Source organism: Somniosus microcephalus, chromosome 1 (assembly GCF_052327205.1).
Source record: "Somniosus microcephalus isolate GS21.2 chromosome 1, FLI_Smic_1.0, whole genome shotgun sequence".
NCBI classification, from domain to species: Eukaryota; Metazoa; Chordata; class Chondrichthyes; order Squaliformes; family Somniosidae; genus Somniosus; species Somniosus microcephalus.
The window spans coordinates 251,190,266-251,334,444 of NC_140987.1; the positions used below are offsets into that span (position 1 = coordinate 251,190,266).

At 47.6% G+C, this 144,179-nt stretch overlaps 1 protein-coding gene and 1 long non-coding RNA gene across 5 annotated transcripts; one reads left to right on the forward strand and one right to left on the reverse strand.

The window, feature by feature from the left end:
• The first annotated feature begins 41,384 nt into the window (after positions 1–41,384).
• Positions 41,385–43,228, forward strand: LOC147124708 (uncharacterized). Its single transcript, XR_015080158.1, has 2 exons — positions 41,385–41,744; positions 41,903–43,228. It is a non-coding gene; the product is annotated as an uncharacterized LOC147124708 (long non-coding RNA).
• Positions 43,229–51,181: 7,953 nt separating this feature from the next.
• On the reverse strand, positions 51,182–95,702 carry LOC147124709 (izumo sperm-egg fusion protein 4-like). Of its 4 annotated transcripts, XM_086002469.1 has the most exons (7): positions 95,391–95,702; positions 94,947–95,027; positions 92,706–92,777; positions 89,369–89,395; positions 78,316–78,390; positions 61,510–61,651; positions 51,182–51,474 (listed from the first exon to the last, which is right to left on the reverse strand). In XM_086002469.1, the coding sequence occupies exons 1-7, from the start codon at positions 95,668–95,670 to the stop codon at positions 51,309–51,311; spliced, it is 843 nt and encodes a 280-aa protein (XP_085858595.1). In that variant the 5' UTR covers positions 95,671–95,702; the 3' UTR covers positions 51,182–51,308. The 4 variants fall into 4 exon arrangements, with proteins under 4 accessions (XP_085858595.1, XP_085858670.1, XP_085858754.1 ...); XM_086002544.1 differs by lacking the exon at positions 92,706–92,777; XM_086002628.1 differs by lacking the exon at positions 78,316–78,390.
• Between the last annotated feature and the right edge of the window lie 48,477 nt (positions 95,703–144,179).

Sequence of the window (144,179 nt, forward strand, 5' to 3'; positions counted from 1 at the left end):
ACCTCAGGACATCCCAAAGTGCTTTACAGCCAATGAAATACTTTTGAAGTGTGGTCACTGTAACCAACACGCACTCATACTCAAACATAAATCACTATTACAAATAGTGACATTTCATCCATAGTTGGGTCTCTGCTCCTATACTGTAAACGTTTTGTTGGCAAAATGTATATTAAAGATAGTACTGCTGCAGCTTTTTACAGTTACATCTTTCAAGTCAGTATTTTGAAACGAATAATTTTAGCATATTTTTGAAAAAAAATCTTTAAAGTTGAATCTGTTTTAAGCCTGATGTTAAAAGATGAAATCAGACGCAGGCACACAAGTTGCTTTCAGCCAGAGGCACTCTTAGTGATCTAGAGAGCGGTGCCTGGGTCTGACTCCCAGACAGCTTCTATTAATATTGTAATGTAATATATACAGGTTCTTTTTATCACATTCCAGTTCCTGAAAGTTTATATCCTTGTAATCCAGTCCCTTTTATGTCCAAACACACGCATGATTTTCCTATAATTTTGCTGTTCTTTCACGAGAAATACAACATCATAGTAGGTTCTTGTTGGTGTGGTTCATTGTTCTTCATTACATATATCTATCTCGCCTGTGCATTCAACTTGTCCTGACACAACACACGCTACCTTTATGACAGGAAGGCACAAAACAAAAAGGAACTTCCAAGTATCGGCCGTGGCTCAGTGGGAAAAACTCTCGCCTCTGCATCAGAAGATTGTGGGTTCATACCCCACACTAGAGACTTGAAGCACAAAATCCAGGGAGTGCTGCACTGTCGGAGGTGCCATCTTTCAGATGAGACGTCTGCCCCCTCAGGTGGATGTAAAAGATCCTAAAGCACTATTTTGAAGAAGGGCAGCGGAGTTCTCCCCAGTGACCTGGCCAATATTTATCCCTTGACCAAGACCACTGAAACAGATTATCTGGTCATTTATCACATTGCTGTTTGTGGGACCCTTCTATGTGCAAAAGTGGCTACATTACCATAGTGGCTACACTTCAAAAATATTTCATTGGCTATAAAGCACTTTGGGACATCCTGAGGTTGTGAAAGGCACTGTATAAATGTAAGTTCTTTCTTTTTATGTATTCTAAGAAACAACAGATGGTTTGGATAAATTGGATGGGGCACCTCATTGGCTGGGGGTCTGCAATACACATTCCTACTTGCTGGACCCAAACCAATGAAGGACAATGCTGGGAAATTGTTTACTACTGGAAAAAGAGAATTTCTGAATTTCATTCCACAACTTTGCAGTATTTTCATTTGCTAAAAACTATTACGTTGAACAAGTGAACTAAAAAGGCACCTTTTGTGTAGAATGGGGAGGTGGTCAGTGGGGTGGGGGGACTTGCAGTAAACAAAGAAAAATAGCTGATTCTACAAAACAAAAGGAAATGAAGGACTGGGAATTGAGGGGGAAAAAAACTTAAACCACATTACAGCAAGTTGGTGAGTTGATTTGCTTTTTAGTTCCCTAAATCAGGAAAATAACTAGCCCTGACTAGCTGGCAAATAGATGTTCTTGCACCTGAACTCCATACACACTTACAATTCATCCTGAACCAGCCGTATTCTAGGAGTGTAATAAGACAAAACTTTGTGGGGGCTAACTGTTAACCTGACGGTGTTCAAAATAAGCAAATGAAAGTATTTATAGCTGATTGATTCATATTCATCATTGATACATTTAAGAGGAAGCTAGATTCTGTTTCTGTGCTGTAGACTTTATGTAATTCTATGTAACTGTGTTTTGATGAAACATTGCCATGGATGTTAGTGTAAACTTTTTTTCTCCAGACTCCCAACATAACCAGCATGTGTTGAATCCAATGACTATAGGTGACTAGAATACTTATTGAACCACAGTCTCTCACACGCGTGTGTGTGTTTTAACCCAACAGATTACATTATAGTTGGAAAAGTTAATTTAATAGTGATGTCTTCTCCCTATAGAAAATACTAATGTAGAAGGAAAAAAATATTTTCTTAAAGTTAACTACCAGAGTTGTAATTGTCCTGGTCAATATTTATCCCTCAACCAGCATCACTAAAACAGATTACCTGGTCATTATCACATTGCTGTTTGTGGGAGCTTTTCTGTGTGCAAATTGGCTGCCGCGTTTCCCTATATTACAGTAGCGACTACACTTCAAAATGTACTTCATTGACTGTAAAGCGCTTTGGCATTTCCTGAGGTCGTGAATGGTGCTGTATAAATGCAAGTTCACTTTTTTTAAAGGTGCTGTAATTATGACTGTACAGACCACCCGAGAGTGATTGATTCTCTTCCACCCCTGCCATGTGTCCAGGTTTTAATCTGTTTTCATTTGTTGCCCATCTTTAATTTCCTCCTAAGCAATTCAGCAGTACAATATCAGCTGAAAAAGAATGCGAATGTCTTGTGGTACCACAGCCCGCAAACCTACAAAGATTAAACCCACACATATTCCATCTTTTTGTTCTTGTTCTTTGTAACATGTACTGAGGGAGTGCTGCACTGTCAGAGGTGTTGTTTTTTGGATGTGACATAAAACCTGCCCTCTCAGGTGGATGCAAGAGATCCCACAGCACTATTTCGAAGAAGAGCAGGGGAGTTATTCCCGGTGTCCTGGCCAATATTTATCCCTTAATCAACATAACAAACAGATGATTCGGTCATTAACACATTGTTGTTCGTGGGACCTTGCTGTGTGCAAATTGGCTGCCACGTTTCCTACATCACAACAGTGACTACACTTCAAAAGCCCTTCATTGATTTTAAAGCACTTTGGGACATCCTGAAGTCGTGAAAGACTCTACATTAATGTAAATCTTTTTTCTTTTAACTTCAACTTGCAGTTTGGGCGAAATCTGTTTTTTTTTCCTCAGGTTACCATTCCAAAACTTCCAATCAAAGTATATGACTGCAATTAAATTAGTTTAATACTTGGAGACTCCACTTCCTGCATGCTCGTTTTCCCTTGTCATCCCTAAGTTGGGGGGAAAAGCAGTCCCATATTTCTTCATATTTTTCAAAATATGACAATAGCATTAAATTTTAGCAGGAATTCTGCTCTAATGGGTATATCAATAATGTAGAAATGATGTAAAACAAATTTTCCATGATGCACCACTCCCTGTAACATGTACATCCATGAATTCCTAAATACTGTTCTCAGATGGTCCTACATGTGCATCAAACTATTGATCTTGTAGATTTTATACATGCCTTGCAAATTAGTTGGTTGATCTAGTTGAAGTGCCTCACAACCAAATATCATGTCTCATATTTCATGAAAGAATTCTGCAACTTAGAAACTCCATGGGACTAATTTAGGGCCATCGAGTCTCTGTGGGAACAATGGGAATTGCGCAACTTCTGCAGCAATGCAGTAGACAGTGGCAATCGCTAGGGAACAATTTCCAGTTGTATGGTGGTAGTACTGTGCAGCTCCATCATAACAACAATGCAAAATTCATTTTTGGAATTACGATCATATATGTGAAATTGTTCAAAAAAAGCTTTTCAATATTGATGGGATGTCAAAGCCATATCGAGATGTTTCCAAATCAGATTTGTGGATTTTTTTACCTCCTAAGATTACTTTAGCAGACAATGGACATCTTTCATAATTTTTTTTTTGTAGGGATTTTGAATATTTTTACACTACAGCCTCAAGGGTTGTGAAATATTGGACCCTCCATTCAGTTTTACTATGCGTCTTCATTATCTTGTTTGCCCTCTGGACAAGTTTGGGTATTTATACAATGGGTTTGATAAGGGATATTACATGTGATCGATTTGTAGGGTGCAATTCTATTAAATTTGTTACTTTGGTTTAAGATTGGAGTAATGGTGACTCCATCGTGCCTACCTATGATTTATTCATATTTTTGCAACTATGCATACTGCATCCTTAAACACATAAGATATCAGCCTTGGCTCAGTGGGTAGCACACTTGCCTCTGTGTCAGAAGGTTCAAACATAGAAACATAGAAACTTAGAAGATAGGAGCAGGAGTAGGCCATTCGGCCCCTCGAGCCTGCTCTGCCATTCAATGCGATCATGGTTGATCATCCAAATTCAGTACCCTGTCCCTGCTTTCTCCCCATACCCCTTGATCCCTTTAGCCTTAAGAAATATATCCAACTCCTTCTTGAATATATTTAATGAATTGGCCTCTACCTCCTTCTGTGGTAGAGAATTCCATAGGTTCACCACTCTCTGGGTGAAGAAATTCCTCCTCATCTCTGTCCTAAATGGCTTACCCCTTATCCTTAGACTGTGACCCCTGGTTCTGGACTCCCCGACCATCGGGAACATCTTTCCTGCATCTAGTCTGTCCAGTCCAGTCAGAATTTTATAAGTTTCAATGAGATCCCCTCTCACTCTTCTAAACTCCAGCGAGTATAAGCCCAATGGACCCAATCTCTCCTCATACGTCATTCCTGCCATCCCAGGTGTCAGCCTGATGAATCTTCGCTGAAATCCTTCCATGGCAAGAACATCCTTCCTCAGATAAGGTGACCAAAACTGCACACAATCCTCAAGATGTGGTCTCACCAAGGCCCTGTACAACTGCAGCAAGACATCCTTGTTCCTGTGCTCAAACCCTCTCGCTACGAAGGCCAACATACCATTTGCTTTCTTAACTGCCTGCTGCACCTGCATGCTTACCTTCAGCAACTGGTGCACAAGGACACCCAGGTCTCGTTGCACTTCCCCTTCTCCCAATCTATTGCCATTCCGATAATCTGCCTTCCTGTTTTTGCCACCAAAGTGGATAACCTCACATTTACCCATGTTATATTGCATCTGCCATGCTTCTGCCCAATCACCCAACCTGTCCAAATCATCCTGGCGTTTCTCTGCATCCTCCTCACAGCACACACCCACCCAGCTTTGTGTCATCTGCAAACTTGGAGATATTACATCTAGTTCCCTTGTCTAGATCATTAATATATATTGTGAATAGCTGGGACCCGAGGACCGATCCCTGCGGTACCCCACTAGTCACTGCCTGCCACTCGGAAAAAGACCTGTTTATTCCAACTCTTTGCTTTCTGTCTGCCAACCAGTTCTCTAGCCAAGTCAATACCTTGCCCCCAATCCCACGTGCCTTAACTTTGCACGCTAATCTCTTATGCGGGACCTTATCGAAAGCCTTCTGAAAGTCCAAATACACCACATCCACTGGTTCTCCCTTATCTATTTTACCAGTTACATCCTCAAAAAATTCCAGTAGATTAGTCAAGCATGATTTACCTTTTGTAAATCCATGTTGACTTTGTCCAATCAAGCCCCACTGCAGAGACTTGAGCACATAAACTAGGCTTACACTCGCAGTGCAGTACCGAGGGAGTGCTGCAGTGTTGGAGGTGCCGTCTTTCAGGTGAGTTATTGACTTCAATGGAATGGGGAGAGATGTAAAACAGGCTGCCGATTCGCAGTCATCTATTTTACACAATCGCACAAAGTCAAGATCTACCCCACTAACTGGTATTGCTGCAAATAACACCAGCTGACGGTTTAATACTGATTTATTGTTTGATTACTTCAGAAATATTATGGACCAAATGCTCCAGTTGATTTTTCAGTATTGTGCTGTAGGGGGCACTGCTCCATTCAGCGTTGGTGGTAATTGTATTTTCACTTTGTCAGGCATAGCCTTGAGAAACTAGCACTGTGACTATTGTCAAGTAACTCTGATTGAAAGAGCAGGTTCAGCTGTAGTGTGCTGGAGTTTCCCCTCCCGTAAAAATTCTTCTACCTAAAACTTACGTAGTTACTGTTAAGGTGTAAGTAATAGCTATTCAGCGATGTTGGAAAATGAAGTAAAAAAATTGTATGTTTCAAATTATTTAGTAGACTCTTGTCCTTGCTGCAAAAGAAGTTTAGGAGGCTTTCATGGTCTGTTTCTTTAATTTTTCCCATTCTTCCCATTGTGTCAGCCATGGCTCAATGGCTAGCACTCTCATCTCTGTAGGTCAGAAGGTTGTGGGTTCAAGTCCTGCTCCAGGAACTTGAGCATAAAATTTTGGCTGACACTCCCAGTGCAGTACTGAGGGAGAGCTGCACTGTTGGAAGTGCTGTCTTTTAGATGAGACGTTAAACCGAGACCCCCGTCTGCCCTCTCAGGTGGACGTAAAAGATCCTATGGAACTATTTCGAAGGCGAGCAGGGGAGTTCTCCCCGGTGCCCTGGCCAATATTTATCCCTCAATCAACATCACTAAAACAGATTATCTGGTCATTATCACATTGCTGTTTGTGGGATCTTGCTGTGCGCTTACATCAGTGAATACACTACAATAGTACTTCATTTGCTGTAAAGTGCTTTGGGGCGTCCTGAGATTGTGAAAGACAAGTCTTTCTTTTTAATGACTCGAGCATTTCCCAAATTGCTTTGCAAAGTCAAAGTTCAACTGTCCTTGCCTTTCGAGCAGAAGCCTTTTTTAATGTTTAAAGTAGGCGGTACAATAATTAAAAGGGAGGTTAATGCAGGTCTTCACTTTAGAATAAATGCAACACTGTTGCTGCTACATATGCATCACTAACCCTAACCAAATGGAAAATGTTTGCCCTGTGTGCTATTTTGCTATTGAATTGAGCTTTTTTCTGCTAAACTGTGCCATTAAGCTAACTTCTCCTCCAGATGTAATCTCCATTAAATGTTAATATGACTGTTTCAAAAGGAAAATGATTGAGCTTACCGTTATGTTTACTAATGTATACGTTTATATGTTCACTCTAAAAGAAGCTTGCTTGCTGTGTTATTTACTTTTTAATTTGAACTCTAGTGCATTAACATCTGATGGCCGTTACAAATGGGAACAATTAATGGCAATTGCATACTTAACTGAGGAAGGCTTAACTAGTCCTGATTTACCACTGGATTAATGCATGTATTTATATCTTCTGCATGCGTGCAAACTCCCCTCCCTTCATTAGGCAGTGTTACGAATTCGGATCTGCTGCAGCTATTTCCATGGGTTCAGTGGTGTAGGCTGTTCCATTAGGACTCTCGCTGTACCTTGTACTGGCCAGGGAGCAGATCCGTCCCTTCACAGCCTCCTCGCACTTGACTCTCTGGTGTCTTGTGTCCTGATCTTAGAAAAAGCTTTTCTTCAAAGACAGCAAAGGATGTGTAAATGTAAAACACTGGAGATACTCAGCAGGTCGGGGGTGGCCTCTGTCAAGAGAGAAACACAAGCAGATGTTTTGGATATGGGACCTATCTTCAGAACAGTTCTGAGGAAGAGTCCCCTAACTGAAACATCATCTGCTTGTGTTTCTCTCTCGACAGATGCTGCCTGACCCGCTGAGTGTCTCCAGCATTTTCTGTTTTACATTTCCAACATTTACATTGTTTTGTATTTGCAGAGATCAAAATGTAGATACCAGGTTAAATTGTGAAGACAGGTTGTATAGACTAGGCTTGTATTCCCTTGAGAATAGAAGATTAAAGGTTGATCTAATTGAGGTGTTTAAGATGATTAAAGCAGTTGATAGGGTGGATCGAGAGAAACTATTTCCTCTGGTGGAGGGAGTCCAGAACAAGGGTGCATAACCTTAAAATGAGAGCTATGCCGTTCAGGGGTGATGTCAGGAAGCACTTCTTCACACAAAGGGTAGTGGAAATCTGGAAAACACTCGCCCAAAAAAGCTATTGAGGCTGGGGCTCAATTGACAAATTTCAAAAGTGGGATTGATAGATTTGTGTTAGGCAAGGGTAATAAGGTTTATGGAACCAAGGAGGGTAGATGGAGTTAAGATACAGATTAGCCATGATCTAATTGAATGGAGGAACAGGCTTGAGGGGCTGAAAGGCCAGCTCCAGTGCCTATCTTTTGTAAAAGAGTTTAACAGCAAGGTGCTTCTTGTCCTGAATGGCAATGCATCAATAACAAATCATCTGTTGTTTGGGATCTGTGCAAAACAACTACCCATCCCACATTTTAAATGTCTCCTTTCTGCCTATTCATTCAGCATAGGGATTCTAAACTTCAATTTGTTAATGTCAATAAAGTTGACTCTCGGCGAACATGGAAGTTTAATTGGCTGTTGATTGGATATTCATCTGCAAAACTTCTTCAGCGCTGGGTAGAGAGCAATGAGAGGTACCTGCATGATTAAGGTCTGCTGGTTTCACTGTACACTCTGCAGGTGCTGATTTCAGACTGGTGCTCGTGCCCTTCATTATGCTTACAGCTGCCCACAGACTTTTAGTGGGCTTTTGCGTGGTAATTTACTGTAATTAGAGAGCCATTTCAGTGAGGTGCCCTCTGCATGGGATCTGGGACCTGTGTGATCAGGGCAAGCAACTGCGTATCTTCAACCAATCACCTTGAAGAATCCTTACTGAGCCATGCAGAGTCTGAACCAGGAAGTGCAAGTTAGAATATGTCAAATAAATATTCAATGTCAAATCGGGTACAGAAAGCAAACTTAAAGGAGGGAAAGAAAATGGGATTAAGAGTGAGAAGAGACGGGTAGAATTTTTAAGTTTTTATTTTTTAAATCTCCAGTAATTAAAATCTGAAGGAATGAGACTCTACATTTGTTAAAGTTAAATTTCAGGACCAGAGAAGTTGTTTGGCAGTAATTAAGACTTATCACGCCATTGAAAATTCACTTACACCTGAATGCACCAACCCTAACTTTTTTTCTGGCATGTTTATTGGGTATCTGATGGGTAAGCACTGCAATTTCACACACTTCATGTGTTTCAATGGTGAGTCTATCGGCGAGCTAGTGGTGGAGCGAAGCTTGTGGGGGAGCGGGGCATCTCACACAGCAACTTCCGGATTTCCGCGTTTAACTGCACAGTCAGCTGTGCAGTGGGTAGTACACTGGCCTCTGAGTCAGAAGGTTGTGGGTTCAAGTCCTACTCCAGGGATTTGAGCACATAAAGCTAGGCTGACATTCCAGTGCAGTACTGAGGGAGTGCTGCACTGTTGGAGGTGCTGTGTTTTGGAGGCCCTGTCTGCTCTCTCAAGTCGACGTAAAAGATCCCATGGCACTATTTCAAAGAAGAGTAGGGGAATTATCCCGGTGTCCTGGCCAATATTTATCCCTCAACCAACATAACAAAAACAAATTACCTGGTCATTATCACATTGCTGTTTCTGGGAGCTTGCTGTGCGCAAATTGGCTGCTGTATCCCACATTACAACAGTGACTACACCCCAAAAGTACCTCATTGGCTGTAAAGCGCTTTGAGACGTCCGTGTAATGGATTTATTATGAAGTTGATGTATTGTAATAAGTATTACCAGATTTAAATAAAAGATTTGAGACGTCCGTGGTGGTGAAAGTCTATATAAATGCAAGTTTTTCTGTGTGCGGACTCCTGGAATCTCTGTCCGATTTACAGTGACCGCTATTGGCCTCACGTTATTCCTACCCCAAAATCCGAACCATTGGCACTCTCACAGTCACAACAGTCAACATATGATGCCTGTAGGAAGATTATTTAATATTGCTTTCCTTTTATTTTCGTGTTTGAAATCTCGTACCAGATAACCCTTAGGGTGAAATTAACTAGCGTGCGTTGCAATCACACAGATGTGTCACTGGATTCAAATCCGCAGAGTCGATCGGCAGACTCCAGCTTTAAGAGCAGACCCTGAGAGAAGAATTAAAGTTCGTAATGACCTAGATTTGGTTAAAATGTTTGTGTGGGTTGTTTTGACTGTGTTGGAAGAAATAGCAGAATATGATATGATAACCCACATTTTACATTCACGAGTCTGTTACCTAACGGTTAAAAAAGACGCAAATAAAAGCACGACCTTTTCTTTTAATACATTCGCTCTGTATTTGCCAACTTTTATGAAATTGTTTACGACAAAGAAACGTTACTCCAGTGTTTGAATTTGGAGCGGGGTTGCTTCTCTGACCAGTTATACAGCGAAATCACAGGGACGTTGGATACTGCCCTTTGTTATTTGCAACTGTATCTCCTAAAGATTAGTAATATTCTGTGGCCCAAGGTGTCATTTTCACTCTTTGAAGTTCTCGGAATCCCAAACGTTGAACAACCCATCGATTACATCTCCAGAACAACGTTGTTTTATTAACATGCCTTTCATTCTGATCTAGTTTTAATGCAATTTAAAATTTGGTGAGGGGAAGGGATCCAGTGTTTATATCCAATCTTCACTGGGGTAGAAATGGGATTGCCAAACGAGCGCCAGGAGGACCAATTTCGAGGTATCTTATAGGGTGGCTGGGCGACCGGCACCAAAAGGTAAGTGGTTTTAAAAGTAAAAATACAAAGCTATCATTGCTGTGGATCCAGGAGAAGTAGGAGCGCATTCCCTTCCAACCCCACGGTATAGGGATCGCGCCCCGCTTCCCCCTGGCTGCGTGCCCCGCTCCTCCTGTGACTTGCCTCCGAGCCACTGCCAACTCGCCCAATTAATATTCAGGGAGACCAATTAATATTAATGAGATCCGATTAATATTGGAGGACCAATGTCGGGCCGGTCTTGGGCCTCCCGTTTCCAGCGCGCATCCTCTCCTCCCCTTCTCCCCCACCTTTCGCACCCCGAACCCGTGCGGCGATGACCTTGTACCCCGCTGTGTTACACTCAGCAACGGGGGGACTCGGTTTCCAAATTCTGAACCATTAACTCAAAAAAATGCAATTATTAAAACCATATAATTAGCGCGGGTGGGTGGGTGTTGTGCAAATTCACGTATCATTATGTCTAGTTTTCCTGTCATACTCAGACACGATTTTCAACATCCTTAGTAACTGTTTGTCAGATGCAAACATTTTCAGTCTGACGGCTGAGATACGGGAAATGAAAAAGATCGGGCTCCAGGCTGTCTTCTTCCAAAGAGGTGAGCTGTTTTTGTTTGGTCTACATATCTAAGTACATAGTGGGTTTGAATACTGTGAATTCACTCCTTTGAATTACAAGGTTATCATTTTTGTTGCAGGACTGCCTGAATTAAGAACTGCAGTGGCGCGTCCCATCAAAGGACACGGGTTTCCATTTAGAGAATAAACGATGTGGTGCGGCGCTCAGCGTTCCACCAAATTCAGCGTTGCAAAGACTCCAAATAATCAATGCGGAAAAATTATGACAAAATGTTTTAAACAGGAATTAGCTCGTTTACTTCTCCAAAATGTTTTCTGTAGTTCAAACACCAAAGGTAGCTGTTATACGCTTGAATTGAATGTTCGGTTTGGTATAATCTGCATAGGCTGGTGGAGACAGTAATGTTGTGTGCTTCACAGCAGTGATTACAATCTATGTGCGGCTTCAAATCTTTTCGAGCCTCATTTTTAAACGTTACTTTTTTTGATGTAAAGCAAGATAACAATTTGTGGATCGTTTATCTCCAACCTCAGCACTTTTTCACTGCCAGTTGAACTGTAGCAACTTTTGCCAAGCCTTTGTATATAATATATAAATAACTTAGACTGAAGACTGTTAGAGAACTTTCTTCCCCTTTCACCGTGATTCAGCAGATTTTGAATGACGATTAGAAAGTTAATACTTTGGAAAGAAATTACAGATGAGAAGCTTGCCAGGGTTTGTGTTATAAAATGCATATACATGCCAAAGAGGGATTCTCTCTGAACCCTGCTGTTATATCACAGTCCAGTGATCCGGACCACTCATAGACCAGTTCCAGTCCCAGACCACGCCCGGCCCAGTGACCCACCCCAGATCACGCCCAGCCCAGTGACCCCCCCCCCCCCAGACCACGCCCGGCCCAGTGACCCCCCCCCCCAGACCACGCCCGGCCCAGTGACCCCCCCCCCCAGACCACGCCCGGCCCAGTGACCCCCCCCCCCCCCCCCCCCCAGACCACGCCCGGCCCAGTGACCCCCCCCCCCCAGACCACGCCCGGCCCAGTGACCCCCCCCCCCAGACCACGCCCGGCCCAGTGACCCCCCCCCCCAGACCACGTGCTGCCCAGTGACCCCCCCCAGACCACGTGCTGCCCAGTGACCCTCCCAAGACCACGTGCTGCCCAGTGACCCCCCCCCCCAGACCACGTGCTGCCCAGTGACCCCCCCCAGACCACGTGCTGCCCAGTGACCCTCCCAAGACCACGTGCTGCCCAGTGACCCCCCCCCCAGACCACGTGCTGCCCAGTGACCCTCCCAAGACCACGTGCTGCCCAGTGACCCCCCCCCAGACCACGCCCGGCCCAGTGACCCCCCCCCCCCCAGCCCAGTGACGAGCCCACGCCCGGCCCTGTGACCCCGCCCCCCAGACCACGCCCGGCCCAGTGACGACCCCCCAGCCCACGCCCGGCCCTGTGACCCCGCCCCCCAGACCACGCCCGGCCCTGTGACCCCCCCCCCCCCCAGACCACACGCTGCCCAGTGACCCCCAGGCCCTGTATGGCCCCTGATCCCAGTGGGTTATTTTTCAATGTTATGGAGAGCCCATAAGGGAATGGCTGATTTCTCCTAACATTAAAAAAATTGAAGACAAAGTGCCACGAGGTCAATAGGCCACCTAGTCACTTTTAAACTGTTGGTGGCACAGGGCTGGAGTTCTGTGTTATGCGGGTGCAAATCAAATCTGGTGTGATTTGGAGGCGGGTCTCGCACGGATTGTCTGTAATGCATTTGGGAATTAGTTTAGGACCCAAATTATATTACCAATTTTGCTTGATTGCACACCTAACACCACTTGGGATCAACACAACTCAACTATAAATCACTGGTTAAGCCTCAGCTGGAGTATTGTGTTTAATTCTGGGCACCACACTTTAGGAAGGATGTCAAGGCCTTGGAGAGGGTGCAGAAGTGATTTACCAGAAATTCACCAGGGATGAGGGACTTCAGTTACGCGGAGAGACTGGAGAAGTTGGGAATATTCTCCTTAGAGCAGAGAAGCTTAAGAGGAGATTTAATAAAGGTGTTCAGAATTATATAGGGCTTTGATAGAGTAAATAAGGAGAAACTGTATCCACTGGCAGGAGGATCGGTAACCAGAGGACACAGATTTAAGGTGATTGGCAAACGAACCAGAGAAGATGTGAAGTTTGTTTTTACAGTGAGTTGTTGTGATCTGGAATGCACTGCCTGAAAGGTGGAAGCAGATTCAATAATAACTTTCAAAAGGGAATTGGATAAATACTTGAAATGGGAAATTTTGCAGGGCTATGGGGAAAGAGCAGAGGAGTGGGACTAATTGAATAGCTCTTGTAAAGAGCCGGCACAGGCACGATTGGCCGAATGTCCTCCTTCTGTGCTGTAAGATTCTATGATTCAACATGAAACACATTTACAACATTGTCTGGTACAAAGAAATGATCACAATCATTCCTTTACCAGTTTAAAGTTATAGAAGTTAAAGTCATCATTAAATACGTTAACTACATTGTCATTATTCTGTTATACTGTACAGTCTTTTACCATTTATTACCCCTCACTACTGCCCCTTTGACAGTGCAGTACTGCCCCTCTGCCAGTGCAGTGCTCCGTCAGTATTGCCCCTCTGCCAGTGCAGCACTCCCTCAGTACTGACCCTCCAACAGTGCAGTGCTCCCTCAGTACTGCCCCTCCGACAGTGCAGTGCTCCGTCAGTACTGCCCCTCCGACAGTGCAATGCTCCCTCAGTACTGCCCCTCCGACAGTGCAGTGCTCCCTCAGTACTGCCCCTCCGACAGTGCAGTGCTCCCTCAGTACTGCCCCTCCGACAGTGCAGTGCTCCCTCAGTACTGCCCCTCCGACAGTGCAGTGCTCCGTCAGTACTGCCCCTCCGACAGTGCAATGCTCCCTCGGTGCTGCCTCTCTGCCAGTGCAGCACTCCCTCGGTGTTGCCCCTCTGCCAGTGCAGCACTCCCTCGGTGCTGCCTCTCTGCCAGTGCAGCACTCCCTCAGTACTGACCCTCCAACAGTGCAGTGCTCCGTCAGTACTGCCCCTCCGACAGTGCAATGCTCCCTCAGTACTGCCCCTCCGACAGTGCAGCACTGCCCTTCCAACAGTGCAACGCTCCCTCAGTACCCTGCAAATTAATCCTCTTCAGGCACATGTCCAATTGTCTTCTGAAAGTTCCTATGGAATTTGATTCCACCACCCTTTCAGGTAGTGTGCTCCAGATCTTAACAACCCTCTGTGTGCAGAAATTTCTCCTCATTCCCCCTCTAGTTCTTTTGCCAATTATTTTAAATCTATAACCTCTGGTTACAGACCATCTTACAAGAGGAAACAGTTTCTCATTACTTGCTCTATCAAAATCCCTCATGATTTTGAATACCTCTATTTAAGTCTCCCCTTAACGTTCTCTGCCCTAAGGAGAACAATCCCAGCTTCTTCAGTTTCTCCACATAACTCAAGTCCCTCATCCTTCGTATCATCCTGGTAAATCTCTTCTGCACCCTCTCCAGGGCCTTGACATCCTGCCTAAAGTACCCAAGGCTGATACTTTAACAATGTGACCAAACAATGTGGACATCCATGGTACAGATAGAGAATATGAGATGGTTACAATTACACCAGTCTTGTCCAAGCTCACACCCTACATTTAAAAAACATTATAGATCAGGGAAAAAAAGCCAGTTTATGCCTATTGTAAATTAGAACCTAAGCTCTAGAATTCTCTCCCTAAACTTCTCCTCTACCTCTACCTCTCTTTCCTCCTTCAAGACGCTCCTTAAAACCTGCCTCTTTGACCAAGTTTCTGCCCTAATATCTCCTTATGTGGCTTGGTGTCAAATTTTGTTTGGTAACACTCCTGTGAAGCACCTACATTTTACTAAGTTTAAGGTGCTAAATACATGCAAGTTGTTGTTGTAGAAATGGTGTCACATGTGTTGGAAATAGGCAGTGTTTGTGCCTGGCCATGAGGGCAGTAAGTAGTGTTAGTAACTTTCAAAATGTTACCATCACTGTGTTCAAAGGAGGAGTCTGAAACTCTCATGTGAGACAATTCGATTTTAATTGCTGTCCAGGGGCCATTTGAATGGCCACGATGATAAATGCAGAGGAGCAGGAGGAGATGGATTGCTGGTTCTTTTGCTTTCCTCCAGGAATACAGAGAATATTTGGTTATAGTTATTCCCATCCTGAGAGGATTTTGGGTGATGTGCCCCACAGCTCTTGAAAGTAAACTGTTCCTTGGTTGTGGCAAATTAAGAAAGTAGTTGCATATATCACAGAATCACAGAATCACAGAAACCCCACAGTGCAGATAGAGGCCATTTCGGCCCATCGAGCCTGCACCGACACATAGCCCACCCGATCCCCGTAACCCCTACACCAACACATATCCCACCCCTATCCCCGTAACCTCACGTATTTAATCCCCCTAACACTAAGGGTCAATTTTATCATAGCCAATCAACCTAACCCACACATCTTTGGACTGTGGGAGGAAACCGGAGCACCCGGAGGAAACCCACGCAAACACGGGGAGAATGTGCAAACTCCACACAGACAGTCGCCCGAGGCCGAATTCGAACCCAGGTCCCTGGCGCTGTGAGGCAACAGTGCTAACCACTATGCCACCGTGACGTATGTGCCAACACTCACGATTTAAGCGTGAGACACACAATTTTTAATGAAGATTTAGCCCAGCTCGTGGTCTCGCGATTCAAATCTGAAAAGTCATGATTTTTTTTCTTCCTGTCATTTCCTGTTCTCACTATCACTCACTTCACTATTTTGGCGAGTCACTAATATCCCTGAAAATGCCAATTTCAGCAAACCAACTGCAAGGCTTCTCTGAAAGAGCAAAGAGTCAAAACAAAAGCGGGGCCATGTTGAATTTGATGGCAGGTTAGAAACCGGCGGCAGGTGCTGATGGTGTAATTGCCCCATGGCATTGGCCCCAGGATCAGGCCGTGGTGTGGATCTCCAACCGTTGCTGAAATGCCAGATATTTGCACACCTTATTTGTGACTGCTCCCGCCAAAGAGTACATATTATATTGTGTGTCTTTTTTTTAACTTGGAGTATCTACAAAGTGACATAAATTTTTTTAAGATGTCCCAGAATTCTTTTCTAGAAGAGGTCTACCAGCGGAATGGGGCGATGTGTAAGAGGAAGATGGGACCTCTTCTCCCTGAACTTATATCCTTTAACTGTTTTATTTGAAGTTCTGTAGTATTGATGTTATTATCAAAGCTGATAAATACAATGTTACTAGCAAACCTGTGAGCAAAGTTAGCAAGTGAGAATCCCTAATTAATTAGAATGAGGTAATGCATATTTAATGAAAATAAAAGATACATGACAGGTAGTGAATTATGGGATAAGGATTTAGCATAAGTTTTGGAAATCTCAACTAGGATCATCTCTGGGTTTTGGCAGAGGAAATTCAAAGGGTGCAGTTGCACAATAACTGCAGTTATAGTGTAAAAGCAGCCTAAGTCCTGAGTCAGAATCCAACCTGACACTACAGCAAAGTAAAAGTCAAAAGCAGAGTGAGGCCGGCCTGCGAGTGACGCGACACCGGGGCCACCAATCCACCTACTCCTGCTCCTATTTCTTATGTTCTTACGTCAGTAATCGGTTAGTGACAGCCGAATGCGCTTCCTGTCTGGGAACAAAGGTCGTGGAATCAGCTTCCTGTCCGGAGCAATGGTCAGCGAGGGGTCGGGTCGGGGAAAAAAATAGCAACTCAATATTTCTATACCAAATCTCATTTTTAAGAGTTTGGCCTAGAAATTGGGTTGGTAGCGCCGGCGCTGAGCGCCTAAAGAGACCTAGAATTGGGGCGAAGCCCTATGTTGGGGCGAGCGCTATGAAGATAGCGCCAACTCAGATATTGACTATACATTTAGCGCCTGCGCTAAGTGTTTGCGCGCGCCCGCGAGCGCAAGCAGCTCATGACGTCATTTCAGTGTGCAACGCCTTTTAGGAGCACCTGAGCGCATATTGGGTGGCGCCCAGAGCCTTAGCGCCCAGCGCTATTAGTGACAGTTCGAGGGAGGGCTAACAGGCCCTTCTCAGAGTAGGGCGGCGCTATTTAAAGGGGACAGCTCTAGTGCAGAATCTTCTGCCACTTGGCCTGCTCATTGCGATCGCTGTTAGAGAGAGTTGGCGAGCTAATGTGGAGCGGAGTTCTGGGAATTTAGCTTTACAGTACTTGGGACCTTCAACCCTGTCCGAAGCACTTGCAGCACTACACCTAAAAGCCTTTTGACTAACTGGCATCGGAATGGGAGCTTGTTTGGAGGGCGACGGCCTCATCGCCCAACACTGTGAAGGGGCAGAGAGACGGCGGGAGAGAGGGCCGGGATTGGCCAGAATGAGGAGGGGCAATGGAGGTCGGCCAATCCGATGGGATGCTGCGAGGGTCTTTAGGCAGCAGGTGACAAGCCTTGACATGTCGGAGGAGCAGTGTTTGCGAAGGCTCCGAATCTGGAGGGACATTGTCACTGATCTGTGCCACCTGCTTGGTCAGGATCTGCAGCCGCGTGAACGCTGCATAACCTCTCTGTCCGTGATGGCTAAACGGACTGATGGCCTCCATTTTTATGCCAACGGATCCTTTCAGTCAGCCATTGGGGACAATGCGACTGTCGCTCAGGCTGCAGTCCGCTGTTGCATCCGGCAAGTGACTGATGCCCTTTATAGGCGACCGCGTCAATTCATTACCTTCCCTCGGACCCTGCACAAGCAGGCGGAGGAGGAGGGGTATGAGGAGGAGCAGGAGGAGGAGGAGGAAGAGCAGGCGGAGGAGGAGGAGGAGGAGGAAGATGGAAGGGCTGCTGAAAGTGGAAGGTCCATACGTCAGAGGCTCCTCTGGACTCCTGTCGACACCCCTGTGGCGGAATGATGAGAGTCTTAACTCATGCGCACTTTGGATGTTTGAGGGCCTCTGAATGCCAGCATCACTGAAAGTAGTCACATGCACCATGCAACATTGAAACTTCTGTTTATTGACACAAAAGTCTTTCATTACAGCTAAACAACGTAATGTGAGCAGAAACCATAACTTTCAAAAAAACTCTGAACTGGTCGGCAAAACTCAACAAACCTTATGCAAATATAACAGCAGGTGAGGGTGTCCTTGAAATTGGACAAACAAACGTCTCAGCACCTCCCTCTACAACTGGCCCCTTGAGGGAGAACGACTTCTCTTTCGCGCCCGGCCCCTTCCCTCCCTGCTGCTCCTACGTAATTGGACCCCAGTGGCGGGCTCAAGGCTGGGGGATGCTTGCTGACTGTCTGGAAGCGCAGAAGCCCCTGAGGGACGGGCTGGCCGACCTCTGGGCTTGGAGGGTGCAGATGCAGGATGCTTGCTGTGACCATGGCTGGAAGCAGTGTGGCCTGCAGGTGGTGGCAGCTGCAATGCAGGCGTCCCAGCGCTGGCATGTGCAATGGTCTCCTGCCGAGAGAGGACGCCTGCACCATGGTTGGACGACACACTGGCTATCTGAGGGGAGCAGCTCGGCTAATCCGCCACAATCGCATGCTCCACTGATTCCTGGCCTTGTACGGGAGTGGAAGGGCCCGGGGTGATCCTATCTGATGCAGAGAGGGTGGCTGCAGTGAGAGATCGCGTTGCGTCAATCTGGGTGTGGAGGAGCCCAGCAAGTGACTGCGTGGCAACAGTGAGGACCTGTGTGCCAGGTGCCAGTGCTTCGGAGAAGGCCAGGACAGTTCTTCCCATGGCTTCGGACAAGGCAGGTGCCGACCGCTCCACTGCCTCGGACAAGCCCTGCACAGAATTTTCCAGGGATTGTCCGAAGCCCTGAACAGTCCTTTCCATTGCCGATTCAAAGCCGTGGACAGTCCTCTCCATTGTTGGGCCGAAGCCCTGGATAGTCCTGTCCATTGTGGCCCCGAAGCCCTGAATAGACCTGTCCATTGTTTCCCCGAACACCTGGAGAGTCCTCTCCATTGTTGCCCCAAAGCCTTGCAGAGTCCTCTCCATTGTTGCCCCGAAGTCCAACATACTCCTAGCCAATGAATCTATTGACTCAGGCATCTTCTCCACTGCAGCCATCAGCTCTGTGTGTCTGACCCGGGCCTGTTTGCTCATCTCAGCCAGGCGACGGACCTCATCTGCACTCTGTGCAGCAGTCATGACGACCTGCCTTGCCCTGCAGGGAGACGGTGGCCGAACTTGCCTATCCCCCGTGCGTTGCTGCATGCTGCTTGGTCCGGCAACTGGTTCATCCTCAGAGCCACCCCCCCTCCCCTCCAGGGGACTACTATCCCCAGTCTGCAGATGTGTCAGCTCCCCGGATTCTGCAACGGCTGGTCCGGATTCCTCCTGGTCCTCGCCTCCGGTGGCACTGGCACTGGCAGCTTCAGCGCGTTGAGCCCGAGTTGGTGCTGCTTCATCTGAAAGTGGGAGGTGGAAGAGTGGCTTTAGCAAAAGGACAGCTTTGCTGAAAGGCATGCCAGATTGCGGCAAGGCTCTGACATGGCTGCACACTGAGGATGCATGCTGGCGGGGGGACCAAGTGGAAGGCAACAGGTGAAAAAGGTGAGAGTCTTACCCTTGCTGTCGGTAATGGGGTCGGCAGATGCAGTGGTCACAGGACCAGACAGACGTCCTCCAAGTATCTGGTGCACTCTCTCCTCCAGATCCGTGAGAGTGACCACTTGTGCAGGTCCGCCACCGGTTCGACGCTGCTCCTTTCGAATCATCGCCAGCTTGGCCTGGAGGGGAAAGAAGGGGAGGTTCTGTCACACGATGCCTTGAGACCTCATCGCATGCCCCCCATGGTGCAAGAGCCCTTACATGAGGCCTTGAGACCGCATCGCATGCCCCCCATGGTGCAAGAGCCCTTACATGAGGCCTTGAGATCGCATCGCATGCCCCCCATGGTGCAAGAGCCCTTACATGAGGCCGTGAGACATCTGTCCATGTGTGTGCCCAGAAAGGGCCATGGGTGCATACTGACAGATGGCCATTGGCGCATCATTGCAGCAGGGTGCCCGAAGTCAGCTGCAGATGGAGGGAAGCACAAGTTTGGTAAACCATCACTCACCCTAACGATTCGTGTGAGGTCGTTGAATTTCTTCCTGCACTGAACAGCGGTCCTGGTCGCCATGCTGCTGGGGTTGACCCTCACAGCAACCTCCCTCCAAGATCGTCGATAAGCCTTCTGATTCGGCCTCTTGCCATTATCCGGATACAGGACCTCTTGACGGTGTTCAACTGCAGCCACCAAGTGGTCCAGAGCCTCAGTGCTGAAGCGCTCTGCTCTCTGCCTAACCTTCTCCATGATGAACAAGTTTGTACCGCCAGACAAAGGCGAGCGCCGAATCCTTGGGTGTTGAAGCTCAGGCTGACTGAACCACCCCTTTAAGAGCCGGCCGGCACCTGCAGATCTCGTGCTTTCCCGTAATTGAGTTCACCTGCGCTGCGCCCGTCCACGTCGATATTGAGTAGCGCCTGACCTTTTGCGCCTTAAGAGCACCGTGCAATGGCTGATTTAGCGCCTCAATCCCCTTTGGGGGCGATGCAACCCAATATCGCGCCAGGCGGCAATAAGTCTCATCTGGCTATAAACTTTGCACATCGCCAGCTCTAACGCCTCAAGCGGGGCTATACCCAATTTCTAGGCCTTTATCTCCTGATTTCTGAGGCGGTGGGGTTGGCAATACTGTGTGCTCAGGGGTTACTTTTTCTTCAAGTGTAATGCGTGCCAATGCAGCAATCAATTTGCACTCCAATTCTGGTCTCTTGCATATCCCGGATTTCCTTTGCTCCAACATTGGTGGCCATGCCTTCAGCTGCCTTGGCCCCCCAGCCATGGAATTCCCTCCCTAAACCTCTCTGCTTCTCCCTCCTCTAGGATGCTCTTTAAAGCCCATCTCTTTGACCAAGCTTTTGGTAACTTGTCCTAATATCTCCTTATGCGACTCAGTGCCAAATTTTGTTTGATAATTGCTCCTGTGAGTTGCTTTGGGACGTTTGATTATGTTAAAGGCGCTATATAAATGCAATAAAAGCAGAAAATGCTGGAAATACTCAGCAAATCAGGCAGCATCTGTGGAGAGAGAATCAGAGTTAATGGCCGCTAATTTAATCGCACTGAGGGAGCGGGTTTGGAGGCGGGACCGCTGTCAAAATTGCAAAGATTGACAGCGGGTAGGAAACCTGCTGTCAGCCCGCCTCCACGCGAGTCTCCCAGGTGTCGGGTCTGTCAGCGCAGAACAACTTCTTCTTAGGCAGTCCCTTGGAACTGAGGATGACTTGCTTCCACATTAAAAATGAGTTCTCAGGTGACTGATCAGTCCAATGCGGGACCTACAGTCTCTGTCACAGGTGGGGCAGACGGTGGGTGGGTGGGGTGCTTGGGTTGACGTGCGCTCCTTGCGCTGCCTGCGCTTGGCTTCCGCTTGCTCCCAGCGAAGAGACTCGAGGTGTTCGGCGCCTTCCTGGATGCTTCTCCTCCACTTTGGCTTGGGCCAGGGATTCCCAGGTGTCGGTGGGGATGTTGCACTTTTTCAAGGAGGCTTTGAGGGTGTCCTTGAAGCATTTCCTCTGCCCACCTGGAGCTCTCTTGCCATGTCGGAGCTCCGAGTAGAGCGCTTGTTTTGGGAGTCTCGTATCGGGCATCGGAGGTGATCAAGCGTGGTCAAAGCTTCGATGCTGGGGATGTTGGCCTGAGCGAGAGCACTGACATTGGTGCGCCTATCCTGCCAATGGATTTGCAGGATCTTGCGGAGGCAGCGTTGGTGCTATCTCTCCAGTGCTTTGAGGTGCCTGCTGTACATGGTCCATGTCTCTGAGGCATACAGCAGGGCAGGTATCACTGCTGCCTTGTAGACCATGAGCTTGGTGCCGGGTTTGAGGTCCTGGTCTTCAAACACCCTCTTCCTCAGGCGACTGAAGGCTGCACTGGCACATTCAAGGCAGTGTTGGACTTTGTCATCGATGTCTGCCCTTGTTGACAGTAGGCTCCCGAGGTATGGAAAGTGGTCCACGTTGTCCAAGGCCTTGTCGTGGATTTTGATAATCGGGGGGCAGTACTGTGTGGCAGGGGCAGGTTGGTAGAGGACCTTTGTCTTATGGATGTCAGCGCAGAACTGACCTGACACCAAGTGGCGGGGGAGACAATTCTGGTACTTAAATGGCTTGATAAGAGCCAATTTAAGAGCCTTGTGAGGCTTACTTGTAATTTTAGCTTCTCCCCCACTGGTTACCCACTGTTCAGGGAACATGCCAGCTCAACCTGGCGTGTTGTGAGTCTGTTCTGATGTTTGTGAAAAGATGACAGCTGCAGAAGTGGTGTCAAGGATGCCATGTTGCAGATGGTGAGTTTCAGAGCACAGAAAATGTTGGTTACTGCATTTTTAATACATATAGAGATTTCTTTAGCTTACAAGTTTTTAAATCCATCTGTATGTCCAGTGCCACCTCACTGGGAGAACCTCTCTCACCATTGACAGATCGCTTCTGTCATCTCACCTGCAGCTGCCAACTATTCCAGCAACATCGGAGCCAATGAAACAATCAGACCTTGTTACTCCGAATCCTTCCATGATCAGCCCCAACACCAACATCACCAACCTTCTCCACCATCACCTGATGCTGCATTAGCCCCTGACAAAATTGCTGGCCAGGAGGCCAGCGATGGTATCACCATGGCCAGATTTTCTTCACTTGATGCTGTTAACCCTGTCTGCCTCATGATGTGTCCGTTGAAACTTTCCCACACCAGCACCATGAAGCATCCCTTTAATGTCCAAGCCATTCCATGCACGCACATCACTATAGCAGAAGGGAGGTGGAGATATGACTGAACAATCACTGGAACTCAGTAAGACACTTCTCAATATGCGCTCAGGTCTGTCCAATAAGGGGCACTTTTGGAAAAAGATATTATACTATATGACAACACATTACCAGAAACTTCCCATGGACGTTGACTAAACCTCTCAAGTGCCTACCCTTGTGTGTTGTTAGTTGGTATGCTTGCAGTAGGTTGTGGGTGAGTGTGAGGGGTGGCTAGTGAGATGGAGAAGTGATAAAGTAGATAGAGGGTTGGGTGGAGGTGCAAGGTAAGTTGCTGTCCTGTGGAGGTCTCTTCTGCCCTTGGAAGGGAAGAGAACCTCCCTGTGTGCTGTGACTCCCTCCATAAGCATATGGAGGGAGTCATTGGAGAGCCTGGGTGCAAGTATTCACCTTTTTGCAGTGATTGTCAGTGTTTGCAGCACCTCAATGCTGTCAAACACTGACAGATCAATTGTCAAAATAAAATTGTGCATGGCCCCTTTAAGGAAACCAGCAGATGACGCATCATCAAATTACATCATCAGACCTGCTTCCTGTTAATTGGCCAGTAAGTCCAGAGGGCGGGCTTAACAAGGTCAATCGAGGGAAAATCACATCTGCAGAGCGGAGGCAGCTGGGGGCAGGACCGTACCCGGAAACGAGCTGACCCGCCCCCCATCCCGCCTCCAGAATTAGATTCGCGGCCAACGTTTCAGGTCAATGCCCTTTCGTATGAACTGGAAAAGGTTAGAGATGTAACAGGTTTTAAGCAAGGGACGATGTAGGGAAAGGGGGAGGGGAGGAAAGAACAAAAGGGAAGGTCTGTGATTGGGTGGAAGGCAGGAGAGATTAAATGACAAAAGGTATGATGCTGCGAGGCAAAAGGGAGTCGTAATGGGACATATAAAGAAGTAAAAGATGGGTCTAGAGGAGGTGTAATTGGGAATATCAGATTCATCAGCAACAACTGCCATCCAAAAAAATGGGAGCACCTGAAATTGTTGAACTCAGTGTTGAATTCAGAAGGCTGTAAAGTGCCTAATCAAAAGATGAGCTGCTTACATTCAGCTTTGTTGGAACAGTGTAAGAGGTCGAGGACAGATAGGTCAGAGTGGGAATGGGGCGGTGAATCAAAGTGACAGGCGACCGGAAGCTCGGGGTCATGCTTGCAGACTGAACGGAGGTGTTCCGCAAAGAGGTCCCCAATCTGCATTTGGTCTCCCCAATGTAGAGGAGACCGCATCGTGAGCAGCGAATACAGTATATTAAATTGAAAGAAATACAAGTAAATCGCAGTTTCACCTGGAAGGAGTGTTTGGGGTCCTGAACAGTGGGAAGGGGGAGGCTTGAGCATCCCTGATTATAATCGCTCAATCTTTGGTGGCCATGCCTTCTGTTGCCTAGGCACTAAGCTCTGGAATTCCCTGCCAAAATTGTCCGCCTCACTACCTCTCTTTCCTCCTTTAAGACGCTCCTTAAAACCTACCTTTTTGACCAAGCTTTTGGTCACCTGCCCTAATTTATCCTTATGTGGGTTGGTGTCAAATTTTTGTCTTAAAATACTCCTGTGCAGTGCCTTGGGACATATTACTACGTTAAAAGCACTATATAAATACAAGTTGTTGTTGTTGTAAAAGGGCAGGTGTTGCATCTCCTGCGCTTGCACGGGAAGGTGCCGTGGGAAGGGGAGGGGGTGTTGGAGGTGACTGAGGAGTGGACCAGGGTGTTGCGGAGGGAACGGTCACTTCATAATGCTGAAAGGGGAGGGGCGGGTAAGAATTGTTTGGTGGTGGGTTCACGCTGGAGGTGGTGGAAATGGTGGAGGATGATCCGTTGAATGTGGAGGCTGGTGGGGTGGAAGGTGAGGACAAGGGGAACCCTATCGTGGTTCTGGGAGGTAGGGGAAGGGGTGAGAGCAGAAGTGCAGGAAATGGAACAGACACGGCCGAGGATCATGTCAACTACGGTAGAGGGGAATCCTCGGTTGAGGAAAAAGGAAGTCCTATCAGAAGCAGTGGTGTGGTAGGTGGCATCGTCAGAACTGATGTAACGGAGACAGAGAAACTGGGAGAATGGAATAGAGGCCTTACAGGAAGCAGGGTTGTAGGAAGTGTAGTCAAGGTAGCTGTGGGAGTCAGTGGGCTTATAGTGAATATTGGTCAAAAGCCAATCCCTAGAAATGGAGACAGAGTCAAGGAAGGGAAGGGAAGAATCAGAGATGGACCATGTGAAGGTGAGGGAAGGGTGGAAATTGGAAGCAAAGTGAATGAAATCTTCCAGTTCAGGGCGAGGGCAGGAAACGGCACATAAAAGTGGCATATAAATGCACGTTGTTGTTGTTGTTGCACACAGGTAGGCCCCACACACAACAAATGAGATAACTTAATCTGTCTTTTTGGGAGGTGTTGAGAATGCACTACTCTGCTCTTCATCTAGTGCCATGGATCATTTACATGTACTTGAACAGGTAGCCATCACATCCGAAAGACGGCACCTCCGACAGTGCAGCACTCTTTCGTTATCCCACTGAATGTCAGCCTAGGTTGTATGCACAAATCCTGGATTGGGGCTTGAACCCACAACCTTCAGAGGTAAGGCACTATCACTGAGCCAAACTGATAGGAAAACTCTATAGGGATCTCTTTACAACTGGTGTTTATCAGCATAAGCTTTTAAATCCAACAACTTTGCAAATGTCAAAGCTGAGGGAACTGTATCATTCACAATGACCATGTTTTGTTTCATAGATTATAAATAGCTTATAAATCCTGGAAGGGTATAAATATTCACCTCGGTGCTCTCTGCACCACAGCATCCACTGCAATGCACGTTATTCATGACTCTAATCGTGCCTACCACCCGTCCTGGGTTGGAGGGCCGTTGGAAATTTGTAGGTTGTTGGAAATTCAGAAAATGTAAACCAGACTCACAAAAAGTCGTAATGTTTTAAAATAAAAGTCTGAATTTTTCCAGGCATCTTCTGGCATCAGTTGTCAGGGGAGTTCTCCCCGTTGTCCTGCAGATTCAATAGTAACTTTCAAAAGGTGAATTGGATAAATATTTGAAAAAGAGAAATCTGCAAGGACTATGGGGAAAGAGCAGAGGGGAGTGGAACTAATTGGATAGCTCTTTTAAAGATGTGCCAAATGGCCTCCTTCTGTGCTGTAAGATTCTATAAACCAATCAGTTTTTTTTAATTAATGACCTTTAGTGTGAAGTATATGTAATAATATGACTTGTTGAACATGCTGAATTGGTAAAGTAGCACAAAATGTGGCTTATCAGGTGATGACATGAGATACACCAGCGCCATCTAGGGGCTCGCAAGAGGCACAAGCGTTAATTGTCTTGCCTGGAAAAATATTGCATTTGAAGATTATGTGCAGTCTTCAACAAGCTGGAAAATAACAAATAATCAGCTCTTAATAAAATAATAAGCAAAAGTGCAGAATAAAATAGAATATTCTCTGGGTAATATCATTTTTACATAGAAATTCATGGAATGTACAGCACAGAAACAGGCCATTCGGCCCAACAGGTCTATGCCGGTGTTTATGCTCGACACGGGCCTCCTCCCACCCCTCTTCATCTAACCCCATCAACATATCCGTCTATTCCTTTCTCCCTCATGTGCTTATCTTACCTCCCCGTAAATACATCTGTGCTATTCGTCTCAACCACTCCATGTGGTAATGAGTTCCACATTCTCACCACTCTGAGTAAAGAATTTTCTCCTGAATTCCCTGTTGGATTTATTAGTGACTGTCTTATATTTATGGCTTCTAGTTTTAGTCTCCCCCACAAGTGGAAACATCTTCTCTATGTCTACCCTATCAAACCATTTCATTACTTTAATGACCTCTATCAGGTCACCCCTCAATCTTCTCTTTTCTAAAGAAAAGGGCCCCAGCCTGTTCAGTCTTTCTTGATGGCTATAACCTCTCATTTGTGGTATAATCCTTGTAAATCTTTTTTGCACCTTCTCCTGTGCATCTATATCCTTTTTATAAAGTACTCCAAGTGTGGTCTAACCATGGTTCTATACAAATTTAACATTACTTCTCTGTTTTTCAATTATATCCCTCTAGAAATAAACCCCAGAGCTTGGTTTGCTTTTTTATGGCCTTATTAACCTGCATCGCTACTTTTAGTGATTTGTGAATCTGTACCCCAAGATCCCTTTGCTCCTTTACCCCATTTAGAGTTCTATTTTCTAAGGAGGATGTGGCCTCCATATTCCTCCTACCAAAATGCACCACCTATTTTTGAAGGAACAATCAAAATATATTTTAAAAAACCACTTCTGTTGCATTCTTTCAACAAACGATGCCAATTACAGTATACTGTTTGTCAAATTGCTGCATGAATGTTCATGAGAGCCTGGACCTGGCTTGCGTTCCTTTTTACTACTTTGGATAAAATATCTTACTGGACAAGGAGAATGTTATACTGACTGCAGTTATTTTCTTAATAGTGTCAATGCGGAGTTTCGGCTAAAATTCAGGAGCCTCAGTAACCCATTCATAGAATCATAGAATCTTTCGGCACTGAAGAATGCCATTCGGGCCATCATGCCTGTGCTGGCTCTTTGAAAGAGCTATCCCATTAGTCTCACTCCCCTGCTCTTTCCCCATAGCCCTGCAATTTTTTCCTTTTGAAGTATTTATCCAATTGCCTTTTGAAAATTATTATTGAATCAGCTTTCACCACCCTTTCAGGCAGTGCATTAAAGATCATAGCAACTCGCTACATTAAAACAAAATTCTCCTCATCTCCGCTCTGGTTATTTTGCCAATTACCATAGATCTATGTCCTCTGGTTACCGACCCTCCTGCTAGTGGAAAGAGTTTCTCCTTATCAACACTATCAAAACCCTTCATGATTTTGAACACCTCTGTTAAATCTCCTCTTAATCTTCTCTGCTCTAAGGAGTACAATCTCAGGTTTATGATCCTATCCAGGATGTCAGCAATCACATTCCTGGGCCTGACCAGAACCTTGATAGCTGACGATTCTTTCTCTTTCACCATGGTTACCCCGCCTTCCAGGTACATATTTCACTATGTCCCGTGACTGCCTCACCATCAAGGCAGTGTGACCCTCCTTTCTCAGGTCCTATGGTGTCAATTGGACCACAATGCAACTTAATAAGAACATAAGAAATAGGAGCAAGAGTAGGCCATTTGGTCCCTCAAACCTGCTCTGCCATTCAATAAGATCATGGCTGATCTTCTACCTCATCTCCACTTTCCTGCACTATCCCCATATCCCTTGATTCCCTTAATATTCAAAAATCTATCAATCTCTCTCTTGAATATACTCAACGACTGAGCCTCCACAGCCCTCTGGGGTAGAGAATTCCAAAGATTCACCACCCTCTGAGTGAAGAAATTTCTTCTCATCTCAGTCCTAAATGGCCGACCCCTTATTCTAGACTTCCCAGCCAGGGGAAACATCCTCCCTGCATCTACCCTGTCAAGCCCTGTAAGAATTTTGTATATTTCAATGAGATCACCTCTCATTCTTCTAAACTCTAGAGAATATTGGTCTAGTCTACTCAATCTCTCCTCATAGGACAATCCCCCCATCGCAGGAACCAGTCTGGTCATCCTCCGATGCACTCCCTCTATGGCAAGTATATCCTTCCTTAGGTAAGGAGACCAAAACTGTACACAATACTCCAGGGCCCTATATAATTGCAGTAAGATGTCTTTACTCTTATGCTCAAATCCTCTTGTAATAAAGTCCAACATACCATTTACTTTCTTAATTGCTTGCTGTACCTACATGTTAACTTTCAGTGACTCATGCACAAGGACACCCAGGTCCCTCTGAACACCAACATTTCCCAATGTCTCACCATTTAAATAATACTCTGCTTTTCTATTTTTCCTACCAAAGTGGGTAACTTCGCATTACTCCACATTATATTCCATTTGTCAAGTTCTTGCCCACTCACTTAGCCTGTCTATATCCCCTTGAAGCCTCTTTGCATCCTCCTCACAACTTACATTCCCACCCAGCTTTGTATCATCAGCAAACTAGGATATATTACATTTGGTCCCCTCATCCAAATCATTGATACAGATTGTGAATAGCTGAGGCTCAAGCACTGATCCTTGCGGTACCCCACTAGTTACAGCCTGCTACTGAATTCCAGCCTTTATCTGAGTGGCTCCATCGATCCTTCTAAAGGACACTGGTTTGACCACGCACCCACACACAGTGTAACTGGGAGGGTCAAAGGCATAGGACCCCCATGGGGTTTGCATACAGGTTCCTGCCGGAAACAGGCAGGATCCGTGGCCGCCTATTTAGCTGCTCCAAGATCGGGGAAAGACGATGAGAAGTATCACATCACAATTTTGATGTCGCCACCCCTCCATTCCTGCTGATAGACTGGACACTGGAGAGAGAACAAGATGCGCCTCAGTCATTTTCGGGCTATAGTGTGTAAGGCATCCTGATGTCATGGGACAGGGTCGGTTAGTAGATGTAATTGGGACTTGGAATGATTAGCAGACAGTCAGAAACCATGCTATTTTCGGAAAGGAAACTAATAAAAGTGCCTCAGTTTGACTCTCTGTGGTATTAGCTCATAGTTCATTAATTTTTTAAAGAATGCATCTAAAAAAGCAATAAATATAGGAAAGATGTACAAGGGAGTGACCTGAGGAAAAATAATGAGGTGATAAACATACTAACATCAGGGCAAGAAAGCAGGCTCACTATTCCTTCTATCTCTCCCGAGGCGACGTGTCGTTCTTCATCCTCATTTCCAGGCAGGTTTATGCAAGATGTCACGTCAAATAACGAATAACAAGACAGCGTCATCTGCTTCCATTGAAACTAATGACCTCCCAATAAATCATACACTCTGACTACACACTTAATGCCACAATGTCATTTTGCTTTTATTGTCTGCACACACCCGCAAAACACACACACATACGCACAGACACGGACACACACGAACACACACGCACACATAGACACACACAGACACATGCACACACAGATACACACACACATGCACAGACATGAACACACACGCACACACAGACACACACACACACGCACAGACACAAACGCAGACACACACGCACAGACTCAGACAGACGGACACACGCGTAGTCACACGCACAGACACACACGCCGCACAGACACACACACGCACAGACACACGCACACACATACACATGTACAGACACACATGCACAGATACACATGCGCACACGCACTCACATGCACAGACACATGCATACACAGACACAGCACACACACTCACACGCACACAACCAAGTATGATGTTAAATCATAATTAAATACACTAATTACTCCAATGGGACAAATAATGGTCACTGATGATTTCAGACTTCACCGTCCCCAACCCAAACTCCACTGTAGGATGCCATCAAGTTTTAGTTAAAGTAAAGCTATGCCTTAAAGCTATATTAGAATTTTTAAGTGAAAATTGTGCTTTCAAATTAATATAACATAAATAAATTGGATTGCAAGCATATTCACTGTGATTATCAGCAAGTTATGTAAAAAGAGAAATACTGGCTTAATGTAACTAAATGTTTTAAAATCATAACATTCATTCCCTTGACGTCTAAGGCGTAGCTCCAACACAGGTACCAGTATGAAACCAGTACCCGCCGAGAACTAACCCTGGACTGGCAGTTATACTGCAGGCTGCCATGTTACTCTCTTGCCTGGCAAAAATAAACTTGGTCTAAATTTTAAAGATCGCACAGTGTGCAGTGCTAACCTTAAAAATGATGCAACAGATAAAAGAACATAAGAACATAAGAAATAGGAGCAGCAATAGGCCACTTGGCCCCTCGAGCCTGCTCTGACATTCAATAAGATCATGGCTGATCTTGGGCTCAAAGCCACTTCCCAGGCCGCTCCCCATAACCCTTCACTCCCTTATCTTGCAAAAAATTGTCTATCTCCACCTTAAATGTATTTAATGACCCAGCCTCCACCGCTCTCTGGGGCAGAGAATTCCACAGATTTACAACCCTCTGAGAGAAGAAGTTCCTCCTCATCTCAGTTCTAAAAGGGCGGCCCTTTATTCTGAGACTGTGCCCCCGAGTTCTAGATTTGCCCACAAGGGGAAACATCCTCTCTGCATCTACCCTATCGAGCCCCCTCAGTATCTTATGTTTTGATAAGATCACCTCTCATTCTTCTAAATTCCAATGAGTATAGGCCCAGCCTGCTCAACCTCATCTCTGGAATTAACCTAGTGAATCATCTCTGAACTGTCTCCAATGCAAGTATATCCTTCCTTAAATAAGGAGACCAAAGCTGTGCGCAGTACTCAAGGTGTGGTCTCACCAATACCTTGTACAGTTGTAGCAGGACTTCCCCACTTTTATACTCCAACCCCCTTGAAATAAAGGCCAACATTCCATTTGCCTTTTTGATTACTTGCTGTACCTGCATGTTAACTTTTTGTGTTTCATGCACAAGAATCCCAGGTCCCTCTGAACTGTAGCATTTTGTAATCTCTCTCCATTTAAATAATAGTTTGCTTTTTTATTTTTCCTGCCAAAGTGGATAACCTCGCACTTTCCCACATTATACTCCATCTGCCAAGTGTTTGCCCACTCACCTAGCCTGTCTATATCCCTTTGCAGATTCTTTGAGTCCTCTGCAGAACTTGCTTTCCCACCCATCTTTGTATCATCCGCAAACTTGGCTACATTACACTCGATCCCTTCATCCAAGTCATTAATGTAGATTGTAAATAGCTGGGGCCCCAGCACCAATCCTTGTGGTACCCCACTAGTTACTGTTTGCCAACCAGAAAATGACCCATTTATCCTGACTCTCTGCTTTCTGTTAATTAGGCAATTCTCTATCCATGCTAATGTATTGCCCCCAACTCCGTGAGCTCTTATCTTATGCAGTAACCTTTTATGTGGCACTTTATCGAATGCCTTCTGGAAATCCAAATACATCACATCCACTGGCTCACCCTTGTCCACCCTGCTTGTTACATCCTCAAAGAACTCCAGCAAATTTGTTAAACATGCTTTCCCTTTCCTAAAACCATGCTGACTCTGTTTGACTGCAACATGTTTTTCTAAATGCCCTGCTATTGCTTCCTTAATGAAGGACTCCAGCATTTTCCCAACGACAGATGTTAGGCTAACTGGTCTATAGTTTCCTGCTTTCTGTCTCCCTCCTTTCTTAAATAGGCGTGTTACATTAGTGGTTTTCCAATCCGCTGGGACCTCTCCAGAGTCCAGGGAGTTTTGGTATATTGCCACCAATGCATCCACTATCTCTGCAACCACTTCTTTTAAGACCCTGGGATGCAGGCCATCTGGTCCAGGGGACTTGTCGTCTTTTAGTCACATTGGGCCAGAAATTTCAGAGCTGGGCTTGCAGCGCGTGCAAGCCCCGTATTTGCACTTACCCCGCGCTCCTGCCAATCAGCTCCAGGGACGCCTGCACTTCCAGAAACTGAAACAAGAATCCCGGGCAGCGTATGACGTCACGCCGCCCAGGAGTGCAGCCAGCGCGGACCCAGGAGCGTGCAGTGTAAGTGAGACACGCCCCTTGAGGTCTCAGTTTCACTGGACACGCCCCCAATGTTTCTGTCAAGCTGCTTTGCTTTTTTACATGCAAAGCAGCAGTTTAAATAGGTTTTTGGAAGTTTTTTTCAAGATTTTGGTAACTTTTATAAAAAAATTTAAATGTTTACATTATTTTGAGTAATCTGAAGTAGTTTCAAAGAGAATTAAAGCAATTTAAAGACTTTTAAAAGCCCTAAAAGAATTTTTTTAATTCCATTTATTTATTTAGCAATGTCGTCGTCATACGTGTCTTCACACTGTTCCCTTTGGGGAACTGTATGAAGTGGTGGAAGGATTTATGGCCGTGATTAACGCTCATTCCGTGACCGTAACCATCTTTGAACCAGCCATTAGGGCGGTTAGTCCTATGGCGGGAGGGTTTTACGGGCTCCCACAAGCTATACAAGGAGGGGGGGCCACCCACACCCACGGACGCAAATATCCCACTGGATGTCAACCCAGAATTTAGAGCCGGAGCTCCGACTCCACTTGCCGGGACTGTCTGGAGCGGGGTTCGAAACCCTACCCTGATCTGGCCCAGCGGCGGGGATCCTACCGCTATGACAAACGCCCAATCCGATTAGCAACGTGAAATGGCAGCATAGGGCTCCAGTCACGGGGAGGGAAAAGGCGCAGGAAACGTATGGGTGTCACCTTTTGTGCGGAGTGGGCCTTTTGCGTAGCAGTAAGCATCCCCTCCGCTGGGCCAGAAGGAGTAGGGTTTTGAACCCCACTCCAGACAGTCCCGGCAAGTGGAGTCGGAGCTCCAACTTTAAATTCTGGGTGGACATCCAGCGGGATACTTGCGTCCATGGGTGTTGGTGGCCCCCCCCCCCTCAGATGGGTTGTGGGAGCCCGTAAAACCCTCCCGCCATAGGACTAACCACCCTAATGGCTGGTTCAAAGATGGTTACGGTCACGGAATGAGCGTTAATCACGGCCATAAATCCTTCCACCACTTCATACAGTTCCCCAAAGGGAACAGTGTGAGGATACGTCCGATGATGACCTCTTGCGCAATGCACCTCCTTGGACCCTCAGTCGCAGATGCGAGGGGGCAAGTCGTGCAAGTGTTAAATTTTTTATTTTATTGACATGTAAAATGTTGGCCCAATAATTCCCTTCCAAATGCGCTAGTACGGTCGGGGTACTTACGCATCTGGCCGGATGAAATGCCGGTTTTCAGCATGCACAGTGCATGTGGGGAAAACCGGCATTTCCTGTCCTCTGAACGAAGGGGTTCAGAGGCAGAACGCGTGCGACTGCGCATGCAGCGCGTGCGCAGTATAATTCGCCGCTTTCATTAATGCTTTCAGTGAGGTCCAGTCATTACAACTTACACATGAAAAAAGCATGGGTACAGTTGCTACAGAGGCTGCGGAGGAAGATATTTCTTATCGTGGAGCTTCTGAAAGTATGTATGTCTGTATATATTCCTTTGCGTGTTATGTATATATTCCTTTACTTATGTGTATGAATGTATTATTTAATTATGACTTTCAGAGAAAGTAACTTATTGGAAAATCATAATTAAAAACATACATTCATAGTAAAGGAATATAAAACATACATACATATACGTAAAGGAATATATGTGGACATACATACATAACTCATTCTCACATTCCATTCACACAGCCACAATTGCTCCTTCTACCTACCGTTCTGAAAACCCTTTAAAAAAAAAAAAAAAAAATTTAACTTTAAAACTTACTTAAAATTTCTTAAAATAACTTCCCTCCCTTTCCCAAACAAAAATATTGCATTTCAAAAGCTCCACGATAAAATATATCTTCCTCCGCAGCCAATGAACCACTTTACACTTGCTTTTTTTCAGTGTAAGTTCTGAGGACTTACCCTCACGGATTTCATGAATGAAATCCACGAAGTTCACTGCGCAAGCGCTGCCTGTGCAGTCGCACGCGCTCGAGGTCTGGAAATGCCGGCGTTCCCCACATGCGCTGTTCCTGCTGAACGCCGGCATTTCCAACGGCCAGAAGCGTGAGTACCCCGAGCGCACTCACACTTCTGGCCTGGAATTTCTGGCCCATTATTTTACTGAGTACTATTTCCTTAGTGATAGTGATTGTCTTTAGTTCCCCACTCCCTGTGGCCCCTTGATTATCCATTATCCATTATCCAGTGTTTTTTACAGTGAAGGCAGATGCAAAATATTTGTTCAGAGTCTCTGCCATTTCCCTGTTCCCCATTATTAATTCCCCAGTCTCATCCTCTAAGGGACCAATGTTTACTTTAGCTACCCTCTTCCTTTTTATATACCTGTAGAAGCTCTTACTATCTGTTTTAATGTTTCTTGCCAGCTTACTCTCATAATTCATCTTCTCTCTTTATTATATTTTTACTCATCCTTTGCTGGTTTTTAAAAATTTCCCAATCCTCTGGTCTCTCACCAATCTTGGCAACATTGTATGCCTTCATTTTCAATTTGATACCATCCTTTACTTCCTTAGTTAGCCACGGATGGTGCTCCCTTCTCTTAAAATCTTTCTTTCTCGCTGGAATATATTTTTGTTGAGAGTTATGAAAGGAATATAAGGATTGCAAACTTTCCCAGTGGACTGTCTGGGAACCATTTAAACTTCTATTGACACCAGGCTGCAGATGTAGCTCTCGAGACTGTCACACTCCCTTTGACTAAATGCAATTCAGCTGACTCTACACTTTGTGTCAATGAACTGCATCAGCGCAAACTGTGCCATAAGTAAAACTGACCTGCAGGTAACCTTTTTAGTTTCTGATAAATATGAGCTGATTTTCATACACTGGTATAAGTCAGTTTCAAAGAACAACTGCAACTTGCATTTATACAGCACCTTTAGCACAGTAAACCTTCACAGGAGCGATTATCAGACAAAATTTGACACCGAGCCAGATAAGGAGATATTAGGACATGTGGCCAAAAGCTTGGTCAAAGAGATAGGTTTTAAGGAGGAGAGAGAGGTAGAGAGGTTTACAGAGGGAATTCCAGAGCTGAGGGCCTAGGCAGCTGAAGGCACGGCCGCCAATGATGGGGTGATGAAAATCGGGGATGCACAAGAGGCCAGATTTGGAAGATATCGGAAGATTGTAGGGCTGGAGGAGGTTACAGAGATTGGGAGGGGGTGAGGCCATGGAGGGATTAGAACACAAGGATGAGAATTTTAAAATTGAGATATTGCTGGACCGGGGCCAATGTAGGTCAATGAGTAGAGGGGTGATGGATGAACGGGACTTGGTGCGAGTTAGGATACGGGCAGCAGAATCATAGAATCATAGAATGGTTACAGCACAGACATTCAGCCCATCGAGCCCATGCCGGCTCTCTGCAAGAGCACTTCAGCTAGTCCCACTCCCCCAGAGTTACACTCGCAAACCCAAAGCCAGAAAATTATCCTTCACAAGTATCCAAGTGGTTTTATCTCCTTCACCATCAAGGGTTATTGTAGGGGATTGTGTCCATTTATGTAAGTTAGCTGGAGAAAGACCTAGACTTGTACAAGAATGAGTCACGTGCACATTGCCATTTCCATTTAAAGTCTGTCACCTTCTCGTTCTCATGTCTAATTTAGCTTTTTTCGTTTAATGTTTTTTTAAAAATCTTATATGGAAAGCACATGTTAAGGAGATCTGTTTCTCTTCCCTCTGTTTTCTGCTCATTATTAATTTTAAAAGTTTGCTCTGAAAAGTTTGGCGAGCTCAGGGCACCATCATTCTTTCATATTAATCCTGTTGGCAGATACTGAAAATGATTTGTGAACCAAGGACTTTGCGTTTAGTGATAATCTCTTCAAAAGACCCAAGCGGTTTGTTGACAAATAGATCAAGAAACTTTCCTACCCTCATTTTCTTCCAAATCTGTCTTGTTTAGGGGTTTAATGACTGCTTTCATACTCATAATAGCAGTGTGACCATCTACAGTGCACATCTATTGGTATCAGGTTTCCCCTCACTCCGGCACACCGCATAATGCACAGCCAGGTATCGTTTCTTCCATTTTGTGCTAGTGTTGACTTTTGGTGACTAGAGAAAGATATTCTTCTCATTCTGACAAAGCTTGTGGAGTTCCACCAACAGCTCTATTTTATGGTTTTCTTCGTAATCCTTAACGATGTAACTTGCACACATACAGAGTTATCTTTGTTGCCTCATTTTATGCTTTAAACCTTCTGGTTAGAAACAGCCTGGTGGCAAACATTTTAACCTGGAAATTGCTGTTGATGTCAAGCTGTGTGCCAATGGCCATTTTATGGTACACGCCAGCAATCCCTGCCCTGATTCCAGCCCCCTGAAATTACTGTTTAAGCACTGAGGATGTTGTGTACTATTGCATCTAAACCATGTATCATCCTCATGCTCATAGTTTCCTGGACAATTGCTGAGTGGGCGGGTAGTCCATCGAACTGCAGTTGTCCCAATGTCAGCCATGGCTCAGTGGGTAGCCCCACTCCAGAGACTTGAGCACAAAATCCAGACTGACACTGCCAGTGTAGCACTGAGGGAGTGCTGCACTGTTAGAGGTGCCATCTTTCAGATGAGACGTTAAACTGAGGCCCCGTCTGCCCTCTCAGGTGGACGTAAAAGATCTTATGGCACTACTTTCAAAGAGGAGCAGGGGAGTTATTCCCCAGTGTCCTGGGCCAATATTTATCCCTCAATCAACATCACTAAAATAGATTATCTGGCCATTTATCACATTGCTGTTTGTGGGATCTTGCTGTGTGTAAATTGGCTGCCGTGTTTCCTACATTACAGCAGTGGCTACACTTCAAAAATTACTTCATTGGCTGTAAAGTGTTTTGGGACGTCCTGAGTTTGTGAATGGCAAGTTCTTTCTTTTTTTTCTTTTTTCACATATGCGTTCCTACCACCAAATGTAACACTCGATGCAGCTGAGGTAGATTCTCGCCCGTGAGGATTGATGGGGAACTGTTGTTTCACTGAGCCTCTGCCGCAAAAGAACTACATTCAGTGATCCTCTGGTATATGATTGAACACATGCTGATGGCCAGGAGCAGAGATGGGATTCCTGAGATGTCAGGTGCCATTCTGTCCTAAATATTTATTTTAGTGCATTACTCTCCAAAGGTCAATGTGAAGCTATAGGCAATGCAAACAGGATTCCCGAGTGTACTCAGAGGAAAATTCATTACAAAATAAAATATTCCACTTTGTCCTTGTACAGTCTAAGGATAAGGGGTAAGCCATTTAGGACAGAAATGAGGAGAAATTTCTTCACCCAGAGAGTGGTGAACCTGTGGAATTCTCTACCACAGAAGGCAGTAGAGGCCAATACATTAAATATATTTAAGAAGGAGTTGGATATATTTCTTAAGGCTAAAGGGATCAAGGGGTATGGGGAGAAAGCAGGGACCGGGTACTGAATTTGGATGATCAGCCATGATCGCATTGAATGGCGGAGCAGGCTCGAGGGGCTGAATGGCCTACTCCTGCTCCTATCTTCTATGTTTACAGACCTTGGTTAGACCTCAGATAGATTACTATGCCCAGTTTTGATCTCCTTACATGGTGGGGGATATTGAGGTTTTGGAAAGAGTGCAGAGAAGGGCCACTAGACTAATTCCCAGTTTTAAATATCTTTGTTACCCAAATAGGCTCAACGGGCTGTGTCTCTACACTTTAGGGAAGCGTAGGCTTAGGGGTGATTTGATTGAGGTTTATAAAATAATGAAGGGATTAGGTTGTATTTGTGTAGACCAATTATTGCAACTAAATAGGTTAGGGAGGACCGGGGTCACGCATATAAATTATGTAAGAGCAGAACTAGGTTGTCTGTTGGACGCTTCTTCTCTTCCCAGAGAATAATGGGCTTCTGGAACAGGCTATCGTCTCGTGCAGTGCACGCCGATTCATTGAATTCCTTCAAGCGAGAGCTGGACCTGTTCCTGGCTGGGAAGGAGATCCCCTGGTACAAGAGGTAGGTACTGCAGGAATTTCAGAGTCAGAGTGATCTCCTGGACTAGTTTTGATCGGCTAAGGGGGTAAGAGAGGAATTTGCCAGTTTTACTTTTCCTAATTGACCTGTGTTTTTAATTCAATTTTTTTGTCTCTCCCAGGAGATCGGATTTTGTGGTCAGCGGCAAAGGAGTGGTGCTCACCATTCACCTCACTGACAGCTGCCCAGAAACTTTTCGCGGGCTTTTGAGTGAAGGTTTCCTCTAATCCGGTGTCTGATGCAGTGCAGCGCCCTCTACAGGGGATCTGTGGTTTGTGTGAGCAGGTGAAGCAACATCGAGGCTCTTCAATCAATCAGATTGAAGAATCCTCACTGAGACAGAGTCTAAATCAGGAAGTATAAACCAGGAAGTATAAGTTAGAATTAAATCAAGTACAGAAAGTGAAATAGAGATTGGGAAAGACAAATTGAATTAACAGAGAGAGATAAAAGAGACAGAGAGAAAAGGTTTTAAAATCTCCAACACTAATTATCTTCTGAGGGAATGAGACTCCACACTTATAAAATTATTTTTTCAGGGCCAAAGAGCAGTAATTATCACTTATCACGCCGGTAAAAACTCACTTACTCCTGAATACACCAGACCTAACATTTTCTGCCATCTTTAGTGGACAATACCCCAAGTTCATGCCATTGCATGTCTTTCAAAGCCGAGGTCAACAGCGCACTCTGTGGAGGAGCAAGGTATTGTAGGATTCGCAAAATTGGACTTTGTATTAATAAGGGTCAAATGGCAGAAGAGGCCATGATTTTAAAGACTGTTTTAAAAGAAGCCCAGAAAAAGGGGCATACAAAATGGCCACCATACCATGTGACCGGCTTATTGGGACATTTTAAAATGGTTCCTGCGAATCCTCAGACAGCTTTGTGGATTCAACCCACAGTAAGTTCTGGAAGCCGTTTCTGAGAGAACGAAATCAGACCCACACATATACATATGGATTAGATGCAGATCCAGTCAAGATCGGCCTGGAGACAGAGGCCAGACAAAAGGGGACAATTTCATATTCATGAGAACAACACCAAGGACTAGATAACAAGATCAGCAGGACATTAAAAACAATGAAGGTCATTCCAGACCAGAGATGGGCCTTTACCGGCCATTGAAAACATTAAAAAATATAATAACTACCCCGCTGTGCTCCCAGCCCGCCAAAATTTAAACAAAGACTAACCTGATTTTGGGCGGGAAGTGGAGACTCCTGAAGAAAGGTATAACTGGAGGAGTTGGAGTTGTACAGAAAGACTCTCAAGGAGACACACACCGGAGTTGCAGTGGAACAAGAGTTGAGCACTCGAGTCACACTCTGAGACACACGACCGAGTGGCAGTGGGTGAAGAGGAGTCGCTTCGGGAGAAGATCAGCAAACTCCTCTCCACCATCGGAGGAGGAAGAAGAATTAAGCCAACATCAAGAAGGCCGCTCGAGCCGGCGTCTCACCCCGGGGACACACATCGGGAGATCATCGACCATCCCCGGGCCGTTGCTGAAATGAGAGGCCATCGACCCAACTCGGGAGAAGAGACAAAAACGAACTGAAGAAACGATGGGAGCCAGCCCAAGGCTCCTCTGACCGGGGTCGAGCCGACGATCCCCGACCCCGCCGATAGCCAGAACCAGCCGGTGTCCAGCCGCCCCCGACCCCCACCTCAGGAGAGAGGTGTGGCGCAGCTCGCTGGGGCTCCACGATCCACGTGGAGAGGGAATGCCTGAAAGGATCAAACGCAGACTGGTTCAAAACCTTGCATTTCCTAGTTGGATTGGTGAGCATGTTTCTGGCCCTTCACAATCAGATCTAGATAGGTTTAATAAGGGGGTGGATTTAAGGGTACAATTAACATGAGTTGTCCCTCGATGTTCCGTGTGTTTCCTTATTTCATGATGATCTTTGTAGAGAATAAAATGCCTGTATTTGCTTTAGTTAGTACTGTGTTGTTATGATTTATTTGTGTTTTTCCCTCCCATGTACTCTTTTATCTGCTTGCATTTGATTTGATATTTTTCCTTATGCAATAAAATTTCATTTCGTTTCATCAAACTTGGTCTACAAGAGTTTTCTCTACATTGTAGTTCCTGCCCCTAAGTCCAGAGTATAGAATCTAAGGGGCGAGTGGGTCGAACCACTCAAGGTTTTACTGTGCAAGAGAGAGAGGCCTCTAGAGAGAGAAACCTCAGGGACATCTCTCAAGGAAAACCCCTTACAGAAAATGACGACCACGGCAGGACTCTGGCAGCAGGATTGCAATTTAGTAGATCCAAGTTTGAATGGTCGAAATGCAATGGATGAGAGAATAGCGGATTATGGCCTAGAAATTCAGTTCGGACGCTATTGCGGCGCTAAAGTCGGGCGCTCGGCAAATTTAGCGGCCGCCGGAAAGTGCAGGCGAGCTCGCCGAAATTCAGTAGATTTGGCCAACTTTTTGGCCGAGCGCTGCAAAAGGCGTTGGAACCCTGTGTTCAGGCGCTAATCCGGCGATGCAGCCTGATAACGCCGATTCCGGGCGCAGCGCAGGTGCGATCATGTGGTGAGTGTCAGCAGACACCCTGACGCCGGCCAGCTCTTAAAGGGGGAAGGGTCAACTTTGACTGCAGCCACGCCCTGCATGCTGTAGCCCTGCAACTAGGCCTCAGGACTGGTTGTGTACCAAATCAACGCCTGGAGGTCATGGAGAGGGCCCGTGAAAGAGCCCAGCGGTTCTCTGAGCATGCGCTGGGTGTGCTCCTTCATGGGGTACGCAAGAGAAGACAGGTCGTGTGCCCGGCTAGTGGCAGGAAGGCTCCCAGGAGCCAGTTCAGGGAGGCGTGGACCAAAATTGCCCGGAGGGTCTCCTCCAACTCCGATGTTCCCAGGAGTGCGGACCAGTGCCGCAAGAAATACAATGACCTATGTCGTCTGGTCAAGGTGAGTACCCTTTCCAGTGTCCCCCTCATCCTTGCATGTGCACCTCCCATTAGGGCCAAAGGGACATCCAAGGTCTAATGCCCAGCCCTGCTGCCGCTGCAATGGCACTTGCATGTTAATCAATAGCTCTTTCTGCACTTATCACACTGTGCAAGCTATTCCAACATGGGAGGCCTCACACACAGCAACAGGGCACCACACTGTGCAAGCTATTCCACCATGGGAGGCCTCACACACAGCAACAGGGCACCACACTGTGCAAGCTATTCCACCATGGGAGGCCTCACACACAGCAACAGGGCACCACACTGTGCAAGCTATTCCACCATGGGAGGCCTCACACACAGCAACAGGGCACCACACTGTGCAAGCTATTCCACCATGGGAGGCCTCACACACAACAACGGGGCACCACACTGTACTTAGACGCCCTCCTTTCTCTTGCAGGCCAAGCTGGCGAGGAACGCCAGGAGCCTGTGTGTCACTGGTGGAGGCCCTCGCGATTACCAGGAGCTAACGGTTCTGGAAGAGAGGGTGGCCCGACTGCTGCGTCACCCGGTGATTGGGCCTGTGGCGCTCGGCGACGCCGACCCTATACTGGAACCCACTGGTAAGGACAGGACCGGGTGCACCTCTCTCCTTGCCCTCGCGCATCAGATCTACATCCTTCCCCACTGGCCAAAAAATGCGCATAATGCACCAGTGCGGCCTCCCTCGCTGTCGGCCTGTCCTCACTCTAAAGCTACACTTGTGCCTTCCTGCTTTCAGCTGGTGAGGAGGAGGTGCTCCCTGAAGCCCAGACAGCCAGGCCCTCGGAGGAGGAGGACGTCGAGGAGCAGCAGGAAGGCGCCACCTCGGGGGAACCCTCCTCCGCTCCAGGAGATGGCAATGAAGGGGAGACGTCTGGCGTGCCGGAGAGCCAGGGGGAGGCGGGGGAGGGGAGCCCCGAACCTGGTCCCAGTGGCGTGGCCGCACGCGGCAAGGCTCCGGCGGCACGCCAGCCTTCTGGCCGGAGGGTGGAGGCGCCCTCCAGTCCGGACTCGGACGTCGCCCAGGAGGTGCGCCTCCTGGACGAGATGTCGGCGGCGTCGGAGCGGCGGCACGTCGAAATCATGGAGGTGGTGGCACAGATGCCTCACGCCATCGAAAGCCTCGCACAAAGTGTGGTGGCTTTCGGCCAATCCCAGGCCAGGGGCCTAGAGCAATTCGCAGCAGCGCACGCCAGGGGGGTGGAGCTCCTTGTGGCAGCGCATGAGAGGGGGGTGCAACAACTCGAGGCAGCGCAGCACGCCAGTCGCCAGCTGAGAGGTGCTGTGCAGACAATGGCACTGCAGATGCGGGCACATGCCGGCGCAGTTGGGGCACTGACTTCTGCCACCCTCGCACTGGCGCGGAGGCGTCGCCAGGCCAGCCGCCGCCCTGCTGCCGCACACCGGTCTGGCGACCAACAGTTTGGCGCGCTTGCTCCCCGGCCAGGCCGCCCGAGTGCACGTGTGTCTGGCGACCAGCGCGCGCCTGGCATCACCCACCTTGTCCCCATTGGTGCAGGCGAGCCTGCCACTCCCCCAGCCAGGGTGCAAGGAGCTGCTGCAGCCAGTGAAGAGGGCCACCCACAGCTGCAGCAGCCACCAGCCGGCCCCTCCCGGGCCCGCCCTCGTGTAGGCCGACCCCCAAGGGCATCTGGCGAGACGCCTTGTCGCCCTGAAGATCCTTCCCCCAGCCTCGCCACAGCCTCACGGCCCAGCTTGAGGCACAGCAGCAGGACGGGCCGGGGCAAATGACGGCTGTCGACAGACTCGCCCTCTCGCCACACCGAATAGAGTGTGTTGAGCGAGGGTTTGGGTGATGCGGGGGCTTCTGTTCTGGGGGGCATTATGTGGTTTGGTTTTATGGGGGTGTTTGTGTTGTGGGGGGGGCTTGTTTTTGTTAGGCCAGTGACGAAGGCCATTTGGATGGTGATGTTTTGTTAGTCCTCCCCAGGTTTTGGGAGTGACAGAAGTTTGTGACTGTTTTTTGGGGGTCTTCTCTGTTTTGCTCTTCCATGTGGGAAGGGCCCTGAGTTTTTGAAATAAAGATGTTTATTTATTCACCATGTGCAGGTGTCATGTTTCAAGTGGTTGTTGGGTTAACCGGCTGAGGGCTTGCGGAGCGGCTGCGTTCAGTGGCCCAGGCCATTCCCTGACAGGGGGCCTAGAAGTGTCGAGCAATAAGCCCCCGGCGGACGGCCCTTGGACCTTGTCGCTCCCTCCTGGCCTGGTGCTCCTCCTCCTCAGGGTCCTCCTGCTCGTCCTCCTGAGGTGGTGGGGCAATGTCAGGTGGCAGTGCCTGAGTCCTGCGGATAGCCAGGTTGTGGAGCATGCAGCACACCACGACGAACTGGGAGACTCTATCCGGCGAATACTGAAGAGACCCGCCCGAACGATCCAGGCAACGGAACCGTTGCTTGAGGACGCCTATCGTTTGCTCTATTAGGTTCCTTGTGGCTTGATGGCTTTCGTTGTATGCCAGCTCCGCTGGGGTCCTGGGCGCACGGAGCGGGGTCATGAGCCATCTGCACAAAGGGTAGCCCTTGTCCCCGATAAGCCATCCCCTTGGTGGAGGCTGTGCCTGGAACATGTCAGCCACAGTAGTCTGGCGCAGGATAAAGGCATCGTGGCTGCTTCCTGGGAAGCGGGCATTGACAGCTAGGATGCGCTGCCTGTGGTCACACACCAGCTGCACATTTAGGGAATGGTAGCCCTTCCGGTTGCGGTATTGCTCGGCATTGTGGATAGGTGCCCGCATAGCCACATGCGTGCAGTCAATGGCGCCCTGCACCATGGGGAAGCCCGCGATCCTGGCAAATCCGACTGCACGCTGCTCCTGCTTGTGTTGGGTCATGGGGAAGGAGATGAATTGGTGCCTCCTCGCGAAAAGTGCTTCGGTGACCTGTCGGATGCAGCGATGCGCGGCGAACTGGGAGATGTTCGCAATGTCCCCAGCAGCGGCTTGGAAGGAGCCGCTTGCATAAAAGCTGAGAGCCACCGTGACCTTCACTTCCACCGAGAGAGACGCCCTGGACATGAGCTGTGGCTGCAAATCTGCATGAAGCAGCTGGCAGATCTCTCCAACCACCTCCCTTCTGAAGCGCAGCCTCTTAACACAATGCGCCGCAGTCATGGTGAGATATGAGACCTGCTCCCGGTATTGCCTGACTGGGTAAGGCCTACGTTGGCGACGCCTAATGGCCCCTCTGCGTCTAGGCATGCCTGGCCCTCTCTCAAAGCGTCTGCGAGCCCTTCGCACAAAATGTAGCAACTGAGGGTTGGCCCCCCATGCAGCCCCCATTACAAAGTTCCAAACAGCAAAATCACAAGGATGCAAATGTCAAAGCACTGGCTAGAAGCCAAAAATACCTCTCCTATGGTGTCCGAAATCAGTAATCTCTGTGCCTTGCTCTCTGTGCAGAAATCCAAACCAGTCAAGTCATTGCAGCGAAATGGCTGGCTTTTATGGGTGAGTGGATGTGCCCTTTAATTAGCGCTCCCCGAATCCCACAGGGCCTCTGTTGAGTTCCATTTCACAGTTCTTAGCAGCGCCACGCCCACATCGGCCGGGCGCCACTGAATTTCCGGTTTGGGGCGCACAAACGGCGTTGCACGACGGAATGACGTCATAAGATGCGCGCGCAGCTGAGCGGGCGCTAACACTTTGCGCCGGCGCTAAAGCCCAGCTGAATTTCGGCGTAGGCGCAGATCCGGCGGTGCCCGGGCGCTAAGTGGATAGCGCCGGAAATCTGGCGCTAACGGCTGGCGCAAACAGCTGAATTTCTAGGCCTATGTCTTTGGCACGGTAAATCTCACTAAACAGTGGATTTCCGATCTCTTACTGGATGGGCGTCCGGTGGACGCAGCCATCAGGTGGACAGAGAGCAAAGAGCATAAGAAGTCAGTGGAGAAGGCAGTGTGGCTGATGTGTTACAAGAAGCACGTCCAGATCTTGGACTGGGTCGTTGCAGCACAGGCAGCCAAGATCACAACCCAGGCAGCAGAGATAGAGGAAAAGGCCATGGGTGGGGAAAAACTCATCACAGCGCTTCACGCGCTGAATCAGGAATGCCAAGTGGTAGCTAGTCAGCATCAGGCTAGGATAGAGTACCTGGAGTGCCAGGTCACTGAGGCAAAGATCAATGAAACGAGGATACGGGAGAAAAACGCCCACCTCGCACAACAGCTAAGAACGCAGGAGGAGAGAATAGTGGAGGTTAAGGCAGCTTACAAGCTAGCCCTCGAGCACGGGTTTGAGAGTACAGACCACGGCCCCTGCCAAAAGACCATAGAGGACCTAAGAACGGCCCTGGTAAAGGCAAAAGGCATGGTGTGTCTCGTCAGCCCGAAAGCTAGTCACATGGACTTTTTAAAGGAATCAAAACAGCCGATTCCAGCTGAGGTAATTGTGGTACCAGCCACCGAGCCCTCAGCACCGCTGAGCTATAGTGAGACTTGGCCGGAAAAGGAGGGGGTAGTGAATGAGGAGGTAGCCGAGGTGGAGTGTGAGGAAGAACCACTGGTCGCAAAGCCGGGACCGGCACCAATGTGTCCCGCTCGGCACCAGAGGTTCAGTCCCAACGCTGCCGATGGCAGTATCGGACCCCACCAGAACCAGCTCGTGGTGCCCTACGCTGGCCCGCAATTAAGGTCCATGGTGAGCCACCTCGCACGACTCACAGTAAAGGGAGATCCCTCGCTTCATTTCAGGGAGATAGAGGAAACAGCAGCCATTAATGACTGTGATGATCAGGAACAGGTGAAACTGTTGCTTTTCTCCCTGGATTGCACAATCCTTCAGTGCCTGTCAGAGGATAGTAAGAGGGGACGGAAAGGGTATGCGGATCTCAGGGAGGAAGTTTTAGAAGTAATGGGAGTGGACAACGGTAGTCCGTTCGACCGTGTGGAAGGGACCGTGCAGCTATCTGGAGAACCCCCATGGGTTTTCGCAGAAAGGCTGTGGCCAGTGTATCAACGCAGCTGTCCGGGCATACCTGAACGGGTTGCAATGAACGACGAGCAGCGGGTTCATTGGCTCCGTTGCTTGGTTACCAACAGTTTGCCGCAGATACGAGCCCTAGCCAGATCTTGGTTTGATCCCCAAGGTCCCGGTGTCATGGAGGAGACGGTGCTCCGTCAGCTCAATGTGGCGTACAAGAATTGTAGAGGTCAGGAAACACCTCCCCAGAAAGGAAAGGTGCATGAGGCAAAACCTGCAGCCCCAAGCAAGAAGGAGTGGCGTCAGGAGGGGAATCGCCCTGTCCAAGCCAAGCTCAATTGCTACGGGTATGGGAAGGATGGACATTGGCGCAAGGACTGTAGAAATCCGTGGAAGGATAATAAAGGGAGATTTCCCGCAGCCCAAGCCCAAGCCCAGACCGCCGCCCCAGCACCAGTCAAAACCCAAGCCGTAACTCCTGTCCCAGCACAAGGAGCTGGTGCAGTTATGGATCCCGCTGCGATTGAATCAATTTTAGAGACAATGCGGTCTCTGATGATTTCGCAGGGGAAAATAGCCGTCACCACTGGTCTTGTCGCTCCCGAAACCCCGACCGCTGTGCCCAAATGACTAGAGCCGGCGCAGCCCGTTTACTTGTGTGCGCTGCGATATGATATATGGAGGCGACCCCTCGTGGCGATGGAAGTGCAGGAGGTAAAAGGGACCTATTTGTTGGATATGGGGGCATCGTGCACCGTGGTCCACACAGATAACCCCGCCACCTCGCCTCTGTCCACCGGGGTTCCATATATTCTGTCGGGCTTCACAGGCAAGGCACAGGCTGGCGCACATTCCATTCCCCTCTCCATTCATTTAGGACCACTCCGCACCAAGTGGAGGTGTATACTGATGAAGTGGGAGGTGGAGAATGGGAAAGGGATCCTCGGGTCCGATTTCTTGGTCGAACACGGGATCCTCGTGGACCTAAGAAACCATTGTCTTTGGGGAGCGGGTAAGGGTGAGCCGGGCAAGGTAGTCGTCATCCCAGGGGAAGGAGAAAGAGGGACTCTGTGTACCGTGTAGCCAAAAGAGGGCTACGACCTCGAGCTCATGGTCACGGGCGTCCCACAAGAATTGTAGGCATTCGTGTGCGACCACCTGACGACGTTTGCCACTCACAAGCACGATTACGGGAGGGTTACCGGGTTTGAGGTCAGAGTAGACGGAGACCCCATGGCCCGACCCCAAAAACAGTACAACTTCCCCCGGGAAGCGGAGCCCGACATGGAGACAGCAATATCTTCACTGGTGCAGCAGGGCGTGTTGAGACCGATAGTCACCCATGTGAACTCTCCATTATGGCCGGTGAGGAAGCCGGGTGATTCCTGGAGAGCCACGGTGGACTACAGGGTCCTCAATAGCAATATCCCAGCCTGCGCGCCAACGCTAGCAGCAGTTGCCGACATGATAGGAAGTATTCCAGCCTCCGCGACCACGTTCACGGTGCTGGATATTTCTAATGGGTTTTGGTCCATCCCTTTAAGGAGGGAGGATCAGTACAAGTTTGCCTTTACGTTTAAAGGGCAACAGTACACCTGGAACTGCTTGCCACAGGGTTTCCACAACAGCCCCAGCATTTTCCATCAATGCATGGCAGGGAGTTTAAAAGAGTTCAGCCAGCCCAATCAGCTAGTGCAGTATGTGGATGACCTGCTCCTGTTCACAGACTCAAGAGAGGAGCATGGCCCACTATTGGCCAAGTTATTGGAGCTGTTAGGAAGAAAGGGTTTCAAAGTAAACCCAAAGAAGGCACGGATCGGCCAGCAGGAAGTGAAATTCCTGGGTCTGAACATCCGCAGCGGTGAGAGAGCCATAGATAAGGCCAGGCGGGAATCGGTGCAAAATCTACCGATCCCCAACACCGTAACGGGTGTGAGGTCCTTTCTGGGACTGACCGGGTACTGCAGAGACTTTATTGAGGACTATGCAGCCACAGCAGCCCCGCTGCTCCAACTCCTACACAAGGGAGTGGAGTGGTCCTGGGATGAGGGTTGCCAGGCAGCATTTGAGAAACTCAAGAGAGACTTGCAGACCGCGCCAGCCCTGGGGGCCATAGATGGGGGAGAGGAGTTTTTCCTGGAGGTAGCGGCTAGCGGGGATAGCTTGAGCACTGTACTGCTTCAAGAGCAACACGGCAAGCTGAGGCCAGTGGTCTATTTCTCCAGGGTGCTCACTGATGTGTAAAGGAGCTTTTCCAATTGCGAGCGGCATCTCCTGGCCACGCATTGGGCTGTGAAAAGATCTCTGATCTTCACAGGCACCTCTCCCATCACTCTCCTCACCCATCACACAACTACCCGAATGCTTCTAGATGGAAGGATTAACGATGGGACAGTAAGCAGTGCACGCATTGTGCGCTGGACCCTCCTCCTTTCACAGATGGAGCTGAAGATGAAGGGTCTCTGCGAGCCCAAGCTCGCGTCCAACATGGTATATCCCGGAACAGCCCATCGGTGTTCCGTAGAAGGGGTATGGGAGGTGGACGTAGGGCCGGGATACATCCTATGTGCCGCGAGATCTACGTGGACGGTTCCAGCACGGTATCCGCTGGCGAGCGTCTCACTGGGTGTGGAGTTTATGACCCCACGGCAAACATTGCCCTGGTGATTAAGCTCCCCAGCACCATGAGCGCCCAACAGGCTGAACTGGCCGCAGTAGTGTACGTCGTTACACACCCCGAAATCTTCCCCACACCATACACGATTTGCTCGGACAGCATGTTCACATGCAACTCGTGTACGGAGTACCTAGCCATCTGGTCCCGCCACGAATATACCTCTGCGGACGGGCGACCCTTAACCGCGAAGCCCCTGTTAGAAAAGATCTTAGCTGCGGTGGGAGAGAAAGGGGAAGTCTTTATCCACAAGGTAAAGGCCCATTCCTCCACGGAACCCCGCGGCGAGGGTAATCAGCAAGCGGATACGCTAGCCAGGGAGGGTGCCCACACCGGTACCTTTTGGGATCCCTATGGGTCCAAACCCGTGGCAGTGATCCAAGGCAGGGATGGGACTCGGTACCACAGGGGTAACTCTGCCCCCAGACCTCAAGACTGTCCAAACCCTAGATCCCGCCCTAAAAACAGTCCTCAAGGCCATCACTGAGGGCAAGGAAGTAGAGGGTCCATACGGTACAGCAGCCCTCTCCATCAAGGAAGGCATGCTGTTCTAAGAGGAACAGTGGGTTGTGCCACAGCAGCACCAGAGGGAATTCCTTCAACTGGCCCACGAGAGTCCAGGAACAGGACACCCCGGGCCTGAGGTCACCTGGCAACGGGTGGAAGAGGCGGGGTGGTGGCCGGGACTTCGGGACGACGTCCGCGAGTTCTGTGCCAATTGCCTAGTGTGCGCTGCAAACAACCCAGACCCCCAGAAAAGGAAGGTGCCCATGGGGCACATCAGGAGAGTAGAGGGACCATGGCAGTCGATACAGGTCGACTACATCGGGCCGGGAGGTGTTCCCGCGGTGGGGACTACCACGATTTGTGGAGTCTGACCAAGGGGCTCATTTCACTGGCCAAGTGATGCAGGACACCCTCATGCTCTTTGGCATTGAAGGGAAGTGGCATGTGGCCCACAACCCGCAGTCATCTGGGATTGTGGAGCGCATTAACCGCACCTTAAAGGAAAAGCTGAGGAAGGAGACGAGGGACTCGCCCCAGAAATGGGTGGAGGCCTTGCCTCTAGTCCTCATGGGGATCCGGGCTAGCCAGTCTAAAAGTACGGGGTACTCCCCGCACAAATTAATGACTGGAAGAGTCATACGAACTCCCACCCATGTACTAGCCCCCGGTGCTCACTGAGGGGCAGCTCCAGGAGGTGAATCGGGACAAGTTTGCCCGGAACCTTTTTGAGCGCCTGAAACAGATCTATGGGCAAGCGGCTGGGAACATGGGAAGACAGCATCAGGGCAACCGATTGCTGCTTGAACCCCGAAAGACAATCGAGTGGGAAGTTGGAGATCAGGTCATGGTGAGAAACTATGCCCGAGTAGGGAGTTTAGAACCACTGTACATGGGGCCCTACAGCATTGTAGACAAAGCCAGCCCCATGGTATACGCAGTGAAGTTGCCCCGGCGCACTAAATGGTTTCACATCAATCAGTGCAAACTGTTTAAACCGGGTGCAAGAGCATCAGCAACCGAAGCCAGGTCTGAGGGTAAAGATCCTCAGCCTGAGGCGCGCGATGAGTCACAGACCACACAAGCTGGCGTTGTAGCCTGCTTGGAAGGAGAAGCTGTCCCGCCCACCTGGGGGGAGCTTTCCCCGATGGCCTGGGACTCGGACGAGGAGGGGCCCGAACAACAAGGTCCCGCCCCCCCCCGATCCAGGCCCGACCTCCCCACCAACCTAGGCCCCGACCTCCCCCCCCCCCATCCCACCACCCCCCCCCCGATCCTGGCCCCGACCTCCCCCCCGATCCAGGCACGACGTCCCCCCGATCCAGGCCCTGACCTCACCGCTGATCCAGACCCCGAGCCCCGACCTCCCTCCCGATCCTGGCCCTGAGCCCCGACCTCCCCCCCTGACCTCCCCCCTGATCCTTGGCACGACCTGCCGCCCCAAGCCCCGACCTCCCCCCTCCACTCACCCCCCCAGATCCTGGCCCCAACTTCCCCCCTCCACAATCTGCCCCCCCGACCCTAGCCACAACCTCCCATCTGATCCTGGCCCCAAGTCCCAACCTACCTCACAGCCCTTGCTAGGTGTTCAGCCATTCAACGCTGAGCTGAACGCCACAATAATGATAATGAGCAGGCAGCACCAAGTTATGGTGCTGCCTGCGATGTTCTTACAACCCTCGCCCGCAGTGGCACCACACGTTTACGGGCTATATCAGATTCCTAGGCCTTAAACCGTATATGGTACATATTATTATCAAGTGTAAATAAATTCAATATCTGGCTGTTATTACCCACTCTGAAGAAGAAATCAAAATTCTTCCTCTTGCATTGTACAAAATTGATCTTAAAATTCCAGCATGTTTAATGATGTAACGACAGAACATCCAAGCACATGCTTCCAGTTTAAGATATTTTAGTATATTTTAATAACGGGTTGAAACTCTCTACAAAGTTGGTAATCTAATTATTCTATATTCGGTTGAATCTATTTTCGAGGCTTTGTGTGTTTAGTGCAGTCATCGGGTTACTTCAGCCAGTTGAGTAATCCATCTCATGTTTTTTTCTCAATTTTCTTCTCTTCCATTTCTTCAGACGCCGGCATTTGGAATTCTCTTTCCAGGTCGAGTTTCTTTCCCCTGACAATGACCCTCTCTTCCCCTCAGTATCTTTATTCTTTTGATGTTTTCTGCAAAAGCTATAGAGAAGCACAGATAATTATATGTATATATATATATATATATATTAGAGAGAGAGAGAGAGAGAGAGAGATAAAGATTTACAGCTGCAGGTTTGAAAAAGCCTGAGCTAATCTTGGTTACCATCAAATGTGATATCCCATCTGCCTCTATTCATTGTCATAACATTATTCATTATATCAATTTGGAGAGCTGTCCCACAGACTAGTCAAGCAACAGCCTGACATAGTCATACTCACAGAATCATACCTTTCAGCCAATGTCCCAGACTCCTCCATCACCATCCCTGGGTAAGTCCTGTCCCACCGGCAGGAGAGACCTACCAGAGGTGGTGGCACAGTTAAGGGGGAGTGGCCCTGGGAGTCCCTGAAATGTTAACTCTATTTCTCTCTCCATGGATGCTGCCTGGCCTGCTGAGTGTTTCCAGAATTTTCTGTTGTTAGTTCAGACTTCCAGCATCCGCAGTATTTTGCTATTGCGAGTTCTTCAGGAGACAAATCTCATATTGTGGCCACATGATTGATGAGGAAGGGTTGCATAAGTCGCTGGACAAGATTAAGGCTGTAGTCAAGGCTCCAGCACCGGAAAATGTGTCGCAACTGAGGTCGTTCCTCGGGTTGGTGAACTACTACCATAAGTTCTTGCCGAATTTATCTACAATTCTGCACCCACTGAATGCCCTACTGCAAACTGGAGTAACATGGAAATGGAGTGATGAGTGTAAGCGTGCCTTTCAGAAATGTAAATGCCTAATCACTTCAAAAGAAGTATTGGCCCACTACAATCCAACACTACCGATTCGGTTAGCATGTGATGCGTCTCCTACGGCATCGGAGCGGTGCTGTCACACAAATTCCCGGATGGTTCAGAGAGGCCAATAGCCTTTGCGTCGCGCTCGTTAACCTCAGCCGAGCGTAACTATGCCCAGATTGACAGGGAGGCCCTCAGCCTGGTGTGGGGGGTGAAGAAGTTCAATCACTATCTGCATGGGCAGAAATTCACCCAACTGACTGATCATCAGCCCCTGGTCTCCATTTTTAACCCAAAGAAGGGCGTTCCGGTGATGATGTCGCAACGGCTGCAAAGATGGTCACTTTTTCTAGGGGCACATCAGTACGACATAGAGTACAAGGATACGAAACAGCATGGAAACGCTGATGGGCTGTCGCGCCTACCATTGCCTACGGTAGAGGAAGCACCTGCAGTGGACCCTGTTGAGATATTCCATGCGACCATAGTCGAATGTCTACCTGTTACAAACGCAAGTATAGAGAAGGAAACCCGAAATGACCCGACACACTCTCGGGTCTATGATTTGATGGTGAAGGGATGGCCAGCACATGGCGACTCACTGTTGCCAGCATTCTCGCCAAGGAGAGAACAGCTGTCAGTGTGCCGGGGGACCTTGATGTGTGGATCCCGAGTGGTAATTCCACCAAAGTTGAGAGATAGAGTGCTCAATGAGCTTCATGAGGGTCATCTGGGAGGGGTAGAAATGAAGAGCCTAGCCAGGGCGTTTGTGTGGTGGCCGGGAATCGATAAAGAAATTGAGGATATGACCAAGAGATGCACAGGATGCCAGAAGGTCCAAAACGCTCCACCACAGGCCCCGCTACATCCATGGGAGTGGCCCTCATCTCCATGGCAACGGGTACACATTGATTTTGCTGGTCCATTTATGGACTCAATGTTCCTAATCGCTGTGGACGCCCATTCGAAATGGCCAGAGGTCATCAAAATGTCCTCCACCACCACGGAGAAAACTATTGCAGTCCTACGGACCATCTTCATCAGGAATGGCTTGCCAGAACAGATTTGCTCTGACAATGGGCCACAGTTTGTGTCAGAGGATTTCCGGAGGTTTCTTAGGAATAATGGGGTGAAGCATTACACATCTGCCCCATATCATCCAGCCACAAATGGATTGGCTGAGAGGTTTGTTCAGACCTTTAAAAAGGCCATAAAGGCAATGCATAATGACGACATACCACTACAACACAAGGTGGATAATTTCTTGTTTGCTTACCGGAATGCGACACATGCAGTCACCAACCAAGCTCCAGCCATAATGTTCTTCAACCGAAGGCTAAGATATCACCTGGATTTGCTCAAACCAAACATAAGACGAGATGTTGAGGATAAGCAATTCCAGCACATAAATGAGAAGCCAGCCAGGAGCTTCAAGATGGGGCAACCAGTCTTGGCCCGCGACTACTGAACAGAAAAATGGCAGCCAGGAACGATATGCACACAGCAGGGACCACTAATGTACACAGTGGACGTTGGAGAGAGCATCGTGAGACGCCATGCTGACCAGATTCTAGAGTCACAGGAACAAGCCAAACCCATACCACGAGCAGGTGCACCTGGTAATCAACCCGAAGTACAGATTGCGTCTACCTCAGAAGCAGTGGTATTGGAAGCTGACGAACCAACCAATGACAATGAGCCAGAATCAACTCCGCCGCAAGAACAGGATACTCAAGAAAGGCGCTATCCAGTCCGGATCAGGAAGCCTCCTCAAAGACTCAACTTATAAATTATTATTTCAGTTGATGTATATAGTACAGAGAAAATTGTAATTGTAATTAGTTATTATTTAGTTGTTAAGTGAATGTTATGTACTGTTTACCTAAAAGGGGAGGAATTGTTGTGTATGTGCCTTTAAGAGAAGAACTGATTCTATACTGCAGTACCGGCAGTGACCACCCCTGTATATAAAGCCATAGCAGGCTTCTGTATTTCAGTCTTGAATTACTCTCTGTTCAGTAAATACCTGTTTTATTGTTCTCCTGTAGTCAGAGTATTATTGATCCTCGGACACTACAGTATTAGTCCTCAACATTGACTCTGGACCCCATGAAGTCTCATGCATTAGGTCAAACATGGGCAAGGAAACCTCCTGCTGGTTACCACCTACGCCCTCCCTCAGCTGATGAATCAGTACTCCTCCATGTTGAATATCACTTGGAAGAAGCACTCAGAGTAGCAAGGGCACAGAACATACACTGCGTGGGGGACTTCAATGTCCATTGCAGGTGGTGAGAGAACCAACACGAGGGAAAAACCGACTTGACCTCGTTCTCACCAGTCTACCTGTCGCAGATGCATCTGTCTATGACAGTATTGGTAAGAGTGACCACCACACAGTCCTTGTGGAGACAAAGTCCCGTCTTCACACTGAGGATACTCTCCATCATGTTGTGTGGCACTACCACCGTACTAAATGGAATAGATTCAGAACAGATGTCGCAGCTCAAAACTGGGCATCCGTGAGGCGCTGTGGGCCATCATCAGCAGCAGAATTTTATTCCACCATAATCTGTAATCTCATGGCCTGGCATATCCCTCACTCTACCATTACTATAAAGCCAGAGGACCAACATCAATTCAATAAGGAGTGTAGAAGATCATGCCAGGAGCAGCACCAGGCGTACCTAAAAATGAAGTGCCAAACTGGTGGAGCTACAACACAGGATTACATACATGCTAAACAGTGGAAACAACATGCAAGAGACAGAGCTAAGCGATCCCACAAACAACGGATCAGATCAAAGCTCTGCAGTCCTGCCACATCCAGTTGTGAATGGTGGTGGACAATTAAACAACTAACAGGAGGAGGAGGCTCCATGAACATCCCCATCCTAAATGATGGCAGAACCCAACACATGAGTGCAAAAGACAAGGCTGAAGCGTTCGCAACCATCTTCAGCCAGAAGTGCCGAGTGGATGATCCATATTGGCCTCCTCCTGAGGTCCCCACCATCACAGAAGCCAGTCTTCAGCCAATTCGATTCACTCCAAGTGATATCAAGAAATGGCTGAGCGCACTGGATACAGCAAAGGCTGTGGGCCCCAACAACATCCCGGTTGTCGTGCTGATGACTTGTGCTCCAGAACTAGCCATGCCTCTAGCCAAGCTATTCCATTACAGCTACAACACTGGCATCTACCCAACAATGTGAAAAATTGCCCAGTTATGTCCTGTCCACAAAAAGCAGGACAGATCCAATCCGGCCAATTACCGCCCCATCAGTCTACTCTCAATCATCAGCAAAGTGACGGAAGGTGTCATCGACAGTGCTATCTAGCACCACTTACTCACCAATAACCTGCTCACTGATGCCCAGTTTGGGTTCTGCCAGGACCATTCGGCTCCAAACCTCATTACAGCCTTGGTCCAAACATGGACAAAAGAGCTGAATTCCAGAGGTGAGATGTGAGTGGCTGCCCTTGACATCAAGGCAGCATTTGACTGAGTGTGGCATCAAGGAGCCCTAGTAAAATTGAAGTCAATGGGAATCAGGGGAAAAACTCGCCATTGGCTGGAGTCATACCTAGCACAAAGGAAGATGGTTGTGGTTGTGGAGGTCAATCATCTCAGCTGCATGACATCGTTGTAGGAGTTCCTCAGGGCAGTGTCCTAGGCCCAATCACCTTCAGCTGTTTCATCAATGACCTTCCCTCCATCATAGGGTCAGAATTGGGGATGTTCGCTGATGACTGCACAGTATTCAGTTCTATTTACAACTCCTCAGATAATGAAGCAGTCCGTGCTAGCATACAGCAAGACCTGGATGACATTCAGGCTTGGGCTGATAAGTGGCAAGTTACATTCGCACCACACGAGTGCCAGGCAATGACTGTCTCCAACAAGAAAGAGTCTAAACACCTCCTCTTGACATTCAACTGGATTACCATGTCCCAATCCCTCACCATCAACATCTTGGGTGTCGCCATTGGCCAGAAACTTAACTGGACCAGCCATATAAATACAAGAGTAGGTCAGAGGCTGGGTTTTCTGTGACAAGTGTCTCGCCTCCTGACTCCCCAAAGCCTTTCCACAATCTACAAAGCACAAGTCAAGAGTGTGATGGAATACTCTTCACTTGCCTGGATGAGTGCAGCTCCAACAATACTCAAGAAGCTCGACACTATCCAGGACAAAGCGGCCCGCTTGATTGGCACCCCATCCACCATCATCAACCTTTACTCCCCCCACCACCAGTGCACCGTGGCTGCAGTGTGTACCATCTACAAGATGCACTGTTGCAACTTGCCAAGGCTTCTTCGACAGCACCTCAAAAACCCACAACCTCTACCACCTAGAAGGACAGGGTCAGCAGGCGCATGGGAACACCATCACCTCCAAGTTCCCATCCAAGTCTCACACCATACTGACTTGGAAATATATCGTCATTCTTTCATAGTCCCAGGGTCAAAATCTTGGAACTCCCTCCCTAACAGCACTGTGGGAGCACCTTCACCACACAGACTGCAGTGGTTCAAGAAGGTGGCTCACCACCACCTCCTCAAGGGCAATAAATGCTGGTCTCGCCAGCGATGCCCACATCCTATAAACAAAAAAATAACATTATTCATTGTACCATAGCATTATTAATTGTCATAACATTATTTATTATGTTGTAACATTTTATTATGTCATACCATAGCAGGTGTGGAGAAGGAAAAGTAATTCCATTTATAATCTAGTCATACCATGTGATCACTTGGTAAGCTAGAATGGTATGCTTTCTCGGAGGCTTTTAATTTTTTGTTTATATATTTGTTCTTGGGTCATGGGATACACCTCATGTATTGCCCATCCTTAAGGTCTTTAGCATTCAATCACTACTGTGGGACTGGAACCAAGTGTGGCTGGACAGAAAGGTCCCCTTCCTTGAAGGACATTGGAAAACTAGTCTCAAGGCCCCAGCAAGGTCCAGCAATGCCTCGATTTTAAAATTCTCTTCCTTGTTTCAAATCCCTCCATGGTCATTCGGCCCACCGTGCCTGTGCCGGCTCTTTGAAAGAGCTATCCAATTAGTCCCGCTCCCCCACTCTTTCCCCGTAGCCCTGCAGTTTTTTCCATTTCCAGTATTTATGCAATTCCCGTTTGAAAGTTATTATTGAATCTGCTTCTGCCGCCCTTTCAGGCAGTGCATTCCAGATCACAACAACTCACTGCGTCAAGTTACAGCTAACTTTTAATATTCATGTCATCACGTTGAATTAGATAGATTTCTAGACACAAAAGGCATCAAGGGGTATGGGGAGAGAGCAGAAATATGGTATTGAGATAGAGGATCAGCCATGATCATATTGAATGGCGGAGCAGGCTCGAAGGGCCGAATGGCCTACTCCTGCTCCTATTTTTCTATGAATCAAGAACTTATTGACTCATGGAAGGTTTCATTGGAGGAGCGATGTGGAAGAGACAGGACAAGGGAAGTAAGCCAAATCAAAGATGTCTGGATTGAATAAACCCAATTTCTTTGAGTTCTTTAGCTATTACCCCAAAAAAACAGGAATTCACCTGTAAACTATGCTGCTTGTAGCCTTGGAAAAGCATTTCAATATGTGATAAAGCAATGCTAAGTGTGCACAATTCCATGATTGGCTTGATTATTGCAGCCAAGGATACAGAGGCTGGTTTTGGGCCAACAATGGTATGAAATTGCAATTATTGAAACCGTGTCAGTGATATAAACAGACATGAAATTGAATCTACTCAAAATGTCATCTATTTTTATAAATTGAGTCAAAATTTCTTATTCAACTCTCATTTGACACACACTAAAAATGGCAAATATGATAACAAACTTTCCCCTTCTTTGCAGTAAAGGGAACAACAACAACAACTTGTATTTATATAGCACCTTTAACAGAGTAAAAAGTCTCAAAGTGCCTCAGAGGAGTGATTATCAGACAAAATTTGACACCAAACCACATAAGGAAATATTAGGACAGGTGACCTGGTCAAAGATGGTTTTAAGGAGCGTCTTGAAGGTGGAAAGGTTTAGGGAGGGAATTCCAGGCCTTAGAGCCTAGGCAGCTGAAGGCATGGCCGCCAATGAGGGAGAAAGAGGCCAGAATTGGAGATATGCAGAGATCTCAGAGGGTTGTGGGGCTGGAGCCTCCCTATCAATTTCCCGAAACTCTGGTGTATCCTATGAGTGCATTGACTCCTGACCAGAGGTTCAGGAAACTCTTTGGTGGAGTTGCATTTACCTCAAACAAGGAGCTAGTTTGCATCAGTTGGGAAGTTGAATGGGAATTCCCCAGCGTCCTGGTGGGTCAGTGTGGTCCTGGTCTATGTACAAGCTACACTGTGCATTCCTACTGATGGAAAACATAGGTGGTGAATTTCCTCAGGGCTGTTTCTGCTCCACCGCTGGAAGGTCCATTTGGGTGGAAAAGTGGGGTTTCCAATCAGCACTATATAAATCACCCTTATAAACTGCCATAAATCTATGACTTATCCAAGAACCCAAAGGGAAGACTACCCAATAAACCCTTCCTGTCACCTATGTGCACATTTTATGGTAATGAAAATCTGCAGCATCTTTTTTTAATGCAAAATATCCAATTTGATACAAGGCTTCAAGGCTGTTAAACATTAATGGAAAAATGACTTTATTTGCAAAGTGCCAAACTCGTTGATCTCATTCAAATCCCTTGTGTTATAATGGTCCTCGAGGGCCTTGGTTATGGAAAGATGAGGTTGTGACTCCTCCCATCTGAGGGAACAATGAGCTGGATATATAAGACAACACCCGGAGGGTTCTAAGGGGAGAAAAAAGAGGGAGCAGGCCAAAGGGCAAAATGCTTCATTCTGTAGCAGTTGATACCTGTTACTCTTAAACACTGTGGGGTGGAATTGGTCTTTGGTGGGAGGGCAAAATGGGCGATAGCAAATTGGCAGCCTGTTTCACATCGCTAAAAAAATTAAAAACTAGCACTTGTCATTAATAAGAACATAAGAAATCGGAGCAGGAGTAGTCCATTCAGCCCTTCGATCCTGCTCCGCCATTCAATAAGATCATGGCTGATCTTCCACCTCAACTCCACCTTCTCGCACTATCCCCATATCCCTAGATTCCCTTAGTATCCAAAAATCTATCGATCTCTGTCTTGAATGCATTCAACAAATGAGCATCCACAGCTCTCTGGGGTAGAGAATTCCAAAGATGCACAACCCTTTGAGTGAAGAAATTTCTCCTCATCTCAGTCCTAAGTGGCCGACCCCTTATTCTGAGACTGTGATCCGTAGTTCTTGACTCCCCAGCCAGAGGAAACATCCTCCCAGCATCTACCCTGTCAAGCTCCTTAATTTTGTATGTTTCAATGAGATCACCTCTCATTCTTCTAAATTCTAGTGAATATAGGTCTAGTCTACTCAATCTCTCCTCATAGGACAATTCCCCCATCCCAGGAATCAGTCTGGTGAACCTTCGTGGCACTCCCTCTAAGGCAAGTATATCCTTCCTTAGGTAAGGAGACCAAAACTGTACACAGTACTCCAGGCATGGTCTTACCAAGGCCCTGTACAACTGTAATAAGACTTCCCTACTCTTCTACTCCAATTCCTTTGTAATAAAGACTAACATACCATTGGCTTTCCTAATTGCTTGCTGTATCTGCATGTTAACTTTCAGTGATTTGTGTACAAGGACACCCAGGTCCCTCTGAATACCAACATTTCCCAGTCACTCACTATTTAAAAAATATTCTGCTTTTTTATTTTTCCTACCAAAGTGGATAACTTCCCACCTCTCCACATTATATTCCATCTGCCATGTTCTTGCCCACTCACTAACCTGTCTATTTCCCTTTGCAGCCTCTTTGCATCCTCTTCATAACTTACTTTGCCACCTAACTTTGTATCATCAGCAAACTTGGATACTTTACATTCAGTCCCCTCATCTAAGTTATTAATATAGATTGTAAATAGCTAAGGCCCAAGCACTGATCCTTGCAGCACCCCACTTGTTACAGCCTGCCAACCCAAAAATGACCTGTTTGTTCCTACTCTCTTTTTTCTGCCTGTTAACCAATCCTCAATCCATGCTAATATATTACCCCCAATCCCATGAGCCCTAATTTTGTATAATAACCTCTTGTATGGCACCTTAATTAATGCTTTTTGAAAATCCAAATACACTACATCCACTGGTTCCCCCTTATCTACCCTGCTAGTTACAACCTTAAAAAACTCTAACAGATTTGTCAAACATGATCTCCTTTTCATAAATCCGTGCTGAATCTGTCCAATCCTATTATTATTTTCTAAGTGCCCTGTTACCACGTCCTTAATAATAGATTTTAGGATTTCCCCTATGACTGATATCTGGCTAACTGGCCTGTATAGTTCACTGTTTTCTCTCTCCCTCCTTTCTTGAATAAGAGGGCTATGTTTGCTACCTTCCAATCCATGGGGACCGTTTTAGAATCTAGGGAATTCTGGAAGATCAAAACCAATGCATCCACTATCTCTGTAGTCACCTCTTTTAAAACCCTAGGATGTAGGCCATCAGGTCCAGGGGATAGAAGCATAGAAACATAGAAGATAGGAGCAGGAGTAGGCCATTCGGACCCTCGAGCCTGCTCCGCCATTCAATGCGATCATGGCTGATCATCCAAATTCAGTACCCTGTCCCTGCTTTCTCCCCATACCCCTTGATCCCTTTAGCCTTAAGAAATATATCCAACTCCTTCTTGAATATATTTAATGAATTGGCCTCCACCGCCCTCTGTGGCAGAGAATTCCACAGGTTAACCACTCTCTGGGTGAAGAAATTTCTCCTCATTTTTGTCCTAAATGGCTTACCCCTTATCCTTAGATTTGTCGACTTTTAGTCCCATTAATTTCTCCAGTACTATTTCTTTACTCATGCTAATTTATTTAAGTTCCTTGGTTCCCCACTTTTGTTTTTTGTGTCTTCTACCATGAAGACAGATACAAAGTATTTCCTTATTCCCCATTATAATTTCACCTGTTACTGCCTTTGCTTTCACTAATCTTTTCCTTTTTACATACCTATAGAAACTGTTACAATCTGTTTTTATGTCTCTTGCTAGTTTACTCATATTCTCTTCTATATCAATTTATTAATATCATTTAATGATCTCAATGTCACTTTCATTAATTTGCCTCATTTTTGTTTTTTCTCAATTAAAAACAGTAACAGAGAATTTGAATCTTAGGAACTTAACTTGAAGGTACGAGTGAAGTGCTTTAATCCAATACTTACTATAAGCCCCCAAGAGCTGCTAGGAACAGAATGATGGCAGCAAGAATTGGGAGTATAATTATTGCTGTTTTTTCACTTGCAAAGTGGCTTTCTCCTGCACTAGTGGTGTTCATTGGGTGTAACAATGATCTTTGTCCAATTCCTGAAAGATAATTCATTATAATTAATTCCGCTGTTTTAATTCTAATTAATTCCACAGCATTCAAATATGTCTTGGTTTACTTAACAAAAAGACTTGCACTGTAGCATTCTCTAAGAGCTATCTTCAAAATAATTGTTTGACCAAAAGGTATTTTCCAGTATTTTTTTATACTTCTCTTGCACAAGTCTCGGCATAAAGAGGAAGATGAACGCGGAAACAACCAACAGGCGGGGGAGCCTCATGAGTATTTGGCAATTGGGGTCAAATGACTAGGTTATGACTCCTAGCCCCTTTTTTGTGTCTGGAAAAAGAGAAAGAACTTGCATTCATACAGCACCTTTCATGATCTCAGGTCGTCCCAAAGCGCTTTACAGCCAATGAAGTACTTTTGAAGAGTAGTCACTGTTGTAATGTAAGAAACGTGGCAGCCAATTTGCGCACAGCAAGCTCCCACAAACAGCAATGTGATAATGATCAGATAATCTGTTTTTATATGTTAGCTGAGGGACAAACGTTGGTCAGGACTCTGGGGAGAACTCCCCTGCTCTTCTTCCAATAGTGGCCATGGGATCTTTTACGTCCACCTGAGAGGCCAAACATCTCATCTGAAAGACGGCACCTCCAACAGTGTAGCGCTCCCTCAGTACTGCACTGGAAGTGTCAGTCTAGATTATGTGTTCAAGTCTCTGGAGTGGGACTTGAATACATGACCTTCTGACGTGGAGGTGAGCATGCTATCAACTGAGCCATGGCTGACTGCATGTGCATTAAAGGGGTCCTCAGCTATAGTCCATGAAAAGTGGATGTGGGTTCGGCACACTTCTTTTTTTGCAGTTGCTTGAGGGCTTTGAGCTTTTAAAGGCTTTTGGATGTTTCCGCTTGCAGCTTTAAACCGATGCTTCTGCCACTCACTGATACTGCCCCAGGCCCTTCAAGTTCAGCCGCCACATGGGGAAGATTCCCCTCTCTCCCAGATTGGCGAGCAGCTGATTGGGACACCATCTAACACTGGCAGATGGCTCAACTCATTTAATTTAATTAGGCCTGACCTTGAAAATAGAATGGACCCCACTCTGACTCCTTTTGGTGGGGAGGCAGCTCACACTGCCTGAAAGTGACATCATCAAAAATGGCCATTCCTGGACAGTGCCCTCATCAAAATGGACGCCACAGCCAGGAAGTGACATTGTCAAAAATGGTGGCTCCTGGGCAGTGCCCTCATCAAAATGGACACCACCAAGAAGTGACATGTTTGGGGCATGGGGTTGCCACCCCTCCAGGATTGCCCTAGAGTCTCCAGGAATTAAAGACCAATTGCCTGGACACTGCTGTGAGCAAATGCCCGAGAGAAAAATCATAGCATTTTAAAAAAGTGTGTTTTTTTTTGCCATTTCCTTTGAACACTTTTGTTTATTAGTTATAAAAATATGGGAGGAGGGAGAAAAAAAGGCTGTTTTGACCAGGTGGGGCAGTTGGAGGCGAGATGAAACATCTAGGAATATGTCGAACCAGAGTTGGCAACCCCAGCTCCATTCTAAAATCAGCCCTACCGATTGTGGATCTCTTACTTGCTGTTCTAGTGTTACCAGAGGGAAAACCCCACCCCCAATTCACATCTGAAACTCAAATATCACGGGCAGGCTGGTGCACATCTGGGTGAATCGACATTCTAAGTGGCCCCTTGCACAGGTACTGAAGAATGTAGCATAAATAAGTAGAACAACAACTTTCATTTATATAGCACCTTTAACATAGTAAAACGCCCCAAGGTGCTTCACTGGAGTGGTTATCAGACAAAATTTGACACCGAGCCACATATGGAGATATTAGGACAGGTGGTCATAGAGGTAGGTTTTAAGGAGCGTCTTAAAGGAGGAGAGAGAGGTAGAGAGGCGGAGAGGTTTAGGGAGGGAACTCCTGAGCTTAGGGCCTAGGCAGCTGAAGGCACGGCTGTCAATGGTGGAGTGATGGAAATCGGGGATGGACAAGAGGCCACAATTGGATAAAAACTAGGCTTATCTCCCTTTGGGCATTAATATAATTCTCCAAGATGTTATTTACATGTACAGGGGAATTTCTGTGCACTCAATGGCCCAGAAATTCGGGTCGCCACGGGTGAATACGCACGGGGTACTCACCCGTAAGCCCAATGGAAGTGTCAGTTTCCTGCATGCACTGCGCATGCGCAGGAAACCAGCACTTCCAATCCTCTGAACGAAGGGGTTCAGAGGTCGAACGCACGCGCAGGGGAGGCTGCGCGTGCGCTTTGAACTTAGGTTTTTTTTACAGGTTTTCCCGGGAGGGTAAGCCTGCAGGATTTACACATTTAAAAAGCAGGCGTAAGGCCTGCTTTTTGCAAGGTAAGTGGTCAATTAATTAAAATTAAAACATTTTTTCCACAGGTTTTTTATTTTTAAATACTTTAAAGCAAGGTAAGTTTATTTTTAGCCCCGTTAGAATATAAAATTATTTTTTTCAAAAATTTAAATTATTGTTTAAAATAGTTATTTAATGTAATTTATAGTTTATTTAAAAAGTGTGATTTATTTGAAGGTTTACTGCTATTTTGGGGCCCGTATTATTTATAAGTTTTGACAGGTCTTCCTGTCAATCTTATGAATGGGCTTTTCCCTCCTCCGATTGGCTGCCCATGGCTCACGTGATCCCAGGGGACGCATCGCACTAACTACGCCCCTGGGACACGCAAGCACAGCGCGCCGGCAGCTGGGCCAGGCCCCGGAGTGGAATTCCACGGGGCCCTACAGCTCAACTGCCGGCGCGCAAGGTAAGTGCAGGTTGGGGTCTTACACCCGTGGGAAGCCCCCGACCCGAATTTCTGGGCCATAGTTGGGGGGGCCGGGGTGGGGGGTGATGATGGAGAGAGTAATTTCTGGGCCACTTTTGTGCACTTTCTAGAAACCAGTTTCAAAACAGCATTGCGGAAACTTGGGTGTAGACTTGTCTCAGCCATAAATGGGGCACAGCACAAGGAGACCAGGAATGGGTGAGGCAGAAAAATATCTTAAACAGGAACAAGTATTACTTATATCCTGCATTAGAGGAGCACTTTCTGTTAGTATCAGCTGTGGCTCAGTGGGTAGCGCTCTTGCCTCTGACTCAGAAGGTTGTGGGTTCATAGTCCCACCCCAGAGACTTGAGCACAAAAACCTGGGCTGACACTGCCGTCTTTCAGATGAGGCATTGAATCAAGGCACCGTCTTCCCTCTCAGGTGGACGTAAAAAGTCCCATTTCAAAGAAGAGTAGGGAAGTTCTCCCCAGTGCCCTGGAGCCAATATTTATCCCTCAACCAACATCACTGAAACAGATTATCTGGTCATTATCACATTGCTGTTTGTGGGATCTAGCTCTGCGCAGTTTTGACTGCTGTGTTTCCTACATTACAACAGTGGCTACACTTTAAAAGTACTTCATTGGCTATAAAGCACTTTAGATTTTCCCAGGTTGTGAAAGGCACTATATAAATGTAAATTCTAAATCCCGTGTAATGGAATACACTGCACCAACAGTGGAATTAAATGTCATTTTCTGACCTTCTGCTCCCATTGGAAAACTGCTCCCACCAGGATTGAAAATCAGAGATTCAGGCGTGTGCTGTGCATGATTTTCCGACCATTAATTTAAATGGTTGGGAATTCATGCAAAGCATATGTGCAGATTTCTGACATGCATTCCTGGAACAGTGTTCCCTGCCAGAAATGCAAGGTCAGAGCATGAGCCCTTTAATATTAGTTTTAGCAGAGATGGGGGAAATCGCAGGACACATATTCTGCAGGGTAGAATTTTAGCAACTTCGTAACACAATGTCATAATTCAAGGCTATGATTAATGTAGAGATAAATGTCCCATATGAATGGATTAAACACAGCACTTGTGACAGTTATTAAAGGGAAGAAAGATTAAGTTAAACTGAAGCCATGCTAAATTATAACAGAGTCAGATTCAGAGAAGCTTTCCTCAGCACAAACTGGCAGAAACCATTACAAATTCACCGACTTAAAAAATAAATATACAGATTTTACAATATAAAATGAGCACCTATATCACACTACTGTATGAGGAGGATTAGCACCTAATGATCTTCTCCCACACTGTCACTCAATGCAATACAGCAGTAAACCCTCTTTCCCACACATTAGTAGATATCAACCTTTCTTGACTTCAACGGAAAGGAAAATTGGGTGGGTGTATAACGGCGGGGTGTATAACGGCGGGGTGTATAACGGCGGGGTGTATAATGGCGGGGTGTATAACGGCGGGGTGTATAACGGGCAGAGTGTATAACGGGCGGGTGTATAACAGACGGGATGTACAATAGACGGGTGTATAATGGGTGGGGTGTATAACGAGCGGGGTGTATAATGGCGGGTTGTATAATAGGCGAGTGTATAGCGGGCGGTGTGTATAACGGGCGGAGTGTATAACAGACAGGGTGAAAACGGATGGGGTGTATAACGGGCGGGTGCATAACAGACGGGATGTATAACAGGCAGGTGTATAATGGGTGGGGTGTATAACGGGCGGAGTGTGTAATGGGCGGGGTGTATAACGGGCGGAGTGTATAAAGGGCGGAGTGTGTAATGGGCGGGGTGCGTAACGGGCAGGGTGTTTAACGGGCGGAGTGTATAACGGGCGGGGTGTATAACGGGCAGGGTGTTTAACGGGTGGAGTGTATAACGGGCGGAGTGTATAACGGGCAGGGTGTTTAACGGGCGGAGTGTATAACGGGCGGGGTGTATAACGGGCAGGGTGTTTAACAGGCGGAGTGTATAACGGGCGGGGTGTATAACGGGCGGAGTGTATAACGGCGGGGTGTATAACGGGCGGGGTGTATAACGGGCGGGTGTATAACGGGCGGTGTGTATAACGGGCGGAGTGTATAACGGGCGGAGTGTATAACGGGCGGGGTGTATAACGGGCGGAGTGTATAACGGGCGGAGTGTATAACGGGCGGAGTGTATAACGGGCGGAGTGTATAACGGGCGGAGTGTATAACGGGCGGGGTGTATAACGGGCGGAGTGTATAACGGGCGGGGTGTATAACGGGCGGAGTGTATAACGGGCGGGGTGTATAACGGGCAGGGTGTATAACGGGCGGGGTGTATAACGGGCGGAGTGTATAACGGGCAGGGTGTATAACGGGCGGAGTGTATAACGGGCGGGGTGTATAACGGGCGGGGTGTATAACGGGCGGAGTGTATAACGGGCGGGGTGTATAACGGGCGGGGTGTATAACGGGCGGTGTGTATAACGGGCGGAGTGTATAACGGGCGGAGTGTATAATGGCGGGGTATATAACAGACGGGTGTATAATGGGTGGGGTGTATAATGGGTGAGTGTATAACGGCGGGGTGTATAACGGGCGGTGTGTATAATGGGCGGGTGTATAACGGGCGGGGTGTATAATGGGTGGGGTGTATAATGGGTGAGTGTATAACGGCGGGGTGTATAACGGGCGGTGTGTATAATGGGCGGGTGTATAACGGGCGGGGTGTATAATGGGCGGGGTGTATAATGGGTGAGTGTATAACGGCGGGGTGTATAACGGGCGGTGTGTATAATGGGCGGGTGTATAACGGGCGGGGTGTATAATGGGCGGGGTGTATAATGGGTGAGTGTATAACGGCGGGGTGTATAACGGGCGGTGTGTATAATGGGCGGGTGTATAACGGGCGGGGTGTATAATGGGTGAGTGTATAACAGCGGGGTGTATAACGGCGGGGTGTATAATGGGTGAGTGTATAACGGGCGGGGTGTATAATGGGTGAGTGTATAACGGGCGGGGTGTATAATGGACGGGTGTATAATGGGCGGGGTGTATAATGGGTGAGTGTATAACGGCGGGGTGTATAACGGCGGGGTGTATAATGGGTGAGTGTATAACGGGCGGGGTGTATAATGGGTGAGTGTATAACGGGCGGGGTGTATAATGGGCGGTGTGTATAATGGGTGAGTGTATAACGGGCGGGGTGTATAACAGATGAGTGTACAATGGGCGGGGTGTATAACGGCAAGGTGTATAACGGGCGGGGTGTATAACGGGCCGGGTGTGTAATGGCGGGGTGTATAACAGGCGGGTGTATAATGGGTGGGGTGTGTGAGGGAATAAGCCATATTTCAGAAAGATACACCATAGTATGAACAGATTTATGACATTATTAATACATGATATATTGGGTTTAAAAGTCTGGAAAGCCTTGGAGACACAGGCTGTAAACAGAAAACAGGCTTCTGAGATGGGATGGTTTGATAACAAAGTTGTAAAAACCAAACAAGCTTTGAAATGGGAATTAGTTAAATATACTAAAACAATGACCCTATTGAAATGGCAGTTTGGCGATTCCAGAGAGTCTGGAGTTTGGGAATAACACAATGGAAGACCCAGTTTAAGGTGTTATAAGCTAACACGTTGAACAGAAACACAAACATTAAAAGAGGCATGTGCCTTTGAAAAGAAACACCTGCTGGTCAAATAGTTTTTATGTTAAACTTGGAAGACAGGAAGCATGATTAAATATGCAACCAATTGAGATAGCTAGAAAACACAACCAAAGTGTCTTTAATTTATACATAGTAAATATGATACCAACAAGAACACTTTGAAGATATGACCAATAGATACACCAAGCAATTACATTGTGTTTATATTGAACTTGGAGCAGTTAGGAGACTCAACGTCTGCTAAAACCAGTAAAGCCAATATTAAGGATTGAACAAAAATTTTGTAAGAATGGCATCAAACAGAAACCATTGCTGTCATATTGTTTTTATGATAGTTTTTGAAACACCTAAAGGTAGAGACATAATTATGCATGCAATAGTTGAATTGATAGTAAGATAGAAAGCATTCAACAGAGGTCTCAATAAAGACAATTAGCTTACATCCGCAGAGAACTTCAAAGAATAAACCACTGCAAAAAGGGTATAAAAGAAAGACCTTTTCAAACAGAAAGTCAGAACTCGCTGAACAGGCCAAGCGTTTCTCAACTTTACAGGCACCATCTGTAAGTTTTTAACTTTGAGTCTCAGGTAATCAAAGTAATTGATTCTGGTGGATAATCTGGATTTAGAGATAAGTAAGAAATAAGAAATGTAAGGAAGTAAAGATTTGAGAATAAGGATCGCTGAGAAATAAGAAATGTAAGCTATTTGTATTTTGAATTGTTAATGTTGCGACTGAATCAACAGCTGTTAAATGAATGTCGGCTCTTAAATAAAGCTATATATTTTTAGAATTGTCTCAAAGAGTATTTCTGTATAAACTCGGAAACCCAATCTCTGTACACTCTTTGGTGAGGAGTTGCAGAATTCTGAGGGGTATTCCGGACCCTCATAATATCCGGAAGGTTACAGTCTAGTTAAACTTATTAAAAGTGCTATCTGGAGGACGGTAACATCTTCAGTCATTCCTTTCCTTTAGGGAGAGATAGCCTGAACCTTTAGACCCATATAAGCGTCTTATAGAATTCGGCTATCTCTAACTTAAGTTGAAGGTGAATGTCTGGGGAATACGCCTGATCTGGGGTAGCCCGAGACAGGGCTAGAACTTGTAATTATCCTTTCATATAACAGGTGGGTGTATAATGGGTGGGGTGTATAACGGGTGGGTGTATAACAGGTGGGTGTATAATGGCAGGGTGTATAACGGGCGGGGTGTATAACGGCAGGGTGTATAACAGGCGGAGTGTATAACAGGCAGGTGTATAACGGGCGGGTGTATAACAGGTGGGTGTATAATGGCAGGGTTTATAATAGGCAGGGTGTATAACGGCGGGGTGTATAATGGACAGGGTGTATAACGGACAGGTGTATAATGGGCGGGTGTATAACGGGCAAGTGTATAACGGGCGAGTGTATAACGGCGGGGTGTATAATGGCGGGGTGTATAACAGACAGGTGTATAGCAGGCGGGGCGTATAACGGGCAATTATACCAACTAACAACACACAAGGCGGGCACTTGGCATTGATATTTTGGCATTGGCACCACACTCCCTCATAGTCACCCTCTAAAGATGTGACCCACACATTCTTTACACTTATGCCATCACTCTCATTCAAACTTTTATTTCCTTCCCTGCAGGATAAAAGAACCCACAATAACAGGGAGAGGGAGTGAACCGGAGGAGGACCTCCATCCTTCACCACCTTGACAGCAGCAGAGGAGGTCGTCCTGGAGGTCTCAGGAGTTGCAGAGCAGCTGGCGGTGGGAGATGGAGAGAGGGGGACCTCTCAGCAACTTGGTGACAGAATAACATCTCATACAGCCACATGGCATACAGCAGTCACTCATATGTCAGCAGCCAGTGACTGTTCATCATGTGTATAATGGTATTGTGAGCCATTCTTAATATTACATTTCTAATTCATCTCCTTACTCTCCCACAGGTCCATCAAGAGCCCCCACTCCACTGTCCAGGCAGAAGAGGAAGATGACTCCTCAGAGGAGCCTCCAGCCTCTGAGGGTGCACCGTCACCAGACCTAAGCACACCCAGCCCCAGTGCAGATATGCACACCTCAGTGGGTCCCATGCGAGATAGACTAGTGTTGTCACCTGGTGTCTCACAAGTCACAAGTGAGCAAGAGGAGATGGTGGAGATAGGGACAGCAGTGGAAACTGCTCACCGGAGGGCGCAGGACACTCCCAGCTCTGCTCAGCTGCATGCAGAGGCTCAGCCTTGGGGGCCATCGAGAAAGAGGGTGATCCTGGAGGCGCAGGAAGAAGTGCAAGAGGCTCTGACAAGTTTTGCAACTGCAATGTCTGCAAATGTGCAGAGAATGGAGGAGTCGATCTCCAATATGAGCACCACCGTGTTGCAGGCGATGGCGACTGTATGTTCCTCCATGGAAAGGATGGCCACTTGCATGGAGGAACTAATGTGCCACTCACATGAACACATGGGGCTGGATTTTCATTGGGCCGTGGAGTCAGGATTGGAGGCTTGTGGGGGTTTAAAACCCCGAAATTGGGGGTCCCGACCCCATCCCGCCCCCAACCCGCCTCCATGCCAGTTTCAAAGGAGGCAGGTACCCGCCCCGCACTGGGACCTGCCTCCCAGAGGCGGGAAGGGGATTAGTGCCAATTAACTGCCTGTTAACAGGTAGTTAACAGGCAGTTTTTAGCCTAATCCCTATTTTCATTGTTGAAATGTGGGATTCCCGACGGCTCCAAACCACGCCAAGTTAGCGAGGTGGGCCGTCGGGCTGAAGGGCTTGGAGGGGTCAAGATGTCCGGTGTTCAGGTGAGTGATGGGTGCATGAGTGCAGAGGTAAGTGTGTTTGGTCTGTGTAAAGTGTTTAAAGAAGTTCTACTAACCTTTACTTACCTTTACAGCCGTCCTTCCTTCAGGTCTCGGGAGTCCCTCATCTCACCGGCACAGAAAGCAGAATGGCCGCCAGCTGTCAAAATCTGCAGCCTCTGCTTTCTGTTCCAGGGAGCTCTCTAAATCATCCTGAGAGGAAGGAATTAACCTGGAGTACAGATTGTCAATGTTTGACAGCTTCAAACAGCTGTGGAACGCTGATATTTCATCTGTCAAAAGGTCTTGACAGATGAAATTTCAATCTGTGACGTCACCTGTTGCCGGGTGGCCCTTAATTGGCGTGCTGAGCCCGCTGGGCAGGCTCAACAAGGTCAATCAAGTCAAAATCGCGTGGGTTGGCTAGAACTCGATGGAGGCAGGACTACAACCCCAAAAGTTGTAGTCCCGCCTCCTACCCGCCTCCTCAATGAAAATCCAGCCCATGGTCTCTATGGAGAACAGATGGCAGAGGCTCATAGACCTCCTCTCTAGGAGGAATGTCAAGGTAGACTTGGGTCCTCATGGCCCCACTGATGTGCAGCAAGGTGCTCTCCAGCTCCTTGCTAGCAGGGAATTGCGGGTGGCCCATGAGAGGGATGATGGTGAGAGGGGACTTGGAAGTGTGGGCTCCTCTCAAAGCGCTCACGCTTCTCCCCCATTGCCTCACCCTCAGCCAGAACCCCAAATGCCTCCTCGGATCACAATGGACGAGTCTGCCCCTGCACAGTCGCAGGAGGAGCAGACTTTGACGGGGCCACCACAGGCTCCAAAACTCAGAGGACATCTGCCAAAAGTGTCTATGCAGTCGCAGTAGGGATTTCAGCAGGCTGCCTCTACCTCTGCTGAAGCCATAGGGGTTGCACCTTGTAGAAGCACGCGTAAGAGAAAAATGATACAGAAGCAGATGCACAAGGGTAAGCACATGGATGTTTAAGGAAGTGTTTTTGTTAAGGTTCCGTTACTGTTATGTCACATATAAAGCTATTTATTTTCACCACTTTCCAGTCATGCCCATTTTTGTCTGCTACTTTGGAAGTGGCTCAGTGGGTTGGAGTGAATGGTGAGACATAACGTTACCTCCAGCAATGGGGGTCAGTGTGAAAGGAATGGCTTGGCCATTGTAGCGATGCTTTATGGCATTGTTGCGGGGTGGGGGGGGGGGTGCTCAGGGTGGCGAGGAACCTGGCACAGCATGTGGCAGCCATGCTGTGTATTGCGTAAAGTTAAGTAAATCTGGCCATGATGAGGACATCCCTGGCCTCCTGGGCAGCAATGTGCTCGGGTGCTGCTGGCATCTGGACCTCAGTTTCGTCCTGCTTCTCCTCCTCATCTTTCAGCTGATGCTCCTCCTCCTCCTCTGAAGAGGCTGTGTGCTCAGTGCCTTGCTCCTCATGCTGTGCTAATCCTGCTGCTGCGTTATGTTGTGCAGCACGCAGCAGACAACGATGATTCTGGAGACCCTGGCTGGTGTGTACTGAAGAGCTCTTTCAGATCTCTCAAGGCATCTGAAGCATATTTTCAGCATGCCTATTGTCTGCTCTATGACACATTTGGTAATCATGTGGTTTTCATTATAATGCTCCTTGGCCTCATTGCCTGGCCTCCTCAAGGGTGTCATGAGCCACTTCTTTAGTGGATAGCCCTTGTCTCAAAGCAGCCAGCCAGTAAGTCTGTTTGACGGTGCGAAGAGCTGAGGGAGGGTGGCCTGGCACTGTATGAAAGAGTCATGACAGCTGCCAGGGAATTGGTGCACACACATGCATGATGATCTTCCTATGGTTTCAGACCAGCTGCACATTGAGGGAGTGGAAGCCCTTGTGGTTGGCAAACACTCCTGGGTGATGATGGGGTGCCCTGGTGGCCACATGTGTGTAGTCGATGACAACTTGCATCTGTGGGAAGTTAGCCAGAGCCACAAAGCCGAGCACCCGCTCAGTAACACTGGCTTCATCAGTGGCAAAGTTGACATAATTGGCTGATTTGTCAAACATGGCATCGGTGACCTGTGTGATGCATCTGTGGGCGGCCAACTGTGAGATACCACAAATGTCTGATGCAGATCCCTGCAAGGAACCTGAGATGAAGAAGTTAAGGGCGCTGGTGACCTTGACAGCCACTGGTAAGCCGTATCCACCAGGTCCTCTGGGCTGCAGGTTTGGTTCCAGTAAACTGCAAATGTCTGCGCCGACCTGGCCCGATAGCCTGAGCCTCCTGACGCACTGCTGCTCAGTCATGTTGAGGAAGCTCATCCTCTGCCCGTACAGCCTGTGTTGGGAGTATCACCTCTGGCGCGGTGCAGCCCTGTGCTGATGCCCTCTGCCCTGTGCAGCATCAGGTCATTGAGAAGGTTGTTGGTGCTGTTGCTGCTGGTGTACCTGCTGCTGCTGTTGTTGGGGCTCATTCTAGTCTGATTCTGAGGACCAAGGTGAGACAGTAAAATGGCACCCATGCCGATGAAATAGGTGGAAGGTCAAGTAGAGATCAGAGAAGCAATCTGTCAATGGTGTGATAGGTAGTAGCAATGAGCTGAGAGTGGCTTCTGAATTTGCTGAAAAGACTTGCAAACTGTAGACACCTAAATCTGTGCTCAGAAATCCACTCAGCAAGAGCCTTTCCCTTAGGCAACTAAGCAGGTGTCAAGTGGCAGTATTTTATTGTGCTTTCCATGTTCTGCAGTAATGACCTCGATCAATGGCCACTGAACTTCCGCCTCAGTTTGACAGACGTGGTTCTCAAGCTGCATGATTCCCGTGGTCATGCAGTTAAATTGAAAAGGTCTGGTTAAAAACACTGTTACGGATCTGACTACAAGGTATTAATGAGCTCAATGATGTTGCCCGCCTCTGCTGGGCCTTAACTATTTACAATCTACATTAATGACTTGGATGAAGGGACCGAGTGTAATGTAGCCAAGTTTGCGGATGATACAAAGATGGGTGGGAAAGCAAGTTGTGCAGAGGACTCAAAGAATCTGCAAAGGGATATAGACAGGCTAAGTGAGTGGGCAAACATTTGGCAGATGGAGTATAATGTGGAAAAGTGCAAGGTTATCCACTTTGGCAGGAAAAATAAAAAAGCAAATGATTATTTAAATGGAGACAGATTACAAAATGCTACAGTTCAGAGGGACCTGGGGGTCTTTGTGCATGAAACACAAAAAGTTAGCATGCAGGTACAGCAAGTAATCAAAAAGGCAAATGGAATGTTGGCCTTTGTTGCAAGGGGGTTAGAGTATAAAAGCAGGGAAGTCCTGCTACAACTGTACAGAGTATTGGTGAGACCACACCTTGAGTACTGCGTACAGCTCTGGTCTCCAGAGACGATTCACACGGTTGATTCCTGAGATGAGGGGGTTGACTTATGAAGAAAGGTTGAACAAGTTGGGCCTATACTCATTGGAATTTAGGAGAATGAGAGGTGATCTTATTGAAACATAGAAGATACTAAGGGGCTCAACAAGGTAGATGCAGAGAGGATGTTTCCCCTCATGGGGAAATCTTGAACTCAGGGGCATAGTTTCATAATAAAGGGTCGCCCTTTTAGAACTGAGATGAGGAGGAATTTCTTCTCAGAGGGTCGTAAATCTGTGGAATTCTCTGCCCCAGAGAGCTGTGGAGGCTGGGTCATTAAATGCATTTAAGGTGGAGATAGACAGATTTTTGCAAGATAGAAACATAGAAACATAGAGATAGGAACAGGAGTAGGCCATTCGGCCCTTCAAGCCTGCTCCGCCATTCAATGAGATCATGGCTGATCTTCGTCTGAGATCATAGCTGATCTTACCAGTTCAGTACCCCGTCCCCGCCTTTTCTCCGTAACCCTTAATCCCCTTAGCCTTCAGAAATATATCCAATTCTCTCTTGAAAATATTTATTGAATTAGCCTTCGCAGCCCTCTGTGGCAGGGAATTCCACAGGCTCACCACTCTTTGAGTGAAGAAATTCTTCCTCATCTCTGTTTTAAATGATTTGCCCGCTATTTTTAGACTGTGGCCCCTGGTTCTGTGCTCCCCGGCCATTGGAAACATTCTCTCTGAATTCAGCCTGTCCAGGCCTGCCATAATTTTATATGTTTCGATGAGATCCCCTCTCAATCTTCTAAACTCCAGTGAGTACAAGCCCAAACTATTTAATCTCTCTTCGTAGGTCATTCCCACCATTCCAGGTATCAGCCTGGTGAATCGCCGTTGCACTCTTTCCATGGCAAGAACATCCTTCCGCAGATGGGGCGACCAAAACTGTACACAATATTCCAGATGCGGTCTCACCAGCACCTTGTACAGCTGTAGTAAGGTATCCCTATTCCTATACTCGAACCCCCTTGACATGAAGGCCAACATACCATTTGCCTTCTTAATCGCCTGTTGCACCTGCATGCTCTTCTTCAGTGACTGGTGCACAAGAACACCCAGGTCCCTCTGCACTTCCCCATCTCCCAATCTATTGCCATTTAGATAATAATCTACCCTCCTGTTTTTACCCCCAAAGTGGATAACCTCGCATTTATCCACATTATAGTGCATCTGCCACATATCCGCCCATTCCCCCAACCTGTCCAAATCGCACTGTAGCCTCCTGACATCCTCATCAGAGCCCACCCCTCCTCCTAGTTTAGTGTCGTCAGCGAATTTGGAAATATTGCATCCAATTCCCTGATCCAGATCATTTATATATATTGTGAACAGCTGGGGTCCCAGGACAGATCCTTGCGGCACCCCGCTGGTCACTGCCTGCCACTCCGAAAACGAGCCGTTTATTCCAACTCTCTGTTTTCTATCCACCAGCCAGTTCTCTATCCACGTTAATACTTTGCCCCCAATCCCATGAGCCTTAATTTTGCATGATAATCTTTTGTGTGGAACCTTATCGAAGGCTTTCTGGAAGTCAAGGTACACCACATCCACTGGCTCTCCCCCATCTATTTTACCAGTTACTTCCTCAAAAAATTCCAGCAGATTAGTCAAACACGATTTACCCTTTGTAAATCCATGTTGACTCTGTCCGATCCTTTCCCCATAAGGGAGTGAAGGGTTATGGGGAGCAGGCAGGGAAGTGGCTTTGAGCCCAAGATCAGCCATGATCTTATCGAATGGCGGAGCAGGCTCGAGGGGCCAAGTGGCCTGTTCCTGCTCCTATTTGTTATGTTCTTATGCCGTTAGGGTCCGTGCCGCGCTGGCAAACATGCCCGATTTAAAGGCGCGAGGAGGCGGGATGATGGCGGGGTCCCGACGGCTCCCTTTTCCCCAAATTTTATTCCCGTCCCGCCTCCAATTCCGGATGCACAGCAGCATGACAATTCCGGCCTATATCTTGAAATAAACTTGATTATGTAGTATTAGCCTGAATTATATAATCTGTCATTGTGGTGTTTTCCACCTATCGATATGCTTCCATGAGCATTCCATGCATCTTTCAATGCAAATAATCCAGTCAACGAGTAATTGTTAACCTTTAGAACACAAACCCTTTCAGTCCATGCATTGGGTTTATATGGTTCTCTGCATAGAAGCCAACCTGTGAAAACTGCTGTTAGAATAAATAAAGATTATTGGAAGAAAGCCTTGGATTGTAATGAGCTAGTTAACTTTATAATATTTAGAATTTAAATGTGTGAATTGAGAGATGTGGGATTTAATGGGAATGAGGTGATGAATAATAATCATATGGTATATAATTACTAATAATTGATTTAACAAAAACACCTTTTGGATTTACAAATTTATAATTAAACGTGATCCGACTCATCAAATTATTTATGCGATTTACTCTTTTATGCCTTTTAAAGGAAAATTAAATAAATATTTGAAACAGAGGAAGGTACTGTACAGGGTTATGGAGAGTGAGCAGAGCAGTGGGATTAGATTTGGACTGTTCTAGCAAAGACCCAGCACAGAACAAGATCTGGAACTCTCTCCTCCAAAAAGCTGTTGATGCTGGGGATCAATTGAATATTTCCAAACTGAGACTGATAGATCTTTTGTTAAGCAAAGATTATTAAGGGTCATGAAACCAAGACAGGTAAATGCAGTTACGATACAGATCGGCCATGATCCAATTGAATGGCAGAACAGGCTCGAGAGGTCGAATGGTCTCCAAAGATGAGCCAAATGACCTCCTTCTGTGCTGAAAACTTCCATTGTTCCATGATTGAGGCAATAGCCCAGTGGCTGAGCTCCCTACCTAATACTGGGCCAATATTCCTGGTTTAGCCAAGTCGCTACTGAGCAGGGCTGTAGATTCAGTTCTGATGCACGTCTTAGACATTAAATGGGACTTCCACTAATATTCCTCTCCAATGAACCAGTGTTAATTCTTCCAATCGATATAACCGAGGTAATAAACTAAAGGTAAATAAGTCAATTCTGCAGCTGGCCCAAGTTAGTTTCACTACCAACAAGATTTTGTTTCGACATACCAGGGCTTTCTATTGCCCAAATCTGCCTGCCTCAGGAACATCACTGTTGTCAAACGTTATCATATGGAACTGAGACGGTCTAGTTTAGGGGCGAGACAGTGCAGGAGTAGCTAAAATTGGTCAGCTTGCCCTCCAACTGACTTGGTGGGTGGCAGTGATCAAGGGTAGACCGTGCTACCCTCCTAACTGAAGTAGACATGTTGCCCAGTGTTTATTTTGTCACTATCTTCTGTAGAATAGGATATCAGTGATCAGATTGCATGTGTGCACAGCACTGTAATATGTCAAAGTTGACTGACTTCACAAACAAGTCAAAGATTAATGCATCTGTTGATTAACATCTTGAATCAATTAGAATCGATTAATCAGGGTAGATGTCGACAAAAGCTCCAACCTACTAGTTTAATCCAAAAATACACTTTTCAGTGAAGCTTTGGCTGGTCTTATACATTACATTGCAGTAGTGTACCACTATATGGTGTGAGATGTGGTCATTTCTTCACACAGAGGGTTGTTAAGATTGGGAAGGCACCACCTGAAAGGGTGGTGGAATCAGATTCAATAGGAACTTTCAAAAGACAAATTAGACGTGTACTTGAAGAGGGCTAATCAGCAGGGTTATGGGGTAAAAAGCTGGTGATGTGGGACTAAATTGAACAGCTCTTTCAAAGAGCCAGTAAAGGCATGACAGGCAGAATGGCCTCCTTCTGTGCTGTAGGATTCTATGATTCTATGTGCTTCCACTTTACAAATAGAACTCCTGAATGTATTTTGTGTTTTTTGGGCAGTATGTACACAAATATTCACCGTCGCATGGCTTAGGTTTTCAAGTGGTCGTGTTACTAACGTACCAAAATAACTGACTGTTTCATTTAACACACTGACAAGGTGGAATACACTAAACGTATTGAAGCACTATTGGGATTTACCTGGACATGTATTGCCACATTCCACAGGTTTGGTTTCACAGTTTGTGCAGTCTATATAATCAATTGTCTGCATTCCTGTGAAAGACGAAAGCTGTAATTATATAAACTACCCTAAACTCTTAATTCCCTAATAATTCAATTTTAAAAAGACTGCAAACTAATTCCCTTATTATTCCATTCTGTGGATTATGGGAGGATAATATTCTGCAGTTAGTACATCATGACACAAAAGTTAGTTTATTTAAATCAATGCAGTAAGTAATTCCTAACAAATTCCTAAGGCTTGTGAATGCGAAAAATCTCATTTCCCTCCCTGGGAAACCGGGAATTTGGGAAAAACTTAGTGATTCCACCCGATTTGCTGACACATTTTAAATTTGTCTCATCAATGTCTCAAACTGCTAACACCAAGCCCCACACTAATAACTCCTGTTAAAATCACATACACACTGCTAGTTCAATCACACTGCTCATGGCCTTGGAGGGAGTGCAGCATAAATTTGCCAGAATGCTACCTGGACTCCAAGGGTTACGTTACGAGGAGAAATTACACAAACTAATGTTGTATTTCCTGGAATTTAGAAGATTTGATCAAAGTTTTCAAGATATTAAAGGGAACTGATAGGGTAGATAGAGAGAAACTATTTTCGCAGGTTGCAGAATCTAGGACTAGGGAATATAGCCTAAAAATGAGAGCCAGGCCTTTCAGGAGTGAAGTTAGGAAACACGTCTACATGCAAAGGGTGGTAGATGTTTGGAACTGTCTTCCACAAACGGCAGTTGATGCTGGGTCAAATGTTAATTTTAAATTTGGGATTGATAGATTTTTGTTAACCGAAGGTGTAGTGTATGTGCTTTAAGTCAGAACTACTTTTTACAGCTCCTGTATACTGTAGTACCGGCAGTAACCACACCGGTATATAAGCTGTGCGCATGCCTCTGTATCCCAGTCTAGAGATTACCCTCCTCCAGTAAAGACCTGTTATTTGTTTATGTACAGCATCCGTGTAATTATTTATCCACTGAACCACGGATCTAACAGTGGCGACGAGTGTCGATGCGAATCTACCTGCAACAAAAAACAAAAAAAAAACGACAAAAAAAAATAGTCGAGTCCAGGAACACGGGCGTCGACCGCGAGCAACCGCCCAGCAGTCAGGCAGAGATCCAACTTCGCTGGGGAGGCTGTGGAGAGCCGGGTTTGGTTCCCCAGCCACAACGAGCAGTAAGAGACCGACGACAGGTCGAGAGCAGACCCTTCCCGAGCAGCGGCGGCTGGAGCCGACCGACGGCAGAGAGAGAGAGCCGAGCAGCGTCGACGGGGTAAGAAGAGGGTGAAGAGAGCAGGGCGCAGCCGGGGGTTGATCACCGAGCGGCGTCGAGGAAAAATACTGCAAACCGGAGAGAGAGAGGGTAAGAAACAGCCGGGTTCTAGACTGAGCGGCGTCGACAAATATCAAGGGAAGAACACGCAGAGCACAGCCAGGGATCACGGGCTGATCAGGGTCCGCGGAGCGAAGCAAGGGGAGACGCCATTGAGCCGCGGAGAAGCAGGGAGAGCGCGGGAGACGCCATTGAGCCGCGGAGAAGCAGGGAGAGCGCGGGAGGCGACATTGAGCCGCGGAGAAGAAGGAAGAGCGCGGGAGACGCCATTTTGCGAAGCCGCAGCGGAGAAGATGGGCGAGCGCGGGAAGGAAGGAAAGCGCGGGAGATGCCATTTTGTGCCAGCGGAGAAGAAGGGGAAGCGCGGGAGGCGCCATTGGTGATAGTTAACGCACAACCAAGGATGCCGAAGAGTGGCAGTATCTCTACGTTCGACAATGAAGTCGAAGATTGGGCGACATATGTGGAACATATTGAGGTGTACTGCAGGGCGAATGAAGTGCCAGATGCTAATAAAGCACTGGTTCTGTTAAATTCCATGGGTGCAAAAACTTATGGGTTACTGCGAAATCTAATAACCCCAGAGAAGCCGGTAAACAAGAATTTTGGAAGCATAGTAGAAATCCTACAGGACCACTTAAACCCCACACCACTGCTGATAGCAGAACGATTTAAGTTCCATAAAAGGAACCAACACAAAGACGAAAGCAATGCTGAGTACCTAACGGAACTGCGCAAGCTATCGAAATACTGCCAGTTTGGAGCGGGACTAGCAGACACGTTAAGGGACAAGTTTGTGTGTGGGCTACAAAGTGAAGGAACCCAGAAACGGCTTCTATCAGAAAAGGACCTTACGCTGGACAAAGCTTTCAGTATGGCAGTATCACACGAAGCAGCCACAAGGGGCGCTGCAGAGATACAACGGAGACCGCAAGAATATGGCACCAACGAAATGACCTATGGAACAGGGAAGTGCTATCGCTGCGGCAGAACAACACATGACCAGAAAGATTGTTGGTTCAAGGACCAAGTGTGCAGACAGTGTGGGAAAGCAGGACGCATAGCAAGAGTCTGCAGGTCTGGGAAGAAAACCAACAGTAAGAAATCTCCACAGGAGAAGTACAAAAAGGTACACCAGGTGATGGACAGTGGTTCAGACGAACAGAAAAGTGACACAGACTCCGGAAGCAAGGAGCTGGGTTGTCTGAAACTACATAATGTAACCGAAATGGAGGATCACCAGACGATCTGGGTTACACTCAAGATAGACGGAGTCCAAGTGGAAATGGAATTGGACACAGGGTCAGCTCTAACAGTCATAAATCAAAGAGACAACAAGCGGCTATTTTCACACATACCCTTGAAAGCTACAGAGATTGTCTTGAAGACGTATACGGGGCAAAAAGTCTACCCCAAAGGAAAAATAAGGGTGAAAGTGACATATTAAGGTCAGGAAATACCTAAAATGGATATACAGGTAGACTATCCTTTATCCGAAAACCTCGGGACCAGCCGTGTTTCGGTTTTAGGAAAATTTCGGATTTCGGAAGGTGCGCGAAAACACTTCAGTTTTCAGAGGTAATTCGGTTTTCGGGAGTGCGGATAAAGGATACACTATCCCTTATCCGAAAGGGTGGGATATATAACGACTATAAATACTGTAGTTGCAGGGATAAATACTGTAGTACAGTTTATTTGTAAGGAAAACATTCAGTAAAACTTCAAACATGTACAGGTACAAACTAAGCTAAATACCTGTACATAAACATGCAATAAAGGTACATTACATCTGGCTTGAGGATCTTGGAGAAGATGGTACATCAGTGTTGTCATCATTGTCATCAGGTTGGAGTTGGACATCTGAAGATGGGCCAGGAACAGGATTCTCAAGTGATGAAGCATGACTACGACAGACGGCCTTTTTAAAGACTTCTTCCAGTGTCATCTGTCTCATTAACATTGGTTTCTGTCTAAGCAGTCTCTCTTTAATTGAGTAAACTTGCATAATCTCTTGCTCACTGATAAATGCACGTTTTTCAAGGCCAGCAATTAACTGATCACACATTGTCACCATATCGTCTATGGGGATTTTTTCACCTGTGTTCACAATGTCATCATCATCATCACTACTGTCCTCATGCTTGTCTTTATTTAACACCATTTCAGCAATTTCCCCATCACTCAATGAATTCACAACAGGTGCATCATTGTCAATGTTCAGCACTTCTTCGATGTCAGCTTCCTCTAACATATTTACACTTTCGGATGATAAACCTTTGGCGTAAGTGAGGAGGTTTGATATCATCATCTTCTCCTGACTGACAGGAAATCCTTCAAACTCGTCATCTGCAGGTCCATCTTCATGAAACATCGTTGAAGGCCAAAGTCTGTGCCAAGCATTTGTTAATGTTGGTTTGTCAACATCGTTCCAAGCATTAGCAACTGCATAAATGGCATCCTTAACATTGAATTCTTTCAGGAAGCTTTGGATTCCTTCGCCTCTGTTGATTGCATCAAGCATAGAGTTCAAAAAAACGTCTTTATACTTGCTCTTCATGGAGCGTAAAATTCCTTGGTCACAAGGCTGTATTAAAGATGTCACATTAGGGGGAAAGTTAATGCCGAAAACATAACTTTTCACAAGAAGTTCAGGAGGGGGATGTGCGGAGCAGTTGTCCAGGAACAATAACATTTTGCAGTTTTCTTCCAGTCCAACTTGCCTGCAATGAGCTCGTGTCGCTGGTACGAAGTGGTTATTGAACCAGTGAGAAAATATTCCTCTGGTTACCCATGCTTTCCTGCTCGCATAATAATGCACAGGTAAATTGCATACACCTTTCAAACATCTCGGATGTTGGCTTTTTCCAATCACTACCAACTTTAACTTGTGTGTGCCTGCAGCATTGGCACACCCAAGAACAGTCAACCTGTCCTTAGCATCCTTAAAACCTGCTGGTGCACTCTCATCAGCCGTTGCTAATGTTTTTCTAGGAACGTAGCGCCAAAACAGAGCGTTTCATCAGCATTGTAAATTTGTTCAGGACCGAGGTTTTCATCCGATATTATTTTTGCAAACTCATCTATGTAATTTTCAGCTGCTTCATGATCAGCAGAAGCATTTTCACCACAGATTTTCAGATATTTTATACCATGACGCTTCTTAAATTTATGCAGCCAACCTTCTGAATATTCACACTCAACTTCAATGTTCAGTTCTTCATGGTATATTCTAGCTTGCTTCATGACCATCAAACCAGTCAGTGGCACACGTTCACCTCTGCGTTGTCGAATCCACTCAATCAGCACACGGTCAAGATCTTCATTTTTTGCCCTATGCAATGTTTTCCTAATTTTCATTAGTTTATGGTCATCACTGTCAGTGTAAAATTTCAACAACTTGTCTTTCTGTTTCTTTAAGTCATATACGGTGGTACTTCCCACACCATATTCTTCAGTAAGATGTCGCACAGACACACCACGATCAAGCTTCTGCAATAACTCCACTTTCTGCGATATCGATAATGAGTGATGCTTCCTTCTCTGCTTCTCACTGTTACCCATTGGGGTATCTGCAGCTCTTTTTAGCATTTTCACAAATTGTTAAAAGCCAGCAAATATCTAAGAGAGCAGCAAATATCTAAGAGAGCTGCAAATATCTAAGAGAGCAGCAAATATCTAAGAGAGCAGCAAATATCTAAGAGAGCAGCAAATAGCAGCAAATATCTAAGAGAGCAGCAAATAGCAGCAAATATCTAAGAGAGCAGCAAATAGCACACAGAGCAGCATAACACCTGCGTGGGTCAAGCATCGGCAGCGTCGGGTCATGCTTTGCGCCACTTTCGGCTTTCAGAGGTTTTCTGGTTTCGGATGTGCGGATAAAGGCTGGTACACTATCTCTTATCCGAAATGGGGTGGGGGTCGGCGGGGGTGGGGTACGGCGGGGGGGTCGGGGGTCGGTGGGGGTCGGGGGTCGGTAGGGGTCGGGTTCGGCCGGGGGGTCGGGGGTGGGGGTCGGCGGGGGTCGTGGTCGTGCGCATTTCGGTTTTCAGAAGTCATGCTTTGCTCCACTTTTGGCTTTCAGAGGTTTTCTGGTTTCGGATGTGCAGATAAAGGCTGGTACACTTACGCTGAGCGATTTCGGTTTTCAGAAGTGCGGAAAAATACTACACTATCCCTTATCCGGCTAGGCCTGTAAGTCGTGCGCCACTCTGGTCATGTCGTGTGCACGACTTACGCTGACCGAATAAACCTTCGGTTTTTAGAGGGTTTCGGTTTTCGGAAGTCCGGATAAAGGGTAGTCTACCTGTATATGTATTGCCAAATGGAGGACCACCACTGCTAGGACGTGAATGGATCCGGGAGATACATTTAGATTGGCATTCCATACAGGCACTGAAGGTGGAGGCCAAAAAGGATGACGACGTCACACCTGGACGGCTGTCAAAAATGCTAACTGACGCAAAAGAAGTGTTCCAGGAGGGACTAGGAACACTAAAATGAATAACAGCAACAATTAAAATAGAGGATAATGCAAGCCCAAAGTTTCTGAAGGCCAGACCACTGCCTTATGCGATCAGACCAGCGGTTGAAGCAGAGCCGGAAGGGTTGGAACGTTCAGGAGTACTGTCCAAAGTGGACTGGAGCGAGTGGGCTACACCCATCGTTCCTGTAATGAAGAGGTCGTTGAGTAATACGCCTGGGGAACCAAAGAAGGTCCGCATCTGTGGGGATTTTAAGGTGACAGTGAACCCAGTCCTTCACACGGTGCAATATCCGCTTCCACGAATTGAGGATATTTTCGCCTCGCTATCTGGTGGTAAACGCTTCACCAAAATTGATCTAGCCCAGGCGTACTTGCAAATGGAGGTAGAAGAAGCTTCGAAACATTACCTTACGATCAACACTCATAAAGGTCTCTATCAATACAACCGGCTGGTGTTTGGAGTAGCCTCGGCTCCGGCTATCTGGCAAAGGACGATGGATCAGGTTCTGCAAGGGATTCCAGGGACCCAGTGTTATTTGGACGATATCTTGGTCATGGGCGAAAATGACGGTGATCACCTCGCCAACTTGGAGAAGGTGCTCACCAGATTAAAGGAATATGGGCTACGAGCTAATCGCCACAAGTGCGAGTTTTTCCAGAAACAGATCTTGTATTGTGGCCACGTCATCGATGAAGAGGGGTTACATAAGTCCCCTGACAAGATTGCGGCAGTAGTCAAAGCTCCAGCACCGGAAAATGTGTCACAACTGAGGTCGTTCCTCGGGCTGGTAAACTACTACCATAAGTTCTTGCCGAATTTCTCTACGGTATTACACCCACTGAACACCCTACTGCAAACGGGTACCATGGAAGTGGGATGACGAACGGAGACGAGCTTTCCAGAAGTGTAAAGAATTGATCACATCAAAAGAGGTGTTGGCCCATTTCAACCCAGCACTACCAATTCGTTTAGCATGTGATGCATCACCCTATGGGATTGGAGCGGTGCTGTCGCACAAATTCCCAGATGGGTTGGAGAGGCCAGTAGCTTTTGCGTCTCGGTCACTAACCTCAGCCGACCGCAACTACGCCCAGATTGACAGGGAGGCCCTCAGCCTAGTATGGGGAGTAAAAAAATTCAACCACTATCTGCATGGACAGAAGTTCACCTTGCTGACTGACCACCAACCACTTGTCTCCATCTTTAATCCTAAGAAGGGCGTGCCAGTAATGACTGCACAGCGGTTACAAAGATGGTCCCTGTTTCTAGGGGCGAATCAATATGAAATAGAATATAAAGGCACGAGACAGCATGGGAACGCTGATGGGCTATCGTGCCTGCCACTGCCTACTGTGGAGGAAGCACCAGCAGTGGACCCTATCGAGATATTTTATTCGCCAATAATTGAACGATTGCCAGTAACAAACGTGGTTATAGAGAAGGAGACCCGCAATGATCCGACGCTGTCACGGGTATATGAATTGACGGTGAGGGGATGGCCAACACATGGCGACTCACTGTTGCCAGCATTCTCATCCAGAAGAGAACAGCTGTCAGTATGCCAGGGGACAGTGATGTGTGGATCCAGAGTGGTGATTCCACCCAAGTTAAGGGAGAGAGTGCTAAATGAGCTACATGAAGGTCATCTGGGGGGAGTGAAAATGAAAAGCCTAGCTAAGGCTTATGTGTGGTGGCCGGGAATCGATCAACAAATCGAAGACCTAACTAAGAGCTGCTTAGGATGCCAGAAGGTCCAAAATGCACCACCACATGCCCCTCTACACCCATGGGAGTGGCCCTCCTCTCCATGGCAACGGGTGCCCATTGATTTCGCTGGTCCATTCATGGACTCAATGTTCTTAATAGCAGTGGATGCTCATTCAAAGTGGCCTGAGGTGATAAAGATGTCTTCAACCACTACAGAGAAAACGATTGCAGTCCTACGGACCATATTTGCCAGAAACGGGTTGCCAGAGCAGATCTGCTCTGATAATGGACCACAGTTTGTGTCCAACGATTTCCAAAAATTCATGAAAAGGAATGGGGTAAGGCATTACACATCCGCCCCATATCATCCAGCCACCAATGGATTGGCTGAGAGGTTCGTACAAACCTTTAAGAAGGTGATAAAGGCCATGTGCGATGAGGAAATTCCACTACAGCATAAGATGGACAATTTCTTATTAGCCTACCAAAACGCGACACATGCAGTTACCAACCAGACCCCGGCCATGATGTTCTTTAACTAAAGGTTGAGATCTCATCTGGACTTGCTCAGACCAAATGTGCGAAGAAATGTTGAGGACAAACAATTCCAGCACATCAACGAGAAGCCGACAAGGAGCTTCAATGTAGGGCAACCAGTCTTGGCCCGGGACTATCGAACAGAGAAGTGGCAACCCGGAACGATATGTACAAGGCAGGGGCCATTAATGTACACAGTGGATGTCGGGGAGAACATTGTGAGATGCCACGTCGATCAGATCTTAGCATCACAGGAATGCGTCAACCCCATGTCTCGAGTACCTGGGGATGAACCCGACATACCGGTAGTATCTACTTCAGACCCAGTAGCAGTGGAACCCGATGAACTACCCGATGAAAGGGGGTCAGAATCGCCTCTGCAGCAAGAACAAGAACCTCCGGAAAGGCGCTATCCCGAAAGGGTCAGGAAGCCGCCCCAAAGACTGAGGCCTAGAAATTGAGTGGGCTTAGCGCCCATTTTGCGGCGCTAGAGGGCATTGCGCTGGACTTACAGCCGGTTTTGAAATTGACTAGGGCCCAACATCGGCGTTACACCGGTAGCGCTGCGCCGGCACCGATGACGTCATCGGTGTGCGCAGCGTCCCGGTTGCCGTGGTGACGGGCCCCAGCGCCGAAATTCAGTTGCGGCCGCCTCGCCCGTGGCAGCCGCAACTAAGACTCTGGCAACAGAGTCTTACACGACTTTGCGCCGGCGCATAAAGGTGGAGCGGCGGCCGGCCGCTTTCCCGCCGGCCGCCTGCCCGCACCTCCCTCCCCGGACTCCCCCACCCCCCCCCCCCCCCGCGGAACAGATGCTTCTCGGCTGCGAGCCCGGCACTTCCCCGAGGTGCCGGGCTCATTTTTGTGGCGATTTAACCAGCCAGCGGGCGGGTGCACGCAGCTCCTCCTTAACTGAAGGAGGAGGCCTGCACTTCCCGAGCCTGCCGCACCGCATCGGGCGCCGCAGCGCCGGAATAGCGCCGCAATGCGGCGCGTAGCGCCAGTTTTCAGGCGCAAACAGCCTTCAGTAGCGCCGGCAGCCGTTTGGGTGCGGCGCTACTGAATTTTTGGCGCGCGCAGCGCGACTTAGCACCAGCGCTAAATTTCCGGCGTTAAGCCCCGGCGCAGCGCAAACTCAATTTCTAGGCCTGAATCTATAAATGGACTTTTGTTATTGAATGTACATGTAAAAGTGTAATTGTTATTTGAATATTAAGGGGGTATTATTAATCTAAAAAGGGAGGAATTGTAGTGTATGTGCTTTAAGTCAGAACTACTTTTTACAGCTCCTGTATACTGTAGTACCGGCAGTAACCACACCAGTATATAAGCTGTGCGCATGCCTCTGTACCCCAGTCTAGAGATTACCCTCCTCCAGTAAAGACCTGTTATTTGTTTATGTACAGCATCCGTGTAATTATTTATCCACTGAACCGCAGATCTAACAGAAGGTATTAAGGGATATGGGGCAAAGACGGGTATATGGAGTTAAGATACAGATCAGCCATGATCTCATTGAATGGCAGAACAGGCTTGAGGGGCTAAATGGTCTCCTCCTGTTCTTATGTGCCTATCGGTTCAAATATTGTTTATTCATTTCCCTTCTTCTACTTTGCTAGAATTGGCCATTCCACCAGCTAAGATGGAAATAGCATCAATAGATTTGATTTGAACCTTTGCCACCCCACCCCCCAACCCCAGCCCATTACCCCCCCAAGCCCTGGTGGGTTCAGTGAGTGGGGGATGGGCTAAAATCAGGCCTGCGGTCCCAACTGGTGACATCATATTTTCAACGACTTTGAAGTCAGCCAAGGTTCGCTGCAGGGCTTCAAATCTAAAAGTCACAGCCTGATGATGTTATCTGCACCACCATGTGATCTTTAGGGTGTCAGGAGGAGGGCGTGGAGGGGAGGGGAAGATCTGCCGGTGTCAAACCCACCAGAGAGACTTGGCGAGTTGCAGCAAAGTGAGTGGCCGGAAGAGGCCAAGGTAAGTAATTTAAAATAAAAATCTTCAGTCGGATTCCCCGTAGGCAAGGACGAGCAGGAGTGCTTTCTCCTGGATACAGAGCCAAAAGATTTTCGTGGGGGAACATTCCTACAAAATCAGCACTGTAGCTGTCTCTAGTTTATCGGCGAGCCCAGTTGGTCACGCTGCTCAGCTCTCAGAGTTCAGGGAGCACCAGCTCCGCCCGATGGAACATGAAACCCGTGTCCAGCTCCTACAACAGGACCCTCATTTAAATACCTCAGTCAAAGGCTCCTTCCTGCCTGTTTGGGACATGGGGTTGCTAACCCTCCATGATTTGAAGATTAATCTCCAGGACACTGCTGCGAGCAACACCCGGGAAGAAAAATCATCGGAGCATTAAATAAAATTGTGTTCTTTTTCATATTCTTTGAACACCTTCATTTACTAGTCATGAAAATATTGGAGATGAGGGGAAAAAAAGCTGTTTGATCGTCAGTCAACAAAAGAGTCTGTTCCCTTTCCAATTGGCCTGGAGGATGGACCAATGGTGGGAGTCTGGGGGCGGAGCAGTGGGAGGTCATGTGATAAAACTTCCAGGAATATGCCCAACCAGAGTTGGCAAACCTATTCGGGCAGGAGCACTGGCCGCCCGTGTCAAGGCCCCCTCGGAAATCGGGTCAGGTTGGCCTCGGGCTATCAGTGGGCGAGAGATTTGTTTTAAAAAGTTCCTGTCTGTCGATTGCCTGTTTCTCAGCATGAATGGGCCCCCGGCAACAGAGCCAATTACACGTGAAGCCACAGGACAGCGCAGCTCCCCTGTGCAGTGTGAACCTCTCTTCTATTACTCTTAACAGTGGGCTGTACCACAATTCCCCCAAAATCCTCTCCATATGTCGCTGACAACTCGGTGTGTGGATTTGTTTCTATGCTACTGGATTGTGAAAAGTGATTTAATATAGAAATGCACTCACCGCAGTGTTCAGAACAGGCACGTACAGCTGAGGGGGGAAGGGAAACACTTATAAATCAAACAATTCCCACTTCTAGTCCAATAACTTTGAACAACTCGGCATTTTGCCATTCACGTAACTCATGTAAGATGAGACAAGGACCACTTTGTACGCCCGAACTATGATCTTAAGTGACTGTTAAATTAAGCTCTGAAACAATATGTGACATGCATATAGTATTCCATTAAATTTTTCATTAAGATTTATGGATAAAATGCGAAGGGTTTGTGATTAGGCAATTAGGGAAAGACTTATTTCCACTGGTCAGTAACTAGAAGGCATCAATTTAAGAGCGTTACCAAAAGAACGAAGGGAGAGGTTAGGAGAACTTTATTTACAAGGAGGGTTGTTAAAATATGGAATGTCCAACCAGAAACAGTGTTGAAAACAGAATCTAAAATAGCTTTTAAACCGAAATTGCATACAACTGCCCCGTCAGTGACTGACATCCCCAAACTGGACGTCATGGAAAGGATTGTACTTTTCTAACTGAACAATAAACATAAAGGTTAGCTTAGTATTAGAGGGCCGGTTTTCTGAATGCCCGTTCACAACTGAAGACTTAACGGCCTAGTGGGTGTGATCCCCATAATAGTCCTTCCAGAAAAAATTATAGGGAGCGTGGCTACAATTGCAGAGAGAGAAAAAAAAGGGGAAAAATCATATGGGGAAGAGGCAGTGGAATGGGATTGTGGATAGTTTTTACAGAGGGCCAGCACAGGTGTAATGGGACAAATGTCCTCCTCTGTGCTGTAAAATTCTATGGTAGTGTATTTGTCAGCTATCAGGAGTTCATGAGTTATTATTGTTATTAGAGGGGGTGTAGTGCAGATTCACCAGAATGATACAGGGCTAAAAGGGTTAAATTATGAGGCAAGATTGCACACATTGGGCTTGTATTCCCTTGTGAAGATTAAGGGGCGATCTAATTGAGGTGTTTACAATGATTAAAGACGTTGATAGGGTAGAGAGAGAGAAACTATTTCCTCCGGTGGGGGTGTCCAGGACAAGGGGGCATAACCTTAAAATTAAAGCTAGGCCGTTCAGGGCTGATGTCAGGAAGCACTTCTTCACACAAAGGGTACTGGAAATCTGGAACTCTCTCCCCAAAAAAGCTGTTGAGGCTGGGGGTCAATTGAAAAATATTAAAACTGAAATTGATAGATTTTTGTTCGGCAAGGGTATTAAGGGTTACAGAACCAAGGTGGGTAGATGGAGTTAAGATACAGATCAGCCATGATTTAATTGCATGGTGGAACAGGCTCGAGGGGCTGAATGGCCTCCCTCGTTCCTATGAATAGGCTCCTTAAGGGCTCCCACCGTGGATTTAGACTGAGGTCTTTATTGCCACAGGAGCCTTTAAATACTTTGTAGTCTGTCAATCGCTGAGGTCTATTGTTACTAAATTACAGGATCTCATTGCATTCTCTAACAATATAAATACATTTAGAGGTTGTTTAAATGAGCAATGTGCTTTAAATGTGGTCTAAAGCCAATTTACAGAAGACATTTGTGGAACCCTCAAGCATTTGTCAGAGGATCCATTTTTCATAAACTTTATACATGATTTTTTTTATTATGTTGCTGTCAGCTGTGGCTCAGTTGGTAGCACGCTCGCCTCTGAGTCAGAAGGTTGTGGGTTCAAATCCCACTCCAGAGCACTGCTGAGGGAGTGCTGCACTGTCGGAGGTGCCATCTTTCGGATGAGATGTTAAACCGAGGCCCCGTCTGCTCTCTCAGGTGGACGTAAAAGATCCCATGGCATTATTTTGAAGAAGAGCAGGGGAGTTATCTCCAGTGTCCTGGCCAATATTTATTCCTCAACCAACATCACTAAAAAACAGATTATCTGGTCATTATCACATTGCTGTTTGTGGGACCTTGCTGTGCGCAAATTGGCTGCCACGTTTCCCACATTACAACAGTGACTACACTTCAAAAGTACTTCATTGGCTGTAAAGCGCTTTGAGACGTCCGGTGGTCTTTCTTTTCTTTCTTTCTCTAAAACAGTATTCTGGGATAGCTTGAAGTTTTGATCCAACTGTCAATGGCCAGTTATGCAAAGAACTATTGGAAGTAAAAGCAGAATGTTAAGCTAAGATTTTTCACGCAGTGTTCTACATTGGCTCCCGGTCCGGCAACACCTCGAATTTAAAATTCTCATCCTTGATTTCAAATCCCTCCATGGCCTCACCCCTCCCTATCTCTGTAACCTCCTCCAGCCCTACAACCCTCCAAGATCTCTGTGCTCCTCCAATTCTGGCCTCTTACCCATCCCCGATTTTAATCGCTCCGCCATTGGCGGCCGTGTCTTCAACTGCTTAGGCCCTAAGCTCAGGAGTTCCCTCCCTAAACCTTTCTGCCTCTCTACCTCTCTCTCCTCCTTTAAGACGCTCCTTAAAACCTACCTCTTTGACCAAGCTTTTGGTCGCCTGCCCTAATATCTCCTTATGTGGCTCGGTGTCAAATTTTGTTTGATAATCGCTCCTGTGAAGCGCCTACATTAAAGGTGCTATATAAATACAAGTTGTTGTTGTTTAAAACTGGCTTATACCAAGTGATTTCAATAATAACAGATTGATCCTTTTAGTTTTTCTTGTTTCGTTTCTGCAGCAGTGGAGAGGAGCTTGGTGGCATTTTTTTATGTTGTTTATTGCTGAAAGAGTAATTTAATTTGGATTAACGCGCTAAACTCCAAACAGCATTGTAATAATACTTTACACCATTGAGAATATTACCTTTTGAAACTGTAAAGCATTTACAGGTGGTCAATACTTTTGTTAAACCACATTGCCATTGCAAGATTGGAAAGGAATAAGAATCTCTACATCGCCACTCAAATCTCTGACACAAAACCCACAGAAAACATATGCCATGAATATAACATGCAATGGGATTTTGAGCCCATCTTCCAACATTTAAATGCTGCATGTTATTCAAGAAACATTATTGGGTATCTTGCCAAGAGGGAGAATTGTAAAATAGGTCATTGGTTTACACTATTAGATCTAGGACTCTGAAAGTTGAAAGTTCATTTGGAGTTCAGGTCAGAAATCAAGAGTCAAAATGGAGGAAAAGTTAATACGAGTACTAATGATGTCCTGCCCAACTTGTAGCATGCCTTGTAAATCTGATACAAAATAAGGACACCTAACAAGCTAATTGTCTGCATTGACTGGACACTTTTAGATATGGTTGGGTCCAACACTGTTAACCTTTGACCTATGCATGAGAACCAGTGACACAACTCAAACAGAAACGGTATTGCTTAAATCTGACCACTGAGGGTTTTACTTACAGTTTTTAATGGCTTCATTCACTCTTTCTACTTCATATCTTTTTATTCGTTGTAAAGCTTTAGGAAAGTAGCCTGAAATATTACCACAGATAATAGTAACAGAATGATGGATCATTAATATCCTCAATAATCTGTTAAAATATTCAGAGGTAGGTGTTTACTTTCGCCACTAGGTGAGAAACTGGCACTAGTGGAAAGCGAAATGGGACGGGGCATATAACGAGCGGCCAATCCGCCAACGCCCATTTCTGGAAAATTAAAATCTACCCCTCAATCTTAAACAATACAAATAATATAAGATAGGGTAGACTTGTGGGGGAATCCAAAACTAGGGGTCATAAATATAAGATAGTCACTACTAAATCCAATAAGGAATTCATGAAGAAACTTCTTTACCCAGAGGGTGGTGAGAATGTGGAACTCGCTACCACATGGAGTGGTTAAGGCGAATAGTATAGGTGCATTTAAGGGGAAGCTGGATAAACACATGAGGGAGAAAGTAATAGAAGGTTTTGCTGATAGGATGAGATGAAGAGGGGTGGGAGGAGGATCGAGTGGAGCATAAACACCAGCATAGACCTGTTGGGCCAAATGACCTGTTTCTGTGCTGTAAAATACTATGTATGTAATTATTTAGTTTTACTTTGTAGAGGGGAATTCCAGATATGGCTGTAGCAAGCTACTGCTATGGGAGCATTGCCAAAGGTGAGAGCTGAGAGCAGAGAAGATAGAGAAATAAAGGTTTTATACCGTTTGGCAATATAAGGTAATACTAGGCAGTTATAATACAGAGGAAATTTACCACTGTTAACCAGCCAAGCATAGGAACAGGAGGAGGCCATTCAGCCCCTTGAATCTGATCCACCATTCAATTAGATCATGGCTAATTTGTATCTTAACTCCATCTAACCACATTGGTTCCTTATCCCTTTATACCCTTATTTACCAAAAATCTATCAAACTCAGTTTTGAAACTTTCAATTAACCCCCAGCCTCAACAGCTTTTTGGGGGAGAGAGTTCCAGATTTCCACTAGCCTTTGTGTGAAGAAGTGCTTCCTGACATCACCCCTGAATGGCCCAGCTCTAATTTTAAGGTTATGTCCCCTTGATCTGGACTCCCCCATCAGAGGAAATAGTTTCTCTCTATCTATCTACCATATCAAATCCTTTAATCATCTTAAACATGTCAATTTCAGCAGCACCTCCCAAACCCGTGACCTCTTCCACCTAGAAGGACAAGGGCAGCAGGTGCATGGGAACACCACCACCTCCAAATTCCCCTCCAAGTCACACACCATCCTGACTTAGAAGTATATCGCCGATCCTTCATCGTCGCTGGATCAAAATCCTGGAGCTCCCTCCCTAACAGCACTGTGGGAGTACCTTCACCACATGAACCGCAGCGGTTCAAGAAGGCGACTCACTACCACCTTCTCAAGGGCAATTAGGGATGGGCAATAAATGCTGGCCTTGCCAGCGACGCCCACATCCCATAAACGAATTTAAAAAAAACTTTGATCACCCCTTCATCTTCTCTACTCGAGGGAAATACAAGCCTAGTCTATGCAACCTGTCGTAATAATTTAACCATTTTAGCCCCGGTATCATTCTGGTGAATTCTTGATGCCATTTCACACTTACCTTCCCACTCCCACTCAATCTGCTTTCTATGCTGTACCAGCCATGGCTCAGTGGGTAGCACTCTTACCTCTGAGTCAGAAGGTTGTGGATTCAAGTCCCACTCCAGATACTTGGAAACAAATTCAGGCTGACACTCCCAGTGCTAGTGCCGAGAGAGTGCTGCACTGTTGGAGGTGCCGTCTTTTGGATGAGGTGTTAAACTGAGGCACCGTCAGGTGGATGTAAAAGATCCCACAGCACTATTTCAAAGCACAGCAGGGGAGTTATGGTGTCCTGGCCAATATTTATCCCTCAACCAACATCATTAAAAAACAGATTATCTGGTCATTATCACATTTCAGTATGTGGGAGCTTGCTGTGTGCAAATTTCCTGCCGCGTTTCCTACATTACAACAGTGATGACACTTCACAAGTACTTAATTGACAGTAAAGCGCTTTGGGACGTCCTGAGATGGTGAAAGGCGCGATAGAAATGCAAGTTCTTTCTTTTTATGCCTTGTCACAGGCAGGCTTCTCTGCACACACACCGCACTGTCCAGATATGATATACCTCCACAGAACATTGAAAGGGATGTTTGAAACTGATTCCTTTTCCTTACCGATGCCCGTGTGGGACAGCTTGTATTGCTGATCCATCTGACTGTAAACCTCGTGCGCTATTGATTTGAGGTCCTCTTCAGCTGCAGGAGGTAAAATGTAAGATATAAACCAAAAAAAAACACTAACTAGCTTAGAAATCATGCGATAAAAATCTGAGCAGGAAGGGGGAGTAAAACAGAGCAGGATCAATTGTGTCATTTTAACAAATAATAATAATAATGAAGTAAATCTCCAGGCTCCTGATATATGATGTAAGGGCAAAAGAGCAGGATTCAGAGGTTGTTCTGTTTAAACACTGCTGCATAGGGTCAAACTTTCCCAATGACTGTTTCCTTCAGTCCTCATTAACTGCAAACTCATTGCATATTATTAAACTTCAACCCCACTATAGCAGATTCTGAACCACTTTTTACCGGCGCCATGAGATCTTGCCTGATACTCACGCATGGTAACCTTGCTCTCCTTGATGTCATTCACCCACGAGTCAATGAACTTCTGGCAATAAATCAGATCTCCCGCCCAGGACGAGCGCCACCACAGGTGTTTCTTGTAATAGTTGAACTTGTTGGTAAAGTCCTTCTCGCAGTGAAGGCAGCAGCGAGCGGTCCTCGGCATGGCAAGGAGGGCAAGGAAGAGGAAGGAAGATGTGACCACAAGCTCCTGCACCATGACTGTAAAGGGCCCGACAGTCACTGTGTGTGTCACGAGGGGCAGTGGGGACATGAGGGGCACTGGGGAGTGACTGATATGCACCATGGCTCTTAGAACCTCCCTTATTCTTTTGAGTCACAATGGATCCCCTGGAGACCACGGCAAGGTAGTTGCATTTGTGACCAAACACTCGTGTCAGTCAACAATAGCCTTCATATCTACTCTTCTCTCCTACATGGGAAACTGGTTTTAACTTAAAACTTCAAAAAAGGAAGGATTACTCAATGGTACTTTTTTTTTCAGACAGTTAGGGCAATGGAGCAATGTTCCCGCTAATTTTTTTGGCTGCGCGGCCCCTTTAATGGCCGTAAAGCCATTGAGTGGCCTGCGTAGGACCTCCAGATCGCTGTGCAGCCACACAGCTTAACGGGAACATTGCAGTGGACTATGGTTTTGGGACTAGGGTTGCCAATTCTGGTTGGATGTATTCCTGGAGGTTCCATCACATGACCCTCCAACCGCCTTACCTAGTCAAACCAGCCTTTTTCTCGAAACACTTTTTTAACGCTCCCTATGATTTTTCTCCCCAGGTTTACTCGCAGCAAGTGTCTGGCAGATGTGTCTTTTAATTCCTGGAGACTTCAGGACAATCCTGGAGGATTGGCAACCCTATTAATGGCATTCCCAGATAGAGTGGTAGGGGCGAACATCCAGGAATTATTTAAGAACCAATTGGATGTTATACTGGAGGGACTTCATGATGTTTCTGGGTGGATGAACTAAAATGGAACAAATGGCCTTCCTCACCCATAGATATCTTGTGATCTGTACATCTACATACAGGATAGTGGATGTCTTTCTTTGTCAGAAGTGGCTCAGTGGATAGCACGCTCACCTCTGAGTCAGAAGGTTTGTCCCACTCCAGAGACTTGAGCACATAATCCAAGCTGACACTCGCCGTGCAGTACTGAGGGAGTGATGCACTGTCGTAGGTGCCATCTTTCGGATGAGATGTTAAACCGAGGCCCCATCTGCCCTCTCAGGTGGACGTAAAAGATCCCGCGGCGCTATTTGACATAGAGCAGGGGATTTCTCCCTGGTGTCCTGGCCAATATTTATCCCTCAACCAACATCACTAAAACAGATTATCTGGACATTATCACATTGCTGTTTGTGGGACCTTGCTGTGCATAAATTGGTTGCTGTGTTTCCTACATTACAACAGTAATATTTTGGCTGTAAAGCATTTTGGGACATGCTGAGGTTGTGAAAGGGACTGAGCCAAAACACATTACATAAAATTAGTCCTCATAGATGTGTTTTCAAAATAGTGATCATAAAATATTCTGTTTTGTAAATGTCTTTTAGTTGTCACAATTATTTTTTTGATTTCTTCCCCGATATCTTAATTTCACACCCATTAGATTCCCTGCTTAAACAATGGCCCTCAATCAGGAATGGCTAACAATTATTATACTATTTTGTAGTGGTTTGATACAACTTGCTGGGCGATTTCAGAGGGCAGTTAAGAGTCAATCACATTGCTTTGGGTGGGTCTGGAGTCATATTTAGGCCAGACCGGGTAAGGACGGCAGGTTTCCTTTCATAAATGACATTAGTGAACCAGTTGGGTTTTTACAACAATCCAATAGCTTCCTGAACACCATTACTGATACTAGTGTTTTATTACAAATTTATTTAACTAACTGAACAATTCACAAACTTCCATGTGGGATTTTAACTCACATCTTGCAGATTATTAGTCCAGGTCGCGTGGATTACTAGTCCAGTAACATAACCACTATACTACCATACCCATACGCATGGGAACACCACCACCTCCAAGTTCACCTCCAAGTCACACACCATCCTGACTAAGAAGTACATCGCTGTTCCTTCATCGTCACTGGGTCCAAATCCTGGAACTCCCTCCCTAACAGCACTGTGGGAGTATCTTCCCCACATGGACTGCAGCGGTTCAAGGCTACGGCTCACCACCACCTTCTCAAGGGCAATTAGAAATGGGCAATAAATGCTCAGCCTTGCCAGTGACGCCCACATCCCATAAATGAGTAAAAAAAAAAAATTGTTATGTGATTATTTTGTATACTGCTCTGTCCACTTTCCTAAATTATAACATTACCGAGTCACTTACAATTTATATTTGTTCATTTCTGTTATGAATCCTTGAATAGATAAAATTCCGCACATTAGTGCTTTTCAGGTTCGAGTCATTGTTGGCACTGTTGACTATGTTCTTTCCAATAAATGATCTTGGGTTTTAGTGTAAATATTGTACGATATAAATAGGGTACATTTATAATCCAGACTTTATGATGTAAAACCCCATCCATTTCGATCTTCAACCACACAGAATGTACAGCAGAGAAACAGCTCATTCGGCCCAACTGGTCTGTTTATGCTGCACACGAGCCTCCTCCCACCCCTACAGCATCTCACCCTATCAACATACCCTTTTATTTCTTTCTCCCTCACGTACTTATCTAGCTTTCCCTTAAAGGCATCTATGCTATTCGCCTTAACCACTCCCTGTGGTAGCAACTCTCTGCCGCATGCACAGTTACCTGATTGAAAAGACTGCGTGTATTCTCATATCCCGGCTAATCCCATCATGCCAAAATGTCTTAAAAAATCAACCCAGTTTGACTTTTTCTCCATACCTATGACAAAGAGAAGAAAGGCTTGCATTTCTATAGTGCCTTTCACGACCTCAGAACGTCCCAAAGCGCCTTAGAACCAATGAAGTACGTTTTGAAGTGTAGCCACTGTTGTAATGTTGGTAAATGTAATGGGAAGCCATTCTCTTTACCTTAAAAGCTCACCATCCAGCTACTCTATATCCTAACACTCTGTGGTAGTTCGATATCATGCTATAACACCAGCTGTTATACTTCTAACAAACATTCAATGTACACATTCTCAGGAGAGATTCGTTCCTCTTGCAGCCTCAAGTACGGTCTCCACACAATGTTTTCTCAACCAATTTGATACTGTTCCCTCCCCCCAACCAGACATCAGTTGTCCTCTATTAAATAAAACAGGGGGAAGCCTCAACACTTTCACTAAAGCCCCAGAACAGGTCTGGAGTGTGTAAAGATAACACAGGTGATCAGCAGCATCGTAACTTGATAGAACTCTGCTATGTCTTAAGGAACCACCTTTCTACCGGAGGTTCCTGTGATATCCCTGGTCTAATATCATATTTTCAAACATGCCTTCTTTTCATCCCGAGCAGCAATCATGAAAAATTGGCACCATTAACACAAGGTACAGTAAAGGATATAAATTGAAAAAAGAATCGTTTACAGAATACTCAAAGCTAGGACACTTGAAACATGTTTTCATGACGTAAGTCATCTGAGCCCCTCGAGTGTATTAAAACCGTGTAACACAATCCCAGACATTAATTATTCCTTATAGATAATGAAAAACATCACAGCACAGTTGGTGCACTCTTCTCCTCCACAATGAAATGTGGAATGTCAAAATTCCCCATTATAGAGGGTGGTGTGGAGACGCAGCTTATTGATGCTTGAATGTGTTAAGTCATGGAATGGGATGTGGCTTTGTGTGAAGGAAGAAAAGAAAGAAACATTTCTACAGCGCCTTTCATGACCGCAGGACATCCTAAGGTGCTTTACAGACAATGAAGTGTACACTTTTAAAGTGTAATCACTGTTGTAATATAGGAAATAAGACAGCCAATTTGCACATAGCAAGCTCCCACAAGCAGCAATATGATTGTAAAGTCCGCGCCTCAATAATACACGGACTTCGGGAGAACAGTTTAACAGGTACTGCTGTTCCCTCCTTGGCGAGAATGCTGGCAACAGTGAGTCGCCATATGCTGGCCATCCCTTCACCGTCAAATCATAGACCCGAGAGAGTGTCAGGTCATTTCGGGTTTCCTTCTCAATACTTGCGTTTGTAACAGGCAAACATTCGACTATGGTCGCATGGAATATCTCCACAGGGTCCACTGCAGGTGCTTCTTCCGCCGTAGGCAACGGTAGGCGCGACAGCCCATCAGCGTTTCCATGTTGTTTCATACCTTTGTACTCTATGTCATACTGATGTGCCCCTAGAAAAAGTGACCATCTTTGCAGCCGTTGCGCCATCATCACCGGAACGCCCTTCTTTGGGTTAAAAATTGAGACCAGGGGTTGATGATCAGTCAGTAGGGTGAATTTCTGCCCATGCAGATAGTGATTGAACTTCTTCACCCCTCACACCAGGCTGAGGGCCTCCCTGTCAATCTGGGCGTAGTTACGCTCGGCTGAGGTTAGCGAGCGCGATGCAAAGGCTATTGGCCTCTTTGAACCGTCACGGAATTTGTGTGACAGCACCGCTCCAATGCCGTAAGGTGACGCATCACATGCCAACCGAATCGGTAGTGTTGGGTTGTAGTGGGCCAATACTTCTTTTGAAGTAATTTGGCATTTACATTCCTGAAAGGCACGCTTACACTCATCACTCCACTTCCATGTTACACCAGTTTGAAGGAGGGCGTTCAGTGGGTGCAGAATTGTAGATAAATTCAGCAAGAACTTATGGTAGTAGTTCACCAACCCGAGGAACGACCTCAGTTGCGACACATTTTCTGGTGCTGGAGCCTTGACTACAGCCTCAATCTTATCGGGCGACTTATGCAACCCTTCCTCATCAATCATGTGGCCACAATACGAGATTTGTCTCCTGAAGAACTCGCATTTGGGACGGTTGGCTCGTAGCCCATATTCCTGCAATCTCGTGAGCACCTGTTCCAGGTTGGCAAGGTGTTCATTGTTATTTTCGCCCGTAACCAGGATGTCGTCCAAATAACACTGGGTCCCCGGGATCCCTTGCAGGACTTGTTCCATTGCCCTCTGCCACATAGCCGGGGCCGATGCTACCCCAAATACCAGTCGATTGTACTGGTAAAGGCCTTTGTGAGTGTTTATCGTGAGGTATTTCCCAGATGCTTCTTCCACCTCCATTTGTAGATATGCTTGAGCCAGGTCAATCTTTGTAAAACGTTTCCCTCCAGATAGTGAGGCGAAAATATCTTCTATCCGCGGAAGCGGATACTGTACAGTGTGCAGGACTGGGTTCACCGTCACCTTGAAGTCCCCACAGATGCGAACCTTCCTTGGCTCCCCAGGCGTGCTGCTCAATGCTTTCTTCATTACAGGAACGATGGGTGTGGCCCACTCGCTCCAGTCCACCTTAGACAGCACCCCCGAACGCTCCAGACTCTCCAGTTCAGCTTCCACAGCTGGGCGTATCGCGTATGGCACCGGTCTGGCCTTGAAAAATTTTGGGGTTGCGTTATCCTCAATCTTTATGGTTGCCTTTACTCCTTTTAGAGTCCCAAGTCCTTGTTGGAACACCTCTTCCGCGTCAGATAGAATTTGTGACAGACGTCCAGGTGCGACGTCATCATCTTTTTTGTCAGTCACAGTTAGTGCCAGAATGGAATGCCAATCCAATTGTAGTCTTCGGATCCATTCACGTCCCAATAATGGTGGTCCTCCATCTCGTAGTATATACATGTATAGTTTCTGTGTTTCCTTTCCGTTATATTCAACTGGCACCCTTATTTTTCCTCTGGGGTAGACCTTTTGCCCCGTGTATGTCTTCAATACAATGGACATGTCCTTTAAGGGTATGTGTGAGAATAGCCGCTCATAGTCTCGTTGATTCATGACAGTTAGGGCTGATCCTGTATCCAATTCCATCTTCACTGGGGACCCTGCTATCATGAGGGTGACCCAAATGGTTCGGCGATCTTCTTTTGCGATCACGTTGTGTAACTTTAAACAACTTAGTCGCCTGCTCCCGGAGTCCTTATCACTCTCCTGATCTTCTGAACTACTATCTGTCAGTTTCTTTACTTTCCTGTACTGTTCCTTCGTAGTTCTTGGCGTGTTGATCTTCTTTCCCGACCTGCAGACTCTTGCTATATGTCCCATTTTCCCGCATTGCCTGCATATTTTGTCTTTAAACCAGCAGTCCTTCTGCTCATGGGTTGTTCTGCCGCAGCGATAGCACTTTTCGGCTCCATACGCCATTTCGTTAGCGCTGTATCCTTGTGGTTTCTGTTGTATTTCTGCAGCTCCCCGTGCTGCTGCTTCGTAGGGTACTGCCACGCTGAAAGCCTGTTCTAGCGTCAGGTCCTTTTTTGAAAGTAGTCGTTTCTGGGTTCCTTCACTCTGGAGCCCGCAGACAAACTTATCCCGTAAGGTGTCTGCCAGTCCTGCTCCGAACTGGCAGTGCTTCGATAACTTGCATAGTTCCGTAAGATAGTCAGCATTGCTCTCATCTTTGTGCTGGTTTCTTTTATGGAACTTGAATCTTTCTGCTATCAGCAGTGGTGTAGGGCTTAGGTGTTCCTGTAAGATATGAACAATCTCCTCAAAACTTTTCTCCATTGGTTTAGCTGGGGTAATTAAATTCCGCAATAGGCCGTATGTACTCGCACCCATCAGATTTAATAATACCGACGCCCTCTTTCCATCAGCCACCTCATTTGCCTTGCAGTACACTTCAATTCTTTCCACATACGCGGTCCAGTCTTCTACCTCGTTGTCGAAAGCAGTGATACTGCCACTTTTCGGCATCTTGGGCGATTTAAAATGGCGCCTCCCGCGCTTTTGCTTCTTCCCCAATGGAATAAAATGGCGCCTCCCGCGCTTTTGCTTCTTCCCCAACGGGATAAAATGGCGCCTCCCGTACTTTTGCTTCTTCCCCTTACTGCCACGCTGCTCCTAGCGTTCTACGGGGTAATGGTGGCGACCCGCAGCTTCGGCGCGTCTCGCTTTCCTTCCCCCCCCCGTTTAGTTTCTCTCCGCTGTCCTGTTCTCGAGCACCGACCGCGCCCTGTGCGCTCCACCCTCTCTCTCTTGTTTTCTTTTCCCGGCGACGCTGCGCGGCCCGATTTGTAGAGCCGCTCGATCGAGCTTGAGCCTGCCGCAGTCCGGAAGGGTCAGCGCGCTACCTGCTACCAGCACGATTCGCTGGAACCACGGTCTCTCCCGCAATTCTCCGAACACCGATGGATTCTTTGGGCGGTCGCCCTCGGTCGACGCCCGTTGCTTAGACTACGACCTTCCAGGACCTTCCTTTCAGGCGAGATCCCCGTGAGATGATGCCACACTGCAGGTGAGTTCGAACTTACTCGTCGCCACTGTAAAGTCCGCGCCTCAATAATACACAGACTTCGGGAGAACAGTTTAACAGGTACTTTACTGAACAAGAGGCAGCTTGAAACTGAAACTACAGAAGCCTGCTAGGGCCTTTTATACAGGAGTGGTCACTGCCGGTACTGCAGTCTAAGACCAGTTATTCCCTTAAAGGTACATACACAACAATGATGATGACCGGATCATTTGTTTTTGTGATGTTGGTTGTGGGGTAAATATTGGCCGGGACACCGGGAAGAACTCCCCTGCTCTTCGAAATAGTATTATGGGATCTTTTACGTCACGAGAGGGCAGATGGGGCGTCGGTTTAACACCTCATCCAAAAGACGGCACCTCCAACAGTGCAGCACTCCCTCAATACTGACCCTTTGACAGTGCAGTGCTCCCTCAGTACTGCCACTCCGACAGTGTAGCCCTTCCTTGGTACTGCCCCTCCGACAGTGCAGCACACCCTCAGTACTGCCCGTCCGACAGTGCAGCACACCCTCAGTACTGACCCTCCGACAGTGCAGCACTCCCTCAGTACTGCCCCTCTGACAGTGCAGCGCTCCCTCAGTACTGGCCCTCCAACAGTGCAGCACTCCTTCAGTACTGGCCCTCCAACAGTGCAGCACTCCCTCAGTACTGGACCCTCCAACAGTGCAGCATTCCTTCAGTACTGGCTCTCCAACAGTGCGGCACTGTCTTATTACTGGCTCTCTCCAACAGTGCAGCACTCCCTCAGTACGGGCCCTCCAACAGTGCAGCGCTCTCTCAGTACTGGCCCTCCAACAGTGCAGCATTCCTTCAGTACTGGCTCTCCAACAGTGCGGCACTGTCTTATTACTGGCTCTCTCCGACAGTGCAGCGCTCTCTCAGTACTTCCCCTCCGACAGTGCGACGCTCACTCAGTACCGCCCCTCCGATAGTGCGGCACCCTCTCTGTACTGCACTGGAGTGTCAGCCTAGATTTCATGCTCAATTCTCCAGTTTGTTGTGTGGCAACGAGGAAGTGATGAGAAAAAGAAGTGTATCATTCTCCAATAGCTAGAAAATGTCAGAGGGAGAGTTTTCCCTAGATTACTCTCACACACCACCTAGAAGCCGGCATTAGAACAGTATTGAAGTCTGGGAGAATTACACCCTGTACTTTCTCATGAAAAATGACAGCATGGGTTAAAAACAAAAAAATAAGCTTTAAAAATAAGCAAAAAGAGGGGAAAAAAACACAAAATATTGTTACATGTAAACAGTAATGCAGAGGGAATTCATGGAACTGCCTCTATGAAGGTGAGTACTCGGTAGATGAAAGATAGGAACATAAGAACAGGAGTAGGCCATTTAGCCCTTCAAGCCTGTTCCACCATTCAATGAGATCATGGCTGATCTGCAACCTAATTCCATATACCCATCTCTGCCACATATCCCTTAATACCTCTGGTTAACCAAAGTCTATCAATCTCAGATTTAAAATTAACAATTGACCTAGCATCAATTGCTGTTGGCAGAAGAGAGTTCCAAACTTCTACCACCCTTTGCGTGTAGAAGTGTTTCCTAACTTCACTCCTGAAAGGCTGGGCTCTAATTTTTAGACTATGTCCCCTAGTCCTAGACTCCTCAACCAGCAGAAATAGTTTCTCTCTATCTATCCTATCAGTTCCCCTTAATATCTGAAAACTTTGATCAAATCACCCCTTGACCCTCTAAATTCCAGGGAATACAACCCTCGTTTGTGTAATCTCTCCTTGTAATTTAACCCTGGAGTCCGGGTATCTTTCTGGTAAATTTACGTTGTACTTTCTCCAAGGCCAATATATCCTTCCTAAGGTCTGGTGCCCAGAACTGCTCAGAGTACATCAGGTGTGGTCTAACCAGGGCTTTGTATAGCTATAGTATAACTTCTACCAGTAGCTGTAGCATATCTTTCACACATACACTCTGATAGTAAACACATAAAGGTAACTGGGAACAGAACTTAATTCAGAATTATCACAAAAGCACAGAAAGCAAATTCCCTGCTTTGCAACACACTCATTTCATCTTTGAGTCAGACAGAACCAGCAGAGAAATTAAATTACGCACAAAATGTAACAAACTGATTAAAATCACCTAATCTTTATAGATATAGTTACAGAACTTACTTTGCACATTAAGATCATTTCGAAACAGATTTTTTTTCTATTTCTGACTTGCTATTAGTTCATGTAGTCACATCATACCACAAAATATTTTAAATAAAATTTAATGAGAGAAAGAGAGAAGAGAGACTAGAAAGTGGTGCCAGTGGTTAACATTTTGGTTTGAAGATCTGAAATGGAATCTTAGTTTTGTTAAAATGCCAAATCTTCTAAAATTGGCAGCTTAAACGTAATTTTATTTTAATTTAAACAGGTGGCGCACTGGATCATTTTAAAAGTCTTTAACCTCAGTTAACAAGCTGATAGGTCAGTCATGTCTGAGATAGAAAGATTTAAAGTTTCACTTGACATTCAGATACTGGTTTGGACAGAGCTGTCCTGCGCGTGTAAAACATGTATGTGCATGGATCTGCCTTCCCTGAATTGAGCAGTACAGAGCTGAGTATAGCTCACTGTTGCTGGTTTCCGGCATCCAACTGGTGGGTGGAATATAATAGTGGATTTGGACTGCAGTATTCAAGGAACCCCTAAAATCTTTAACTGAATTTTGCTTTGGAAAGACAGCAATATGGAACACAGTAGCTAAATAATGTGGTCATAAGATTAGACCAAAAAAATAAGAGACTTGCAAAATATCATATTTACAATTAATTTCCCTTATTCACAAACAACTTTTGTGAGTACTTTACAAATGTGTTCTCTTTCCTATAGGTTCCCCATTTAATTGTAGCAAATGCGAAGATGCTTCATTATACAAATAGTCAGACAAAATCACAACTACCAATTTAAAGAAAATACTGGGATTGCAGTAAATAATATTTAGAATTTTACAATTATAAGGGAATTGGATAAATACCTAAAGGGATAAAAATTTACAGGGCTGTGGGGAAAGGGCAGGGGAGTGGGACTAATTGGATAGCTCTTTCAAAGAGCCGGCACAGGCACGATGGGCTGAATGGCCTCCTTCTGTGCTGAATGATTCTATGAAATGATGACATTAATGGTGGTGGAGGAAGTGTTGCTGAAGGTGTTTTGGGGTCTTCCAAGCTGCAATAATATTTCAGGCATAACTTCCTTATTTTCACTTCCTCCCTCCCGCTCCTACATGCCATCTCCTTCCATGGCTAGACTTCTCTGCTGAGCACCTTCACTGCTCTCCATTATTCTCACTTTCACTCTCTTGCTTTACCTCCTATTCTTTCGCTCTCTTCTTTCATCTCTCAGCAGTCCAGGAGACACTCATGGGATGGGTTAGGAACATAGAAACAGGAGGAGGCCATTCAACCCCTTCAGCCTGTTCCACCATTCAGTGGGATTATGGCTGATCTGTATCTGAACTTCATCCACCCGACTTGGCTCCACATCCCTTAATACCCTCGGCTAGCAAAAATCTATCACTCTCAGATTTAAAATTATTAATTGAGCTAGCATCTACTGTTTTTTGTGGGAAAGAGTTCCACACTTCTAGCACTCTTTGTGTGAAGAAGTGCTTCCTAACGTCTCTTCTGAATGGCCTGACTCTGATTTTTAGACTCGGTCCCCTTGTTCGAAACTGCCCCCACCAGTGGAAAAAGTTTATCTATCTACCCTATTAATTTTTTTCAAAATCCTAAAAACCTCAATCAAATCACCCCTTCACCTTCTATATTCCAGTGAATACAAGCCTAGTTTATGTAATTTCTCCTCATAATCTCACTCTTGGAGCCCAGAATGTTTTCTAGGTTGGGAAGAACTCTGGATCTGGCAGAGTTTTTTCAGCACATGTTAGTAGGTTTCTGCCTGGACTTGCAAATGCCACAGTGGCCTAGATTTTCCACTCTTCAATCATGGGGCACAACTTTTGTGGGGGAGAGGTGAACTTTCACCCATCACAGTATGGTGTGACTCCTACCATGGCCAAAAATCCAGTTTATGGGGTCAATAGAATTTTGGAAGTGGCCTCCCCGTCTCAGCTAGATAATCCCATGGCAGTGGGCGTGGAAGCTTTGCTGAGTTCTGATACCACATACGAAAACAACTTGCATTTATATAACACCTTTAATATAGTAAAACATCCCAAGGCACTTCACAGAAGCGTTACCAGACAAAATCTGACACTGAGCCACATAAGGAGATATTAGGACAGGTGACCAAAAGCTTGGTCAAAGAGGTAGGTTTTAAGCAGCATCAAAGGAGAGGCGGAGAGGTTTAGGGAGGGAGTTCCAGAGCTTAGGGCCTAGCCAGCTGAAGGCACGGCTGTCAATGGTGGAGCAAAGGGAGTGGGGGATGGACAACAGGCCAGAATTGGAGCAGCGGAGAGATCTCAGAGGTTTGTAAGGCTGGAGGATGTTACAGAGATAGGTATCAGGGATGCAGGCAGCTTCACTGCTGCCTGTGAAATGACCACAACATTTTTTTTTTAAATTACCGCCAAGCTTTTGGTCCTGTTGACTGAGAGATTGCTCGGCAAGCACAGTGTCCACCATCGGACCATGAGAGTGGAAAATGGAACAGGCAGCAAGGTGAGAATATGGTGGAGCCTGTCCCCAAACAATTCTTCACCCTGACCCACTCCAAATCTGCCAAAACAATAGGTGAGAGATGGCCAGGAAAACCAACCCAGTATTTCTATATTCCCTTATGTTTTGAAAACCATCTGGAGAATTTTCGAACACTAAGTTCAGATAAGCTTTAACAATTAAAAAGTATTACCCAATATTTCATTTGAGTCAGGCAAAGAGAGCGAGAGAGAGAGAGAGAGAGAAAGAGTCAGAGAGACAACAGAGCTAGGGAAAGAGAGAGAGAGGCAGAGACAGTGAGGGAGAAAGAGAGAGAGAGAGACAGACAACCAGAGTTAGAGAAAGAAAGAGAGAGGCAGAGACAGCGGGCTAGATTTTAAGATCACGACGCGTTGTGAGCGGTTGCAGCTCAGACCTCCGAACCTCCAAAGTGTAAATGACACCTCCAAAGTATGTAAAGCAACCTTTCAGTGCAAATACTTTGAACAAACCTTTTCACACAAGCAGGTAAGAAAGCAGCTGTGAGTACTGAGTACTTACTGGCATATTTCCCGGTCATGGCTTCAGCCCCCTCAATTGCCACTGTCTTCTCGCCTTGCTTTCACTGGCGAGTTCCAGGAAGTCCGGGAAACCCATAGAGCCAAAGTTAAACTCCAAAACCCACGTTAATATCGCTGTAATTGACCTATTAACAAATTGAAATTGACAACCCGCCTCTCCCGAGGGGCTTGTGCGCACGCAACCTAACGCGCTGCAGTTAAATGTGGGTTGGAACCGGATTCCCGGCGTGCTCGCATTTTTCTGAGGTTTCACCCCCCCACCCACACCCGAACCCACGGGCTCACCCACATTAAAATTCCCCCCAATGAGGGAGAGAGAGAGAGAGAGTCAGAGAGACAACCAGAGCTAGGAAAAGAGGCAGACAGGCAGAAAAAGACAGAGCAAGAGAGGGAGGAAGAGACAGAGACAAACAGAGGGGGAGCAGATGTGTTCACTATTTGGAGAAACAAGCAGAGATTTAATCATATAATTGCAAAGTATGTTCTTTTTCCGTGTTTTATTTCTGAGGTTTTTTGTTTCTTAAAAGACAAAGGAATTAAATTTTGAAAGTTCTGCAGTTAATCAGCGCGGGCTAATTATATTACTTATATTTCAGCTTTGTGTTTGAAAAGCTAAATACAACACCCATGTTGTCCGATTCTAAACATTCTAATTTCTTACAGCTGTGATGGTTACAATAAGTGTGCGGTCAGCAACAATGTTACTGAGCACTTTTCATTTAAAACTGGCTTCAGGTTGGGAACTGGGACTGTCTTGTACTCCTGACCCAGGAATCCTCCTCGATTCTGTCAGTTTCCAGCCCTCCTCAACGTTGACAGTTCCTGGTCCCACCCAAACTCTACTGGATGATGGACTCCACTATCCACAGTGTCACCCGCGGCTCAGTGGGTAGCACTCTCGCCTCTGAGTCAGGAGGTTGTAGGTTCATAGTCCCACTCCAGGGACCTGAGCACAACATTCAGGCTGATACTCCCAGTGCAGTACCTCAGTGTAGTGTATGTGCTTTAAGTCAGAACTACTTTTTACAGCTCCTGTATACTGTAGTACCGGCAGTAACCACACCGGTATATAAGCTGTGCGCATGCCTCTGCACTCCAGTCTAGAGATGACCCTCCTCCAGTAAAGACCTGTTGTTTGTTTATGTACAGCATCCGTGTAATTCTTTATCCAATGAACCACGGATCTAACAGTGGCGACGAGTGTTGATGCGAATCTACCTGCAAAATTAAACAAAAAAAATTTTTTTTTTAAATAGTCAAGTCCAGGAACACGGGCGTCGACCGCGAGCAACCGCCCAGCAGTCAGGCAGAGATCCAACTTCGCTGGGGAGGCTGTGGAGAGCCGGGCTTGGTTCCCCAGCCACAACGAGCAGTAAGAGACCGACGACAGGTCCTGAGCAGACCCTTCCCGAGCAGCGGCGGCTGGAGCCGACCGACGGCAGAGAGAGAGAGCCGGGCAGCATCAACGGGGTAAGAAAAAGCGTGAAGAGAGCAGGGCGCAGCCGGGGGTTGATCACCGAGCGGCATCGTGGAAAAATACTGCAAAACCGGAGAGAGAGAGGGTAAGAAACAGCCGGGTTCTAGACCGAGCGGCGTCGACAAATATCAAGAGAAGAATGCGTAGAGCACAGCCAGGGATCACGGGCTGATCAGGGTCCGTGGGGCGAAGCAAGGGGAGACGCCATTGAGCCGTGGAGAAGCAGGGAGAGCGCGGGAGGCGCCATTGAGCCGCGGAGAAGAAGGAAGAGCACGGGAGACGCCATTTTGCGAAGCCGCAGCGGAGAAAACGGGCGAGCGCGGGAAGGAAGGAAAGCGCAGGAGACGATATTTTGTGCCAGCGGAGAAGAAGGGGAAGCGCGGGAGGCGCCATTGGGGATAGATAATGCACAACCAAGGATGCCGAAGAGTGGCAGTATCTCTACGTTCGACAATGAAGTCGAAGATTGGGCGACATATGTGGAACGTATTGAGGTGTACTGCAGGGCGAATGAAGTGCCAGATGCTAATAAAGCACTGGTTCTGTTAAATTCCATGGGTGCAAAAACTTATGGGTTACTGCGGAATCTAATAACCCCAGAGAAACCGGTAAGCAAGGATTTTGGAAGCATAGTAGAAATCCGACAGGACCACTTAAGCCCCACACCGCTGCTGATAGCAGAACGATTTAAGTTCCATAAAAGGAACCAACACAAAGACGAAAGCAATGCTGAGTACCTAACGGAACTGCGCAAGCTATCGAAATACTGCCAGTTTGGAGCGGGACTAGCAGACACGTTAAGGGACAAGTTTGTGTGTGGGCTACAAAGTGAAGGAACCCAGAAACGGCTTCTATCAGAAAAGGACCTTACGCTGGACAAAGCTTTCAGTATGGCAGTATCACACGAAGCAGCCGCAAGGGGCGCTGCAGAGATACAACGGAGACCGCAAGAATACGGCACCAACGAAATGACCTATGGAACAGGGAAGTGCTATCGCTGCGGCAGAACAACACATGACCAGAAAGATTGTTGGTTCAAGGACCAAGTGTGCAGACAGTGTGGGAAAGCAGGACACATAGCAAGGGTCTGCAGGTCTGGGAAGAAAACCAACAGTAAGAAATCTCCACAGGAGAAGTACAAAAAGGTACACCAGGTGATGGACAGTGGTTCAGACAAACAGAAAAGTGACACAGACTCCGGAAGCAAGGAGCTGGGTTGTCTGAAACTACATAATGTAACCGAAATAGAGGATCACCAGACTATCTGGGTTACACTCAAGATAGACGGAGTCCAAGTGGAAATGGAATTGGACACAGGGTCAGCTCTAACAGTCATAAATCAAAGAGACTACAAACGGCTATTTTCACACATACCCTTGAAAGCTACAGAGATTGTCTTGAAGATGTATACGGGGCAAAAAGTCTACCCCAAAGGAAAAGTAAGGGTGAAAGTGACATATTAAGGTCAGGAAATAACTAAAATGGATATATATGTATTGCCAAATGGAGGACCACCACTGCTAGGACGTGAGTGGATCCGGAAGATATATTTAGATTGGCTTTCCATACAGGCAATGAAGGTGGAGGCCAAAAAGGATGACGACGTCACACCTGGACTGTTAAGTCTGTGGGTTGTATTATAAATAATCACAGACTCCACTGTTAACAAAATAAAACACGTCTTTACTATTCAGAGGCTCGGGCGATTCTGCCCTAGTTAACGTATCACAACCCTTATATACTGGTGTGGTCACTATCGGTATTACAGTATACATGAGCCAATAGATAGTGCCACCCTAAAGTAGTGCTCTTAAAGGCGAACGGTTACATTCTATAGTTCCCTTAAAGGTAAACGGTTACATACACAACACTCCTCCCTTCCTAGCTTATTACTTACAGAATCCCGTTAAACATACAATCTTCAACTTTATATAAACAGTTTGCAGATATACTCTCGATGGAGTCAACGTCATATAACAATTTACAGATATACTCTCAATGGAGTCAACGTCATATAACAGTTTACAAACATACTCTCAGTGGAATCAGTTTACAGGTTCAGTCTCTGTGGGAACAGTTCATAAATTCAGTCTCTGGTATTAATTCGTTCCAGACAGCATCCTCCATAGCCTTTTTTTTTTTTTTTTTTAACAGCTTGTACTTTCGTCCTGTTGAACCAGCAGTGCGGACTTATACAACCCACTGGCTGTCTTGATAATGTCCCTGGATTTTTTTTACAAATTTAGCACCTTTCGTAGTGTTCGGACTGAGGTAGTAGAAGTAATAATATTTTAAACAGTTATTATTTTCTGCTTCTTCTTTTTCTTTTCTGCCTTTTTGAAACTCTCCGAGCTCTTTTCCCGGCTGCCATCTGTAGCGCCACCAACTCTCTATGTTCCTTAGACCTTAAGTGCTTCCTCAGGATTTCAGCACTTTGGGAGTTCCCATCACAATTTGGGCAGACCACATCCTCATAACATTCGGTGTCACTCAACAGGTCAAAACCCTTCTTCAAGCAATCATATTCATCCTGCTCTTCCTCGGATGTCTGCCCTTCCTTCCCTCCTGGCCTCATTTGTGCGTTCAATCCTTTCCCTTCCTTCAGGGATTTCGTTATCAGGCTATTTAATCCTTCTACTGAAGTAGCTGTTTCCCCATTCTCCTGTTCCCCTGGACGTAATTCAGCGTACTCCTCCATTTCATCCATCATTTTCTCCAATGCTTTCATCTTCTCTTCCTCTTGTACTTTGGCTTCCAGTGCTTGGAGAAGTTGCGCCTCGATGCTCTCTAGCTCATGTTCAGGGCCCATTCCCAGTTGAAACTGTTCTTCAAGTCGGTCAACCTCGGTAATTGCTGCCTCATATTTGTCTTGGGCTTCCTTCCATATTTTTATGAGTTCTGCCATGTCTTTCACCTCTACATCCTCATCTATGTATGGAACTTCTACCGATGAGTCTGTCTTGGCCCTGAGCTCCTCAAGAATTTCCTGCAGCCTTTGGACTTCTTGCTCATGTTCAACCTTTAGTTGCTCATATACTTCCAACGAAACTAGCTTTTCGGAGGTTGCTGAGTTAACCCCCTCCAGAATTGTAGTCTGGGCCTGTTCATACTGTTTTTTCAACTTCTCGCACTCTGCTTGTAAGGAGTCGTAGAGAAGAACTGGAATAAAATCCTGGCTTCCTGAAGATTCCTCTTCATTTGTTTCTTTCGCAATTTCCTGTTGGAGTTCAGCCAAGGCTGCTATGCTATCTGCCTCTCGAAGTCTCACTGCCATCAACTCTTCTTTATTCTTGCAGTCCATCTCAGCCATTTCCCGTTTACTTTCATTTAACTGAGTGAGTAGTCCCTTATTTTGGGCTGAGAGATATTGCACCTTCTCATGTAGACCATTGCACTCCTTCTCTGCTTGACATAGCTGATTACCGCTGATTTGGTTCTGCGTTTCAAGTTCCAACATCCTTTGCTTAGCTTCTTTCAGTTTCGCCCCTATAAGCTCCTCTTGCAACATGGCCACATTATTCTCATCAGGTAAAGAAGCGTTTCTCTTTTCCATGTCCAAGATTTGTTTCTGCATCTCCTTAAGAGCACCCTGTGATTCAACTTCTCTTAACTTTGCCTGCACTAGCTCCGTCTCTAATTGCAGAACAAAATCCTCAGTGCAGCGTGATTTGCCCTTCTGCTGTATCTCTAGATCATGCAAATATTCTAACCCCTGAACATCATCAGGGAGATGTGATCGGTAATTGGTCACGATGGCTCTATGGTCGCTCTCTGCTTGAGCCAGTAGGTTCTGTTGTCTTTCCAGACTCTCCCATTCGGTGTCATAGAACTTTTTCATTGTTTTCATCTCTTGTACGAGGCGGTAACTTAATTGTTCTAATTGTTGTTGTACTTTGAAATAGCGTTGAGTTCGAGCCCGGTGTTCCTCCGTAATGCATATGTCTGTAGCTTGAACAGACTCAGAATTCTCTGTCTTTATGCACGCCATCGATTTTCCAACCTTAGTCTGTGAGTTAATGTTAACCTTGTTTTTCATACATAAGCTGGACTTATCGTCTTCCGGCTCAGAGTCTGAGCTGCTTGTCTGCACCGAGTCCTCACTCGTCATTGCTTGTCGGTAGTGCCATTCCATGTCTATTTTCTTGATCCACTCCCGTCCTAGAAGTGGTGGTCCTCCCTCAGGTAGTACGTACAAATTCATTCTTGGGTGTACTTTACCCCTATCTCTCACCTTGACTCTTATTTTCCCCATGGGGTATACGCGATGCCCCGTGTATGTCTGTAATACGAACTTGGTATTTCTTAAGGGTATGTGAGAGAATAGTCGGTGGTAGTCCTTTTGGTTGATGACTGATACAGCTGATCCCGTGTCCAGCTCCATTCGTACTTGGACTCCAGCTATTTTTAGTGTGACCCAGATCGTCTGTAGATCAGTTACTTTACCCACATTGTGGATTCTCAGACTATCCAACTCCTGGCTGTTTGGGTCTGAGTCTGAATTTTGTTCGTCTGAACTCTTTTCAGCCACCTGATGCACCTTGTTGTACTTTCCTTGTGGTGGTGGCTTCCTTTGCTTGTTGGTCTTCTTTCCGGACCTGCATACCTTCGCGATGTGACCCAGTTTGCCACATTTCCTGCACTCTTGATTCTTAAACCAGCACTGATTCTGGTCGTGCGTTGTCTTTCCACAACGGTAGCATTTGGAAGTGTTTGCTGTAATTTGATCCACCCCGAGTGCCGCCGCCTTTAGCTGCATTTCCGCCGTCCCTTTCGCTGCGGCTTCGTGCGATGAAGCTATGAGGACAGCCCTGTCCAGTGTGAGGTCGTTTTCTTCCAGAAGTCGCTTCTGCGTTCCTTCTTTGGCCAAGCCGCATACGAACTTGTCCCGCAGCGCCTCTGTCACATTCCCTCCAAACTGGCAGTATTTCGCTAGCTTACGCAGTTCGACTAAGTATTCCGCATTACTTTCATCTTGCCTCTGGGTTCTGGCGTAAAATTTAAATCGTTCAGCCAGCATCAACGGTGTGGGGTTCATGTGATCCTTCAGCACTGTTACGATCTCTTCGAAGGTCTGGTCCACTGGTTTAACTGGTGCTATTAGATGTTTCAAAAGCCCGTATGTTTTTGCTCCCATCGAATTTAACAAAGTTATTGCCTTGTCGTATATGGCTACGCAATATATTCCTATGCGTTCCCCATACGTGGCCCTGTCTTCTATTTCAGCATTAAAATCATTAATATTTCCTCGCTTAGGCATCTTCTTCTCTTTTCGAGTACAGTACAAGTATTACTTTACTTATTATTAATTTTCTTCTCTCTTCTTGAGAACACCACAAGTATTGCTGTACTTATACTTATATTCCCTCTCTTCTTGAGAACACACCAGCCTTTCTGAAAAATCTTATTACTTTCCTGAAATTCTTAATAATTTCCAAGATGGCGGTTCCCCGCTTCTTCCTTCTTCTTCAGCGGTTTCCCCGCGAAAAATGGCGGCTTTCCCGCGCTTCTCGCTCTCCCCGCCCACTTCGATGGCGGTTTTCCCGCGCTTCTCGGCGCTCTCCGCCCACTTCAATGGCGGTTATCACCCGTTCCCCGACGCTGACTTTCAGGCCGAGTGCGGGCCTTATCAGCGGATGCGATCGATGGCCCGGCTGCGCCTCGCACTTGAAAGCGGCCCCCGGCCTCTGGCTCACCCGCTCGCGCGGCTCTTGCTCGCTCCCTCCCGGGCTCTGGCTTACCCGCTCGCGCGTTTCACCGCGGCTCTTATCAGGGATTGCGATCGCCCTGTCTTTGCAGCCAACGCTGCGGCTTACCCACGAGGTTATGGAGGCTTCAGGGTCCTAATGCCTGTCGCTTCCAGCCTGTCGGTTCCAGACTGGTGAGGATTGAAACCTCTCTTCAACGTCCTGTCTTCGGACGAAGCCGCCGTGGAACAACTGCCGCAGGGTTCGAATCCTGACTCGTCGCCAATGTTAAGTCTGTGGGTTGTATTATAAATAATCACAGACTCCACTGTTAACAAAATAAAACACGTCTTTACTATTCAGAGGCTCGGGCGATTCTGCCCTAGTTAACGTATCACAACCCTTATATACTGGTGTGGTCACTATCGGTATTACAGTATACATGAGCCAATAGATAGTGCCACCCTAAAGTAGTGCTCTTAAAGGCGAACGGTTACATTCTATAGTTCCCTTAAAGGTAAACGGTTACATACACAACATGGACGACTGTCAAAAATGCTAACTGACACAAATGAAGTGTTCCAGGAGGGACTAGGAACACTAAAAGGAATAACAGCAACAATTAAAATAGAGGATAATGCAAGCCCAAAGTTTCTCAAGGCCAGACCAGTGCCTTATGCGATCAGACCAGCGGTTGAAGCAGAGCTGGAAGGGTTGGAATGTTCAGGAGTACCGTCCAAAGTGGACTGGAGCGAGTGGGCTACACCCATCGTCCCTGTAATGAAGAGATCGTTGAGTAATACGCCTGGGGAACCAAAGAAGGTCCGCATCTGTGGGGATTTTAAGGTGACAGTGAACCCAGTCCTTCACACGGTGCAATATCCGCTTCCACGAATTGAGGATATTTTCGCCTCGCTATCTGGTGGTAAACGCTTCACCAAAATTGATCTAGCCCAGGCGTACTTGCAGATGGAGGTAGAAGAAGCTTCGAAACATTACCTTACGATCAACACCCATAAAGGTCTCATAAGAACATAAGAAATAGGAGCAGGAGTAGGCCAATCGGTCCCTCGAGCCTGCTCCGCCATTCAATAAGATCATGGCTGATCTGATCCTAACCGCCAATCCACTATCACAGAACCATCTCCTGAATCTAACAGAATTAGACACACGAAATAGGAGCAGGATCAGGCTACACGGCCCCTGGGCCCGCTCCGCTACCCACAGGACCATGACCGATCCGAACCTAGACTCATGTCCAAATTCCTGCCCACTCCCCATAACCCTTAATTCCCTTTACTTCTAGGAAACTGTCTATTTCTGTTTTAAATTTATGTAATGATGTAGCTTCTACAGCTTTTTGGGGCAGCATATTCCATGGACCTACCACCCTCTGAGTGAAGTAGTTCCTCCTCATCTCAGTTTTGAAAGAGCAGCCCCTTATTCTAAGACTATGCCCCTAGTTCTAGTTTCACCCATCATCGGGAACATCCTCCCCGCATCCACCCGATCCAACCCCTTCACAATCTTATATGTTTCAATAAGATCGCCTTTCATTCTTCTGAACTCCAATGAGTAGAGTCCCAATCTACTCAACCTCTCCTCATATGTCCATCCCCTCATCCCCGGGATTAACCGAGTGAACCTTCTTTGTACTGACTCGAGTGCAAGTATGTCCTTTCTTAAGTATGGACACAAAAACTGTACGCAGTATTCCAGGTGCGGTCTCACCAATACCTTGTACAACTGAAGCAATACCTCCCTATTTTTATATTCTATCCCCCTAGCAATGAAAGCCAACATTCCATTGGCCTTCTTAACCACTTGCTGCACCTGCATACTAACTTTTGAGTTTCGTGCACCAGGACCCCCAGATCCCTTTGTACTTCAGTACTTTCCAGTTTCTTGCCATTAAGATAATAACTTGCTCTATGATTTTTCCTGCCAAAGTGCATAACCTCACACTTTCCTGTATTGTATTCCATCTGCCAAATCTCTACCCACTTACTTAGCCTGTCTATGTCCCCTTGCAGGTTTTTTATGTCCTCCTCACTCACTACTTTCCCTCCCATCTTAGTATCATCTGCAAACTTTGATATGTTACACTCGGTCCCCTCCTCCAAATCGTTAATATAGATTGTAAAGAGTTGGGGACCCAGCACTGAACCCTGCGGAACACCACCAGTTAGTGATTGCCAGTCTGAGAATGAACCGTTTATCCCAACTCTCTGCCTTCTGTTAGATAGCCAATCCTCTATCCATGCCAGAATATAACCCCCAATCCCGTGATTTTTTATCTTAAGCAATAATCTTCTGTGTGGCACCTTGTCAAATGCCTTTTGGAAGTCTAAATACACTACGTCCACTGGTTCCCCTTTATCCACCCTATATGTTACTTCCTCAAAGAACTCCAGCAAATTTGTCAAACATGACTTCCCCTTCATAAAACCATGCTGACTTTGTCCTATTAAATTATGATTATCCAAATGTCCTGTTACTGTCTCCTTAATAATGGACTCCAAAATTTTACCTGCCACAGATGTTAGGCTATAGGTCTATAGTTTCCAGCCTTCTGTCTACTGCCCTTTTTAAATAAGGGTGTTACATTAGCAGTTTTCCAGTCTGCCGGGACCTTTGCCGAGTCCAGGGAGTTTTGGAAAATTATTACCAATGCATCCACAATCCCTACCGCCACTTCCCTCAAGGCCCTAGGATGTAAGCCATCAGGTCCAGGTGATTTATCCGCCTTGAGTCCCATTATTTTACCGAGTACCACTTCCTTAGTGATTTTGATCGTGTTTAGCTCCTCCCCCCCTTTAGCCCCCTGTTTGTCCAGTGTTGGGATATTCTTAGTGTCTTCTACTCTAAAGACTGATACAAAATATTCATTCAGTGTTTTTGCCATCTCCATATTTCCCACCATTAATTTCCCGGTCTCATCCTCTAAGGGACCAACATTTACTTTAGCCACCCTTTTTCTTTTTATATAACTATAAAAACTCTTACTATCTGTTTTTATATTTTTTGCTAATTTACTTTCATAATCTATCTTCCCTTTCTTAATCAATCTTTTTGTTATTTTTTGCTGTCTTTTAAAGTTTTCCCAATCCTCTATCCTCCCACTAGATTTGGCTACCTTATATGCCCTTGTTTTTAGTCGAATACTATCCTTAATTTCTTTACTTAGCCATGGATGGCTTTCTTTTCTTTTACACCCTTTTCTTCTCAGTGGTATATATATTTTTTGGAAGTTGTAAAATAACTCCTTAAATGTACACCACTGATCATGTATCGTCTTACCCTTTAATCTATTTTCCCAATCCACTCTACTCAATTCCGCTCTCATACCTTCATAGTCTCCTTTATTCAAGCTTAGCACGCTTGTTTGAGATCCAACCTTCTCACCCTCTAATTGAATATGGAATTCAACCATGTTATGGTCACTCATTCCAAGGGGATCCTTTACTAGGACATTTTTAATTAATCCTGTCTCGTTACACAGGACCAGATCTAAGGTTACTTGCCCCCTGGTCGGTTCAGTTACATACTGCTCAAGAAACCCATCCCTAATACACTCAATGAACTCATCCTCAAGGCAGCCCTGCCCAATTTGATTTGTCCAATTAATATGATAGTTAAAATCCCCCATAATTATAGATGTTCCCTTATTACAAGCCTCAACTATTTCCTGATTGATACTCCGTCCAACAGAGTTGCCACTGTCCGGAGGCCTATAGACTACGCGCACTAGTGTTTTTTCCCCCTTATTATTCCTTACCTCCACCCAAACTGTTTCATTATCCTGATCTTTTGACCCAATATCATTTCTCTGTATTACAGTGATTCCTTCCTTTATTAACATAGCCACCCCACCTCCCCTTCCTTCCTGCCTGTCCTTCCTGATCGTTAAATAACCTGGTATGTTTAATTCCCAGCATTGTCACCCTGCAGCCATGTTTCTGTAATGGCCACAAGATCATACCCATATGTAGTTATTTGTGCCATTAACTTGTCTATTTTGTTACGAATGCTACGTGCATTCAGATAGAGAACTTTCAAAGATGTTTTGTGACACTTAGTTCCTGCTTTTGCCCTTTTTATTACTTTACCTTTTACTCCATGTAAGGATTTCGGGGGCTTCGTTTAAACTGGTTTAAGGTAATCCACCTGGCCAGCAGTCTTTTTGCTGCTGCACTCTAAACCAATTTCGCTACCCCTCCTTTAGTTCTGAGTGGAGGAACTTATAATTAATGATATTAAAATGGAAAACGTGGTTTGGATGAGAGAAAATTATCAAGCTTTATTAACTAAAAGAAACTACAATCACAATATCAAACTATCCCACACGAACACAGTAAAATTGTAAAACTATATATCAAGGGGGTACACACGGCAAAAACGAGGGGTACAATGGCTACAATGTTGTTTAAACAATCTTAGCAATTCCCTTAAATCACCATCCCCCCTTAACTCCTGCTAGGTTGCCTTGTTGAGAGTCAGAAAATCTCTGCTCACATGGTCCAGCAAAGAGAGAGAGAGAGAGAGAGAGAGAGCTCACCTTATCGTCCCAGGAAGTCAAGAGTCAAGAGCCAAGAGCCAAGAGCCAAGAGAGCGAGCTGGCTGCCCAGCCCTTTTTTTATACCTGGTGAGCCCCTCACATCCGTGCCTTGCAAGGGCTGTGTGCAAAATTAACCCCAAAGCTGTGATAGGCTAACTCAAAGTGGTTAGATTGAGTTAATGTGATTTTCAGAGCTCCCTTTGCTGAAACAAAAGGAAGATACATCTGCTCTATAGTCCAGTACTGGGTTATTGGAAACCCATTTAAAGTTAACGCTTCCCATTCAAGGTGCAAACGTCTCTTCTGCAGTTTCAGGTGTATCTAAACAAATGCTAATAGCATTCAGTTGCTTTGGAAACAAAGCATTGTCCTTGTCTTCGGCCATGTGGTGACAGCCATTTTATCCCTGGAAATTTAAAAAGCACATTGCCCAGGGATACTTTAATCAAAAAACATGAATCTTCAGAACTGTAAATTATTGCGAATTCTTACAGTCCGCCCTTGGATACTTCCAGCTTGCTTGTAGTATCCTCTTGAAGAAATGAGCAATAATTTCTGACCCCCCACAAACAACCATCTCCTGTATTTACCTAATAGCTATCTGCCACTGATCCCCGTCCCGTCTATTCCCCTTAAATTCAAGAAAAAAACCATGGTACGGTAGGCATCTTGTGGATACTTCTGTTTTCACTAAGGGGTCTCATACCCCTACACGCTTGTAAAATTATACAGTGTAAACCAAATTTACAATCACCTTTTTTTTTTGCATCATAAGTTATTACAAAATGTTGCAATCTTAGTTACACAATGTACTCAAAAATTATCGCAAGCACGGAGAGGGTCCTACGCCTCTGCTCAACTTGGAGTTGTCACAAACTGGTCCCAAGCACGGAGAGGACCTCACGCCTCTGCTCAACTTGGGGCTGCAACACAAAATACAAAAAGTCATTAAACAACATGCTTATGAACCCCGATCATCACGGGCCGATGGTGGGTCGCGAAATTCGAGTGGGTATTGCTCCTCCCACTCGGGTAGTAAAAGTACCTTCCACCCCCCTATGATCAGCTTAAACTTTAAAACAGGCAGAATGGATTTACCGACCAGCCTGTTCCGCCAGCCCCGAGCCGTTCCCTTGTCCTTTTGTGGAGGCGGGGTACCCCTCACGTTTAAAATTTACCTTGGCACAGACCGAGACCGGGGAGTATGGGATCTCATGACTCCCAGTCCCTCCCCCTCCCGTCTTCCCTCGACTGGCTGCAGAAAATGATGGGTGCCTGTGTGGCGGCACTCTCTGGCCCCACACTGATCCGGCCACCCACTCATCCTTCCCAGCCACACTTATCCTCTTTGCTCGTGGGCCCCCGGGTGAGTTCCTTCCTCCCCCGACCGCACCCACGCGACTCTTGGGTCTCCCCCTCCTCTATACGATCTTTCCCGGGCCATCACCACCCACCCCCGAGGAACGCGTCCCTATGAACAGGCGCCCGCGCTTCCCCATCGTGACTCCTCGACAGCGAGGTCTCCCGCAAGTGAACTTCGGTCAGAATAGTGCTGGGTTGGGGGCCATGCCCCACCCAGCTGGGGCCATCTCCTCCCCGTAGGAGGAGTAGGCAAGTTCCTCCGGACTCTGTCCGGTTTTTCCCGAAGATCGCTGCGGGGTCTCCTGGATTCGTCCAGTGGCGAGGTGATCCCCAACATTCCGTATCTTCATTCGATGTCCAGCTCGGGCTGGGCGAACACGGCTGCTTCATTTTCCCATCTCCTGCAAAAACTTAAAAGGGACATGCAGCCAGGTCTCACTGACCTGCTGCCTTAGGTAGAGACATGGTCGGGTCCCTCGACCTCGGACCAAAATACAAACATTCAGCACACATGTAAACTTAAAGGGCTAGATTTTCAGTTGCTTGCGCCAGCAGTTAGCGCCTTAAGAGAAGTGATTTTCGGGCGCTATGCGTGTAGCGCCCGGGCGCAGCGCAGTTTGCGCCCCGCCCCAAATTAAGTTGCCCGTTAGCGCCGGTGCAAAGTTTAGCGGCCGCCCGGATGCGCGCGCAGAAAATGACATCACATCCTCGTGCAACGCCCTTTGGCCGCCCCGAATCCAAACTTCAGTCGGACCGCCCCATTGTGCGGCTGGCGTCCAGAGCGTTTGTAAAATGGAACGCAACAGACCCTGGGGAGCGCAAATTAAAGGGCACTCCTCATGCACTATAAACGGCAGTCTGCATGTGTTGTGTGGAAGGATCCAGTGTGTTGTTGTGAACGGTGTATTTATGTTTCCGGGCACCACCACCACCACCTCCTCCTCCTCCTCCTCCTCCTCCTCCTCCTCCTCCTCCTCCTCCCCACACTCTGCTTTTGAGAAGAACACATGCACCCTTCCCCTTTAAGAGCTCAGTGGCACCAGAGTGTCTGCCGTGCGCTGCGCCCGAGATCGGGCGTTGCGCTCTGCACCGCCGGCTTAGCGCCTAAAGATAGTAGTGGAACGCCTCTTTTAGCGCTCCACCAACCTCTTAGGGCGAAGCCACTGAATTTCTGGCAACGGGGCGCTACTTTGGGGCGGGCGCTAACTTCGGGCGGGCGCTAAGGTTAGCGCCCCAAAACTGTCTATACTGAAAATCTAGCCCAAACTCTTTAAACATACCTAATAAACTAGTTAAATTAACAAAACTTAAAATACACCTTAAAGCAAGCTATATTCACACACATAGCTATAATACAAATGCCGCCCGTCTCCGGATGGCCAGTCTAATCTCTATCACTGTCGCAGATTGCTGCTGGCTGCAGCGAAGCTGGTCTGCCTCCTGTCTCTGGTCCCCCGCAGCTTATGGCTGTTGAGTGGGGGCCTCTGTTCTCTGGCTTTTCCCTGGCTCGGGAAACCGCCCTACTCCACTGTAAAGTGGGTGACCATGCTTTCTTAGGCTGGGGCACCCGCTGAGACCTTCTGAGGGGTGTCTCTACGGGGGAAACTTTGGCTGGCGGACCCTGAGCTTGGGTCACAGCCCCAGCTGGCTGGGAACCTGCTCCCCCATGTCCAAATAGCCCGCACTGTATAATGTACCTGGCAGCCTGCCGGTGCAAATCTCTCTCTGGGTTTGTCTGCTCTTTCCTGCCCACGCCGACGCTGTGAGGCCTTACCTGGTCTCTGGGGCTTTTATACCCCGCTGCTGCCGCTGAAACACCCGCCGACGCTGTGAGGCCTTACCTGGTCTCTGGGACTTTTATAGCCCCGCTGCTGCCACTTTGAGGCCTTACCTGGTCTCTGGGGCTTTTATAACCCCGCTGCTGCCGCTGAAACACCCGCCGACGCTTTGAGGCCTTACCTGGTCTCTGGGGCTTTTATAGCCCCGCTGCTGCTGCTGAAACACCCGCTGACGCTGTGAGGCCTTACCTGGTCTCTGGGGCTTTTATAGCCCCGCTGCTGCCGCTGAAATTCCTGCCGACGCTGTGAGGCCTTACCTGGTCTCAGGGACTTTTATACCCCACTACTGCCGCTGAAATTCCCGCCGATGCTTTCGGTCACTAACCTCAATACAACCGGCTGGTGTTTGGAGTAGCCTCGGCTCCGGCTATCTGGCAAAGGGCGATGGATCAGGTCATGCAAGGGATTCCAGGGACCCAGTGTTATTTGGACGACATCTTGGTCATGGGCGAAAATGACGGTGATCACCTCGCTAACTTGGAGAAGGTGCTCGCCAGATTAAAGGAATATGGGCTACGAGCTAATTGCCACAAGTGCGAGTTTTTCCAGAAACAGATCTCGTATTGCGGCCACGTCATCGATGAAGAGGGGTTACATAAGTCCCCTGACAAGACTAAGGCAGTAGTCAAGGCTCCAGCACCGGAAAATGTGTCACAACTGAGGTCGTTCCTCAGGCTGGTAAACTATTACCACAAGTTCTTACCAAATTTGTCTACGGTACTACACCCGCTGAACACCCTACTGCAAACAGGGGTACCATGGAAGTGGGATGACGAACGTAGACGAGCTTTCCAGAAGTGTAAAGAATTGATCACATCAAAAGAGGTGTTGGCCCATTTCAACCCAGCACTACCAATTCGTTTGGCATGTGATGCATCACCCTACGGCATTGGAGCGGTGCCGTCGCACAAATTCCCAGACGGGTTGGAGAGGCCAGTGGCTTTTGCGTCTCGGTCACTAACCTCAGCCGAGCGCAACTACGCCCAGATTGACAGGGAGGCCCTCAGCCTAGTATGGGGAGTAAAAAAATTCAACCATTATCTGCATGGGCAGAAGTTCACCTTGCTGACTGACCACCAACCACTTGTCTCCATCTTTAATCCTAAGAAGGGCGTGCCAGTAATGACTGCACAGCGGTTACAAAGATGGTCCCTGTTTCTAGGGGTGAATCAATATGAAATAGAATATAAAGGCACGAAACAGCATGGGAACGCTGATGGGCTATCGCGCCTGCCACTGCCTACGGTGGAGGAAGCACCAGCAGTGGACCCGATCGAGATATTTTATTCATCGATAATTGAACGATTGCCAGTAACAAACGCGGATATAGAGAAGGAGACCCGCAATGATCCGATGCTGTCACGGGTATATGAATTGACGGTGAGGGGATGGCCAACACATGGCGACTCACTGTTGCCAGCATTCTCATCCAGAAGAGAACAGCTGTCAGTATGCCAGGGGACAGTGATGTGTGGATCCAGAGTGGTGATTCCACCCAAGTTAAGGGAGAGAGTGCTAAAGGAGCTACATGAAGGTCATCTGGGGGGAGGGAAAATGAAAAGCCTTGCTAGGGCTTATGTGTGGTGGCCGGGAATCGATCAACAAATCGAAGACCTAAATAAGAGCTGCTTAGGATGCCAGAAGGTCCAAAATGCACCACCACATGCCCCTCTATACCCATGGGAGTGGCCCTCCTCTCCATGGCAATGGGTGCACATTGATTTCGCTGGTCCATTCATGGACTCAATGTTCTTAATAGCAGTGGATGCTCATTCAAAGTGGCCTGAGGTGATAAAGATGTCTTCAACCATTACAGAGAAAACGATTGCAGTCCTACGGACCATATTTGCCAGAAACGGGTTGCCAGAGCAGATCTGCTCTGATAATGGACCACAGTTTGTGTCCGACGAGTTCCAAAAGTTCATGAAAAGGAATGGGGTAAGGCATTACACATCCGTCCCGTATCATCCAGCCACCAATGGATTGGCTGAGAGGTTCGTACAAACCTTTAAGAAGGCATTAAAGGCCATGTGCGACGAGGAAATTCCACTACAGCATAAGATGGACAATTTCTTATTAGCCTACCAAAACGCGACACATGCAGTTACCAACCAGACCCCGGCCATGATGTTCTTTAACAGAAGGTTGAGATCTCATCTGGATTTGCTCAGACCAAATGTGCGAAGAAATGTTGAGGACAAATAATTCCAGCACATCAACGAGAAGCCGACAAGGAGCTTCAATGTAGGGCAACCAGTCTTGGCCCAGGACTATCGAACAGAGAAGTGGCAACCCGGAACGATATGTACAAGGCAGGGGCCATTAATGTACACAGTGGATGTCGGGGAGAACATTGTGAGACGCCACGTCGATCAGATCTTAGCGTCACAGGAAGGCGTCAACCCCATGTCTCGAGTACCTGGGGATGAACCCGACATACCGGTAGCATCTACTTCAGACCCAGTAGCAGTGGAACCCGATGAACTACCCGATGAAAAGGGGTCAGTATCGCCTCTGCACCAAGAACAAGAACCTCCGGAAAGGCGCTATCCCGAAAGGGTCAGGAAGCCGCCCCAAAGACTGAATCTATAAATGGACTTTTTGTTATTGAATGTACATGTAAAAATGTAATTGTTATTTGAATATTAAGGGGGTATTATTAATCTAAAAAGGGAGGAATTGTGGTGTATGTGCTTTAAGTCAGAACTACTTTTTACAGCTCCTGTACACTGTAGTACCGGCAGTAACCACACCGGTCGGTATATAAGCTGTGCGCATGCCTCTGTACTCCAGTCTAGAGATGCCCATCCTCCAGTAAAGACCTGGGCCTAGAAATTCAGTATAGCCACTTTTGGGGCGGTAAAGTCGGGCGCGCGCTAAAGTTTGCGCCCGGCGCAAAGTCGATGGCACTTCGCCGATATTCAGTAGCTTCGCCCTAAGAGGTTGCTTGAGCGCTAAAACTGGCGTTGCACGCCTATCTTTAGGCGCTAAGCCGGCGGTGCAGAGGGATAGCGCCGAGGCCGGGCGCAGCGCAGGTGCGGTCATTTCTTGATTGACAGCAGACACCGTGGCGCCGGCCAGCTCTTAAAGGGGGAAGGGTCGACTTGCTCTGGTGCAACGGCCTGCACACTGCAGCCTTCCAGCTAGGCCTGAACACTGCTGGTGATCAGAAGGAGCCATGGCAACGGTACAGAAGGCCCGTGAGCGTGCCCTGCGCTTCTCAGCCCATGACTTGAAGGTGATGGTGAGGGCCTTGGAGAAGAGACAGCACATCTTGTTCCCGGACACTGGCAGGAAGCCTCCAACCAGCGTCTATAGGAAAGCCTGGAGGGAGGTCGCCCGCTGGGTGTCGGCCACCTGCGATGCCCCCAGGGACAATGTCCAATGCCGGAAGAAGTTTAATGACCTGACCAGGATTGTCAGGGTGAGTACTTTCCAGTCTCCTCCTCATCCTTGCATGTACACCTGACATGATGGGCAAAGGGACCTGAAAGCCCTAATGGCCAGCCCTCAGCCAGCAGCTATGGGACAGTCATGAACATCAATTGCACATTCTGCACTTTACACCATGGGAGGCAGTGCACACCACATCAGGGCTACACACTGGCCAAGCTATTCCACCATGGGAGGCAGCGCACACCACATCAGGGCTAAACACTGGCCAAGCTATTCCACCATGGGAGGCAGTGCACACCACATCAGGGCTACACACCGTACTTACAGGCCATCCTTTCTCTTGCAGGCTAAACTTGCCAACAACCGAAGGCACCAGGAGCAGACCGGGGGAGGCCGCCCCCAGATCCAGGAGCTCACTCCCCTGGAGGAGCGCGTGAGTTGCCTCATGGGACCCCGGGTGATTGGGCCCGTCGCCTGTGGAGATGCCGACCCTCTTCTGGGCCACAATGGTATGGACATCACCTTTTGGACCTCTCTCGTCGCACTTGCGCAACCGATCTACCTCCTTTGCCATTGTCCGACCAATGCGCTGAATGCCACCAGTCATGCCTCCCTTGCTGACGCCCTCTCCTCACTCTAAAGCTACTCTTGTGCCTTCCTGCTTTCAGCTGGTGACGAGGAGCTCCCTGAAGCTGCCAGTGACAGCCCCTCCGAGGAGGAGGAGGAGGAGGAACAGGAAGGCGGACCATCAGGGCAGCAGTCAGGTGCGGCTGCAGATGCCGAAGTAGTGGACACGTCTTCCCTGGAGGAGAGCCTGGAGGAAGTGTCGGAGGGGAGTGGAGCTGCTGGGACCAGTGGCGTCCAGCAACCCAGGAGGGCTGCGGTTGGTCCGCGGCCTTCCCCCCAGAGGGGGGAAGGATCGGAGGGTAGTGCAGTTGCTGGGCCCAGTCGCTGCCGGCAACGTGGCAAGGGTCGGCCAGCTCTGCCCCCTGCTCCCCAGCGGGAGAGTCCGGACTCCAGTCCGGCCACCTTCAACTCAGAGGAGGTGCGCCACCTCGATCAAATGGCCCAGGATTCGGATCGCCGGCACACCGAGCTGATGGGGGTAGTGGCACGGATGCCTGAGGCCATCGAGTCCCTGGCTAGTAGTGTGCGCGAGTTCGGGGCCTCACATGCCGCGAGTGGCCGGCTGATCAGTGATGCCGTCCAGACAGTGGCTGCTCTGTTGCGGTCGCAGACCAGGGCAACAGGGGCACTGACTGCTGCCACACGCGCTGCGTCAGCCAGGCATCGCCTGGACACCCGCCGCGCTGCAGCAGCACAGCGGGCTGCCCTTCGGCAGATTGGTGCGCATGCTGCAGTGCGGGCCCGTGCGAGTGCCAGAGTGGCACATCACCAGCCAGGGCCGACCATCCACCAGATTGCACACATTCCTCCAGCCGTCACCGCCACTCCCCCAGTGGCGCCTCAACGGCAAGCGGCTGCAAATGATGTTGGCCAGGCACAGCTGCGCCAATCACCAGCCGAACCCTCGAGGGGCAAACCCCGTCTAGGCCGCCCCCCCAAGGGCATCTGCCGGAAGGACATCTAACCCTCAGGAGCCTTTCCCCAGCCTCGCAGCAGCCACTGGGCAGAGCTTGCGGAGGAGCAGCAGGCCGGGCAGGGGCCCCAAAAGGCTCGACAAGGTCTTGCCCTCGCGGCCCAAGAAGTAGACGGTGTGGCCAAGTGTTATTTTATATGGCGATGCCTATGTTTCTTTTGGCCATGGTTGTTTTGTTTCTGGGGATGTTTTTTGGGTTAAGGCCGAGGATGAAGGCCATTTTTGAACAAATGTTCAGTTATTCCTCCCCAGGTTGTGGGAGTGAGTCATTTGATGTACTGTTTTTTGGGGCCGTTTAATGTTTCTGGGTTTCATGTGTGAAGGGGTTTCATTGGTCTAAAATAAAGATTTCTCTTTATTCAGAGAGTGTCCATGTTTGTTGCTGTAAGTGTTTGTTGCCTTCGCCGGCTGAGGGCTTGCGGAGCGGCTGCGTTCATGTTCCTTCATGGCCACAAGGCATTCCCTGACAGGGGGCTTAGAAGTGCCGTTCAATAAGCCGCCGACGGACGGCCCTTGGACCTTCTCGCTCCCTCCTGGGATGGTACTCCTCCTCCTCCTGCTCCTCCTCCTCATGCTCCTCCTGCTCCTCCTCCTGAGGTGGTGGTCCAACGTGAGGTGGCAGTGCCTGAGTCCTGCGGAGAGCCAGGTTGTGCAGCATGCAGCAAACAACGACGAATTGGGACACTCGGTCCGGGGAATACTGCAGAGATCCGCCGGAACGATCCAGGCAGCGGAACCGCTGCTTGAGGACGCCAATTGTTTGCTCGATTATGTTCCTGCTCGCTTGATGACTCTCGTTGTATGCCTCTTCAGCAGGGGTCCTGGGCGCGCGGAGCGGGGTCATGAGCCAGGTACACAAAGGATAGCCTTTGTCCCCGAGAAGCCATCCTCTTGGGGGAGGCTGTGCCTCGAACATGTCACGCACAGTTGTCTGCCGCAGGATAAAGGCATCGTGGCTGCTGCCTGGAAAGCGGGCATTGACAGCTAGGATGCGCTGCTTGTGGTCACACACCAGCTGCACATTGAGGGAATGGTAGCCCTTCCGGTTGCGGTAATCCTCAGCATGTTCCACAGGTGCCCGCAAAGCCACATGCGTACAGTCAATGGCGCCCTGCACCAAGGGGAAGGCCGCAAATCTGGCAAATCCCAGTGCACGCTGATGCTGCCTCTCCAGGGCCATGGGGAAGGAGATGAATTGGCGTCTCCTTCTGAAAAGGGCATCGGTCACCTGGCGGATGCAGCAATGCACGGCGAACTGGGATATGTTAGCTATGTCCCCAGCAGCGGATTGGAAGGAGCCGGTGGCATAGAAGTTCAAGGCCACTGTCACCTTCGCCTCCACCGACAGAGACGTCCTGCTCCTGAGCTTTGGACGCAGATCTCTGCGAAGCAGATGGCAGATCTCTGCAACCACCTCCTTTCGGAATCTCAGCCTTTTTACACATCTCGCGCCACTCATGTTGAGGTAGGTGCGCTGCTGGCAGTATGCCCTGACTGGGTAAGGCCTATGTTGCCGACGCCTGTTGCCCCCTCTGCGTCTAGCCAGGGCTGCCCCTCTCACACCGCGTCTGCGAGCCCTACGGACATGACGCTGAAACTCAGCGTTGGCACCCCATGCAGCCCCCATAATATGCTGCCAAACAGTCAAATATACAAGAGGCCACTTGCAACGCTCTGGCCTGAAGCCAAAAATACCTGAGCTAGTGTTGGCCCAAACCAGAAAGCTGTCTTCCTTGGTCTCTCTCCAGAAATCCGTTGCACAAGAGTGTTTGCTGCAAAATGGCTGCCCTTTATAGTGCAGGGTAAGTGCCCTTTAATTTACGCTCCCCGGGTCCCGCGTCGGCTCTGTTGCGTTCCACTAAACAAGCGTGCGGGCCGCCGGCCGCACAATGGGGCGGTCCCACTGAAGTTCTGGATCGGGGCGCGCAAAGGGCGTTGCACGAGGATATGACGTCATTTTCTGCACGCGCAGGTGAGCGCGCGCTAAACTTTGCGCCGGCGCTAAATGTGTACTTAATTTGGGGCGAGGCGCAGATCGCACTGCGCCCGGACGCTACACGCATAGCGCCCGAAATTCACTTCTCTTAAGGCGCTAACGGCTGGCGCAACCAACTGAATTTCTAGGCCCTGTTGTTTGTTTATGTACAGCATCCGTGTAATTCTTTATCCACTGAACCACGGATCTAACACTCAGTACTGAGGGAATGCTGCACTGTCAGAGATGCTGTCTTTCAGTATGAGATGTTAGACTGAGGCCCTCTCAGGTGGATGTAAAAGATCCCATAGCCACTATTTCAAAGAAGAACAGGGGAGTTCTGCCTTGTGTCCTGGCCAATCGTTATCCCTCAACCAACAACACTAAAACAGATTATCTGGTCATTAATACATTGCTGTTTGTGGGATCTTGCTGTGTGCAAATTGGGTGCTGCGTTTCCTACATTACTGCAGTGAACACACTTCAAAAAAGTACTTCATGGCTGTAAAATGCTTTGAGAGTACCTGAGGTTGTGAAAGTCACTATATAAATGCAAGTATTTCTTTTTCCTATTAGCTAGTGCTCCCAAACCCTGTCCCAGTGCTTTCAGAAACTGGGAATCAATCCGCTTTTCAAGCTTTCAGACCCTAGGATCATCCTTCCAGTACTCTCAGATCCTGACACAGCTTTCCAACATTACCCCACCCTGGGGCTGAATTTCCGTGTGGGTTTCCCCAGTCTCCCGCTGGAAGGTCAGCAGAAACCCCGAACAAATGCTGTGAATTGTTGTTTGTGCCGTTTCTCCGGGCTTTCTGCCACTCTCCCTCCAAAGGTTATGACGCGGGTTCGGCAGAATCCCCGTAAAAATGTTACCCCTTGCCCCTTCATGATGCTTTCAGATCCTTCTCACCAGCACTCCCAGACCACTCCCAACCCCTCAGTGCTGCCAGACTCCAAGACCCCTACCTTCCCAGTACCTGAGTACCCCAGGAAATTTCCCCCTTCAGTGCTGCCACCCCCTCGAATTTTCTGTCCTCGTACCGACAAAGCTGAGCAAACCCCCCCAATGCCCCAAGGCCCAACACTCTTGTCACAGTGTTCCCAGGCCATGGGCTCCCCCTCCCTCCACCCCCTCCCTCCCACTCCCATAACCGCTCAAAACATATGTGTTGAAGAAGGAAGTTACAAATGTTATTTCTTGCAGATTATAAATGACACCTGGACTATCCCTTTCAATGACATGCCAAAATAAAGCCAAGTCTGGGATCAATTACTGAACGCCTGAAGGAAGATTTGCCCTTCATAACTTTTACTGTCTCCCTTTTGAAAGTCAGGACTGTATTTGATAACATGTGCAATTCCAAACCAGCGACACTCTCAGAGGAGATGATTAATCCAGACTTGCACAAAAACATTGCTTACTCTGTAACGGAAAAACTGCCAACTTCAAAGAAATTTTGGATCCAGAATTCCCACCCAATTAAAGTAAATTGTAGTTCACATGGGCGAAATGTGAAAGAAAACACACAGGGGGAAAAATTCGGTTGGTTAGCGCCACGTTAGCACTGTCCGTGAAATTGACGTGGCGGTTTGCGGTGGTGCTAAAAACTACCACCATGATCTCCTGTGCCCAGAGATCATGATGTCATCGAAGCGCACTTCGCCCCAGTAGCGCCCTGGACCGGAAATTGATTCTCGCCCCCTGCCTCAATGCCTGGCGCTAGGAACGACAGGTAAAGGGGAATGGTTTGCAGTCAGCTGAGAGCTGGAGGAGCGCTATTTAAAGGCGTCGCTTCCTGCTTTATCCTGTCGGCAAAAGATTCTGCATACGGGAGAGAGGCGCCTGGAGACATTTAACGCTATCCTGCAAGGAGTTTTGTTCCTCAGCAAGACTTTTCAAGTTCCCATTTCTGTTGGCTTTATTACTACCACATTTAGAAGAGTTAATGGGGGCTGTACTGGCACGGGGCCTCATCCTCCAGCTTCAGCGTCGGAGGCAGCGGAGGTGGAGAGAGAGAGTGGAAAACATGGCCAGAGGGAGGAAGGCCAACAGGGCTCTGCACAGGAGACCTTACCCTCCCAGGATATTCCGGGAGCAATTCTCATATATCCATCTGTCCGAGGAGCAGTGTTTAGAAGGCTCCGCTTCAGCAAGGAGGTGGTCACAGAGCTCTGCCACCTCCTGCAGCCAGAGCTCCAGCCTCAGCTCAGGACTAGGACGTCTCTGTCAGTGGCAGTTGTAATGTATGTAATGTATATGTACCTTAAGGGAGAGAACTACTTTTTACAGCTCCTGTATACTGTAGTACCGGCAGTGACCACACCTGTATATAAACCCTGAGTAGTGATCTGTATAGTTAGTTCTAGAGTAACCCTCATTCAGTAAACACCTGTTGAATCATTCCCTGCAGTCTGTTGCCTGATTATTGAAGGACACAACATTAAGATACACGGGCATAACATTGGCGACGAGACAGATTCGAACCTACCTGCAACTCTGCATCACCTCCCAAGGATTCGCTCCTGGAGAACAGTGGAAGAACGTCGAGTCCAGAAGCACGGGCGTTGACCACGGGGAACCGCCCAGTCATCCAGCGGAGATTTGAGCATCGCAGGGGAGGCTGTCGAGAGCCAGGCTTGGCTTTCCAGTCACGGTGGTCCAGCGAAACGGGCTGGCAACAGGTACTGCGCAGACCCTTCCCGGACAGCGGCGGGCTAGAGCCCGACCGAGCGGCACAGAAAAAGGCCGAGCAGCGTCGACGGGGGAGAGAGAGAGGGCAGAGCGCACAGGGCGCAGCCGGTGTTCAGGACCGAGCGGCGTCAATGGGGGAGAGAGACAAGAGAGAGCAGAGCGCAGCCGGTGTTCAAGGGCCGAGCAGCGTCAACAGGGGAGAGGGGCGCGCAGGAAAATGCGAGGCGCTGCCATTGCCATGAGGACCGCAGAGAGCGGCGTTGGCAGCAGCGCAGGAGCAGCGCGCGAAACCCACAGGGCGTCGCCTTTTGCCACGAGGACCGCCGAGAGCGGTGTTGGCAGCAGCGTGGGAGACGCAATTTTGAGCCGCAGCAGGGAAGAAAGGAAAGCATGGGAGACGCCATTTTAAGCTAGTCTAACCACAACCAAAAATGCCGAAGAGTGGCAGTATCACAGCGTTCGACAATGAAGTCGAAGATTAGACGACATATGTCGAACGCATAGAAGTATACTGCAAGGCGAATGAAGTGCCAGATGACGAGAAAGCACTGGTATTGTTGAATTCAATGGGTGCAAAAATGTATGGCTTACAACGAAACCTAGTAACCCCAGAGAAGCCAGTGAAAAAGGATTTTGAAAACATAGTGTCAATCCTACAGGACCACTTAAACCCCACACCGCTGCTGATAGCAGAAAGATTTAAGTTTCACAAAAGGAACCAGCATAAAGATGAAAGTAATGTTGAGTATTTAACGGAACTGCACAAGCTATCGAAACACTGCCAGTTTGGAATGGGACTAGCAGATACTTTAAGGGACAAGTTTGTGTGTGGGCTTCAAAGTGAAGGAACCCAGAAACGGCTTCTATCAGAAAAGGATCTTACGCTGGACAAGGCTTTCAGCATTGCAGTATCACACGAAGCAGCAGCACGGGGCGCGGCAGAGATACAACGGAGAGCGCAAGAATATGGCACAAATGAAATGTCATACGGAACAGTGAAGTGCTATCGCTGCGGCAGAACAACACACGACCATAATGATTGCTGGTTCAAGGACAAAGTGTGCAGACAGTGTGGAAAAGTAGGACACATAGCAAGAGTCTGCAGGTCAGGAAAGAAAACCAGCAGCAAGAAATCTCCACAGGAGAAGTACAAGAAGGTACATAAGGTGACGGAGAGTAGTTCAGACGAACAGAAGAGTGATACAGACTCCGGAAGCAAGGAGCTGGGTTGTCTGAAACTAAATAATGTGATCAAAACGGAGGATCACCAAACTATCTGGGTCACAAGTGAAAATGGAATTGGACACAGGATCAGCCCTAACAGTCATAAACCGAAGGGACTACAAGCGGCTATTCTCACATATACCCTTGAGAGATACAAAGATTGTCTTGAAGACGTACACGGGGAAAAAGTCTACCCCAAAGGAAAAATAAGGGTGAACATTGTATATAACGGCAAGGAAACACCAAAAATGGACCTATATGTATTGCCAGATGGAGGACCACCACTACTAGGACATGAATGGATCCGGAAGATACAGCTAGATTGGCATTCCATACAAGCACTGACTGTAGATGCCAAAAAGGATGACGACGTCACACCTGGACGACTGTCAAAAATGCTAACTGACGCACAAGAAGTGTTCCAGCAGGGACTCAGAACTCTAAAAGGCATAACAGCGACGATCAAAATGGAGGAAAATGCAAGCCCAAAGTTTTTTAAGGCCAGACCGGTACCTTATGCGATCCACCCAGCCGTCGAAGCAGAGCTGGAAGGTTTGGAACGTTCAGGAGTACTGTCCAAAGTGGACTGGAGCAAGTGGGCTACGCCCATCGTTCCTGTAATGAAGAGGTCGTTGAGTAATACGCCTGGGGAACCAAAGAAGGTTCGCATCTGTCGGGACTTTAAGGTGACAGTGAACCCAGTCCTTCACACTGTACAATATCCGCTTCCGCGGATTGAAGATATTTTCGCCTCGCTATCTGGAGGGAAACGCTTCACTAAGATTGATCTGGCCCAGGCGTACCTGCAAATGGAGGTAGAAGAAGCCTCGAAACAGTACCTCACGATCAACACTCATAAAGGTCTCTACCAATACAACCGGCTGGTGCTCGGGGTAGCATCAGCTCCGGCTATTTGGCAAAGGGCAATGGAACAAGTCCTGCAAGGGATTCCAGGGACCCAGTGTTATTTGGACGACATCCTGGTCACGGGCGAAAATGACAGTGATCACCTCGCCAACCTGGAGCAGGTGCTCACTAGATTAAAGGAATATGGGCTCCGAGCTCATCGCCACAAATGCGAGTTTTTCCAGAAGCAGATCTCGTATTGTGGCCATGTTATTGATAAAGAGGGGTTACATAAGTCCCCAGAAAAGATTGAGGCAGTAGTCAAGGCTCCAGCACCGGAAAATGTGTCACAACTGAGGTCGTTCCTCGGGCTGGTGAACTACTACTATAAGTTCTTGCCGAATTTGTCTACCGTACTACACCCACTGAACACCCTACTGCAAACGGGGGTACCATGGAAGTGGAGTGACGAATGTAAACAAGCTTTCCAGAAGAGCAAAGCATTGATCACATCAAAAGAGGTGTTGGCTCATTTCAACCCAGCACTACCAATTCGGTTGGCGTGTGATGCATCACCCTATGGAATTGGAGCGGTGCTGTCGCATAAATTCCCGGACGGCTCGGAGAGGTCAGTAGCCTTTGCGTCTCGGTCACTAACCTCAGCCGAGCGTAACTACGCCCAGATTGACAGGGAGGCCCTCGGCCTAGTGTGGGGAGTGAAAAAGTTCAATCACTATCTCCACGGGCAGAAGTTCACCTTGCTGACTGACCACCAACCACTTGTCTCAATCTTTAATCCAAAGAAGGGCGTTCCGGTGATGACTGCGCAACGGCTACAAAGATGGTCCCTTTTTCTAGGGGCGCACCAATATGAAATTGAGTATAAGGGCACGAAACAGCATGGAAACGCTGAGGGGCTATCACGCCTGCCACTGCCTACTGCGGAGGAAGCACCAGCAGTGGATCCTGTCGAAATATTTCATTCGACTATAATTGAATGCTTGCCAGTAACTAACGCTGGTATAGAGAAGGAGACCCGAAATGACCCGACACTGTCTCGGGTATATGATTTGACGGTGAAGGGATGGCCAGCACATGGCGACTCACTGTTGCCAGCATTCTCATCCAGAAGAGAACCGCTGTCAGTATGCCAGGGGACCTTGATGTGTGGATTCCGAGTGGTAATTCCACCCAAGTTAAGGGAGAGAGTGCTCAACGAGCTTCACGAAGGTCATCTGGGAGGGGTGAAAATGAAAAGCCTTGCTATGGCTTATGTGTGGTGGCCGGGGATCGATCAGCAAATCGAGGACCTGACAAAGAACTGCTCAGGATGCCAGAAGTTCCAAAATGCACCACCACATGCCCTTCTACACCCATGGGAGTGGCCCTCATCTCCATGGCAACGGGTGCATATTGATTTTGCTGGTCCATTCATGGACTCAATGTTTTTAATAGCCGTGGATGCGCACTCGAAATGGCCTGAGGTGATCAAAATGTCCTCCACCACCACGGAGCAAACTATTGCAGTCCTACGGACCATTTTTGCCAGGAACGGCTTGCCAGAGCAGATTTGCTCTGATAACGGACCACAGTTTGTGTCCGAAGAGTTTCGAAGATTTATGAAAAGGAATGGGGTAAGGCATTACACATCCGCCCCGTATCATCCAGCCACAAATGGATTGGCTGAGAGGTTCGTACAAACCTTTAAAAAAGCAGTAAAGGCCATGTGCGATGACAACATTCCACTGCAGCATAAGGTGGACAATTTCCTGTTAGCCTACAGAAATGCGACACATGCAGTCACCAACCAGGCCCCGGCCAGGATGTTCTTTAACCGAAGGTTGAGATCTCGTCTGGATTTGCTCAGACCAAATGTACGAAGAGATGTTGAGAGTAAGCAATTCCAGCACATCAATGAGAAGCCGACAAGGAGCTTCAATGTAGGGCAACCAGTCTTGGCCCACGACTACCGAACAGAGAAATGGCAACCAGGAACAATATGCACACGGCAGGGGCCACTAATGTACACAGTGGATGTTTGGGAGGACATTGTGAGATGCCATGCTGACCAGATCCTAGAGTCACAGGAACGAGTCAACCCCATGTCTCGGCCAAACGTACCTGGTGAGGAACCCAACGTACAGGTCGCATCTACCTCAGAAACAATAGCATTGGAAGCTGATGAATCAACTGATGACAGGGTGCTAGAATCGCCTCCGCACCAAGACCGCGAGACACTCGGGAAAGGCGTTATCCAGAAAGAATCAGGAAGCCTCCCCAGAGACTGAATATATGAATGGACTATTTTCATATAACATTGTATATTAAAAATGTTAATTGTTAAATGAGTATTATGGTACTGCTAATCTAAAAGGGGAGGAATTGTAATGTATGTAATGTATATATACCTTAAGGGAGAGAACTACTTTTTACTGCTCCTGTATACTGTAGTACCGGCAGTGACCACACCTGTATATAAACCCGAGTAGTGATCTGTAGAGTTAGTTCTAGAGTAACCCTCATTCAGTAAACACCTGTTGAATCGTTCCCTGCAGTCTGTTGTCTGATTATTGAAGGACACAACATTAAGATACACGGATATAACAGCAGTGAAGGTGAATTTCTACGCCAGCGGCTCCTTCCAGGCTTCAACAGGGCATATTGCGAACATCTCCCAATTCACCATCCATTGTTGCATCTGGGAGGTCATGGCCTGTGCTGCAATAGATGCTGCCACCTCACCCATTACACGCGGCATGGGATCTGGGTCCCCATGGTCTCTCTGCAATTCAACCATCCTCTGCAACGAGGCAAGGATGGGTTCTAAGGTTTGCACACAGCTGACAGCTGTGCTGGTGGCGGACTCCTCCATGCTCCTAGCCAGTGCATCCATGCTCTCGGGCACCCTTACCATTGCACCCATGAGCTCAGTGTCCATGCTCACCGCCTGTGTGGTCATCGCCGCAATATCGAGGTCCTCATCCGAGTCCAGTGCAGCAGAACTTGTGCACACACTCATCCTCCGGGGAGATGGCCCCCAAGCTTCCCTTCCCCCATGGTGTTACTGCAGCCCGCTGTGTCCCGGAGCTTCACCCACACCAGAGGCAAATCCTCTGCTCCCCTCCAGTGACCGCGTGGCCCCAGTATCGGATGTCTTGCCCTCGGGAGACGCAGGCAGTGAGGCACCGGCTTCGTATTCCTCCTCCTCTCCCTCGTCACTGCCACTGGGTGGCTGAGGGACAGGCTGGTCAGATGGTGGCTCACTATCTGAAAGCAGGAAGGTACAAGAGTGGCTTTAATGTGAGGGCAGGGGGACAGGAAGGGAGCAAGGAATGGAGACAGTATAGTTAGATGGAAAGTGAGAAAGACTGGTGTTGTGAGGGGGAAGTGGTATGAGAGAGGAGAGAGAGATGATGAACATACCGTTGCTGTCCCCAAGGGGGTCAACCTCTCCAACTGCCACAGCACCCACGACATGACTGGTGATGAGTCTGTGAACTTGCTCCTCCAGCTGTGTGAAGGGGTGCAGCTCCTCCTGACCTCCACCCATATGTTGTTGCTCCCTCCGGTTATGTGAAAGCTTGGCCTGCAAGAAAAAGGACAGCGTGTGAGCGAGTGTGCAGCCATGTGTTTGTCAGATGAGCCTATCATAGTTGAATAGCCGTTAATGTCTGCAAGGTGTGGGATGTGGATGTGACTTTTAGTAGGTGGGCATAGTTGTTGGATAGCAAAATAGTTGTTGGGTGAGTGTCGGGGATTTGGCAGTTTATACCGTCTGTGCACAGAGTGAGGTTGAGATGGTGGGATGTAGATGTATTTCATGCTTCTACTCACCCTGACCACCCAAGTGAGGTCATTGAACTTTTTGCGACACTGCATGTGAGCCCTTTGGATCAGGCACCTGGATGAAACGTACTGGGCAACCTCCCTCCACACCCTTGTAAATTCGCGGGGCAATGGCCTCCTGCTGGTGTCTGGAAACAGCACTGACCAATGCCTGGTCACTAAACCGGCGAGCTCTCCCTGGACTTCTGAGTAGCCATGATAATCTTTGGTGAAGATTTGCACCTACTTGCAGGCCAAGGTCAAATGCAGCAATGAGCAGGGTGTGGCTGTGCAGCATCTTGGACCCTCCCCTTTAAGAACTGGAAGGCACCAGTCTGTCTGAGTACTAGGTAATTGACATCGCCTGAGCTTGAGTAGCGTTCTGAGGTAGCGCACCGTTCCCCGACATTAGCGCCCTAAGAAAGGTGTGTAGCACTTGATTTAATGCTCCAATCGCCTCCAGGGGCGCTGGAGACGAATTTCCCGGTCGCCAGTGATAATTTGCGCCGGGCACTAAATTTTGAGCCCGGCCAATATTAGCGCCCCAAAATGGGCGATACTGAATTTTCCCCCCAACACACTTTTCTCTTGTGTCTTGGTCAGAGAACGCAATGGTATGGAACAATACAGACTTAGACAGCCCAGGCTTCAATTCATGCTTTGTGATTGGATGGGATGACCTCAGCAAGGTAGCAGTGGGAACATTACAATCTACTGGGCTTTCTAAATAGAGGCATAGAGTGCAAAAGCAAGGAAATTATTGCTAAACCTTTATAAATCGCTGGTTAGGCCCCAGCTGGAGTATTGTGTCCAATTCTGGGCAGCACACTTCAGGAAGGACGTCAAGGCCTTGGAGAGGGTGCAGAGGAGATTTACCAAAATGGTACCAGCGATAAAAGACTTCAGTTATGCAGAGAGACTGGAGAAGTTGGGCTTGTTCTCCTTAGCGCAGAGAAGGTTAAGGGGAGATTTGATAGAGATGATCAAAATTATAAGGGGTTTTGATGAAGTAAATAAGGAGAAACTGTTTCCAGTGGCAGAAGGGTCAGTAAACAGAGGACACAGATTCGATGATCTGCCATGGTCGCATTGAATGGCAGAGCAGGCTTGAGGGGCCAAATGGCCTACTCCTGCTCCTATCTTCTATGTTTCTATGTTTCTATGTTAAGGTAATTGGCAAAAGAACCAGAGGTTTTTATGCAGCAAGTTGTTGTGATCTGGAATGCACTATCTGTAAGGGCGGTGGAAGCAGATTCAATAGTTACACTCAAAAGGGAATTGGATAAATACTTGAAAAGGAAAAAATTGCAGGGCTATGGGGAAAGAAGAGGGGGGAGTGGGGCTAATTGGAGAGCTCTTTCAAAGAGCCGGCACAGGCACGATGGGCTAGGCTGACCATACGTCCCTGTTTTCAGGGGACAGTCCCTGGGTGAGGTACTGTGTCCCCGGGCAAACAATGACCCCAGAAGCGACCCCGGTTCAAGAAACTTGTCCCCGAATACCCTAACTTTTAATTTCTCATGTTGGAATGTGAAGTACAACACACATGAACTGTACCGTTCACCCTAACTTGATTACACGTTTCCTTCCCGAGTGCCCCCCATGTCAATCACACCCACCGTGAGCACCTACTGGTCGGGAGGCCAGCCCTGAGGCAGGCTCGGCGGTGTAAGGGGCTGGTCTAATGGTTAGCGTCAACGCCAATCAAGCACCGAGGAGCGGACACTCCCCGCCAGCGAGTTCGGCTGCGCTCCCGACCCAGCCTCGCTCGACAGCCAAACCCCCACTTTTTATCCCCCATTCTTCCTTCGCAATGGGATGTACCAGTTTGAATCGCAGGTGGTCACGAGCCGATTAGTCGGCGGGCTTTTGATTTCATCATCTTCTCCCCCCTCACAATTCGAAATGGTCACAATTCGGAAGCTGATTGGTTGGTTGGTGACGGTTATGCCCAATGATTCCGTTAATATATGGCGAGCTTAATTTTGAAAAAAATGGGAGGCAGCGCGGAGACAAAAGGACAGGTCTCAGCAAGAGCCTGCAGCAGTATAAACAGTGGGTACAAAAAACTGACGTTCCTGAACAGCGTTATTGTATTATTTATAAATGGTGTCTGAATGCGCTTCAGTAGAGTACGTCACATCCGTGGTAATTATACTCACATTTATTCTGCATTTGTAGTGTATGGCCTAGAAATTCGGTTGGTTGCGCCAGCGATTAGCGCCTAAAGAGCCCGAGATTTGGGGCGTTACCCAATTTTCGGACGTGCGCAGTGATCCTAGCGCATCCGGCCATATTGAGTAGCCTGTTCGTGCCGGTGCCAAGTCTTTGCGCCCGCTCGCGGGCGCAGCCAGATCATGACGTCATTTCATTGTGCAACGCCTTTTTGGCGCCCCGTACTGGAAATTCAGTGGCGCCCCCCTCCGTTTTGCCTGGCGCTATTAGTGACAGTTGGATGGAACGTTACCAGGTCCATCTCGTACTCAGGGGGCGCTCTTTAAAGGAGACAGCACTACTATAAAACCGGCAGCCATTTGGCCTGGCCATTCTGCTCGCTGCTGGAGAGAGTTACAGACCTTCAGTGGCAAGGACTTGTTGTTATTGAGCCAGAGGAGCCTTGGGACCTTCAGCCCTGTTCAGAGCAGTTGGATCCAGAAAGCTGACTGCGTCTTATTCGTCGGACAGAATAATGGGAGCTGCTTTGGAGGGGCACGTTATCCTTGCTGAACAGCTGGCAGGGGCACAGAGACGGAGGGAGAGAGGGCCAGGATTGGCCAGAAGGAGGAGGGCCAATGGACGTCGCCAAATCCGACCATACGCTGCCAGGGTTTTCAGGCAGCAGGTCTCCTACCTTGCCATGTCGGAGGAGCAGTGTCTGCGATGCCTGAGATTTGGTAAGGATGTTGTCTCTGAGCTGTGCCACCTGCTTGCTGGGGATTTGCAGCCGCGGATACGGTGCAGGACCTCTCTGTCGGTGGCCGTGAAAGTGACTGTTGCACTCAACTTTTACGCCAGCGGATCGTTTCAGGCAGCAGCTGGGGACATTTCTAATATCTCTCAATTTTCAGTGCATTGCTGCATCCGGCAAGTTACAGCTGCCCTCTACAAAAGGAGGCGCGAATTAATCACCTTCCCTCTGACCCTGGAGAAGCAGGGGGAGCGTGCACAGGGCTTCGCGGCTATTGTGGACTTCCCCATGGTGCAGGGGGCCATTGATTGTACACACGTGGCTTTGCGGGCGCCATTGCAGAATCCGGAGGAGTTCCGTAACTGAAAGGGCTTCCACTCCCTTAATGTGCAGCTGGTCTGTGATCACCGGCAGATGATCATGGCGGTGAACACACAATTCCCTGGCAGCAGCCATGACGCCTTCATCCTGCGGCAGACCTCAGTGGCTGACCTTTTTGAGGCCCCGGATCACCCACGAGGCTGGCTTCTGGGCGACAAGGGCTATCCTCTCTGCCCATGGCTCATAACCCCGCTCCGTTTGCCCACCACCCCGGCAGAAGAGCTTTACAACAGCAGCCATCAGGCCACCAGGAACATTGTGGAGCACACAATTGGTGTGCTGAAGCAGCGTTTCCGCTGTCTAGACCATTCGGGGGGCGCCCTACAGTACTCACTGGAGCATGTGGCACGCATCGTTGTTGTCTGCTGCATGCTCCACAACCTGGCCATTCGACGCACCCAGCCAATGCCAGCCGACCCTCAAGGTCCAGCAGAGCAGGCGGACGAGGAGGAGGAGGAGGAGGAGGAGGAGCATGCGGGCGAGGAGGATCAGGAGGAGGAGGAGGAGGAGGAGGAAGATGGGAGGACTCCAGAAACTGGAAGGGCCGTTCGTCAGAGGCTCATAAGGACTCGGTTCTAGGCCCCTCGGACGGAATGGTGGCTGTGAATCGAACAGCGCCCTCCGGTTTGCTGTAAGCCTATGAAGGCATCGATGATTGTAAATAGTGTACAGCTTGATTGTAAATAAAAATTTTCTTTATTTTCAAACAAGTGCTTCCTTCCAGCATGACAACGTAATGGCAACAGAAATCATAACTAACAAACTAACAGATAACTGTCTGGCAACCCGGCGAACCTAACCAAACCATAACAAACAAACACAACAGGTGTGGACTGCCTTAAATCCGGAAAAAAAGACGTCTTAGCACCTCCCTCTACTGGCAACCCCTTGATGGAGACCGACTCCTCTTACGAGGTCGGCCCCTTCTCTCCCTGCTCCTCCGTAATTGGACCCCTGTGGCTGCGTCAAAGCTGGGGGACGCCTGCTGAGTGTCTGGAGGCGCTGAAGCCCCTGAGGGACGGCCTGGCCGACCTCTGGGCTTGGAGGTCCCGCAAGCAGGCTGCTCCAACTGGGCATGTCTGCTAGCAGTGTGCCGCGCAGGTGGTGGCAGCTGCTCTGCTGACGTGCCAGAGTTGGCATCAGGACTGGTCACATGCAGAGAGAGGACACCTGCACCGTGGTCGGCCGAAACAATAGCACTCTGACGGGGCCGCACAGGATCATACGCCACAATCGACTGCTCCACAGATTCATGGCCTGCTGTGGTGCTGCAAGGGCCTGGGGTGACCCTGCCTGATGCAGCTACGGTGGCAGCAGTGAGTGTTCGCATGGCCTCAATCTGCGTGTGGACAAGGCCAGCAAGTGACTGCGTGGCAGCAGTGAGGACCTGCGTGGCAGGTGCCAGTGCTTCGGAGAAGCCATGGACAGTCCTTTCCACTGCTTCGGACAAGGCCGGAACAGTCCTTTCCACTGCTTCGGACAAGGCCGGAACAGTCCTTTCCACTGCCTCAGACAAGCCATGGACAGTCCTTTCCATTGCTGCCCCAAAGTCCACCACACTCTTTGCCAGAGTGTCGATGGACTCAGGCATCCTCCCAGCTGCAGCCATAAGCTCAGTGTGCCTGAGCCGGGCCTGGGCGCTCATTTCCGCAAGGCTATGCACCTCCTCTGCACTCTGTGCAGCAGTCATGGTGGCCTGCCTCACCCTCCGTGGAGACGGCCCCCGAGCGTCCCTACCCCCCGCACATTGCTGCAGGCCGCTGGTCCCTGCAACTGGCTCCTCATCAGAGCGCCCCCCCCTCCCCTCAAGGGAACTACTATCCCCAGTCTCCACATGCGATGGCTCCCCTGAGGCTGGCACGGATGATCCGGCTTCCTCCTGATCGTCGCCTCCGGAGGCACTTGCACTGGCAGCTTGAGGGGCCGGCTCCCGAGCTGGTGATGCAGCATCTGAAAGCAGGGAGGTTGAAGAGTGGCTTTAGCAAAAGAACAGTTTGACAGCAAGGGATGCAACAGTGCGGCAATGCTATGACATGGGTCCACATTGAGAAAGCATGCTGGCGGGGGAAACAACTGAAAGGTGACAGCTGTAATAGTTGAGAAACTTACCATCGCTGTGGACAATGGGGTCGGCAGCTGCAGTGGTAACAGGACGACTCAGGCGTCCTCCCACTATCTGGTGGACTCTCTCCTCGAGATCCGTCAGAGGCTCCACTTGAGGACGGCCTCCTCTGGTGCGAAGCTGCTCCTTTCGATTCCGCGCCAGCTTGGCCTGCAGGGCAAAGGATGGGAAGTGATGTTACATGATGCCCTCATGCCCCCCATGGTGGAAGAGCCCTTACATGATGCCCTGAGTGATGTCCTCATGCCCCCCATGGTGGAAGAGCCCTTACATGATGCCCTTAGTCAAATGTGGATGTGTGTGACCAGAAAGGGCC

Excerpts from the sequence above, each read along its gene's own strand:
- LOC147124709 (XM_086002469.1), bottom strand. The coding sequence starts at position 95,670 with ATGTCCCCACTGCCCCTCGTGACACACACAGTGACTGTCGGGCCCTTT. Across the intron at positions 61,652-78,315 it reads ATGTGGCAATACATGTCCAG|GAATTGGACAAAGATCATTG; the intron begins GTAAATCCCAAT and ends ATTATCTTTCAG. Across the intron at positions 51,475-61,509 it reads GCAGCTCTTGGGGGCTTATA|CTTTTGCAGAAAACATCAAA; the intron begins GTAAGTATTGGA and ends GCTTCTCTATAG.